Here is a 123210-nt window from a genome sequence, read left to right on the forward strand (position 1 = left end):
TCCTCCCACCATCCAAAAACACACGTTGGTAGGTGGATTGGCGACTCAGAAGTGTCCGTAGGTGTGATTGAGTGTGTGAGTGATTGTGTGAGTGTGTGTGTTGCCCTGTGGGGGGCTGGCGCCCCCTCCGGAGTGTGTTCCTGCCTTGCGCCCAGTGGTTCAAGGTCGGCCCTGAACTGGATAAGCGTTTGCAGATAATGAATGAATGAATGAATGATATTATCATAAATTTGAGGGGCAGGTTAATCCCTGATGATGCTGTATTTGTTTGTTCATTTGGTGTTTGTTTTTTCTTTTCTGCTCCCCCTACAGATGAAGAGTGTCACTTTTGCAGCACTGTGCTGAAATCAAGTATGAAAGAGGGTGTGGTGGTTTCCTACCCTCCTCCAAAAGTTTCATAGTGCAGTTTCTATAGAGCAGAGTCTGGAGTAGTAATGATGGAGCTCTGTCCGCCCTATTGCAGGTCAATGGAGCATCATAATGATTTTGAAGCTTTCATTTTAAGGTAAAAAAAAAACTAAATTGTGTTCTTTAATCTGGCAGAAACATGCTTAAAACAAATCACAGTTAGTGATCTCCTCCGAGTTTTTCCAGTGTATTCAAGACTTGTGATGTCATTTTACCACAGAGAATCACTGTTTTTAAACTATGTGTAAATTTCATGCTATAGTTTTCTCGTAAATATTTTGGAAGAAAAAGCCACCTAAACCACGCCTACGAAATCTGAACTGAAATTCAACACCATGCTCTGCTCTATAAAGTCCTTATGGTTTGTAGTTGCTGGTCTTGTTTAAACTCAGCTGCGTTTAACTGAAAGTGAATGGAGGTCTATGTGTTAATGCTCAGCTACACCCAGAGAAACAGGGGCACACCCTGTCACTGTTACAGCAGAGAGAGAGAGAGAGAGAGAGAGAGAGAGAGAGAGAGAGAGGGAGAGAGAGGGAGAGAGAGAGAGAGAGAGAGAGAGAAACACTAGGTCAATGTAAGGGAAAGGGAGGGAGGAGGGACAGAGATCAGGGTGTCCTTATTTGGTAATCTTGCTCTTTTTTTCCACCTTTCTTTTAAAGTTTAAATACTAGCACATGGTCCTTGTTCTTTATGGTCCTGAGGGTGAACGTTTTGGCATCCACTGACCTCTCTCCCACACTAAGGCTACCACTTTTTCTCCCTTTCTCTCAGTCTCTCTGCTACCCTTCTCTCTCTCTCTCTCTCTCTCTCATTTGCTCACTTGGCTGGCATCTGCTATGGTTCACAGAGTGAAAGAGCTATCATGACCTTTGATACTCGCCCAGTCAGCAGATACAGGGAGAGAGTGATAGTGTGTGTGTGTGTGTGTGTGTGTGTGTATGTGTGTGTGTTTGTGTGTGTGTGTGTGTGTGTGTGTGTGTGTGAGAGAGAGAGAGAGAGAGAGAGAGAGAGAGAGAGAGAGAGTGAGAGAGAGAGAGAGAGAGAGAGAGAGAGAGAGAATGTATTGATTTTTCCACCACATTGCCTGATCCTCAGTTAACTGTCATGGATGATCTACATCTGCTAAGAGCTTCCATAAACAAATAAAGCTCATTCCACACATTCCTCAGCGTAAACTCACTGCCCGTTTTATCACTTTACACATCTGTCATCACACTACCTCTCCATTTCCATAAGCATAAACAAGCCCTTAGAACAATACATGGAACAAAAACAAAGCATAAACCCTTAAGGTCTAGACAACTTGACTACAAATCCAGAGGTTAATATCCTTAATGCCTAATTTCATAACTATAAACAGTTAAATATATAACAGAATTTGTTCTACGGGATCATATATAGCAGGTCTATCAACCACAAGCCACATCTATTTTCAGTTAACTCAGAAACTCTCATCCCAGAGACACCTGGTGGCGTCAAAGGTTCTGTACAAAACCAAATCTGATTTAAACATGGATGACCCTGTGTGTGGGACCCGCTCTAAGAGCATAAACTGGTTAGTTCATAGACTACAAAGCAATTGGATTCTTCATCTCATAAATGTTGCTAGCCATATTTGGAGGAAAAGATGACATAATGTGGTTTAGTATTTGCCCAAACCAGCTTCAACTTTGAACTTCCTGGAGCAGACCCAAAACCTGGGCCACAGTTAAGCTCTCTGGTCACTGAGCTTCGAGGTCTTATGCTATTCCAGCTAAGACTGAAGGTGTGTTAGCATTGTTAGCTTATACAACCAACACAGTGTTACTGACTGGATGTTGTGTCTTTGTGACTAACAGGGTCATAACATCTCTCTGAAGACCAGGATGTTTGGAAATGGCTGGCGTCGGAATCCTGAGTGAGAGACAGAGAGAGACTCTAATTATTTGTCTTGGTGGGCCAAAATGTCATGTCTGTGACGGGACAAGTACTGAAAAAACCACTGACCATACAGGAGCAGTTCTACATTTATAGTCTACTAGTTTTCATTTCCTCCACATCCGTTTGACTGCAGTACCTGCTCTGTGTTGGTCTTCTGGGGTTCCTGTCTATTGAAGAACAGGGTAAAATGGGGATAAGAAAGTATGCAGAGAAAGAGATGGACTACCCAGTAAACAAGGAACGTCCCTGGACGTTCAAAATAGGTCTAAAAGTAGTCTGTCCGTCAAGGGCATATTTTAAACGTCAATGGACGTCCAAATTCCATCTTAATAAGTTAGTTAAGTGGTGACCAATCGATAACGTCTGTGGACGTCCAAAACGCGTTTTATACAAGTAATTTATTTCGGGACCAATTAATAACGTCAATGGACGTCCAAAATCCATCTTAACAAGTTAGTTAAGTGGTGACCAATCGATAACGTCAGTGGACGTCCAAAACGCGTTTTATACAAGTCATTTATTTCGGGACCAATTAATAACGTCAATGGACGTCCAAAATACGTCTAATAGTCGTCTTTTCAATGTCTGTGTTTGGACGTCTTTTCAACTTTCATTTTCAACCTTAAGAGAACGTTGATTAGACGGCAAGCATTATGTTATTTCAACGTTGAATCAACGGCTAATTGTTTACTGGGTATCACTACTGTCTGTAATTGTAGATCTACAAACAGCTACTTATAGTCAATGGAGCTGATAAAATAGAGAATAAGTGTAGACACAAGGTATGTGTTCCTAATCCAGTGATTAGTCAGTGTATTAAAAGGTTCTGTGCATAAGTCAGAGAAAACTAACAGTCGTGCAAGACCTTGTAGACTGGAGGGGAGCATAAGCTACAACTACAACTTAAGTTATATATATATACAAATGAGACAAATACAAAGGAGACTTCTCCAGTGGATTTCAGTCATAAATATTACATATTCTTGTTTTTTCACACAGTGATTAATGCCTGTTTTGCATGAGAATGTACATGAGCTCAGGTATGTGGAATATTCCATTCATCATCCAACTGGGACACTATGATAGTGTGGAGGGGCGACACATACTTTAGAAAAAATATTTTATCAGCTCTGATACCATCGCCTATAACTGAGTGCACATTCTAAAGAATAAAAAGAATAACAACAGTATGTGTGCTCTTATTTTGTAAACATGTAAACATGCTTTATTGTCATCATAGTGTACAACGAAACTGGGCCTCCGCATTTAACTGATCCGTGGCAGTGAATACACACACATACCCAGAGCAGCAGGCAGCCAAATCGGTGCCCTGGGAGCAGTTGGGGGCTGGGTGTCTTGCTTAAGGAAATCTCAGCTCTGGATTTTGAAGGAGGAAAGAGCACTGTTCCTTCACTTCTCCTGCCCCAAATTTCCTGCCATTCAACCTGAACTTTTAACTTTCTGGTCTCAAACTTCACTAAAAACCTAGGCCACTACCTAAACACCCATACAGCACAGTGCATGTACCTCTCCACAATCAGTGGCCAAAGTCTATCACAGACAGTATCATGAAGTTAATTGGCTATGATCACATTTAAATATTAGCTTAAATTTTAGTTAAAATGTAATTTTAAACAAGAACCTCCCTTAAAAGTAAGCCAATTTATGCTTTTTCATTATATATTGTACAGAAAAATACCACTAGATTTGATTGTGATGTAATATATAACAGAATATAACCCATATATAAAATAGGGAGAAAAAAAACACGGAAAGGGAAGGGGAGGTTGTGTCTGTGAAGGGGGTGCCCTTCATTTGTAATTCCTGGCATTCCTCCGTGTTTGCTGGTGTGTTGTGTGGACTGTGTGACACACACACAGGGTCGAGTTGCTGATGTAGTCCATCCTGTGCAATACGGCTACTTATATGGTCATAAAAGTCCTTGGCTTGCGCATACCGTCCTCATTAAACATTAAACCTCGGCAGGGGCTCGCTCCGCCGCTGCTCAACTTCATTCGACTTTTCGCCCCTCCCACTTTTTCACTCGACCACTTGTGATTGGCCGAACGGTTCTACAAGCTTGTAGATGAGTGGATGAGCGTAAGAGTAGGTGCGGCGTAGAAAATACAAGCCCCGCCTACTCTGGACCGCACCCAGGGTTGCCAGGTTGGAAGCCTTACTTATAAATAAGTGCTAGTTTGAAAGTGCAGTCGTGGGAGACGTTAAAGAAAAAAAAATAAAAGTTTTGGCGATTTGACTGTAAGCATACAGAAAATTTTTAGTGTATAATACTTGTTGTGAATAGCTGGTAATTCAAGAATATTTAAGCAGAAAACCAGGAGCATATATTTATTGATGTATGAATCAAAAGCAATAATTTTTGGTGTATAATATATGCTCCTCCTATACATTTTAATATATATATATATATATATATATATATATATAGAGAGAGAGAGAGAGAACTTATTTATTTATAATATTACATCTTGTCACACATCCTAAAAGCCAACTTTGACCTGATGAATTTCTGTTAGATCTGGCAACCTGGACCGCGCCCCGAGCCAGTAGGCGAGTGGCAGAGGGAGGGAGGGAGAGAGAGAGAGAGAGAGAGAGAGAGAGAGAGAGAGAGAGAGAGAGAGAGAGAAGACGGGAAAAAAACAAAAAGAGAGCAAGTGAGAGAGAAAAAAAGAGACGAAAGAGGAGAGTGGAGAGTTGCAGTTTGAACAGAGAGGTTGCGGTGGAGGAGGTTTTTCAAAGCTGCCACGGACAGGATAACGACTGCAACCCCCTCATTCTAATTACGCTAAGTGTAAACGAGCGTGAAAAGCGGGTAAGTTTTTAGCCATTTTAATTTTCAGATTTGTAGATTACATCCATCTTCTCGATATAACCAAAGTGCAGCGAACCAGGAAGGACGAGTGAAACTTGGCCACTTCACTGGGCGGGACGTCTTCAGTGTGCTTGAATTTTGAAAAGGGTGTTTCTCAGATGGCTCCTTGCACCCTATCTAGTGCACTATATAAGTCACAATGCTGGGGGCTTGTATACTAAAATGTGTGCTTAAATGTAAAATAGCGGGTCGTAAAACTATGACTGCGTCCTCAAATATATCTTTTAACATGTAGTGTAATACCGTTTGAATGCTTAAGCTATAAGTTCAGTTCACTATGCAGGGAAAAGCAAGCCGTTTGAAACGTGGCCGAACTTTGTTCACTGCTCGCTCTATCGTATGTGCTATAAAATGCTTAGAAGGGTTGTTTCGTTGTGAAAAATCATAACGGTGTAACCGGGTTGAAAAAATTAGCGACTTAAACGACTCCGCACTCGGTAAATAGTTCACAGAAATGAAGGATTCAGGAGCAAAGTCTTGCACAGGGTCTCTGAAAGGTAGATTATTGGACTCCGCAAGAGGAGAATTTGCGTCTCCTTATTAATATTTTAAGAACATTGTGATTAAAAAGGACACATTTGGGCTATGTTGTGCACTTTATAGGAAACAATAAGCCGTTTGGAACATAGCCCAACTTAGTTACAGGAAGCAACAACTTGCTCGCATGAATGAGTTGCAAAAAATGGAGGGAGGGAGGGAGACAACAAATACCGCCTGTCACGGAGCGTAGAGTGTGTTTAATTCGGCCACAACTGCTCAGAAAGTGCGTTAGTAAAACTAGACCCGATGGGCTGGGGAAGAGCTCGGCCGCATACTTTGTTTCATAGTTTTGCCAACCCACTGCACTCGGATAATTCATAGTGCTGCACGCGGTGACGTCACCGCCCGATTCCGGTATTGTGGTCGGAGTGACGTACCGCGTTACCAGGGGAACGGGCGACTTACGTTATTTTTTAACTATTTTGGGTACTTTCGCTGGACTTTCATATTAATAACGGGGGTGTCCTGTTTGTCCAAATATATTATCCCCAATATCCACACGGAAGTATGTGTGGAATTAAAAATAAATCTGTTTTGGATCTATCTAATGACATATGCTGATTTTCTTAGTAAACAATGAGTACAAATCATCCAGAGGGAATGTTTCGCTACCAGACTTGCTTCAGTGTCTATATATGTAGTTTAAAATGGGAAATATTAAAAAATAAATAAATAAAAAATGTGCCATTAGGTGTGCTACAAGTGTTGCTGCACTCAGTGTCCTGGGTTCCAACATCACTTCTAAACACTGCCTGTGAGAATTTGGTGTGTTCTCCTACATTGTACATCTACATTGTTATTTCCAAGTGCTTTGGTAATCTCCAGCAATCCAAAATGACAAGTTTTTAGTTGGATTGGCAGAGTAAGATTAACCACAGGTGTGAGTGCGAGACTGCATGAGTGAACGAGTGTGTGTGTGATGCCCGGCAATTGACTGGAACTCTGTCCAAGGTGTGTTCGTGCTTTACACCCCATCATTTCAGGTACACTTTGAGCCCGTGGAAAACATGATCTGGATGAAGCAATTACAGAAAATAAAGGAAAGAACGAGTGTGCCATTACGTTTTCACATGGTTCATTTGTTTATTAATGTGCTATTATTAGAGAAGAAACAGAGACTACATTAAAATGTTTTCTCTAGTGTGTTCTGGGGTGTGTCAACTTATTTTCACTCAAAGCCAACAAAAGTTAGCCAAGTTAGCCCAAATCTTGCTGATAACCAATGCCATCCATTCAATAATTTTGAAAATAAAACAGATAACATAATAGCATGGTTGGGGCTAGAATTTGATCTTTTTAGGATAACAAATTCTTAGCCATTCCTACAAAATGTATTTTTTGGGGAACATGCAAGTAAGCTTGCCCTCAATTCGTATTTTTATGGTGATGATAATCACTTTTGGACACAGGGAGGGACGCTCAGCAACAGCAGTGTTCTGGGGAATGTGCTCACACCCTGAACTCATCCAGCCTGACCTCGGTGATGCAGAATTAGCCTGTAGTTAGCATAATTATGCACGCCTGTCTTGCTTTGGGTTTTGGGTGTCTTTTAATCGTAATAAAGCCAGGCTGTAAATTCCGGTCCTGAACCCCAAACCCGAGCAGGCAGCACTGAGAGCCAGCCATGTTGGATAATAACTAGCTGTCTGTGTTTGTGGCATGTCTGAAATGGGGGTACACAGTATATTGCTAAGTAATTACACTTTTACCATATTGATTTTGTGGGAGGTGGCAATTCTTGAGCTAATTGCACACTTTTGCATAGACTAAATCCTGGCCAATATCTATTTATTTATTTTAAATATATGAACCAGGGCACTCATTATCTGTAATAATGGTTAAAACAATGTCAGACTTTAGCAGTGGGTCACCCTGTTACATGGAACGTTGCTATTGAAATATCTAGCAATCATGTTTGGTATTTTGTCCTTGTGGTTCAGCCCTATGTTGTTTTGCATATGGCTCATGCTCCATAAGTTTCCTCTTTCATTATTGGCCTCTGTAGTATGGAGTATTTGTTCAAGGACATTCTTTAGGTCATACTTGTGATTTGGCCTCTTGAGTATGACATTCACTTGGGTGTGACTCACATACACACAAAGAACCATCAGGTTCTTTTCTCACGTTGTTGTCTCATGTCAAAAAGGGAAGAGGTTAGTCGGTGTAGTTTCATATGGCACACAGAAATGCTTCAGTATAAATGTTGTTCAGGGTTGGTTTGTTGTGGGATAACTAATCCTTGTTGTTTTTTGCATAGGTTTTCTCACAATATACACTGGGCCTATCTATACCTTTTTATCTTGATCTTCATGGGTGTGGTTGCGTTTCTTCTTAATACACGAACCCTCTGCCTTGATGGCAGTCAAAAAGATTAGAGATCATATGAGATAAGATACTGGCTTCTTATCTGGATTACTGTGCTACCTATACAGTATACAGAAATAGATATTATATTGTTAGTTATTTAATCTAAAACATACATGTAAGAGCCAAACATGTATAGCTCAAGTCTTGCATTTTCAGCTTCTCATAGTCCAACACATTAAGTGAAACAGAGGTATGACTTCTAGGGTGGTCAGATAATTGCTTTGTCCTATTCAGTCTTTATTCTTGTCTCAGGAAAATGTATGATCAGCTGTAGCTGTAAGTTGATCATTTTGACTGTGTACAGTGTGAGGGGTTTTAGGAGTGTAGAGCTACAGGCACCTGAGCTGAGGTTTGTGTGTGTGTGTGTGTATGCATGCACATGGTTGACCTGATTTTCTGCCTGAGTGAAAGTGACCCACTTGAAGCATGCTTTCTCACTTTTCTTCCTCATCCTCATCCTTCTGTCTCTCTTTAATTCTTCTTTTGTCTAAGTTTATTTCAAGTTTATCTTTCTCTTTCACTCTTTAGTTCCTTCTCTCAACCAGATGTGGTGGAAAAGATTTTTTTTGTATGTGTGGTTGATCTAAATCTGTCAGCAGTGACGCAGCAGACAATGAGAGAGAGAGAGAGAGAGAGAGAGAGAGAGAGAGATACACAGACACGCTGAGAGGAGAGGTGGCATATAGACTCACATTTTGCCCTACAACGGAGAGGAGGGCAGGTTAATCATTTATTGTCTGCTCTGCTCTTTTTACTCCATAGATAAGTCTTGTTAAAGTACACTGGTGTAACGTCTGTGGGCAAAATTCTAATATTGAGATTATAATGCCACACATTTTCTTGCAATAAATGAGTTAATAGGAATGCATGATCATTTTGAGTTGAAATCAGCATGAGATTTTAAATAATAATAATCCAAGTTGAAATCGTATTTCCAGTGTCTACGTTTTACTACTTTTAATATGTTGAGATTGGTAGACCAATAGGTAGCTCAGGCAGATATTCGTAAATGATGGTTGTACAAGGGTTCTTTAGTAAAGAAAATGGTTCTAATGCCTTCTCAGTAAGCATGGTGCTTGTATAAAGTTATATATAGTCACATTGAATACAATGCTCTATAGAACCATCTACAGCACGTTCTCCATCAATCTGAAGGACCCCTTCATGATGCGAAGAACCCTTTAATCATGCAAGTTTCATCACTTGTTCAGGGTTCTACATAGAACTATGCTCTTTACTAAAGAACCCCTGTAGAGCTGTCCATTTTAAGAGTTTACTGTATGTATTTTGATGTTGGCGCATTGGACGTGAATACAAATGGGGATTATTTATTAATGAGGACTCTCTGGTAGCAATGTCTCTGACTGCTTCAGTCTTCAACTGCCTTGATTTTTTTAAACGAAAGAGGCGTTTAGGTGCTCTTTTCTAACCCACACAAAGCTAGGCCTAGCTCTAACGCTCCTTATCAGAATGAGTCAGTGTAGCCATGGAAGGGATCAGTTACAGTCATAGCAGGATGTTGTAGTGTCATATGTCACAAATTAAAGTCTAGACTTAGTCATGTAATCATTCTCTGGTGAAAAGCAGAAGTTCAGGCCCAGTTTAGGTTTAAAGCAATTTTTAGAGCGGGGTGATTGCACAGATTACCCTTCTACTTGAATTGTAGTTGATCAGCCATGTTGTTTTCAATAACCCAATAATTAGTGTAGTGTAAACTGCAAGTGTAAACCTTTACACACTTAATCTACAGAAACCTTAAAATCTGTAGAAACTTGCTTCAGATACTAAACATGGCTTGGCTAGGAAAATGACAGGGTGAAAATAGAGGAATTTTGATGCCAGGCCAAACAGTCAGTTTTATCTTTTGCCAAAAAAATCACACCTGTCTCTTTGCTACTGCAGCCAAACATACCGCTGTAATATAGCGTGCATGTGTCCGCTCATGTCAGACGTTATGTCTTCTTCTTGTCTTTATTTCCTCTGCCGACATAATGATGAAAGCCTAAATGCTGTCTGTGTCAGACATAGGGCACATCTGGACTGGTTTACAGCTGTTTGTTGTTATATATATCTTCTCTGATTCTCTTGCCCTGCCAGGTTTCTGTCTGAGAGATATAGTATACGTATGATATGCTATATGTTCTACAGAATATCTACAGTGAATGGGTTTTTCTTAACCATAGTATTTTCTGGCTCCTCCATTTTGACCCACACTGTTAATGAATTTCAGCTAGCCGTCGGTCAGGGTGTCATTACTGGCTGAAAGATCTCGCTTCCTCCTCTGGTCGGAGTTCTGTCTTCTTGCGGAGCGTTTTTCCTTTTTTGGGCCGCCTGCCTTTCCTACTTGGACCCTCCCTTTCCAGAACGCACCTGTCCATAACCTCACCATGAATACAACAATAGCAGGAAGCCAGAGTGGATCGGCTAATCTCCAAACAAACAGCCCTGCACTGAAAGCTCCTCTGCAGTAACAAAATACATCCTGATCCTGATCCAGCCTTTCAGACACACTGCAATCACCGGCTTCAGCTACTGCCTTTCTAAAGCCCTTCTAACAGCTCACAGAGACACTGCAGTATTGGTATGAGAACAAGAAGCCTATTAAAATATAAATTCTTAATCTAGGCCTATTGATAATCATTGTTTTGCTGTTTTTGCATGGTGATGTGTGTTTTTATATTCTTCTACTGCTCCAATTTTCAGTAAGGAACCAAACCTGATCGTCAAGCCCTTTTTATAACAAATATTTAAACGCATTGGCAAAGTAATAAAAAGGCTACACATATTTTGGTAGTGTTGATTTCCAAAATATAATACATTAAAACGCAATCTGCTTTTCTGAGAATGTTATATAACCACCAGCTCCCATTTTCTACTGTTCTCAGTGCTATAACAGGAAGAGACCTTGAGCAAGACTCTTAACACTGCATGTATACATCTGTACCATTTTTTATACTGAAAACACTCTGAGGAAAATTGGCTGTCAAATGCCGGAAATGTAGATGTAAGATGTAAGGCTCGGTGATGTGATTTCAAACTACTGTAAGAGGAGACGAGATTGGTTGATAATTTGAGAACTATTCACATGGCCTGTACTGAATGGCGCTAAATCAGCACAGTGATGTAACTTCCTGTTGGGACAGGAAGAAAGCTTGTACTTCAAAGGAAGCAAAGCTCTTGACTGCTGATACCAGATTGCAAACATGGGGTGGGTGTGATGTGGAGACTTCCATGTGTTTGTGTTTCACAGATGACAGTTTTTTTATTGAGTTAATAGAGAGAATAGGTTAATATTCAGGATAAAATGTGTGTGTGTGTGTGTGTGTGTGTGAGAGAGAGTGTGGATATTGCCTAAGGTGGGGCATCCAACACACACCTGTGGTTTATTTATTTATTTTATTTTGTTTTTTTAAATGTGTGTTTGCGTATGGGGATTAATTTGAGATATTACCCAAGGCTGTAATAGAAAACAGCAAGACCCCCCTCTTTCTGTTATGCCATGGTTTTATTGCTCTTTTGTATAGCAGCTCTCGCTGAGGTTTGTTCTCTTGCTGAAATTCATGGGTAATGGGAAACAGCTTTTCTGGAACTTGGGCTGGGATTTGTTCATGAGTAACGCACAATCTGTACTTTGAAAGATTACTTCACCCTCAGCAAGCACTAACCGGGAGTGTCCCTCTTCAGCAGCGATAAGCTCATGTGGATAGTGCAGAAAAGAAGTGACAGAACTGGGCATAGAAATGAAAGAGAAAGACAGAAAGGAAGTGGGGTGGAGTGTAACCTTCATCAAGATGAGCTGCAAGATACAATCAGAATACTAGTAGTGCCATTATTTTAATACATTTTACCATTGTAATACACTTTGCAAAAATGATTTTTTAAGATGGTGTTCGGTCACCATGTGCAGTAACAAGCATCAGCTGGAGGTATAAAACCCCTGTAACACTGTACTGTGGAGCTGTTGTTTGAAGTGGTGGAGCACAATCCATGATTTTAAGTGGAGTTGGCAGAGCTTTTACATTCTCTGGTATTACAATACAAATCCGTACAGCAATGTTTCAGAATCTAGTGTAAATGGATAAAATTCCTCTTAATACCTTTAATCTTAGAGGAAGTGTTGAATCAACACAAACGTCTGCTCACATAGTGCATCAGTAACGGCCAATAACCAGTAGCTCCTATCAAACTCAAATGGTCACATTTTGTTAAATTATTAAATTGTTTAAAAATAATAAAACCACTATTTCTAATCCAGGATAGCTCTTCATTCATTCATTATCTGTAAGCGCATATCCAGTTCAGGGTTGCGGTGGGTCCAGAGCCTACCTGGAATCATTGGGCCCAAGGCGAGAATACACCCTGGAGGGGGAGCCAGTCCTTCACAGGGCAACACATATACACACACACACACACACATTGACTCACCTATTTGACTCACACACTTTTGAGTCGCCAATCCACCTACCAACGTGTGTTTTTGGACTGTGGGAGGAAACCGGAGCACCCGGAGGAAACCCACGCAGACACGGGGAGAACACACCACACTCCTCACAGACAGTCACCCGGAGGAAACCCACGCAGACACGGGGAGAACACACCACACTCCTCACAGACAGTCACCCGGAGGAAACCCACGCAGACACAGAGAGAACACACCAAACTCCTCACAGACAGTCACCTGGAGGAGACCTACGCAGACACAGGGAGAACACACCACACCCCTCACAGACAGTCACCCGGAGGAAACCCACGTAGACACAGAGAGAACACACCAAACTCCTCACAGACAGTCACCTGGAGGAGACCTACGCAGACACAGGGAGAACACACCACACTCCTCACTGACAGTCATCTGGAGCTGTATGACTGCGACACTACCTGCTGCGCCACCGTGCCGCCCCTCCAGCATAGCTCTTTTCTGCCTAAATAATGGTTGTAATATTAACACTGGCCACAGACGATCAGTCCTATTTTACATATTGTAATACTCTATTTTACTAATTTATTTATTTTTTCATGTCTGTTCTTTTAAAGCTAATCACACAAGTGTCTTTAGATAAGCTACGGTGTTGTGGGCCTTCACGTTTATTCAATAATAAGTAAATGTTTTTTAGTTTTTTGAGCCAAACTTTGATATTTCTGTGTTTAGAAAGGCTGTCCACTTTGTTTCCAATTTAATATAAATCTAATGTTTTACCAAGTGTTCATATTTTCAGCCGAACATTGTGATTTTTTTATTTGGACCTCATTCATTCACTCATACACTGGCACAGAACTGCTGCTCTGTAAGTGATTATGACAATAACGAGGCCTTGGCCAAAGCCACAAACTGTTGGAAAAGCAAAAGAAGGGATTCTGATTTGAGTAAAGCAGTCCCCCACCAATTAGCCTGGTGTAAGGTTGCTTCAAACTGGGATAAGTTAAGTAACTTCAAATAGACCTGTTTTTTGGAGAGGGGTTTTTGATGCTGTAGATCGTTTATATCATTAAATAATGCAGTATAGTAGACATTGAGCACTGGACTGTAAATTTCAATACAGGTTCAGAAATAACTGTACTAAAGCTCCAAAAAAGGAAAGGAAACATGCACTCAGCCCCCCCCCCCCTCATCCTTTTTGTGTAACCACATCATTAAGAAAATTAGCCTAACATTAAAAAGCACCATATGTCTGTAAGCCTGCATTATAGTGTTAAATTATTGTTTTAGAACTGCATCATGGCAACCGGAGTCAGAATTGACTAATTGTGAGGTGTCTGGAAAGTCCCACATCTGCTTTTTCACTGTTGCTTTTAAGGAAAAGAAGGGGAGAAAATGTCAGATGTGTGCTATTTGTAATTATTTTGCCCGCGAGGTGAGGCATGGACATGCCGAGACGTCACACTGAGGCGAGAAGGGAAATTTGATTGAGAACCTGTCCCTCTTCTTTTATCTCCATTCGCATTCTTTCCCAGCCGTTAAAAGCCACAGGTGATGGCGTGATTTTTAATGCAGACTGACACTGGCTCACCGCTTTGTTACTGTTGGGCTGTCTGTGTGTGCAGCCATTGTAGGTCCTAGCCCTTTTCAAATCAGACTATGTCTCATTTATTTGCATGACATCGGATGTGACTCAGCAACCTCTTTTAGCCTTAAAATCCTGAGGGTATCATAATTATTAAGGGCATTTATTTTGATAGAGGAAAACAATGTAGGCCCTGTTTTTTACGAGATCCTTTATCATTCCGGCTTGATTAAGCTTGTGCATAATCCTAATGCACTGCTTTTACAATCAGCACAAAATCAGCTCTGTTTGGCAAGAGCTTTTCAATGTTAGTTCACCTTATTGTTAAGTTACTTATCTAACATTACATTTGGATGATCTGTGATCAGCACTTTAATTTGCAGTGTATTTTTAGACATCATTCAATGTATTTTTAATGACACTGCCATTAGCACTGATGCTTCTTCTGATGGTCAGGAGACTTGAAAATCTATGAAAGAGTGCTGAGGTTGAGTTTGAGGTTGGTGCTGATGGCTTGAACACATCAGCCCCATTTTAAAGCTTAGTTTTGAGCATTCTCAGGAAAGAGCTACATTCTTTCTCACCCGGTCTGTCTCTTGGCACTCGGCTCAAGAATTCACACAACAAAGTCCCAGAAATGGCAAAATAGTTTTCCCTACTCGTCATTTCCTCTTTCCTCTGTCTTTTTCTCCTGTTCTCCACCTCTTGCTCTCCTTTCTTCTGACTCTTTGGTGTCTCTATCATTATATCTGGCTTCTTCCAGCCCTCTGGACTACCTCTCGTGCCCTGTAGTCGCCCGTCTCCCGCCCTGACCCAAGAGGCAGTCGGAATGGAAAGTGTGAGGCAGGTTTGAATGCCGTTCAGAGTTGGATTGTGAGAGTTATGAGATGGAAAAGCAAAAGAGGACAAATGAGGGCTCGAAAGAGGAAATGGTTAAATGAAAGCAGTGCAAGTTGCCACAATAGCCACATGATATTTTGCCACCCTTTTTAGGGTGACGACAGAATCACTGCTTTCTATTTGCATATGCAGTAGTTAAGATGGTGAAGCAGATATTTCATTCTGCTAATGAGAACTCAGCTGATCTTATGAGACATTTGTGTCCTGATTTCTCATCTTTTAATTTACAAGGTCACCTAAATCTTTTCCATAAATACATTCTGATTTCATAACTGCACATTTAATCTTCATTACGGTTGCACTGCGGTTCAAGATAAAGCACGGCTATCTATTAAAATGAAAAAGCAAGTGAGCACGACACCCTTCTAAAATGGCTGCCAAGCTGGCTTCAGCTAAACCAAGATTTTTTTTTCATTTGTTTTGTTCAAAATATAGGATGTTTTAAATGTGTAATCACCTACAGCAGCCATTTTGTGAATGCTTGTTGGTGGCTCTCGGTACAACAGTGTTGAATAGCCTTCTTTTCCCACACTGATGCTCAGATTTAGCCTTTTATAGTCCCTCTTGCTCTACACCTCAGCCACAGCCATCAGCTCTAGATTCTTTGGCTTTATTAGCTTTTCAACTGCTGAGTGTCCAGGAGGCACTCGACTGGAACGGAATGAACGTGAAGTGGAGGAGAGAGAAAAAGGGCGAGGAGCGAGGGAGTGTAGACAGACCCTCATGGGCAGTGTGTCATTCTAATTAGTGCTGTGAAATCCTTTCAGTCCCTCAAGCTATTGCATCATTTCCTGTCTATATATAACCTAGAGGCTGCGGGTATGTGAACAAACTTCAGTCCTTTTACCCAGCGTTCCCCTTAAAAGGACAAAGGCACAAATTTTGTTGAAGTTTTTGCAGTTAATATGTGTAAGGTATTGTGGGCAATGTGCTAAATGAGCAGACAAAGGTCTGATGTAACCAGAAGTTTAAAAATAAGATTAATTAAATCCAATGCTACATGTTCATAGTTGAGTTTCTGAAGGCAGAATGATCTACATTTAGCAAGCTCTCACCACGTGTAAATAGTGTAAGTTCTGTTTTAGTTTACTGTTTTACTATTGGATGTGGATTAGGTGGTGCAGCAGGTAGTGTCGCAGTCACACAGCTCCAGGGACCTGGGTTCGATTCCCGCTGCGGGTGACTGTCTGTGAGGAGTTGGTGTGTTCTCCCTGTGTCTGCGTGGGTTTCCTCCGGGTGACTGTCTGTGAGGAGTTGGTGTGTTCTCCCTGTGTCAGCGTGGGTTTCCTCCGGGTGCTCCGGTTTCCTCCCACAGTCCAAAAACACACGTTGTTAGATGGATTGGCGACTCAAAAGTGTCCGTAGGTGTGAATGTGTGTGTCTGTGTTGCCCTGTGAAGGACTGGCGCCCCCTCCAGGCCTTGCGCCCAATGATTTCAGGTAGGCTCTGGACCCACTGCAACCCTGAACTGGATTAGCGCTTACATCATCATGAGACAAGTCCAAGTTGACGCAAGTTACAAGCGATGTGGACTAGTAATCCTGTAACCTAGTACATTGTGTCCACAAACATGGGATTTAAAGACAGTGGTGATTTTAGGTGTACAGTTTCTTACAATATTAATGTGCTTATTTAAGCTTCCAGTAATTGCTAGCTACATTAGCCTTAGAGCTAGAACTAAAATGAAAGAAAAAGCTTTAAATACTGAAAAAACATTTTTTTAGAGATAGCAATCTACAACTGAATGCTCTTGTCCTTCTGATCTTATCCAGGGTGTCTTTTACATCTGTAGTTTTTTTTTCTTTCAGATTTAGCTCACTTGTCTGTGAAACAGCGGGGCAATGGGCATTTAAAATTAGCAATGTGGAGCTCCCGGGAGTGTCCCAATGTGACGGACGTAAATGTGTCGCGCTTTCGACTGAGGAGAAGACACACTTTCTCTCTAGATCTCGGTGTTCATTCAAGTCTTTGCCTCTGTCTCCATTAAAAACCACCAATCTAGTGTAATTAGAAGAAAATACGTTCTCATGCCATTATTTGATGGACTGATTTCATTTGAGTGATTCATGATTTCAGATTTATTTTGTCAGATACCACAGAATTATAAAACTACACATGACCTCGTTCGAACAAAAGACCCCCCATTCTCTTTTATTGCACTGCTTTAACCTACATCCATAAATCCAAACCCAAGCGTTTTATAATTCCACGGAACAGTCTCTAGCCTTGTTAGAAGCCCGTCTGGAAGTGAAACGGTTTCAATATGAACATGCAGAGCTTCAGGAGCTCCAGAAGAGTTCTCTCGGCAATGCAGCCGCTCTGTCATTATTGTCTCTTTCTGCTGCTGCCAGTCCAGAGCGCCTGTGTGTGGATGGCCTATTTACATGAAGCTGGTGTGTGGTTTTTATTTCCCCACACCACACCCCGCTGAAGGCCCTTCACTGAATATATCTGACTGGGACTTGCATTGTTTTTATTTATTTATTTACCAGAACTGGTCAGCTTGGCCCAAACCGTCTGACTTCACGATTACAATTTTAAAGTTTCTGTAAATAGAAGGTTCTGGAGTTTTAGATCTTTGGAATTCCCAGTGAAGTGTTCCATAATTATTTGTGTAATGTTGTTAGGTAATGGTTTTTCTATGCAGTTCTACCATTTTAGGACAAGAAAATGTTCCTCAACTGTTCCTTAACTGTTCCTAAATGGCATAAAGTTTTGGAGATTTTGAAATCCTCATTGTAACGTTTAAGAATGTCATCGCTGTCCAAAAGGTACAAACTTTCTTACATTTTTTTGAGGGATTCAGTGTGAAAAGTTTTTATAATTCTAGAGCATTTCTATTGGTCAATTCATCATGAAACTTTCACACTATGTGATGGACAGCTACTGTTAGTAGTAAACTAAAAATCCACAACAATGGATGTCATTTATGAGCCACATCAACATTTTAGTAGGGTACCAACAATTCCTTTTGGTTCCAGTACAATATTTGAATCGTCTCCTACAGCTGTTGCCACCTACAAAAGTTATATCGCCCAAAGTCCTTGTTGACTTACGATCATAGTTTTTCCCCCCCAAGAGGTGTGCCTGTTCAGTGCGGGAAATGTAGCTGTTTTTTATCTCACTACAAAGGTCATGTGACCCTACCTTTTTATTTTACATCAGACTTCTACTGCTTACCATTCCACATTGATATTCCCCCAGTGTTTTTAGGACTGATTTTGATTTATTGTGGGTGTTAAAGCCCCTTTATGAGGGAAAGGCTTTAAGAAAGATAGAGGAGAAGAAAATGAGACCAGTCTGAAAAGGTGAAAAGCAAAAGAAGGAAAACAAATGTATAAAACAGCAAAGTTCTGTATTTTTAATAAAAAGAGATGCTGTGACTGGGCCTCAGAAGCAGCCAGTGGATGGAAAAAAAAAAACCATGAAAGAATGCAGTGCATCTGTGATTGGTCTAAAACTCCTCCCAACGAAGGATCAAATTAATGGAACCGTTTGATGAAGTTAGTACTGCTTGTTTTTTTGCAAACTCCTATAAGAATAATGATGCATAGGTTAATATTGTGATAATGCTTATTAAACTATATACAGTGCAGCTTTTGTAGGAGCAAGTAGAGAAAAGATGAGATTTAAGGACAGAAAGTGCTTGGTCTTTTTACTTCTGATAACACAAATATGGCAGGAATGTGACCCTGGAAGTCTGAATAAACAGAGAATTTATCTGCACAAGGGAGGTGGACTTGTCAGAGTCAGAGGAAGGGGACTAATGCTAGGGGTACACCAAGTTATATAGCAGGAAGTGGGGGATGGAGTGGTGATGGAAGTCAGCTGTGGGTTTTGGGTGTAGGGATGTGTGTGTGTATGTATCTGTGTCTGGGTAGGGAGATCATGAGAAGGAAAAGTCTTGCGGTCTTTGCTCTTTCGTTCTGTGTACTTTAGTGTGTGTGTTAATTCTGAATAGAAGCCATTCTAGATTCCAGATCTTTTTGGTTAGGCTTTTCCCACACAGACACTCACAGTGAAATTGCTGCAATACTGGTTCTAAATGCAATTCAGTGCACACCAAATATGAAATTTCCCATAAAATAATGTTTAAATATATTATTTAAATATGAATATAACAATACAAATCTGTGTATTGCAATGCATTTTTACACTCTTAAAGCTAAATTCTGCTTCATCCCACTTTTTCTGTCAGTCTAAGTCTATTCATGAGTTGTTGGATCTGATTCATGATGTAACTTGTACTCTTAATAGCTTTGAAATGTGTGTATTGCGCTGATGTCATTTATTCCCCTTACGCTGCAGTGGACCACATCCCAGTGGTGCCAGCCAGACCAGAAGTCTTTATGTAGAATTTTTCTTTCCTCTGGAGAGATTCCTAAGACTTTAAGATTAGCTGTGATGACTCTGATAATGTCAGATGGAGAGTTCAGCTTAAAATAATACTTAAGTCTGAGATCTTGTAGTTAAGTCCTTATCTACAAATAGTTTGTTGTTCAACCAAGGTGTTTGAAGTAATTTTTTTTCCTCCCTTTTTGGTTTAATAGGCCACCGTACAGGCATAAACACATTAAGATGTTTAGTAAATGCTAATAGACTTGTTTATTTAGTTACAAACACTGAATGGAAGACTATACAAAAAATGGTCGAGAATTTAGACTTCAAACGGTTAAAATATTTTTAGCTATGCAGCATCAGTATTATTTTTTAAGAAAGTTCTAAGAGTTAAAATAGGCTGTTAGAATTTTAAATGGGAGACACTAAAGTGTATGCAGTGGATAACAAATATAAAATAAGAAGGAATATTGGTCTTTTTTGAACAGTGAGAAAAGACTATATTAAGAAACATTTGACTGGCTAGTCATTTAGCATGATATGTGCAGCGATGGGAGAAGGGTTGTCTCCTGTGGAGCAGGAATGATAAAGGCCAGAGTGAATATGAGAACTCTGTTCAGCTAATAGCCTTCCTTAAGAAACCCTGGGGAGCTTCTTGGGTTTATGTAAGGCCAGGGCTCCGGTAAAACCTGTCGAGTCACCTCTCGCTCAGTTAGCATATATTTGAAAAACTGCCGAGCATGGGAAAGCATAGCGACCTTGTCAGGGCCTGTAGTGTTTTTGTTGTTTAACTGAAGTTGTGGCTGCACATTCCCATGGCTTTGTTAAGCTGCTCATGCTCATAAGGGAAAATGCTTTACGCCACTGCGAACTTGCACACTCCCTCACTACGGCCCATTCAGAAGTTTGCAGACCTGCGCTGATAGCCTTGGCATTCTAGGTACTTGCTTGTACCCTACACTGAGAAGGCCCAAAACCTAGGTTTTAAAGGGTGTTTAGAAGAAAGTAATTTGTTTATTGAAGCAGAAATGTCTGATCTGCCCACATGGCAACAGTTAGAAAAAACCTGCAAACAGATTTGAGAAAAGCAGGATAGGCCACAACACCAGTATACGGTGGTTTTTAGAGCATGAACCTAGAACCTAAAACCTAGCATAAAACTAGCATGATCCTTAGCCTATATTATCAATTCATTTCAACAAGATGATTTAATGGGAACACATTTAGAAATTAAAATAATAAATGGCTACATTTTGATAAGAGGTGTGTGGGTTTTTTAAAAATGCTATAGTTTAACGCTGACCAAATATTATATTTTTTGAATATATGAATCTGCCAGTGTCAATACTGTTAAAAACTGGGACCTAATCTGTCAGAATTAGCCTTTCAGAAACATGCAATTAGCTTTTGTAAGAATACAAAAGTAGTAAAATAAATAAAACACTAATTTTATGCACAGCGCCCCTAAAATATTATGGTATATTAAATAAAAGAATAGATATGTCAGCTCTAAACATCTTTCCAATACCAGAATTTCTAGTTCCTCCATTTGAATATGTATGATTTGTTAGACGGTACAGGTTCTTTCTTTCTTTCTTTCTTTCTTTTTTTCTCTCTCTCTCTCTCTCTCTCTCTCTCTCACTCTCACAGTCGGACAATGTTGCTTAAAAAGGCACAAATTGTTTAAAAGCCTGTCTCAAAACCATGTAATCAACAAAGTTGTTTGTCCAAACCACATATTTAAACATGAGAGGTGAAGCAAATGGGGAACATTTTACTTAGAGAGCAAGCACTTTTACTGGAATTACCTACAGGAATGAGGCAATGTGCTGTTTCCTGACCTAATCTGGTCTATACACAGACCAGTGTGTTTGTGAGACCTAGAGAGAGAGAGAGACCTCCGCATTCTTGAAAGCTTATGTAAGATACATGGGCAAGCGTTTTCTCCCTTTCTTTAAGAGGGCGAGGCATTTTGGGCAGAAAGTTCATTGCTCTCCAGATACGTATTGGTATGTTACCCAGTCAAATGTTTGCAGTTGCCTTTTGCTAAGAATACCCATAGTGTGCAGATTTATTGTAGTAACCTGTAGAGCCAGTTTTGCCAATTAAGGTTGGGCCTAGTGTTTGGTTACTGCACTGTGGAGTATTGTAGTGTAGTGGAGTGAAGTGTATGTATTGGAAAAAACATATATTATATAAGTGCCGTCTTAAATCAAGGTGACCTCACAACCCATTCTGAGATATTTGTGAAAATGTTAGTAGATAATTCTAACTTGTTTTTAAGCCATTTTAAATGATGTCAGTATATTGTCAGATTTTGCATAGAACAATTAAATATTAGCCCTATGATGGACTGGCTCCCCCTCCAGGGTGTGTTCCCCCCTTGCTCCCAGTGATTCTGGGTAGCCTCCGGACCCATTGCGACCCTGACCTCGATAAGCAGTTACAGACAATAAATGAATTAATATTATTAGCCTATAGTGAGAATTTCACTTGACAAACACAATTAAAACAAGAAAAATTTGCCTGCTCAATATTCTCAAATAAATAAGCTAAAAAAGGACGTGCTTGCGGTGTATGCTTAAAATAAATAAATCTATATGTTCAAATTGCTATCGGTTATTTGTGTTTTTACACACTTTTACACATATCTAACAATTATTTTCAAATAGTTACATAATGACATTCATGTCAGTGTTAAGTATGGAGTGGGTGTGTGCACACACACGGCTGTGTGTTTTCATGCGGGTGCATCTCAAGCTTCTCACCACATTATTACAGTGGGTGGGGCCATAGAGAGAGGCATTCGTTGTCATTCTTGTTATCCTAAACAAAACAACATTCCTAATACTGTATTCATGTGACGCATCATTTTTCTCAAAATCGATAGCATTTTCTGAATCACTCTGTAATGGAATGCAAATAATCATCATTATCTACTTCTTTTCAAACAGATTTTTGACATATTGACATATATCTCATTGTAAGTATAAAAGTAATTGCATAATGCATTGAAAACCTTGACATTCCTCTTGTCTTTTTTTTCCCCCTCAGCAACCATGTCGGCTGCAGATAAGTACCTGTATGTGGACCGCAGTGTAGTGAACAACCCGCTGGCGCAAGCGGACTGGGCCAGTAAAAAGCTGGTATGGGTTCCTTCCGAGAGGTTGGGCTTCGAAGCTGGCATGATAAAAGAGGAGCACGGGGATGAGGTGATGGTGGAGCTCGCCGATTCAGGCAAGAAATGCCGCGTCAACAAAGATGACATCCAAAAGATGAATCCCCCGAAATTTAACAAGGTGGAGGACATGGCTGAGCTGACCTGTCTGAACGAGGCCTCCGTGCTGCACAACCTTAAAGAGAGATACTACTCTGGCCTGATCTATGTAAGTTACTGCTACAAGAATAAGAAAAATGGCAAAAATATAATATCACCACACATCATTTGTTTTTATTCTGCCATTTTAGAACAGAGAGAATTATTCTTAGTGACACATTTTGTACTGTGTGATCCAAAATACGAGTACAAGGAATTATACTTTTATTAAAATCAGTTGTTCGGTGGAGAGACAAAGTGCATACTTTGTTTTTTAACTGATATCTCTGAAGTGTGTCAGTTACAGAGCACTGCTGCCCCAGTACAATTTCTTTATTCATTTCAGAATCATCCATATTGACCATGCATACATACTTTTAAGAGCTTGCTCTATCTGTTTGTGTGTGTGCCTTGTGGTAAAGCAGAAGCTCCAGGGAACAATAAGTAAAATGGAGTGGAGGGTAGGGAGAGAAGGACCTCCAGTGAGATGGAAAGAAACAGAGTGATAGAAATGGAGGGAAAGATGAGGTACAGAAAGAGGATGAAAGTAAAGTTGAGTAGGTACAGAGAGAGAAGGCTGAGAGAAAGAAGTAGAAATACAGAGAGATATGTGTGTGTGTGGGGGGGGGGGAATCCTTTACTCTCTTCATATCGGTCTCTCAACATCTCTCAAATTCTTTCAGCATTTTCTCCTATCCCCCCACGCAAGAATGAGGTGCTTTTAAGAAAAGTGAAAGACCAAGAGAGAAGGAGAGAATGAGATAAGAGGCCTGTAGAGAGCGGGAGTCAATTGGAATCTGATTCCTGGCTCGTTCTTTAGCAAATCATGATCAGTGTAGTGGGGTTAGACCCTTTGATCTGAACAATCACCCAACAGACTTAATCAAGAGAAATAATTTATGTATCACAAACATTGCTGTACTCTACAGAGACCTGACTCTGAACCACACTTTTTCCAGCCAAGGACTGTGTGTGAAAGGTGAAGGAGCATAATAGTTTCCTTTTCCCTTAACACAAATGTAGTTAATAAGCCAAGGCATGTTTTTCTATTACATTTCAATAAAATTAAGCAATACCACATAAATATTAATATTTGTAACTTGCACCTATAAATTTCATATGTGTTTTCTACAGAGTTGGTTTATGTTCACAAATAAATGAATACCCCTTTTCCTAGATGGTGAAAGAATGATTACGGATGGCGTTAATAGAAGTAATTCAAAATAAGAGCGCTGTAGAGAGCTGTCATTGGAGTTCCATATATTATGGGTAACCGAGGGGGTCTGGAAGGGGATTAGCGTAATGTGTGTAATGCTACCTCTGGTGTGCCTGTAAAAGGGGTGATTAGGAAATGAAAGAGTAAGAACCAACAGTCGTTTTTATAATAGGACTTAAATGCAAGTCTCTTTTACACCTATTCATTAGAGCCTGATGGAGTCATGTGTAAAAAGCTGCTGGAATTACAGGCCTCACTGGCCAGGCCATATTCAGCTGGAGGTTTTATGCTTTCCTTGGCTTCCTTCACTGTGTGGTGTTGCTCTGGTTCATAGGCCTTCATTACCATATGGTAGATGGCTCACTTCAAAAGTACATGTACAATGTCTATCTCTTTTTCTGCAGACATACTCTGGACTCTTCTGTGTGGTGATAAACCCCTACAAGAACCTGCCCATCTACTCAGAGGAGATTGTGGATATGTACAAGGGCAAAAAGAGGCACGAGATGCCCCCTCACATCTATGCCATCACAGACACTGCATACAGGAGCATGATGCAAGGTTAGTGTCTATTTACACAAGCTGCTAAAACATAGTTTATATTACATGTTGTTTTCGCTGAAGAGAAAAAAATTTTCAAAATTACTGGTATTTTGTTGTTTTTGTACATTCCAGGTCCACTCATGTTTACTGTACACCTTGTCTTACAAACCACATTTCTGTATGCTCAATGGACAGCCTCCTTTTACAGGGCTATTTGCCTAGCCTGATGGGTAGCAACATGATATTCTCAAAACCTCTTAGACACTGTAGTAGATTGAAATGCTGACTTCAATATCCATCGTTCACCATCTGAACCAAGAGGTCCTATGTTAGTGCAGTTTTTCTGCTCTTCTGGTTGTGTCTGTCAAATGTTTGGGCACACTTTGCCTCCTTTAGTTAAAAATTTCCTGCTGTCTCTTTTAATTAATTTGAAAACCTGTAAATCTTTGGTTGACATAAACAGGCTGCAAATGCTTATATGTCTTGCAAAGTTCTGAAATGTTGGGTGGAAGTGCAGCCTACAGTATAGTGGTTTCAATTGTGTGGTGTATGGCATTTTTTCCCACAACTGGCATTTTCAAAAACAACTATGGATATGAATACTTTGGGTCCTGTTTATTTGCATGCTGCAAAATGTACCCAAACATTTCTCAGGATGTGTAGGGTTGAGCAAACTTTTATAAATGCCCTTAGTTGGGGTTAGGGTCAGAGTGGTGTTCTTAAGTGCAGTCTTGTAGAACGTCAGATTATTGCTTTCTTCAAACAGGATATACTCAATATAGTTCAGTGTTCCTGGGTGGGGTGTGTGTGTGTGTGTGTGTGCGTATTTATACCAAGTAGGCAGTGACAAGTTCCTCAAATATTAACAGTAAAAAAAAATACAGTGCATTTCACATAGAGACACATCCTTTGCAGTTATTTTGAATGCATCCTGCTGTCCTCAGGTCTTCGTTGCCATCAGAGGGGGTAATTTTGTTAGTTTCTGGCTGCTGTGAAGGTTGTGTTCTTGCCCCCTTGTACAGAGGTTAAGGAGGTGGTGGTTGAAATTCAACTTATTTTTCCAGTCACAGGAAGCCGGATATCAATTTCCTGTGTGTGGGCCAAGCACTTCCTTACAGCGAGAAAAAAACTCTGGGGCTTGTGTGCAGCAGATAATGATTGTGTTCAATTTAATGTTTTTATCGAACAATTGGTTAATGTAATTAAAATTATACCCCATAGAAACTTATCTTAAAGCCGTTTAGTTTCAGCACTTTGAAGTTAAACCACGTAAAATAAATGCAGCAAAATAAATGCAGCATTAAATGTGAATAAGTTCTATGCCCAGATTGGTGTGGAATTTTCAATATTTGCCAATATTGCTCACAACACGTTTTTAACATGGGATGTGCTCAAAGAAACTTATGTGTAATGTAACACCTTTTGATTACGATCCTTGACTGATGCTCTCCATTTACTCTTTTCTTTGCTGTGAACAGATCGTGAGGATCAGTCCATTCTGTGCACGTGAGTGTCACATAAAGGAACTTATGGTTTTGTTATTGTGAAGAAGGAACTCTAGAGGAACCCAACTCTTCTCTCTCATTGTTCATCTGTCTCTGTGTTTTCAGGGGTGAATCTGGTGCTGGAAAGACAGAAAACACCAAGAAGGTCATTCAGTATCTTGCCCATGTGGCCTCTTCTCATAAGACCAAGAAAGACCAGGTTAGATGTAATTCACTCTCACTCTCTCTCTCTCTCTCCACACACACATTAATTCACATTCTCCAATTCATTCATTCATTCATTCTCTCTCTCTCGCTCTCTCTCTCTCTCTCATATCTAAGACATCTGAGACCTTTTCCCATGTCTCACTGGCCTCTGCTGTGTATCCATAGCATTACAGAGAAGTCTGTGTATGTGTTTTATGCTTCTGTAAATGGTTCCAACATGTTAAAATACTTGAGCACTAATGACCAGGGAACTGAGTCGTTATTCTTATGGGTCTGTCCTACATGACCTGCCAATTCAACAGCACAACAGGACATTGTGTGTGTGTGTGCGCACGAATGTGTGTGTGCTGATCTGAGAACAGCGGGTTCTCACTGAGAATAGTTCATTCCCAGGATATTCCGGAGGAAACCAAAGCTACTGTAATATTTGAATCATTTTATGATGTCACAGGCCCTCTCCTTCTTTCCCCTTCTACCTCGTCCTCCTCCTCCTTTGCTCCAAAAGTGATCACTCTACATGTTTTGCTCACACTGTGAGCTAATCATTCCCATGTGTTGTCATACTACCTCCTAGGCTGACCTCTTATGGTTCCATGCCCCTGGCTTGTGGGTGTGTGGATATTTAATGCTCAGTCTGTGTTACGTAACCTACAGAGATGTTTAGGTTTAAGAGGAAGTTCCAAAATATAGCTTCTGCCCTTTTAAAATTTCTATTTATGTATTTTTGATATACTAACTAGCTTTCTTGTTAACTATGTAGTGTTATTCATTTTATTTATCGAAATTAAATGGGTTTTATTGCTGGTGTTATTTAGTACTTTGAAATGTTTGTGCACCCCTGATCCTCCAAAATTTCCTCTAGTATCATGGGAATTAATACAGAGATTTTCCCCCACTTTGCTGCAGTTAAAGCCTCTCTTCTTCTGGTAAAGATTTGTACTTGGCATTTGATGGGATTTGTTCGTTAGACCATTACTGAGGTTAGGTAATGATGTTGGATAATTAGTTCTGCATTACAAAAGCCACTTCAGCTCATCTCAGAGGTATTGGATTCAGCTCTATCCCACTGCCGCGCCACAACCCAATGGTTCTCTATGCAGATTACACAATCTTTGTGTGATAGTGTAGATTCAGGCCAGGCTTGAGGCTCTTGTCCACAGTTCTTGTCAAGTACATTATTGTAGAATCTTTTTATTACTTATGTTTTGCAGGCTTTTTTACTTTCCAAGCCCCAGAGACTTGAGAGATTCATTTATTTCTTCATTTATTTTAGCATTTGAGTTTGAGTTTTGTTTGTTTCTTTTCATCAACAGAACATCTTGGTCCTGACACATGTGAGTTACACACGTTCTCTTCATCTGTCTCTCTCTGTCACGCTCTATCTCACACATACACAAATTCACTTTCATTCTTAATCACACACTTTTTGTCACATTCTCTCTCTCTCTCTCTCTCTCTCTGCTGAAGTGCGCTGTCTATCAGGCTAGCTGGTCATATGGATTGTCACATGACCTGGGTCACAAGGCAGAAAGCAAAATATCATTCAGACAGACAAGAATGGGAATGAACTAAGAAGTCTTTATTTTATAGTTAGTAATTGAAAAACAAAAATTACAAGCATTTATGCTTAAAAAACTACAAAAAAAATGCACAAATACCTCAATTAGCAGTGGTTTGTTATTGTTTCAGTCTGTTTAACTAAAGCCTTTACAACATACACTACTATTACAAATTATCACAATTATTGTATAGATATTTTTATATATTCGCCTATTATTTGAGCTGTGTATAACTATTGTAAACTTTTCAACAAAAAGAACCCTGGGAATTATTGTATTAGGATCAGTTAATTTGTTCAAATTGGTCTTGAGCAGTAGTGGATGTGTAAACGCTGTCCTACATCAGGACTCTCTCAGCGGTGTCTGTCTGAATGGTCAACAGTCTCTCTCCAGTCTCATTGTCCATCTGCAGGGTTGGGTTGGGTTAGACCGCTGTCATACCCGATGGTGTGTCCACATGTGCCTGATTTATGCTTTCTCTGTGGGTGTGTGTCTGCTGTGTGTATGCTTGCTCTGTGCAGATGTATGAGATGTTTGTACGGTGTGTGTGTGTGTGGGAGAAGATCATTTCTTTCTAAAGCCAGAAATATGTAACATTTTTCTGTGAAGTCTTACATAGGTGTTAATAATCAAAAGCAGTATTTTATAACACTATTTATGTGTGTATATATATATAGTTTTAATTAATTCGTATTTATGTGAAAAATAAAGTTTAATATTTGCCCTCACTCTGAAATGAGATCATGTTACAATGGCTAGCGCTGGTCAGAACTTTGCGAAAGCTAGCCATGAGATGTACTTTTGCCAATATTTCTAAATAATGCAATTTATTTATAAATTACATTACAGTTTAATGTAAAAACAATACAGTTTAATGCAAGTATACAGTATCTGTATGCATATTACATATATGCATAAGTTTATATTTGCATAAGTTTATATATTGTATCTCCAATGACAAACGGAAGAAAAAGAGACCCCAAAATATCTTGGTAAATTAAAGGAATGCTAAATAATATTTTTGACTTTTAAAATTGCAGATTCAAAATCGTTGTGATAATTCACAAATCTGTGATAGTTAGAGCACACCCTCTGTCATCGCTACTTTGTATGTAACTTGTGGAGGACGGTAGGAAACACCCCAATCCCACCCAAAATTGACACTAGGGGAAGCCAGGGACAAAAACACTAATTTTACCTAGTCTTCCTTTAATTACATGTGTTATCTTTGATTCTGATACATTTAGTCTGAAACTAAATCAAGGAAAAGCAGATTGTCAAGTGAAGCCTTTTAAAATAAACATTGCAACATTAAAATGCAACAGCGTTAGCAATTCCAAGTGTATGATAAGAGTTCCATGTGAATTTCCTATGTTCTACAGTCAATTTTTGGCTGTGTTATAGTGGGTTTTTTTTTCTAAACAGAAACATGATGTGATTGATGCATGCAGCCATGGGGGGAAATCACTCTCTCACTGGGTCGGTATGTGTGACCCCCACCAGGGAGAAATTTCTGTGTTTAATAAGGCCTCAGAACCTAAACCCAAACTGCACAAAGGCTGCTTCATTACACCATTAGGGAGAAATGTGATGAAACCTCTTTGGATTTCCTCCTGATGAATCATTTACAGATTTAGAGAAGTGAATGCAAATGAGAGCAACCTTAAATAAACTTTTTTTACTGTTTGTATAATATTTTAACGTCCTTTGTATAGAATGGCAGGCTCACAAGGAGTCTTATATAAGTGAACATAGCGGTCTGCAGCTCTGGGACCCTCACTCACTGTAACTCAAGCATATCCTGGTTTTACACAATTCTAACAAAGGTGTAGCTTCCTGTATATGCTGCTGTTTGAAAGCATATCCTGTTTAGCAGAATAGAAGCCTCATTCTTTACGCTAGCTCCAGTTATGAAGTGTCTTTTGTTCCACTATATTGGGGAGAAATTGATACTTGGGTTCATTGTGATTCAGAATCAATTCACAAAATGGCTCCATATTTGCACTTCTGTTCAATACTCGAATGTGTTTTCAGAGACTCTGTGAAGTAGCATTCTCAGGCAAAATATGAAATATATTCTAGGATTTCACTAATGCCCCGGTTAGGAGTCATATGTTTCATGTAAACACACCCTGCTTAAGAACATCATTCAAATTTCTGTCAAACTATTAGGCTAATCCAGTAATATTCCAAGTTTTGAATTTACTGAAGGATTATCTGTAAAATACAGCATAACCCTCGGGTTACGTCAGTCCCGAGTTACGATGTTTCGTGATTACGACACATCTACCATTTACTGTATAAAGCCTTGTTTCGACTTAAGTGGTTTTGCGTCGTAAACGTTGTAACGCGAACTTCGTGTTTGGTGTGCGCGGCGGAAGGATACACGGTTACGCGGCTCGGGACCGAGGAGGATAGGTGTTAGGATAGGATAGTGCTTACACTATGTTATTTACGTACAGTATGTACGTATGTTTCTGACTTACACCGAAAATCGGTTTATGACGCGACGTAGGAACGAATCAACGTCGTAAGTCGAGGACCCCCTGTATTTCCCTGTTAGTTATGGAATAGCAGTTTTCTGTTTTCAGGTTCCTGTAGAAATTTTGTTAATCACAATCGAGGTAGAACTTACAGATTCGCTTACCAATGGAATCAATTGCATGTGATATTTTGTCTAACAAAGTGAACAGTCTTGCTGCACTTGAGGTCTTGTCTAAGGTTGGCTTTCCTAAAAGGTGATGGGATTCTTGTTCGGGTTAACTGGTGATATTGTTTTATGGTGTCAGGACCTCTTAAGCTTTCCCTGGGATTGTGTGTCTGTGGGTGAAAGGGGACAAACTGCTGTGTGTAGCGTTTGCTGCGTTGTGCATTTTCTATGCTAAGTGAACCTTCTCTATGTGATGGTAAGTCATGGTAAGCTATTACAGTTCCTGTACCCCTCTGTCTTTTGCTGGGTTTGGCATTTCTGAATAATCTCTTACTTAGTTTAATAGACTTTTTTAATGACTGTATGGCAATGTATGTTTTTGTGACCATTAGGGGGAGCTGGAGAAGCAGCTGCTGCAGGCAAACCCGATCCTCGAGGCATTTGGTAACGCCAAAACTGTCAAGAATGACAACTCCTCACGATTTGTAAGGGTCCTTGTATTGCAGTTGTCTCATGCTGTTTTATGAGTTTGCTTTGTGTTTACATAAAGTAACTGAAATGTTTTCAATCAGGGCAAGTTCATCAGAATCAACTTTGATGTGAACGGTTACATTGTTGGAGCCAACATTGAGACTTGTATCCTTGTGTTGCCTTATTGCTATTTCTGCTAAAATTATCTGTTAAAATGAATAGACACTGGTCAATCCTTAAGTTTATAAGGTTTATAAAAGTCATGATCAGTCTCTAACAGAGCTATTTTATTCCTAAGGCAGTAGTTGTAAGATATAGATGCCCACCTTAAGCCGTCTATAACAAGGGAAAAGTCTCTTCCCTGGTTTTGCTTGTGACCACAATGAGTCAAATGGAGTAGCGTACATTGTGATTAGAGCTCACCTCTTGTCCTCAACAAACCGCTTCTTAACCGTTGGACCCTCAGACCTTCTGGAGAAATCCCGTGCTATTCGCCAGGCCAGAGAGGAAAGAACTTTCCATGTCTTCTACTACATGCTTTCTGGAGCAGGAGACAAAATACGCAGTAAGATTTTCGTTGACTTAAAAAATGAAATTTGTGTGTGTTTAAATTTGGTTTGAAATTAACAAGGGCTTTTATTGGGAATTCCTTTCTGTTACCCTGGTAATTAGAGCATATAATGGAGTATTGTTCACAGCTTGTCTGGTTTGGACCTTAGACCTGCTCTGGAAGACTGTTCAGATTAAAGCACTCATCTTAATCAAAAACTACAAGCCCTGTTTGACCAGACAGCAGCCATTAGAGGAAGTGGTGTATACTCTCGATCACTGTAAAAATGTATGGTGAAGCACACCTGAATGCAGGCATAGGTTTAACTGTTTAACTGCACACACACACACATTTTAAATAAATGACAATTCTTTTGCCATTTGAATACATTTAAGATGAGTTTTGTTAGATTGTTATGGTTATTTATTTTGAAGGCAAGACACTGTAGGCATATTTAAATTATATTGCCTCTGGCTAACTACTGTACTTCCTGTGTTGCAGCTGAACTCTGTTTGGAAGGCTACAACAAATACCGCTTCTTGTCCAATGGAAATGTCACCATCCCTGGGCAGCAAGACAAAGACATGTTCACAGACACCATGGAGGCCATGCGCATCATGGGCTTCTCTGAGGAGGAGCAGATTGGTAATGGTTATGTTTTTTGAGAATGTATCTACATGCTTCTTTTTTGTGTATGTGTTTGAAAGAGATTAATTAATTGCATCATATCAGTGACAACTGTCTAACAATTGACACCATAATCATGAGATCATGGTGATGCCACCTCTATCCCAGAAAGTAGCAGTTTGAATAAAGTCTTGGAAGCATTTGCTTGTCTTCACCTCAAAGCTTTGTAGCATTGTGATTAGAAAAGACCCTTTAGTGGGAGGTACCAGCAATAACTAAAATTTAAGAAAATTGGGTTTAAAAACATCTCTTTTAATCTTCCAAAATATAGGAATGTGATAGTCATTTCTTTTAAGCAATTCAGAGTTTTATACCCGTGTGTCTATCTTGGCAGGTTTGCTGCGTGTCGTGTCCTCAGTGTTGCAGCTGGGAAACATGAGCTTTAAAAAGGAACGCCACTCTGACCAGGCCTCCATGCCTGATGACACAGGTAATACACACAACCATGTCCTGTCATATATTACTGTGTGTGTGTGTGTGTGTGTGTGTGTGCCCCCCTCGCTCATTTTCTCTCCTTTCAACAGAGGTATGCATGGGTACTCCTATGAGCACTTAGTGGTCCTCTCTCTAAAGTGTGCACACTTGAGACCACACTTGTGGTGTTCTTACGATCCAGTGGAAGCCATATAGCACCCTCTGTTTCCTGTAGCAACCTGCAGTGTGTCAAATTGATTACAGAGGCAATATAATTTAGTTTGTTGCTTTTGGAAAAAACAAACATTGCCAATAACTAATCAAGTTCATTGGTCTGATTTTCCTTCCAGCGGCCCAGAAGGTAAGTCACCTGATGGGCATGAATGTGACAGACTTCACCCGGGCCATCCTCACTCCACGCATCAAGGTGGGACGTGACTACGTCCAGAAAGCCCAAACTCAGGAGCAGGCGGAGTTTGCAGTGGAAGCTTTGGCCAAAGCCACCTATGAGAGAATGTTCCGCTGGCTTGTCATGCGCATCAACAAAGCCCTGGACAAGACCAAACGCCAAGGGGCTTCTTTCATTGGAATCCTGGACATCGCTGGCTTTGAGATCTTCGAGGTACAGCCAGGTTTCAGGGACAAAAACATGAAAAAAAATATCTGGATCTTGTGCATTGTGTTGCAACATGGTGTAAAGCTGTGTGCTTATAGATTGTTACCCTGAAAGTTTGACGTATGAATAGTATTCTTTTTAAATACATACAGATGGTATAAAATATCATAACTGTTTATTATGAGTTTAATACTATCTGAGAGGCTTCTGTATAGATGTTTATAGTTTGTACTTAATAAACAAACAATGATCCAAATTTTGTGACTAGTTAATAATTATATTTTCTTTGAGTCTCCACTATATGTTTTTGTATTAGTCTACTTATTGGTGTATTTGTTTTATCATTTTTGGGGGGAAGTTTGTGCATGAATGTTAGTTTAACCTTTCTGACACGCTACACAGATCCAGATAAAATATTTAAACATGTTTAATTTTAATGTACGTAAACACAGGCAAGAAAAATATTTTGAACCATGGTTATCAACTGTTCTTTCAGCTAAACTCATTTGAGCAGCTGTGCATCAACTACACCAACGAGAAGCTGCAGCAGCTCTTCAACCACACAATGTTCATCCTGGAGCAGGAGGAGTACCAGCGTGAGGGCATCGAGTGGAGCTTCATCGACTTTGGCCTGGACCTGCAGCCCTGCATTGACCTCATTGAGAAAACTGTGAGTGTGCCCCAAGAACGGCACAGTCGAGAATATATTGTCTTCTGTTGTAAATGTTTTCTCACTCAAGCTAATTTAATAATGTAATTTAAATAAGTAGTTGAATCTTTAAAATATTTGTCTGAATTGCACAATACTTTAAATATTTGTATTTCCCTGGATGTCCACTTTGTTTTAATGACTGTTTAAACAAGTTTAAGTTTTTCCTCATAAAGCAATACTATTTTTTTTGATCAGGCTGCATATGTGAATGTGTACTGATGGAATGCTCCTCTGTCCCTCATATCCAGGCAAGTCCCCCTGGTATCCTGGCTCTGTTGGATGAGGAGTGCTGGTTCCCCAAAGCCACAGACAAAAGCTTTGTGGAGAAGGTCCTGCAAGAACTGGGCACACACCCCAAATTCTTCAAACCCAAGAAACTGAAGGACGAGGCCGACTTCTGCATCATCCACTACGCTGGCAAAGTAAACGCAAACATTATTAAGTGATTTAAAACAGTATTTACACAATTAGTCAACCATAACACACATCAGAGATTACTGATATGAGGCTAGTAATGAAGTCAGGCTGGGGGTCGGTGGGAATGTATTTTAAAGGTCTTCTGGATGATGACTGGACCTGTAGATTTTAAAATAAAATATAAATAACTAGGACAGCTGCAACACACACAAAATGACGTTTTAACAGCATTTATAAAAATGAAACTGCTCTAACTGTATTACTGCTTGTCCCTCTCTACCTCTCCCTCCAGGTGGATTACAAAGCTGATGAATGGCTGATGAAGAATATGGATCCTCTGAATGACAACGTGGCCACATTGCTGAACCAGTCCACTGATAAGTTTGTGTCCGAGCTGTGGAAGGACGGTGAGTAGAGCCACATCTAAACAAAGAACCAAGAAAGAATTCTTATCAAAAGCTTTTAAGAGATAGGAGAAAGTCTTCAATCCCCTGAGACATTTTTTTCTGTACTAAGTTATAACTTATTGTAATAGTTTGCTAACCATTTTTCAGTTTAGCACTGAACCCAAAATGCTAATATTCAGCTTATACTCAACCAGTTAGCATTGTACCTAAATCTTGCATCTGACTGTCATTATGGATTGTATTAAGTAATCTCAAATACGCTTGATTTTATGGTGTCCTGCCAATAATATAGAGGCCTTATAACTTGTTTTGCTTGAACTATATTTGAGTGTGGTTTTTAGACCTCGGAAATGAGGACAATGGAATATGATTGTTCTATGCCCTGAAAGGAGTAACCTGGCAAAAATTAAGTTTACATGGTGTTTAAAATTAGCTTCTTAGGTTAACACCGGAAATACTATGGTATCATTGCTAATAAACACTAGATGTCAACATTAATAACCGCCCCGGGTCTTCATTAAGGTGTCACACCAGCGACCTCTAGTGGACCTCGTTAGCTTTTTTTTTTTTTTGGCTAACGGTAGCACTTTATGAAGAAAATAAATAAAAATGAATGTTAAATAAAACAAGAACACAGTGTCTTTGATGCGAAGCCATGAATAGCATCCATTTTTTTGAGCATTGTGTTAAACGTGCCTCTGAGTGAATCAGATAGGCCGCTTCCATTAGGTGCTTCACTGTGTAGCTAAATGCTACTGTTAGCCATTTCAGTTATGTCAAGCACTAAACTAAAGAATTTAAGTTTGGACACCAGACACCAAACATGTCTCGGCTGATACACTACATCTGGGGAATGTGGATAATTGTGCAAATTTTATTTTTGCCAAAGAATTCCTTTGGGAGGAGCGAGGGGTGAGTGCTCAGGACGAAGAGGTTATTTTAAGGGAATATTTAGAGAATCTCAGAGAGGCTCTTTTTCTTATTTGTTTTGTTTACTGCTCTGGGGATTGTGGAATGTTGGCTCTTAGCCAGCGGTCCTTGTTGCTGAAGCAGTGCGTGGTTTGTTTTCCATACTGAGTTTTCATGTTTCTCTTTTCATTTGCTGGACCTCTGTTCTGCCCTTCCTCTGTCCATCCCTTCTTCTTGTTCCGTCCCTGAACTTCTCTCTGTACCTACCCTTTACTCCTGTTTTGTCTCTCTGCTTGTCTCTCATTTTCTCCTTCGCTCTCTCTTTTGCTTTTGCTCTCATGCTTTCTCACACTTTTCTCTGTTTCTGTCTCGCTCTTCTATCTTCTACTTGCACTTTAACCCTCTTTCACACCTTCTCTTGCTTTTCTATGTTCTCTATTTCCTTTCTTTCTTTTTTTCTTTTCCGCTGGCTCTCAGAGGTGCAGAGTTGTCAGAGAGCATATTTTTATCAGCGTTTTCCTTTCCTTCATTTTGAGCCAGGTGACATCTTTCTGTTTTCTCTCCCTTTTTGGTCCATACTGCATTTCACTCTCTTCCCTGTATGTCTTTACCCTGTGTGTGTGTGTGTGTGTGTGTGTGTGTGTGTGTGTGTGTGTGTGTGTGTGTGTGTGTGTGTGTGTGTGTGTGTGTGTGTGTGTGTGTGTGTGTGTGTGTGTGTGTGTGTGTGTGTGTGTGTGTGTGTGTGTGTGTGAGAATGTGTGATTCTCTGCTGGATTTCATCTGTCTTCCTCTCTCCCTCTCTGTGTAATAGTGTGGTTGGTGTCCCCTGCTGTTGGTCTTTCGTACTGCAGAGATGGGTATAAATTGCATGGGTTTGGTTCTTTAATCACTGCAAATGTACATTAGATACACAATACACCATAGGAACGTCACTGTATACAAATATACACGTGCAAAAAAATAATGCACGTTGTCCCTCACCTTTCCTGTCACTCAAATCAGTGCTAGCCAGTTTGGGCATCTATTACCTGACATTACAGAACTGAGCAGTATGTGTTTTCCTCCAATTGTCTTGAGCTCCAGTGATTTATTATGTAGCAGCAGCAGTATGAAAATATGCTGTGGCTTGTGCTACTGCTTATTCCAGCTATGATATGGAACAGTCCCTAATGCATCTCTAAGGACCTTTGCATCACTATATTCATATTATAGATTTATGGAATTAACCCTTGAAGCCCTGAAAGATTGCATAAACAAAGGGCAGACGAAGCTGTCTCTAAAGCTGCTTATATTAATTCTGGCCTAATTCACACCACACACAAAACATATAAATACACATATATAAACAAATGTGTAGTCCTTCAGCATGGTTAGTCTTGAATCCTGTACCATCTACACACAATTTGTAGGAAGACATGTCTTGCAGAGTGTGAGATTTTTATTCGCGTGCACGCACACACACACCACCCTCACTGCATTGAACTGGTTCCAATTTCCTGTGTATGTCTCCTTCCTTACACTCTTCACTGGCATTGTGTGACTCGCCTTTTGTTTTTCTTGAAGCCTTTCCTTCACATCCATTCACTGTGTGGTTGTGTGGTTTGTCACCAGTATTGATGAGTCTGTTCTTTTGTTTGTTGTTGTGGCTTTTATTTTTTTATTTATTTTTTTTTTTTTAAGGACTGTGGGTACAAGTCTGCAGCTTGTGAATTAAACCTGTGTAAAATCTGTGTGAATGACAAGTGCTCTTATTTCTCTCGCTCTCTCTGTCTCTCTCAGTGGACCGTATCGTTGGACTGGATAAGGTGGCTGGTATGTCAGAATTGCCAGGTGCGTTTAAGACCCGTAAGGGAATGTTCCGGACAGTCGGTCAGCTTTACAAGGAGCAGCTGTCTAAACTGATGGCCACGCTGAGGAACACCAACCCCAACTTTGTGCGCTGTATCATCCCCAACCATGAGAAAAAGGTACCATGACCCTCACTACCACCACCTGACACTAGCTTATCTTTTGTGTTTTATAGGGTCAATCTCACAGTTTGTCTCAATGATTCTTTTTCTAAGTCATGCAGCAGACATTACACTGACACATAGTGATCTGGATGTAATAACAATTCTGTGCTAAACCTATTTTAAAAGTTGCAGGCCCCATGTGAGTGATGCACTCTGTGAAACATAAACTGGTCATTTTAAATATACAGTATTACTTACTGTACATGAATGTGTATTTGTCTCTCCCTCCTAGGCGGGTAAGTTGGACCCTCACCTGGTTCTGGATCAGCTTAGGTGTAATGGAGTTCTGGAGGGAATCCGTATTTGCAGACAGGGCTTCCCCAACCGCATTGTCTTCCAGGAGTTCAGACAGAGGTACCTACGTTAACCAGTTTTTTTATTATTATTATTATGAATTAATTACTTATATATTAAGTAAAAATCACAGTTTGTGTAGTTTGTTTTCCCTGCACCTAAAATTCTTCATACTTCATACTACAAAGACACAATGGCAATATTTAAATTGTGTTAATCTTATGAATTAATGTTCTACAGACATTTTAATTCAGTTTATATTACTAAAATACTTTTACATTCTTTCCCCTCAGGTATGAGATCCTCACTCCAAATTCTATCCCCAAGGGCTTCATGGATGGCAAACAGGCCTGTGTGTTGATGGTAAGAGTCTAATCCTCAGATATCTTTATGTTCCAGTCTTGCATTAGTCATGAAAGCAGAGAGAGTAGGTCACCCCCCCCCCTCTCTTTTCCCAACCCATTCCTGAACTCAGAATCCGATTCTCTGTCCTTTGAGGAGATGGCACTGTTATTTACAACAATAAATATGCCCGAGTTGTAACGAAGAGTTAGAAACCTAGAATTAAAAATATTAGTGTTATATAAATACTAATTTCTATCTCCCCTCCCATCAGATCAAAGCTCTTGAGCTGGATCCTAACCTGTACCGGATTGGACAGAGTAAGGTGTTTTTCCGGGCCGGAGTGCTTGCTCACCTGGAAGAAGAGAGAGACATGAAAATCACAGACGTTATCATCAGTTTCCAGGCCTGGTGCCGTGGCTATGTCGCACGCAAGTAAGCACTGCCACTACATCACTCACTTTTTGTTACTTCCAACAAAGTTAGTATAGCGGGTTAAATGGAGTTTAAAGAAAACTGAGATTTGTAAAGTCCGCTTATACATCTATTTAAGTTAAATTAGTACAGAAGCCGGGCGGCACGGTGGCGCAGCAGGTAGTGTCGCAGTCGCGCAGCTCCAGGGGCCTGGAGGTTGTGGGTTTGATTCCCGCTCCAGGTGACGGTCTGTGAAGAGTTTGGCGTGTTCTCCCTGTGTCTGCGTGGGTTTCTTCCACAGTCCAAAAACACACGTTGGTAGGTGGATTGGCGACTAGGTGTGAGTGTGTGTGTGTCTGTGTTGCCCTGTGAAGGACTGGCGCCCCCTCCAGGGTGTATCCCGCCTTGCGCCCAATGATTCCAGGTAGGCTCTGGACCCACTGCGACCCTGAACTGGATAAGGGTTACAGATAATGAATGAATAGTACAGAAGCCAAAAACTTAATAAAGTTAAAGGAAAATAACGAGATATTTTTGTAATTAAAAAGAATTTAGGCTTTGTTTTTATAAGTATTTTACATACTCTCTAAAACTGTTTAATAGGTGGGTTTTGTAAGACACATATTAAAGTAGATAACTAATTTCAGCGTTTTTTAATATAGATTCGATAGATACTTAATATATAGCTTTATTTAAATTTAGAATAAAATGTTGACTTTTATTTAATAACTCTTGTGTGTATATGTGTTTGTCAGGGCCTTTGCTAAGAGGCAGCAGCAGCTGACAGCAATGAAGGTGATCCAGAGGAACTGTGCTGCTTATCTCAAACTCAGAAACTGGCAGTGGTGGAGACTCTTCACAAAGGTGAAGCATCTAATACTCGCGTGTCCTCTCTCTATCGCTCCCTCTCTGTCTCACTATCTTTCTATCTATCCATCTCGTTTTCATTGCTCCTTTCTCTTTGTATCTACTGTTTTGCACCCTCACTTTTTCACTCACTCATGCTCTTATACTCTTTCCCCCCTACACCTTTATTTATTTATATATATATATATATATATATAAACTAGCTCGCTTGCTCATCCCTCTGTCTCACATACTATGTCAGTTTCTCTCTCTCTCTGCAGATTTGTTTCTCATAAAGTTTTATAAATCTGTTCTTGGACTCTGATGTCTATTTGTATTCACACATTTCTCTTTTCCTGTGCTGCAGGTGAAGCCTCTGCTGCAGGTCAGTCGCCAGGAGGAGGAGATGCAGGCCAAAGACGAAGAGCTCAACAGGGTCAAAGAGAAACAGCAACAGGCCGAGAAACTGCTACAGGAGATGGACTCCAAACACAAGCAGGTAAACAAAACATTCACAGGTTCCACAGACAAACACACGTGTACTCTAAATCGTAGCAGCCAATGTTGTTTCACTGTAGTGTTATTTAAATGTGTTACAAAGACCTATTGCATATCAGGATAACAAAATATGTCAGACAGAGGACCAGAGTAGACATAAGAATAGGGCTTGCTTGTGTTTTAATCCTTGATTCATCTGTCTGTCACTAAAATACCTTCATAAATAAACACGTATGTGTGTGTACACAGCTGAATGTGGAGAAGATGGCTCTCCAGGAGCAGCTGCAAGCTGAGATGGACCTGTGCGCTGAGGCAGATGAGATGAGGAACCGTCTGCTGGCAAAGAAGCAGGAGCTGGAGGAGATCCTTCATGACCTGGAGGCTCGGGTGGAAGAGGAGGAGGAGAGAGCAAACCAGCTTCAAGGGGAAAAGAAGAAGATGCAGCAGAACATCACGGTATAGACTTCTGTGTTCTGTTTACTACACACTCAGAGCAAAGGTTTACAGCCTGGTGTTAAGTACAGACTGCAGGATTTGTAGATTATGTATTTACAATTTAGTAGAGAGAGTTTAATAGTAATACTTGGAATAATATAAGTTAGCTTATAGCTTAAACAGATACAGTTTTCTCTTTTCTGGATACTGGTAATTCTGTATCAGTGGATTAATTGTGAAAAGCATTAAAGCAGCCTGTCTTGGACTGATGGAACAAGGCATTGACCATTTGGCTTTGGCCCATTAGGATCTGGAGCAGCAGCTGGATGAGGAGGAAGCCGCTCGTCAGAAGCTGCAGTTGGAGCGCGTCACTCTGGAGGCCAAACTCAAGAAGGTGGAGGAGGACGTCATGGTACTGGATGATCATAACAACAAACTGTCTAAGGTCAGTCTCACAGTGGTCCAGTACAGCTTTATACCGCTCTAGCTAATGCATGATGCTGGATGTGGTAGTATTTGAATTTACTAATAGGTAGGGAACATCTGGATACTGTAATTTGCCTAAATATTACTTTCAGTCTAATTTCCAGTGGTGATTACATATGTCCAGCACATGTTAAAACTGTTGTTGTGCAAGGGGACTCTTCAGTATATTTTCATTGTCCTGGTACTTGTGCAATATTTGTGATATCTCTTGCTTGTGTAAAACATTGTATTTAACAGGAGAAGAAACTTATGGAGGAAAGAATTGCTGAGTTCACCACCAACCTGGCTGAGGAGGAGGAGAAATCCAAGAGTCTGCAAAAGCTGAAGAACAAACATGAGGCCATGATCACAGACCTCGAGGGTAGGATATAAGGCATTCTTAGTTTTTTCACCCGTTTTAGAGCTGACCTGGATTCAGTGTTTGTCCTGCATGTATGTAAATTCATTCTATGATATGCTTAGACAGAAATTAAATTTGTTTCTAGGTTGTTCATATGTCAAAATGAATATATTGAACTGTGTGTGTATATTTTAGACCGTCTGCGAAGGGAGGAGAAGTTGCGTCAGGAGCTGGAGAAGAACCGCAGGAAGTTGGAGGGAGACTCCACAGAGCTTCATGATCAGATTGCTGAGCTGCAGGCTCAGATTGCTGAGCTTCGTGCCCAGCTGGCCAAGAAAGAAGAGGAACTCCAGGAGGCACTTGCCAGGTCAGATCATTGCTACTGTAACTATTTTCATAATTTTTACTTACTTAGGATTGAAGTAATTTATTACTAAGGTACTACAGTATCATTATTGTTATTATCATTGTGACGATGCTTCGCCGAATCCCTAAGAAGGGGACACGAAGTCACCGGGTAGTTTGTGGTCAGGTGAAAAATGAGGATGCGTGTAGATGGAAAAACAATGATTCCTGGGTATCTGGTGCACGGTGGGTATTTTTTATTAGAATAAGACAGAACAAACAAACAAAAACTAAAATAAAATAAACAGAAGTCACAACGGTAGACCTGACACTTACACGGCACAGGTAAATATGGCTCCAGGTCTCAAAACCATGGGACCCTTTTCTCAAAGCTAGCTCCCTTTCAGACTCTCGTGAGCGTTCTCCAGCTTGTACCCCTTTCTACCCGTTTCCCTTCATCTTATGTGATTGGCCCCGCCCCCGGACTGAACCATGGAATCCCAGGGGTGTGTCCAACCACACAAGAATAGGCTACACAGTTATTTCAAAAAAGAAACAACAAAAATTAGCATGAGATACTACAAAATAATATAAGGCCTAAAAGAACCATAACTGATTAGTGCACATACATCCTCCGTATCTCTTTATCAGGTTGTGATGAAGACTCCCCCTCCCTACAAGCTAGCCATGGGCCGTACGGCACTCCCATAGGTGGGCTCTGTCCAATCAATCAACCTCACCTTACTCAATTAGCAAAGAGACAAAATGTACAGGCTACGATCACCCTCACATACACAGTCACTCTAGTGATGGGTGTGATTTGCCTCATCACAATCATTATTAATGTTATATATATATATATAAACTTATTTTTATGTCTCTTTGTGCAGGATTGAGGAGGAAGCAGCACAGAAGAATCTGGCCCAGAAGAAGATCCGTGAGTTGGAAGCTCAGCTGAGTGAACTGCAAGAGGATCTTGAGCTGGAGAAAGCAGCTCGTGCTAAAGCAGAGAAACACCGGCGTGACCTGGGAGAGGAGCTTGAGGCTTTGAAGACTGAACTGGAGGACACTCTGGACTCCACTGCCGCTCAGCAGGAACTCAGGTACTTGGACAGGAATGACCGCTTGGTTTGAGTAACCCCTAACTTTGCAATAGTTCGGCCAAAAATCAAATGACCAGGACATTTCATGAATGCTTGAGGCTGATGAATTAGATTTTTTATTGGACATTAGTCTAACAGCTCAGTTACGAATACTCAGTGGAATTTTGTGTGGATTTTAAGCTAAAGCAGAGTTGATTGTGTGTTTGTGTATCAGGTCGAAGCGTGAGACAGAGGTAGCTCAACTGAAGAAGACTTTGGAGGAGGAAGCTAAAGTGCATGAGCAGGTAGTGGCGGAAATGAGGCAGAAACATGGCCAGGCCTTTGACGAGCTCAACGAACAACTGGAGCAGGCCAAGAGGGTAGGAGACACACACACACACACACACACAAACACACACACATGCCTACTCTTGATTTCTGAAATTGATTAACCTTTACGTTTTTTTAAAACGTAATATTGTCTTTCTTAATTTTCTTTTTTTTTTAATAGCTGAAGTATTTCTGAAATTATTCAACCTTAAAAATACTGAATCAAATACACACATTTTTGCCTAAAACTTTTACCAAAGATGTTTTCTCCCTGTCCCGGCAGAACAAGGCTTCAGTGGATAAGGTGAAGCAGGCACTGGAGTCAGAGAGGAATGAGCTGCAGATTGAGCTGCAGACTCTGATGCAGGGAAAAGGTGATTCTGAGCACCGTAGGAAGAAAGCTGAGGCTCATGTGCAAGAGCTGCAGGTCAAATATGCAGAGAGTGAGAAGCAGAGAGCTGAACAGGCTGAAAAATTGTCCAAGATGCAGGTACGTAACTCACTGTACACTCACACCCTGTTGTCTTGTTTGCGTGGATTAAATTCATTATAAAGACTTCAGTTAGAAGAGCGAGAAATGAAGCATCTTGTGAGGATGCAGTCTACATACTTGTTGTGTGAAAATCATAGAATGCTAATCTATGTAGATTTGTATGTGCCAGTAGTGTTTTCATAGAATTGGAACACAGCCCCTAGATCAGAGTTCCTAGCTAGTTCCTTTTGTGTTGCTATATTTTTAAATAAACTATGGGATTTGATTTCAGGTTCATATTTCCATTTAACATTTTATTTTATTTTTGCTGTAGGCAGAGTTGGATAACGTAAACACTATATTAAGTGACGTAGAGAGCAAGTCCATCAAAGCGACCAAAGACTGCTCAGCTGTGGAGTCTCAGCTGCAGGATGTCCAGGTATGTTTTCTACAGCCATTCAATCTACTCATTAACTTTACAGTGCAGCTTTCAAATTTCATTAAACAAGAATAGCACATAGTTGACCTGCCAGTATCTGAGTTAGACCAATCAGAATTAACCACTCTCTTGTGTTGCCATATCACCCCCCCCCCCCCCCCAAACTTTCAGTTTAGATAAACGTCACACATATCTTAGTGAAATCTTTTTTAATCGTTTAATTTCCCCTTGTAAATAGAAGTTTTTCTGTTGCTGTGTCTGTGTAGGAGCTACTCCAGGAGGAGACTCGTCAGAAGTTGTCTCAGGGCACAAGGCTGAGGCAGCTGGAGGATGAGTCTAACAGCTTGAAGGAACAGCTGGAGGAAGAAGAGGAGGCTAAGAGGAATGTGGAGAAACAGCTGCAGTCCGCACTGACTCAGGTATTACACAGTGTCATTTTATTATGGGCGTAACAAGTTATTAACTTTTAAATGGCATTAAATATTTAAGGCCATTAAGGTATTTCCATAATTTGCCATTGTGAACCATTCATGGAGAATACCAGAAGTCAGAGATTCTTTGCTGATGCTAAAATAATTCTTGCCTTGGGATTTAACCCTTTCTGTCTGAAGGTGGCAGACCTTCGTAAGAAAATGGAGGTAGAGGCAGGTGCTCTTGAGAGTGCTGAAGAAGGGAAGAAGCGTCTGCAGCGTGACCTGGAGGCTGTTACTCAGCGGCTGGACGAGAGGAATCTGGCCTTTGACAAGCTGGACAAGACCAAGACACGCCTGCAGCAGGAGCTGGATGACCTGCTGGTGGATCAGGACCATCTCCGTCAGATTGTGTCCAACCTGGAGAAGAAACAGAAAAAGTTTGACCAGGTTTGAGGGACTCTGATACTAGCATTTATTTTTTCATTGGTCTGTAGCATTTATGCGTGATCATTGTATTATATTTAATTCAACTTTGTGTTTGTGGATCACCAAGTAAGCTGTCTCCTTTGGTCCCAAACAATAGAGTAATGTGCTGAGTGATATTGTTACTAGAGAGTCCTCAATGTAGCGCTTAAGTTGAGTCTGGCTGAGAAATGGTGCCAGTGTATATATGTAAAGGGGTTGGACAATGAAACTGAAACACCTGGTTTTAGACCACAATAATTTATTAGTGTGGTGTAGGGCCTCCTTTTGCGCCCAATACAGCGTCAATTCATCTCGGGAATGACATATACAAGTCCTGCACCGTGGTCAGAGGGATTTTAAGCCATTCTTCTTGCAGGATAGTGGCCAGGTCACTACGTGATGCTGGTGGAGGAAAACGTTTCCTGACTCGCTCCTCCAAAACACCCCAAAGTGGCTCAATAATATTTAGATCTGGTGACTGTGCAGGCCATGGGAGATGTTCACCTTCACTTTCATGTTCATCAAACCAATCTTTCACCAGTCTTGCTGTGTGTATTGGTGCGTTGTCGTTCTGATACACGGCACCGCCTTCAGGACACAATGTTTGAACCATTGGATGCACATGGTGTTACTGGTGCAATGTGTAGTTAATGAAGATTGTCCACCAGGCTGCTCCAATTTAGCCATGAAACCTCCCACACTACAATGACAGGTGTTTCAGTTTCATTGTCCAACCCCTGTATATATCCAGTTGTGTGCTAATCTATATATGTATATAGTCTCATGCTGATATAATTGTGGATTTATTTTTCCCCCCAAACATACATTTCCAAATAAATACATTTGCAAAATACAAAAGTACATTGATGTTTTGTGTGTGTAGATGTTGGCAGAGGAAAAGTCCATCTCGGCTCGTTATGCAGAGGAGCGCGACAAGGCTGAGGCTGAGGCTAGGGAGAAAGAGACACGAGCTCTGGCGCTGACCCGAGAACTCGAGACCCTATCTGACATGAAGGATGAACTGGACAGAGCCAACAAACTGCTCCGGGCAGAGATGGAGGACCTGGTCTCGTCCAAGGATGACGTTGGAAAGAGTGTAAGAATTTTCGATGGCGTTATAACAACTTTATTATTTGGTCTTATTTGATTGAAGACTTATCTTCATTGATCAAATTATCTGCAAATGATGTAGATCAATTAAAAAAGTGTGTGATTATTCAAGGTTAAGTTCAAGATTACTCCTTTGGATTTGTACTGAAACTAGAAGGTATAACTAACAAGTTACAAAATTACACACAACAATATATTCTGGCTGGTAATTCTACTTTTTAGCATCACAGCAATGTTGAACATGTTCCTTAATGTTCAGTTCACTGTCCAGATTTGAAGAAATACTGTAAATATCAATGCACTAGAACGGGGGGATCTTCTTTTGCTTTTGTCTTCCTTCTGCTAATTTTTAGCAATCATTCTTTTGTTTCGCTTCCTCAGGTGCATGAGCTGGAGAAGGCAAAGCGTGGGATGGAGCAGCAGCTGGAGGAGATGCGCACACAGCTGGAGGAGCTGGAGGATGAACTGCAGGCCACAGAGGATGCCAAGCTGAGACTGGAGGTCAACATGCAGGCCATGAAGGCACAGTACGAACGGGACCTGGCTGGCAGAGACGAGATGGGAGAAGAGAAGAAGAGGCAGCTTGTCAAACAGGTAATCCCCTCACAAAGTAGGAGAACTTCATTTCAATAAAGTAATTAAAAACTACATTTAAATGAGGGCGGCACGGTGGCGCAGCAGGTTGGTGTCGCAGTCACACAGCTCCAGGGGCCTGGAGGTTGTGGGTTCGATTCCCGCTCCGGGTGACTGTCTGTGAGGAGTGTGGTGTGTTCTCCCTGTGTCTGCGTGGGTTTCCTCCGGGTGACTGTCTGTGAGGAGTGTGGTGTGTTCTCCCTGTGTCTGCGTGGGTTTCCTCAGGGTGCTCTGGTTTCCTCTCACAGTCCAAAAACACACGTTGGTAGGTGGATTGGCGACTCAAAAGTGTCCGTATGTGTGTTTTGCCCTGTGAAAAACTGGCGCCCCCTCAAGGGTGTGTTCCAGCCCTTCGCCCAATGATTCCAGGTAGGCTCTGGATCCACCATAAAGAATGAATGAATGAACATTTAAATGAAGCAGATAAACACAGTTGTAAAACTCTTCAATGCATTCCTAAAACGTTATAAGGAAGAAAATAAATATTTATAAAGGAGATTAACACACTGGTCCTCTTCATGTTTTATTACTGTTACCAACATGGTGCACTTGTGAAAAAAGGCCATTTGCCACTGGATTTTTGTGCAATGCTTAGTTGGTAACATAGTCTCTGCTGTCAGGTACGGGAGATGGAGATGGAGCTGGAGGACGAGAAGAAGCAGCGATCCGTTGCTGTGGCAGCCCGTAAGAAGATGGAGCTTGACCTAAAGGAGCTGGAGGCAGCCATTGACCAGGCCAACAAGAACCGTGACGAGGCTCTCAAACAGCTCAAGAAATTACAGGTGTGCAGCATTACAGCTGAATTATTTACTCGCGTTGTCATTTTCTCTTACACGGAGCAGAAGAATGGTCTGTGTAAACGGCTTGTGTCTGCGTGTGTTTTCAGGCTCAGATGAAGGACCTGCTGCGGGAGCTGGACGAGACGCGCCTGTCCAGGGAAGAGATTCTGGCACAGAGCAAAGAGAACGAAAAGAAGGTCAAGAGCATGGAGGCAGATATGATCCAAATGCAGGAGGTACTTTTTAATATTTCTTTCTGTTCCTCAAATAAACACACACACACTTTAACTACACATATTGCTACACAAATTACTAAGGACAATCTTTTTTTGACCATTTTGTGATTGTGCAGGAATTGGCTGCAGCGGAGCGTATGAAGAGACAGGCTCAGCAGGAGAGAGACGAGCTGCAGGATGAGATCAATAACCAGGCCAGCAAGACGTAAGAAAGAACATTAAAACACTTTATTCCCAAAGGAACATTTTAAAAACATTTTTCTTTTGTTCAGAGTGTTTCTAACACATTACTCTATACTTCCTTTTTTTCTTTCCTCATAGTGCTCTGGCTGTTGAGGAGAAGCGCCGGCTGGAAGCGAGAATTGCTCAACTGGAAGAGGAGCTGGAGGAGGAGCAGGGCAACACTGAGTTGACCAACGACCGGCTGAAAAGATCCCTGCTGCAGGTGAGTTAATGTATATATGGTGTGCTTTGTCTGTTAAGACCAAACTTCTATACTGACTTTAATTGTTAATGCAACTGAATGTTTGGTTTGTTAACATTGTTAAATCTCTCTCTCTCTCGCTCTCTCTCTCTCAGGTGGATCAGATCAATGTGGAGCTGACTGCAGAACGCAGCACGTCTCAGCGTTTGGAGGGGGTACGGTCACAGTTCGAGCGCCAGAACAAGGAGCTGAAACTAAAACTGACAGAGATGGAGGGAACTGTGAAGAGCAAATACAAGGCCACCATTGCTGCTCTGGAGGCCAAAATTGGACAGCTGGAAGAACAGCTGGATGTTGAGACAAGGTGGGATCACCTAAAACACTGTAAAGAACTCAAAAAAAGAAATTATGACCATGATATAGTGGCGGATAGATAACAGGCTATTTGCTCCAGTGGTTGTAGTAATGTCATCGACTTTGATTAAGTATTATCTTTGAAAATAGGGACACTACTGGATGTTTAGTACTCTGAAATGCAATACAACTCAGCTACGATGACTGTGTAACAATTGTTTTGTTTTTTAGAGAGAGGCAGGCAGCTTGTAAAATGGTGCGTCGTTCGGAGAAGAAGTTGAAGGAGGTCATTCTGCAGGTGGACGATGAGAGACGCAACTCTGAACAGTACAAAGACCAGGTTAGATCACAGACATCACTGTATGTCACTAATATGAGCAGTGTATTTGGTAATAGATTACAGGTGAAGCTTATGACATGAATTATAAATCAGTTTCATGCTGTTAGAAATTCGGCATTGACGAGTCAGGAGACTGGAGTTTATTTACACATACACAGGACCATGTATGAGTACAACTGGGTTATAGTATTCTATCTCAGGATGATCTGAAGTTTGGAAACTGGAGGTTCAGAGGTTTCCTCACGTGCATGCAGAAAAGCACAGGCACAGCTTGGTCATCAGTTTGTCACCAGTTCAGTCTATAGCCAGTTCATTCTGTACCCAATCCAGTCTGGTCCCGATCCAGTCTGACACCAGATATTTTAGAAGGGCCTTATATACATTGGAGAAATGGGGGAAGGGAATAGGAGGAAGAAGAGGAGTTTGAGGTGGGGTAAGAATGAATAGGAGGTGTGAGACAGGGGGGGGGGGGAGAGAAAATGGAAATCAGGGGAGGGATAGGAGGAAGAATAGGGGTGAGAGGAGGGGTAGGTGTGATAAGGGTGATGGTCAAAGAAAGAAGTAGATAAGCTAGAACAAGAGGTGTGAGGGAAGGGGTATGATGAAGGAGATCAAGATCAGCTTAATTTCTTTTGTTAATATGCATCCATTCCTGCATTTGAGGCATACAACACATTCCAAAACAAGTTGGAACAACAAAGCATTTACCACTTTGTGCCAAAACGTTGTGAGAAGAAATGGTAACAGAGGATAGAAAAAGCGCTTTCGTGTTTCAGGTGTTTTTGTCCCATTCTTCCTGTGAACACAAGATAATGGAAAATATAATACATTCAAGCATATAATACACTCTCACTGTTTTATAGTCAGAGAAGCTGAACAGTCGTATGAAACAATTGAAGAGGCAGCTGGAGGAAGCAGAAGAAGAGGCACAGAGAGCTAACGCTAACCGCAGAAAACTGCAGCGCGAGCTGGAGGACGTTACAGAGTCGGCCGATGCCATGAACCGTGAAGTGTCCTCGCTCAAGAGCAAACTCAGGTATTACACATGTGCCACAGCTTTAAACAAAATCACTCTTCACAGTATCTTTACATATCTATATTGTGTCTTTGAGTGTGTTGAATTAAATAATTTATTCATTTGTTTCTCAGGCGTGGTGATTTACCCTTCACGATGCGCCGCATTGTCAGTCGCGCTGGTGTGGAGAGTGATGAGGAGAGCGAGACGAAGAGCGAGACCCCCGAGCCTAAACCAGAGTGAACACACACAGTGCCACTTGCTGTCTCTCACACACACCACACACACACACTGAGAAACATATTTGGACCACCCTGTCCACTGGAACTCAGTGATACGATTTTTTTTTTTTTTAGAGCCATAGCAGATTTTTTTTTTTTTTTAGTGCCATAGCAGATTTTTTTTTCTCTCAACGCACACACACACACACACACATGTTTATTCTGCTGACAATCAACACTTCCACCAGAGTTTGTCACTCAGCCAAGGACCAAATTCTTTTTTTCGTGTTTGTTCTCTGGGATTTAAGCGAATAATGAATGATATTTTTGTAAGGAGACATTCCAGTTCTCGTTAGGCTCGTTTCTGGATCTATTTTTCTAATTGAAGTAATGGAAGTGAAGAAGTGTTTCAAATACGAATGCAAAGTTGTTAAAAGTGAAGAATAGAAGCTTACTTGGATGGGGACCAAAACGGCGAGGCTCTCTATAGAAGTGTATTTTATTCTGACATTTTTTTATAATGGTATAAGGATAAGAGTATACTACCCAGTTATGATAACTGCTGCATTCTCTCTGTCCCTCTCTTTCTCTCTCTCTCTCTCTCTCTCTCTCTCTCTCTCTCTCTCTCGCCTGTATTGGTAAATTAGAGGCATTTGTACTGTATAAAATTAGCATCTTCCAATTTTTTCGTGCTTTTTGGGCTTGATGAAAGTTTAACTTCATTTAACTCCAACGTGCAGCGGAAAGTATTAGCACCGTGCACTGTAACCTGAATAGGAAACCTATGTCTCTGCACTGAGCAATAAAACAGGACTGTGCTTTGATAGGACGCACACAAGAAATGTGCGAAGGATAGAAGGATTACGCAAAAGCCAGGCAATGCGCAAAGCTCATTGAAACAGCACTATGCACTATAGCCTTAAAGTCAGATGCATTTTACTGTTAAGACTATTTTCCCCCATCCTTCCATTTTTTTATGTCACTTTGGAAGTTTCTACAGTCCCTTTACTGAAGTGCAGGGAAAAGCTGGGGTGGTGGGCTAGATTTATTCTCTCACAGCACACTGTAATCCGCCTTTTTTCCTTGCTCACACTGCTGGGAAGTGAGAGAAATTTATTCTAATGTTGATGTATGAATAGCTAATGAGTATCTCTCTCTCTTCTCTACATACATAACAACAAAAAAGAATGCAAAAAAATTCTAATTTTGTACTATTGTTTTTTTTTTTTTCCGCAACTCAGAATTGATATCCAGAGACGAGTTGTGAACTGTTGGTATTATGCAAATAAACATGGCTTTCTTAAACAGCTACAGCACAGTGTCTGCCTCTTGTTTTCAGCAATGTCACACTCATCTTTTTCAAGTTGAAATTCAAGTTCAACCATCCAGCTTTTGTCTGCAGTCTGTTTTATTACAGCTTTGTAAGCACTTGAATAAGGAACTATTATTGTATTATGCAATTTATACATGAATTATTTGTAGTATAATGGAAATAGTTTTCTACGCAAGACAAATTACAAACCTGTCTACAGCTGTTCTGGTTTTTAATGGCTCCATAATCCAATTATTTTTGATGTAAATAAGCCTTTTGTATGACTTTGTTCTAAAGAAACGTGCTGTGTAAAGAACCAGGAATCTTTAAAGTTTAAACTAACTGCTCTTCCTCACAAGGTGTTCGGCCGTAGCTTTCATCATTTTAACAGCTGATGGAATCACTGTGTTTAGAAGTGAGAATTACTCAGAAATGCTGTATTGGACGTTCTGTAGGGAGGTGGAGGAAAAGCAAGGAAATGAAAAATCATTGAAAAGTTTTCTGTTACAGTTTGAAGGAAGGAAATGCAGTACTGTGTAAACAGGGATGCAAAAAGGGGGCACGTTTCAACAATGCTATCTCATATGGCAGTGGAGTCTGAAAATGGCAAAGAATATGGAATAGACAAAGCGTAAAAGATACTGCGGTGTACCGAGCCCTAATGATTGTATTGTTTATTAAAACATAAATGAAGGTGTGGGAACAACTTAACAAAGCACTGGAATGAGAGTATCTGGCTTTTCCATGTTGTATTAGGTGCATCAGGTGCCTTATTTAATTACATTTTGAAGGTATATCACCAGCAAGGCTTTCTGTATTTTTCAGGCAGGAGATAAGCAAAAAATGGCATGGTTATAGTTGTTATAAGCCTATTATATTACTACCTAATTATTGCACAAGTTTTAAATAATATTTAATACTGCTGATCATAATTATAACGTTAAATAAAAGTGGAGTGACTCGGTTTCTCCGGCAGATGGCGGGTCGCTAGCCCTGTACAGGACCGGATCGGTTTAAACCGGCTCGGAGCGGATCTGCGGCTCGTGCTCCTCCCAGGCTTCTTAACTAATAACTCAGTCTGGCGCTGAGACTCATTTTGTGAAATTTTTTCACAGTTCTAACAACCCAAATAAGCATTTTATGGAAGTACTTTTTGTATTGTAATTTGAAGAGCTACTCCCCAGGAGGCAAAGTTTGGAAAATGAAATTTTGGATTGTTGGCTTAGCCTATAAACAGTGAAACGTTAGAATACGCATTTACTCAGTTATTAAAGCCTTTTAGTGCCATGTTTCCCTCAATATCATGTTTGTTGTCCTTTCTTTATATCAAATTAGCCATTGAGTTGCCTCACAGGCCTGACGCACATCTGTACACGCAGCCCTTCTGAGAGCCAATCAGAATTAGCGAAATCCGACAATGGAGCGGGAGTTAGCCAATCCGAATCAGCGAGTGGGGCGAGCGTAATCTGCCTCGACCAATCAGATTTACGCTTCGTGCTTTTAAAGGAGAAGAGCGAAGCGGAGAGGGGGATTGTTGAGTCTCTGGAGAATTGAGGGCTTGCGTTCTGTGTCTCTTCTGAGGGTTTTATCACTGTAACAAGCAACTGTTACAGCATTTTAATTAACACTCAGCTAGGAAACAGTGTTCAAACTGCTGCTGGAGCTCAGGAAATTCTTTTCATTTGTTCATCCTCAGGTGAGTGTCTCAGCATCACAGAAACAACATTACAATTGGTGGTTCACACAAGTAATACAAATGTTGTCGTTGCAGTGAAACACTTCAGTTCAGCTGTATCCTCTGTTGTTGGAGTACTGTTTCTGATCCAAAACCAATTTTTCATCTTCAGTACCTGACTTCTTTACAGTTTTTTGGCTGAACACCATCAAATCCTCATAGAAACATTTGAACTTTTGGTATAAAGCCTCTTTAGATGGGTAGATGCTGTTACTGCAGCAAAAGGTGTATTTTCATCCAGGGATGCCACAATTCTGGCATAATTCTTCACCACAGGTAGTGCAATTTAGTCCATTATCATCCATGTTCATGAGATCTAATAGTAAAATTTACTTCTGTGCCCCCACCCCCGCACATTTTAGTGTACTGCACCATCATCATTTCCCCTCATTAACAAAAACTCTGAGCATTGGAACAAGGATGCTACATTGTGCAGTGTAAGAGCGGTATTGAGAAACACTAACCCATTGAAACCTGTTCCATATCAGAGTGGTTAAGCAACTGCCTACATTACAGCTGCTCAGGAGGATAAACCTTCTCACTAATCTTTACTAGGCTTTCTCAATTCCAGTGCCATAGTCCAACCTTCTCTGATGCAGCAAGCTCTAGTTCTTTAATGTGTTAAAATATAATTAAAACAGATTTAGCCTTTCCCAATTAAAAAAAGGCTAGAAAATATATCTCTATATAAATTTAAGCAAGTTGTACACTGGTATATTTTTAGATGACAGCACCTCATGGACCTGATTTGTAACTCACTCAATCACTCACTCACTCACATTTAACCAATACTCCACCACAGGGGGCGCAATTCAGCCACTGAAATTATAATTCTCGATTGGATAGCTGGGTTCACTCTCTGTGATAGGGTGAGGAGCTCTGCAATCCACTGCTCCTTCAATTTAAGGTGAGCAACTGAGGTGGTTCAGAGTAAATGGGGAAAAAATGTGAGATGAGTTGATGTGAGATGTTTTAAATTATGTAGAGTCACACTCTCTGATTAGTTCATTGGGAGCTGCATGTAGTGGGTGAGTGTAATTCAGTTGAAATGACCTTGTGCTGGTCATTTTCACATTACAGTGACCTAATTTAGCTTTTCCAGTGAATGCACAAATGCATTAACCAACTGCATGTTTGTCATTTGGGTTAGGAAGGCTGTACTGCAAAACATCTGGCTGAATCACCAGAAGGAAAAGGCTGCCTGCTTCAACACTTTGCTACTTCATCATCTCCAGAGCACCATTATGGAGTTATCACTGGTAAGTGTCCAGCTCAGCTCTTTCATCACAAATGTCTAAAGGTTTGTTTAGGTTTCTGCAAGAGTGCTACTGCATCCAGGAGGTCTACCTTCATCTTGCATCAATCCTTAATGCTTGTAATTTGATTGGGATGTTTTAAGCAACTTAAATTGCCACTGAAGGGAACAGAGGAGATCTTCATTACTTTCCCTCTGTGTTATATATTTTTAAATCCTTTTCATTTAGTTCTACAGCTATAGTTTGTTAGGTTTTGCAGTGAGTTGGTTGCATCTATTTTGGCGTGTCGATGTTGGTTATAATACAGATCAGCATTAACTTGAGTCCTGCCTGTATGATGTCTTCTCCAAAACAGGCTTAATCCGTGTCCAAGAGACTGGCTCATGAGTTTGTAAAGCCGTTGCTAAAGTGACTCAGCTCCACAATGCTCCTGTGCATACAGAGTGGTCCTGCTGGCGTGTCTTTAAATAGCCCCACTTGAGAAATTCTAGATGGTTGCTGCTGTTACTGGTTGTGTTTACTTTCAGTTTAAAGTGTTTGCACCATTAAGACCAGCCTTATGAGAGAATGGGGTCAGGTTCCTCAGTAAATGTCTATGAAACAGGCACTCAGCAGTGCCAAGCCTCCAGTTTCCTGTCTCCTAATTGGTTGGTAGTGCACTGGCACCTTTGGAAGCATTTGGTTGCCATAAGTGTTTTTTCAAGGGAGTGAGTGCATGAGAAATAGAGCAAGACCAACAACAGAGTCATTCAGAGAGACAGGTGGAAAGACCTATATCTAAGAGAAAGGTACAGCACATGTCTCTTTTTACTGAAAAATCCCAACCCACCAAATCCATGGCTATTTTATGTTGCTTCCATAAGATAGCAAAACTACACATTTAGCTTTGAAGCAGACTTGAGGAATGGGAAGGAATACAGCTGTAAACCAATCGCAGTATATTTTTCATTTGTTTGGGGTGTACTTTTGTTTGTTTTTGGGGTTTTTATTTGCCTTGTAGCTAATTACATTTTGGATACTGATTTTTACATTTAAAGTAGTGGAGAAACGTGTTCAGATTCGATTTTTGACTGAAGTAGTAGTTTCATGACTCACAACTTTCCCGTACAAAGGGGGTGTCTAGTTGGTATTATGACAAACCCCCTGCTTCAGAGTGTGCAAGGAAGGTGTTGACATAGTAGTGTGTGTGTGTTTGTTTGAACAAGTTGGTTGTGCGTCACTCTTTGATCACACAGGAGAGTAAACCTGTACTGAGTCAGCCCTCTCAGCCCCTTCCTCTTTCTGTCACTGACTGTTTAACCCTGAGCACTGACTCGTAACAAGTACGTTTGTATGTGGTATGTAGTATACTTTAAATGTTCGTTCATTCATTCATTCATTATCTGTAAGCGCTTATCCAGTTCAGGGTTGTAGTGGGTCCAGAGCCTACCTGGAATCATTGGGCGCAAGGCGGGAATACACCCTGGAGGGGGCGCCAGTCCTTCACAAGGCAACACACACACACATTCACTCACACACTCACACCTACGGACATTTTGAGTCACCAATCCACCTAACAACGTGTGTTTTTGGACTGTGGGAGGAAACCGGAGCACCCGGAGGAAACCCACGCAGACACAGGGAGAACACACCAACTTTGTGATCCTGACTGTATTTCAGCCTGATTTACCCTCTGCATGTTTGTGTGATTGGTATAGGCTCACCCTGCGATAAAGGCCTTCATGTGTGGCTCTCTGAGTGGAACCTGCTCTACATTGCTCTTCCAACCTCTGGACTTGGTCAAGACTCGTCTGCAGACCTTACAGAACACTATGCACCCTGGGTGAGTAACACATACACATACACACACATGCACACACACATATCAGACTGACTGAAAATTAGTCTGAAAAATAATTTACTTGGAATTCTATAAATATCCTGCTTAATCCAAGCATGAAAAACCACAATTGGCTCTTAATAGACACCCATGTACACATTAAAAAAAGTTAATTTATAAGGTAGATGAGCTGGGGGTTCAGGGCTTGAATAATTTGGATTGGTTTCTTTCTCTTTGTCAGTTCGGGAAGGGTTGGCATGGTGACAGTTTTCCTCAATGTTGTGAAGACAGAAAACCTGCTTGGACTGTGGAAAGGAGTCTCTCCGGTGAGTGTGGGACACAAACACACACAGAAATACATGAGAGAACATATTTAATGAGGTACATACTTATATATGTTGTTGATTAACAGTCAAAATTCTCTCTCTCTCTCTCTCTTTACCCTTTTGCTTGCAGTCATTTGTGCGCTGTATTCCAGGAGTGGGGATCTATTTCAGCACCTATTTCAGTCTGAAGCAGCACTTTTTCAGCCACAAGGCTCCGGGCCCCATAGAGGCTGTACTGCTTGGGGCTGGAGCACGGAGTGTGGCAGGAGTGTGTATGCTGCCAGTCACTGTCATCAAAACACGATTTGAGGTATGTATGGTTAGAAACACGAATGAATTGACTGCTCATGCTGCCCCCTATTGGAGTATTTACTGCCTGCTAAATGAGAGATTATTTAAACGGTGTTTGTGAAAAATGGTGAGTATAGATCAGAAGTATTTATTATACATGTTTTGCAGAGTGGCTGCTATAATTATGGAAGTGTGGCAGGGGCTCTGAAAAGTGTATGTCAGACTGAGGGTCCAAGGGGGCTATTCTCTGGCCTTACAGCAACTCTGATTCGAGACGCACCATTCTCTGGGATCTACGTCATGTTCTACAGCCAGGCCAAGAGAAAACTTCCCAGCGGTTAGTAGCCCGTTGTCTGTCGGTTATATGCACATGTGGATTTGCAGAAAGCCTTCCAGTAAGCTAGTTTACTTGCTGGGTTGGTGTTGTACATTTGAATACTAAGGTCTTGGTGCCTCTATATAAATGTGGCTTGATTTCATTACATATTTACAAAATCATCAAAAATTAAATCTGATTGAAGGTATGACTACATATGTGAAGTAGCAATGTACAGCTACATTCTACAACATTTTAGTGCAGAGTATCACTAAGAAGTGTTTAAAGCCCATCCAAACTGTCAGACAGGTTATATCTAGTTTACTTTAGAGCATCCATGTTGCAAGAGGATTACGTAAGGCTCATTCCTCTCACCTACAGTAACTTTGCAGTTCTGTTTGCTCACTTTGTATGTCTATTAGTTTCCGCCTATGACGTCTAACTTTCTCTCTCTATGCAGAGATAAGCCTGTCAGCCTATGCCCCCTTGGCGAACTTTAGCTGTGGGATTGTGGCTGGTGTGTTGGCTTCTCTGATCACTCAACCTGCCGATGTGGTAAAAACTCACGTCCAGGTGAGCCCCCATCTCTTCAAGAGGACCATCGACGCAGTGCACTACATCTACATGGTAATTTGCTTCACAACGGCTTCATTATTTCTTCTTTTAGAACTCTCCTAACCCCCACCTCACAGATCAAGCTTATCTTCCTCCTGCACACACTCAGCTAAAGTTATGATTACTCCCTACAACCCACTGAATAGTAAATAAGCAATTCATCTAAATGAATAGTAATAGAATGTGGTAAAATATATATGTTTATATATAAGTGAGAGCATTAAGAGAATTTTAAATATGCATTGTCATTATAACAAACTGCTTGCTAGCATACTAATCATTACCGATACCTTAAGTGAATTGACAACATTAATGCGAGTATGTGGGAGTAGTTGAGCCCAAATCTATCCAAGTACCGTTGCTGTCCAAGTAAAAACATGTATCTCCAAAATAGTAACTTTTTAGGAGAATGACAAAACGCATTCATAATTTTCATTGTAAGTCAATGTAAAAGGAATTTTGGAGCTTTTCTATTGGTCGATTCATCATGAAGTTTTCACACAATATGAAGGACAGCTGGGGCGGCACGGTGGCGCAGCAGGTAGTGTCGCAGTCACACAGCTCCAGGGACCTGGAGGTTGTGGGTTCGCTCCGGGTGACTGTCTGTGAGGAGTTGACGTGTTCTCCCCGTGTCCGCGTGGGTTTCCTCCGGGTGCTCCGGTTTCCTCCCACAGTCCAAAAACACACGTTGGTAGGTGAATTGGCGACTCCAAAGTGTCCGTAGGTGTGAGTGAATGTGTGAGTGTGTGTTGCCCTGTGAAGGACTGGCGCCCCCTCCAGGGTGTATTCCCGCCTTGCGCCCAATGATTCCAGGTAGGCTCTGGACCCACCGCGACCCTGAACTGGATAAGCGCTTACAGATAATGAATGAATGAAGGACAGCTGCAGTGTCCATAATTTAGTAGAGACATGATTTTCTTTGGAAAGTGAGGGTATGGTCTCAAAGGACCAGAGTGTATAAAAAATTTAAGGAATTTCTTCCTAAAACACTCCTAGTTTAACTCTCATCTTTTAAATTCTGGGTGTTTAAAGTATAAACATTCCATGCAGTCATTTTTTAGCAGGATCTTCAAGTTCTGAATTAGTAGCATGCTTTGATTGAACCTTCAGACATTTTCCAACAGTTGCTTTTTACAAAAACAAATTAAAAAAAATGTGTATTGATAACCAATAACCTCTTCTTATTTTGTCACTCAATTGACAAAAAGGATTTCATGACACCAGCTCAAATCTATCTCCTCCTCATTCTGTGTTGACCTTTGTATCGTCTGTAGAAATCCTGTCTTAAGATGATTGTACTCTTAGCTTAGGGTTCACTTTAGCACAAAGCCATGAAATAGTTGATGTATTAATGTTCCTTTGGAAATACTGTTCCACTACGTTTCACTACTTAATTAGTTTTTCTGTCTCAGTCAACACAGATTAAGTTAATTAGTAATGAGTTAATCATTAATAAACCCCTGTGTCACTTTATTAGTTGATAACGTGTATTCATATATTGTGTTTTTTTTATGTCTTTCAGGAGCATGGTTTAGCGGGATTTTTCCGTGGTGCCGTGCCTCGCTCCCTTCGAAGGACGATGATGGCGTCAATGGCCTGGACTGTTTATGAGCAGCTAATGGCTCGAATGGGCCTCAAATCCTGAGGGAGGAGGAAAAAGAGGGAAGGAAAAATGAAAAACCAGATATAGATGGTAGATGACAGAAAAGAGTGTAGAGAAACTGTGAAGAGAAAGAAAGCCACAGAAAGTATAAGGAAGAAGAGCAGTGAGAAAGATTTAGCACAGGGCTTTGTCTGCTGTTTCAGAGCCAGTGGAGTTCTGGATCCAGTCTAAATGTCTGCTTCAAAGTGCATGTGCTCACATTGGAGAAGGAGGATTGAATCAAATGATCTTTTAAAAGCTCTTGAATACTTTTAGTACTGGGAGATCCTGTAGCACATCAGAGTATAAAATTAATTAACACCGGTTCTGAACTGATACGCTTGATTAAGCTTGACAATGTTTACACTGCTTAAGTCTGATTCAGATCGAACGTTGTATGCGTAAGAAATACTGGCAATTTTCTTTGTAAATTGTAAGTGTTTTAAGTTTACTTTACAGGCAAATCCAAATGACTCTGTCACTGAGACATAAGCTAAACATGCTTGAAGAAAGTGATATGTTTGATCTGTGATATGTCTCAGCTTTAGGAAAATAACTGACAGACTTTTTTTATTTTCTATTTATTTGTTTTTTTTTTTTGTTTTTTTTTTGTAGTGTCCATTCTACTATCTATAATGGCCTACTGTGTATTTTGTTTTGTACCTAAACCTGATATTTTAGGAATTTGTGTGAATAATACCTTGATTACATTTATATTATTCCATTGTCTATAGAATGTAAAAAAAATAAAAATAAAAACTAATGTTTTAAGACTGAAATGCTAATTTAAACACTTTCTTTCATTCATTATCTGCAACCGATTACCCAGTTCAGGGTTGCGGTGGGTCCAGAGCCTACCTGGAATATATGGGCGCAAGGCAGGAATACACCCTGGAGGGGGCACCAGTCCTTCACAGGGCAACACAGACACTCACACACTTCTCACACCTACGGACACTTTTTTGAGTCGCCAATCCACCTACCAACGTGTGTTTTTGGACTGTGGGAGGAAACCTGAGAACCCGGAGGAAACCCACGCAGACACAGGGAGAACACACCACACTCCTCACAGTCACCCGGAGGAAACCCACGCAGACACAGGGAGAACACACCACACTCACAGAACACACCAAAGTCAGACAGTCACCCAGAGGAAACCCACACAAAGACACGGAGAACAAACCACACTCCTTACAGTCACCCGGAGGAAACCCACACAGACACAGAGAGAACACACCACACTCCTCACAGACAGTCACCCGGAGGAAACCCACGCAGACACAGGGAGAACACACCACACTCCTCACAGTCACCGGGAGGAAACCCACACAGACACAGGGAGAACACACCACACTCACAGAACACACCAAACTCAGACAGTCACCCAGAGGAAACCCACACAAAGACACGGAGAACAAACCACACTCCTTACCGTCACCCGCAGGAAACCCACACAGACACAGAGAGAACACACCACACTCCTCACAGTCACCCAGAGGAAACCCACGCAGACACAGGAAGAACACACCACACTTCACAGACAGTCACCCGGAGCAGAACTCAAACCCACAACCTCCAGGCCCTGGAGCTGTGTGACTGCGACACTACCTGCCACCCTAATTTAAACACTTGAATATTAAAACATTGAATATCCTGTTCTGTGTGCCTCAACATTTAACAAGGGAAATGTTATCTATGTTTTTTTTTATTATTATTTGAAGCATATCATGAAACTGGTTTGAAACTTGTGCTAGTTTAAAGAATTGAAAATTCAAAACTTCACACTAAAGACACAGTGTGTCTACATCTCTATTGAAAGGTTACCTCTTTTATAAATGACATATTTATATTAAATGCTGATTAATTTGACAAAATACATTTTCTTTGGGGGTTAGTTTATTTCACAACACTCTCCATGCTCCTGTCCATCAGCAATTAATAAAAGAAATGTCTTGCAATAATTTAGATGCATTAAACACTTCAGTTTATTTCACGTCAAACCACTCACTTTCATTATATTAACATCTTAAGCATTTAAGTTGGAAAATATAGTGTTTAGCCTTTTTCATTTCCGAACTGACCGTTTTAATTCAGCAGAAACCATAACCAGTTCATGTTTCCTTAAGCTGCCATGACCCGAGTGTCTGTGTCTGACACTTGGCACAGGAGGCGGCTATGGGCTTATCATGAGCTCAGGGCATTTACAGACTATGATAAGAGAGGAGGAACAGTTCCTGCAAACAGCAGAAAATACAGCAGTGTTCTTCTGACATTATTAACAGACCACATGTAGCAAATTAACGTGGCTCAGTAGATTCAAAGGGAGCCCACTGTGAGCTAGGTTCAATACAGGCAATTCATGTTTAAAATTATGAAATGGTGAAAACTGATTCACTTCGCTTTCTCTTGTTTACATTTGATTTCAAAGTGTAAGCATTTTGTCTCCAATGACATGTCTCCAAGCAGAATCGATTTACATAATAACACAAAATAAACAGTTTTAAGTCATTATTAGGACATATATATTTTGTCTTTATTTTTGAGTTACCAAAAAGAATCACTGTTTAAAAATCTTTCTGAATTAAATGTAATTACAGTAATTAATTATTTAATAAAGTAAGCTATTATTCAGGGCTAGTATGTTCATTTTTGGGTGAATCTCAAGCAACAAAATGACCTCTTCAAAATATCTCTAAAACATTCTACAAAGCACAGTATTGTTTTTGTCGGGTCTAGAAATCATTCAAATGATTTCTGCTAAAAAACCTCCTCTTATCATTATGCACCAGACTTAAAATGTTTGTGAATATTGAGGGCAATGGTTGTTTGGGACAAAAAGCTAAATGTTTGAGGAGTCTTTAGTTAATAGTGAGAAAGTTGAATAGATTCTGCGAGAAATTGGAAAAGAAAAGGGAAGTTGAAGTTGAAGTTGGTGGGGAAGATTACAGCTAACAAGATTCAAGATGTTATTGGGGTTAGCTGCAGTGTTAAGTTGGCTACTTCCTGTGAAAAGGGCATATATTTTAATAAGGACACTTAGACCTGGCCTGGTTGACACTATAAAACATTACTACCCTTGAATGGTTGGAACCATAAAATAACATTTTTACATCTTTAAATCATATTTTCAGGATGTCCTAAAAGTGTCACTTTGTTAGAAGTGTTAAAGTGTCTTGGAAGCCCATTGTGAGATGAACATAATGTCCTCCTCAGTAAAAATTAAGAAAAAAGACTTAATTACTAGGGCCATAAACGTATTTGCAGACTTACTGCGTCTACGGTTATCTTTATACGAGTGTTACTAAAGTTTGTCAGGAACAGCGGTTTATCTGAACCCTATTTCCCTGAACTGCCCCCTGCACTAGCCCTACTTTAGTCTGACCTATGACCCTGACCCTAGATGTGGAAAAATATTCAATAATGTAGTCTTATTTTGCCACGCTTTGCTCCCCTTCACCCTCATGAGGACTTCTAGCACACAACAGTGTCCCACTTCTGTTTACCTCTCATTTCCCTTAATCTCATATTTAACATTAAAAATGTTTTTTTGGGGGGGGTCCAAAGTTCTTTCACTGTGAACATATTGTGATAAACTAACCCAGAACATTAGGTCTGCTCTGCAAATACGAGTTGCGACAGAGTACACAATCTTTCACCCAAGAGTCAACGTCTCCCATTGTCTTAATATGGTCTTTGTCTTAATATGGACACTCCATCCCGTGTCTTAATATGGGCCACCCGTCCGTCCGCGCAAGCGAGCACGCGCTCACCAGTGCAGCGCGCGCACCACCTTGAGGACACCTCTGTCCACTGCAACAAGCGCGTGAGATACGCCTTTCGCGGTACTGATCAAAATTACTCAAATAAATACCCAAACACAGTCAGAAATTACGCGGTTGAATTCGACACACAGAAAAGAATGTGGAACTGTCCAAGTTTTTGTTTTTATATAATACAATACAGTACAAAAGTGGGAAGTCTGAGGTAAAGTTGTTGCCATACTTAGTTGAAAAAAAAATGGACTCCTGATGACCATTTAAGTTCTATTGAGTATTCCACAAAGCAGGATTTCTCAGTTTAACCATTTTCCACTAGCCTAGCCAGGCTTCGCCTTTAGCTCAAGTTAACTAGGGATTTTACCTTCGAGAGGCAAAAAAAAAAAAAGTTCAATTTATCAAAGGCAAGGCAACAATGAGACTGACAGAATGGGAGAAGTACATTTTTGTAAATAGTCAGTCAAATTGTCTTCAACTGCCTCCCAGAGACCACCCAGTAAACAAGGAGCGTCCCTGGACGTTCAAAATAGGTCTAAAAGTAGTCTGTCTGTCAAGGACATATTTTAAACGTCAATGGACGTCCAAATTCCATCTTTATATGTTAGTTAAGTGGTGACCAATCGATAACGTTAGTGGACGTCCAAAATGCGTTATATACAAGTCATTTATTTCGGGACCAATTAATAACGTCAATGGACGTCCAAAATACGTCTTTTCAATGTCTGTGTTTGGACGTCTTTTCAACTTTCATTTTCAACCTTAAGAGAACGTTGATTAGACGGCAGTCATTACGTTATTTCAACGTTGAATCAACGGCTAAATGTGTACTGGGCAGACCTCTACATCACTGTTTGTTTCTTAGTTGGATCATGAGAAGCAGGACATGCAACAAACTTTCATTCATTATCTGTAAGCACTTATCCAGTTCAGGGTCGTGGTGGGTGCAGAGCCTACCTGGAATCATTGGGCGCAAGGTGGGAATACACCCTGCAGGGGGCGCCAGTCCTTCACAGGGCAACACAGACACACATTCACACCGACTGACACTTTTGAGTCGGCAATCCACCTACCAACGTGTTTTTGGACTGTGGGAGGAAACCGGAGCACCCGGAGGAAACCCACACAGACACAGGGAGAACACACCACACTCCTCACAGACAGTCACCCGGAGGAAACCCACACCGACACAGGGAGAACACACCACACTCCGCACAGACAGTCACACGGAGGAGGCCCACACCACACTCCTCACAGACAGTCACCCGGAGGAAACCCATGCAGACACAGGGAGAACACACCACACTCCTCACAGACAGTCACCCGGAGGAAACCCACGCAGACACAGGGAGAACACACCACACTCCTCACAGACAGTCACCCGGAGGAAACCCACGCAGACACAGAGAGAACACACCACACTCCTCACAGACAGTCACCCAGAGCGGGAATCGAACCCACAACCTGGGACACTACCTGCTGCGCCACCGTGCCGCCATGCAACTAACTTCTCCAACTGAATTGGGGAGGTGTGGAACAATATCCCAGAGGAGTTTGACAAACTGAAAGCAAGTCTCTTGAAGATGGAAGCTGAATGGTGGACAGTAAAAAAATGAAAAATGTATTTTTATATTCAGTTTTTGAGTTTCCTGTGTAGTTTTTCTAAATGGCAGCTGCAACCGTTTTTCTCACTTAAAAAGCAATAGAAAAAATAAAAAACAAGCAATCTGTGTCCAAACCTTTAATGTACAGAGTGAGAACTTTTACCTTATGGCACGAGAAAAGGTAATGATGATATTGCAGTAAGATGTACAGTGTGAAATGTATTTCTCTTGTGCTGTATAGTGTTTATTTTATACGACACAAGAGAAAGATTATAACAACAGACCTGAAGATTCAAGCTTTTGCAGAAAGCTCATGATAGGTTTATATTAAATGCTGAAAAATAAAAATACAAGGCCCAAACCCATAATAACAATTCATCATTCACAGCTGAAGCCACTCCTATAGCTTTAAGTGTATTCCAGTTATCAGAAGCTTGCATGGTAATCGGATACTGAGCTTATTCCTTATGATAGCAGTGATGAAACTTTTAGTCTTTTGCCGAGACCATTTTTATTATGTATACCGTTATCAATTTTTTTATTAAAACAAACATGGCCATGAGCCAAATGGTCAAAAGTCTATGTCCATGTGTTCAGTCCAAAAGAATTCTTCGAAATTCTCGCAGGACCATGTCCTTTGGCCTGCTATCAAATTATGCCCTTTTTAAAATTCAAATTTCGTCCTCCACAGCTGAGATCTTCCAACAGTTAAAGTCCAGTAAGGAGATGAGCAAAGAAGTGTCTGAATAAATGCCAGCCATGTGTGTGCTTCTGTGTGTTGACTTCCTCTTAGCTCTCAGGCTGAAGTCTCTGCAGTGTGGATCTTAGACTGTCTCGAGCACCGATACATGACTCCAAAGACTTGCTTTGTCTGGTGATAAGAATAAACATATGGACAAAGTAAGAACAAAGAAATCCAGACTGGATGAATTCTCAAGAAATATCTAATAGATCAAAATACTTTCAGTATTTTCCGTCCTGTGCATTCTTCTCATTCCAAAAGTATTTATTTCACACATTATACAGAAAATGATTAGATATGGTTGTATGATTTCTATGTATTTTGGTGTGTGTCTGTATATGATTTATTAATGTATTTGTGTGAATGTGGGCGATTTATATTTGTTTGTACCTGGACATGAACGCATGCAGCACAGCAATGTGCTCTCGAGGGAAATAGTCCTGCTTCACTGCGTGTTCTAAGCACTGCAAATGTCCTGCTACTACTGCCACTGGCTTCAATTTATCCTCACTCTAAAGAAAGAGAGAAAGAGAAAAAGAAAGAGAGAGAGAGAGAGAGAAAGAGAGAGTGACAGAGAAAGAGAGAGAGTGAGAAAGAGAGAGAGAGAAAGAGAGAGGATTAAATAAAAACACTCAACAACAAAAGACAAACGCTAACAAATAAAAGATGTATGAAGTCGTTCTTTGCAGAACCCTACAAGAAATGTATGTGCTATACTCTGTGAATGTTAGTGATGCTGTGTGCTTTACCTTCAATAACCCAAGCATCACCAGCAATGCTGAGATAAAACTGAACGTCTGGACGGAGGGCATGGAAAAAGTCTTTCTTAAAACAGCATCTGGAGATTATAAAAGACACACTCAGGAACATATTTTGGAGTCTGTACATGGTACGGAACACTGTCTGTTTTTAAAGTTTGTTTCAAGATGTTTTCGAGCAGATGTTTTCAGTTTCAGACCATCCCCTTCCAATTCTCGTTCTGTATTTTGCAAAACTATCATTTTGAATTACTATGGTTTGTTTGTTTTGTTTTTTTACCCATTTACTGACACCAGTTTAGACCGGTTTCGAGCACGCAAACAGACTGGAGAGCAGCAAATGATGAGGAAACATCCTAAGAATGAGGAAACATCCTGAGTGTTTGGATTATAATCATGAGTGTCACCTTTAAACCCTTCCAAATGATTAGGCACCTGATTAGTGGCATAGCTAGCACTACTTTTCGAGTGTTGGTTGGTTACATGAAAATTAACATTATTGGAGCTTACCAATGCTGTCCAGTACCGCTGCTTTCACCTCAGGATCATCCTCCTTAAACACGGACGAAATCTTCAGGAAGGCTTCTACAGTCTTCCCCACGTCTGTCACATCTACCTATACACACAAACACACACAGTACCTTTAAGGGAACATTAAAGAATTACTGTACAAACAACAAAGGCAAAAAGTAAATGGGACATGAACATGTACCACAATTTTACGTCACCTTTCCTGTTATAAATATTTAGATTGTGAAAACTGTAGTGCTGGGCCATATGATGGGTTTATTCTGTATACCCCAAAATTTTCTTAATCTCTATCTGATGTATGCACACACACACACACACACACACACACAGGGTAGCATATATTTTTACTTATGTCTGAAGTATTAAATATATGCACCTGCAATAAAAAATTTGGGAAGGTGTAACTGTTGTGTTGTATTTGTTGGAGAGAAAAAAATATCTACAGGTTTGCAACTCCTTATTTGATTTTCTCTGTGACCATACACCAGGACAAATGTCAAAGTTACAGGTGCTCAGTTATTTTGCCCCAAAAATACCTCCATAAATTTAGTTCTTGTAGTAAAAATAGGCCTGTTTTATTCCATCATATATTGTCATTTTGTGCGGCCAAGCAAACCCTAGAGTACCCAAAGACTTCAATATATACATCCATCCATCCATCCATTATCTGTAAGCGCTTATCCAATTTAGGGTCGCGGGGGGTCCAGAGCCTACCTGGAATCATCGGGCGCAAGGCGGGAATACACCCTGGAGGGGGCGCCAGTCCTTCACAGGGCAACACAGACACATTCACTCACACACTCACACCTATGGACACTTTCGAGTCGCCAATCCACCTGCAACGTGTGTTTTTGGACTGTGGGAGGAAACCGGAGCACCCGGAGGAAACCCACGCGGACACAGGGAGAACACACCAACTCCTCACAGACAGTCACCCGGAGCGGGAATCGAACCCACAACCTCCAGGGCCCTGGAGCTGTGTGACTGCGACACTACCTGCTGCGCCACCGTGCCGCCATTCAATATATACATGGTGAAATTAAAATGATTTCCATTTGTATACCCTTGACACAAGAATAAGTGGCAAACTTATATATTAAATAAAATATAAAATCCCAGACATACCATTAACAAACTAACAAACAAACACAAGTAATGCTTAAAAAATTGGTGATATATTGTGACATAGTGAGAACTTTAAAAAATACTGTGAAACACATTTTGGCCACACCACTCTGCTGAACATCCGACCAGCTGATGGCCATCAACATCGACTCGGGAACGGTTACAATCAACGTAGTCAGCTGTTATGCGCCACAGACTGGCTGCAGCGATGAGGAGAAAGAAAACTTCTGGGAGAAGCTCGATGAGATTATACGAGAAATCCCCCTGGAGAACACATCCTGGTTGGAGGTGACCTGAACGGTCATGTGGGAGCAGATAGAGACGGTTATCCGCAATGCCACGGCGGACGGGTCCTTGGTGATCGGAACTACGAAGGCCAACGCATCCTGGATTGTGCGGAGACTCACGACCTGGCTGTCGCCAACATTTTTCAAGAAGCGGCCATCGTATCTGGCCACCTACACCAGCGGTGGCCATGCGACGCAGATGGATGGTCTGGCGGCGGGACCTGAAACTGGTGACCGACACCAAGGTCATACCATCCGAATCCGTGGCCCCCCAGCACCGTGTCCTCGTCATGGACACCAAGATTGCTAAACCCAAATCGCCCAAACGCCGGACTGGACCGAAGCGCATTAAGTGGAGGAGATGGAAAGAGCACAAAAAACGGCGATATCGGTGGACCACAACCAGCCCGTGGAGGACATGTGGGCCGAGATGGTCAAGTGTGTCCAAGAAGTGGCGGAAGAGCTCGTTGGCTCAATGAAGCCAGAAAGAAGGTACATTGACAAGCAAGTGTGGTGGTGGAACGAGGAGGTTGAAAGGATGAAGTGGCGGCAGGTCACCGGAGTTCTCTTCGACAAGAGAATGCCCATCTATTTGAAGGCCAAAATCTACAAGTCGGTGGTGTGCCTGGTGGCACTCTATGGGTCAGAGTGTTGGTCAGCCACAACCAAACACAAGCAGGCCATGAATACCATGGAAATGAAGATGCTCAGGTGGCCTTTGCGTCTGACCCACTTGGATAGAGTGACAAACGAGCGCATCAGGAAAAGTTGGAGTGTGGCACCAATCACAGACAAGATGCATGAATCCAGGCTTCGATGGTACGGCCACATTGTCCGCAGCGAGGAGGAGTCAGTGGCCAGAAGGGCCCTGGGAATGGACCCGGGCGGCAACAGGCCAAGAGGGCGACCCAAAAAGCGGTGGATGGACACTATTGCACAGGATATGAAGACCGTCAACGTCAGTTTCGAGGATGCCCTGGATCGTAAGAAACGGAAGAAGGCATGCCGAAAAGTGGACCCCGCACCAAGCGGGACATAAAAACGCAAGGAAGAAGAAGAAGACTCTGCTGTAGAAGACAACAACTGTCCAGTTTTGAAAGCTGAATATTACTGCCACTTTTCTCTTATACAAGTCCTCAGCTATACAACCCTATGGGATTTCCGAGTTTCCCTGAGTGTCTTGATGGTAATATGTACTATACAGTTTGAAACACCTAAAACCCCCGGCAAACACTCTTTGCACTTAAACTGTAAGATTATTTACTAGTTCATTTTTGGTCAGCACTAGTCTACATTCACTCATGAATGTCGAGTCCACATTATACTTAAACATGATTATATAGGATGTGTATCTCCATATTCCTGTCCCATCATTTATGGAATAATTTCCAGGCAGCAATTTTACAATGAGAGTTTATTTAGAAAAGAATATATGTAAAAAAAACAATGTTTTTAAGATTTGTCCCTCTAGCAGTGAGTTTAATATACATCAGCAGGTCTGCATTCTCCCTCAGGCCTGACCTGCTGCTGAATGAGTTCGGCTCTCTTGTTGCCAAGACGGATCAGTTTGTCTGGAGATGGAAAACAGAGGAAGGATGAAACATCTGGAGGTCGAGGGGCTGAAGGAGTCGATATCTGCATAAACACAAACACACACACAAAGATCTTAGCTCAACCCACACTATTACGAACACAGCCAATGCTCAGGCTGTTTCAGTGTATGAACTACATCAGCAATAAAAGAACATTAGTCACAAAGGGAGTAAAAACACTGACCTGACTGGTTTTACTGCCCTCATCATCTCCATCTTCCTCATTCTCCTCTTCTTCATCACCATCCTCCTCCTCGTCTTCTTCATCTTCTTCTTCGTCCTCTTCATCATCATCGTCCTCTTCATCATCATCATCGTCACCTTCATCATCATCATCGTCGTCATTGTCATCTTCATCATCTTCCTCTGGCTCTCCTTCATCATCACTGTCAAAGTAAGAAAGAGAGAGAATAGGTTCAGGTCTTTGACAATTCATTGCAGTTCAAAGGTTTGTTTCTACTGAAAAAATAAAATAAGATAAAACAAGCCAGGACAATTTTTTTCACTTTTGGAGACAATTCATTACAAGTTCTTTCATCCTTCTTCATCCATCAATCTACAGCATATTTCTTGTTCCTTTTTAACATAATTAATCCAAGTAAGAAAATAAACGAGGTGTTATGTCACAATTATAGTGTTCAGTACCTCAGAGACCCCAGCATATCTCCCATATTCATATTCTGCATCAGCTCCCGAAGGGTCTGACAGCCATCCTCACCGAAACAGTTACCTACATTCACACACAGATGCACAAACATAAAAGAGATCAGATTTTTTAGCACGTCTGTGTGTCCATATGCACTAATGCAGTATCCAGTATTCAACTGTGGCTGGAATACTGGAATGTTAGGATGAAGTAACCTCTGGCAAAATGATCTATAAGGTAAAAAAAGGACTTTTGTCCTCAAAGAGAGAGATCGAGAGCTAGAGAGAGAAGGCGAGAGAGAAAGAGATCAAAAGCTAGAGAGAGTAAGAGAGAGGGAGATCGAGAGCGTGAGAGAGATCAAGAGCTAGAGAGAGAGAGTAAGAGAGAAAGAAAGAGAGAGAGAGTGTGTAAGAGAGAGAGAGAGATCAAGAGCTAGACTAACGAAGTGCTGTGTGTACAATTCCACACTTTCCTACTGGGCATGTGCACTAAGACAAAAAGTATTAAGAAATAAAATAGTGGCTGTCTGAGACTAAGCCTAAGAGTATGTCTGTATATGAATGAGGTACCGTTAAGGTCAAGTTTCTCTAACTGATCTTTTCGCTCGACAGCTTTGGCCACAGCTAGGGCCGCTTCCTCTGTGATCTCTCCAAATGACAGATTCAGCTCCTAACAAAAAGAGACAAAGACATTCACATTTTGCTAACATATGTATCTGGCTATCAACTTATAGTCAGAAATTACAAAAGCACATAGTTGTTTTATACAAATCATTTCTGACTCATATCTAAACAAGAAAAGAAACTGCAAAGTGAAGAAAAGCATTTTAAACTTTCACTTCACTTGTTGATACAATATTTTAATCAAAATATATAACTATATAACCTTGGGAATACTTTGGGAACCTTGCACTTCAGTACCTTGAGAATTGGAAGTCCTTCTTTTAGAGTCTCAGATAAAGCAATAGCCCCCTCAGACCGAACCAGGCAGTCCCCAAAGTTTATTACCTGCACACTGCGGAGGTGCTTCAGAGCCTGACACAAACACACACACACATACTTTATGTTTAGTTGTGGTGTCAGAAACATTTATCCACATAAATGTAAGTAATATCATCTGCCTATATAATGAGACACTTTAAAAAGATAAACTATAATTGTCTGTAAATATACAGAATAGTGTCCTTACAACAATCTCATAATGAGAACTACTGGATGTAATGAGTAAATTTAAGATTTACATGCTAGGAAAGCGTTTTTGTTCTGTGTGTAGCAGCAAAAAGCAAACCTTGGCCATGGCAATAGCTCCTTTCTTAGTGAAGGTGTTATCGTTGAGGTTAAGGACTCTGAGCTGGGGATTCTGCTGGACAGCATTGGCAAGAGCTGTCACTCCAGGATGATTGATGCCATTCTGAGGCATGTGGATTTCCTCCAGACTTCCCATTAACTACAGAGAAACATCAGCAACTTATTAATCCAGCTCTAACAATAGTGGAATATGAGTGAATGAAGCTGTGTTTTAATGTAGCTGTAAAAATGGGTGGATGATATATGAAAAAATTACAAAATGCAAAAATAACAACAAAAAGTGGCTCCTATTGTTTTAATGTGTTTATTCAATAAATCATATCTGTAAAAAATTTGACTGCTGTGTTGTAAATATTTAATGTGAACTCAGACTAGTAAAAATGAAATATTTAAGTAACAGGAGTGGTCACCTGAAAGGCTTGGGCCAGAGCTGTGGCTCCATCATTCTCAAGTCTGTTTCTTCCTGCAATGAAGACTTTCAGCCTCAGGGGGGCACCAAGCTCGCTGGACTTCTTATGGCACTCAGTTAGTGCTGCGGCCAAGATCTAAAACATACACCATAACAAAGCAGTCATTGATGTGGGCTTTAGGTCATAATACTGATGTTTACATTTGAACAGGGCGGCACGGTGGCGCAGCAGGTAGGTGTCGCAGTCACACAGCTCCAGGGGCTTGGAGGTTGTGGGTTTGATTCCAGCTACGGGTGACTGTCTGTGAGGAGTTGGTGTGTTCTCCCTGTGTCTGCGTGGGTTTCCTCCGGGTGACTGTCTGTGAGGAGTTGGTGTGTTCTCTCTGTGTCTGCGTGGGTTTCCTCTGGGTGCTCCGGTTTCCTTCCACAGTCCAAAAACACACGTTGGTAGGTGGATTGGCGCCTCAAAAGTGTCTGTAGGTGTGAGTGTGTGAGTGAATGAGTGTGTGTGTTGCCCTGTGAAGGACTGGCGCCCCCTCCAGGGTGTATTCCCGCCTTGCGCCCAATGATTCCAGGTCGACTCTGGACCCACCGCGACCCTGAACTGGATAAGCGCTTACAGATAATGAATGAATGAATGAATGAATGAATTTGAACAGATCATCCTCGTTTGTAGCATTTTGTAAATGTCACATTTATGCATAACGGCTTCAAAGTCACGTTGTGTTAAAAAATCTAATGTACATGATTTTGACTTCTCACAGACATAGCCAATCAAACAAAGCATGCCGAGTGTCCAAATGTTCTGGTCAAAAATGTTCTGCAAATACTCAGGCAAGATTTCTCCAAACTTCACCAAACTGCTTCCAGGCCTTCATTAATCTGGAGTAGACTTGACAATGTATTTCAAAACGTAATGTGACTTAAGCTATTTTCATCTATGTACTCAGGAACATGACAGGAGAATCAGGTCTGGACATTTCCTGGAGTTGCCCTTCACCACATGTAGCGTACAGACAGAAATGTTGGTATCAGACTCACACCTCCATGCACCAGCAGGTAAGGGATGATAGATGACCTGTTAAATTAACACTACCCGTAATAAAAAGAGATTGCTAAGTAATCCATAACATCTCTACAGCTTGACAGTGCTTAATAGAGAGAGAGTTGGATTCTGCAGGGAGAAATTTTATAGTTTATAGTAAATCATACTACATCTTAAACCACATACAAGTGTGCAGAGACATGGGTATGGTTTGAGAGGGTTGAGGGATGTACAGAAAAGGTCTGGGAGTTTAGATGCCTACACTTGGGGTAAGAGAGATTTTTCACGGAAACATCCTTTGTCATTTATTATTGAACTTTCCTCTTACCTTTCCTCCACCTATGCCCATGCCGCAGTTGTTGAGGCGCAGTTCCTGCAATGTGTGACAGACTGTGCTCTTCAGCAGCTTCTCGATGCCCTTCACACCATCAGGACCAAACGCATTATCACTCAGATCTAGCACTTTCAGATGAGCCCCAGCAGTCATTAGAGCTGCTCCCAGAGATATCTACACACAGAGAGAGAGAGAGAGAAAGTATGAGAGAGAGGGAAAGAGAAAGTGTGAGAAAGAGAGAAAGTGAGAGAGAGAGAGAGAGAGAGAAAGAGAAAGTGTGAGAAAGAGAGAAAGAGAGAGATAGAAAGTGAGAGAAAGAGAGAGAAAGTGAGAGAGAGAGAGAGAGAGAAAGAGAGAGAAAGTGAGAGAGAGAGAGAGAGAAAGTGAGAGAGAGAGAGAAAGTGAGAGAGAGAGAGAGAGAGAGAGAGAGAAAATGAACAAATAATAAAGAAAGCTTTGCAGTCAGTTCCTCCAGAGTCCATGTCAGTGTTGTTGTAGTCCACCAGAGATCATGCATCCGGAATCCCAGCAAATGGCTATGTGCATTAATCAAGGTGACAAGGTGAGATCAAAAACAAAGACAAGCACTCTGGACCAGAGCACAATTTTCCCAAACAGTTTTTTTGTCCTGATGTCTATTTTTTAATCATATTCTTCATATATTACAGTTTATTTGTACCTATAAATAAAATGAAACTGCTAAATGCATTAACCTATATACAGTAATATACATAACCAATATAGTGACATCTTTAGAGGGTGACAGTAAGTAATGTTTGTTAATTTGATGCTAAACACAACTGTTTAAACTGTTTCTCAACATGACAATCCAAGGTAGTAACCCAAGTAAGGTTCAAGTATGGTGAATGGCACCAAATATTCATTTTTTACTGAAATACAGTGTCTGCAAGTGTGCTACAGAACAATTTAAGATAAGAACAATTGAAGAACAAAATGACTAATTCAATCAACAAGGGTGTAAAGCAACTGGCTCTAAGCCATATCTGCCGCTGAGTATCATACCAGTGCAGGAGGGATCTCAGAACGCAGGCGGCCAGTGAACATATCACTCCAATAACAGCACTGAAATAAACAGAGAAACACCTCTTAATTAGACACAAGCAGAGCACTAAATATTGTGATGTTTCATTAGAACATATGCTGTATGTCATAGCACACGTGTTCTCTAACCATGCACAAATATACATTATTAAAATTTTCAGAAACTGGAGTAAATTCAGTCATCACAGACAATTTCATGGCAACTAAAAATATAACATGAGATTTCTGCCCTGCAGTGTCATTGGACAGCACTAAAAGTTGGACGTGCTAATACCCAGTCATTTAAAAACAGGTTAACTGATTCCCAGTCACAGATGGCTGATGCTTTACCAGAGATTGGGATTGAACACTTACATTTTTAAGCTGCTATGATGAATAAATTTCCAGTGCATGTACCTGAAGATCACCCTTGTCCTCCAGAGCTTTAGCAATAGCCTGAGCTGCCTCCACTCCAACAGTGTTCCCTTCTAACCTCAAAGCCTGAAGACCCTCAAACTCCCGGATAGCCTTGACAATCTCGTCCACTACACAAGCGTCAGAGAGGTAGAAGGGCAGAGAGAAATATTAAACAGTGCGTTTTTTTTCCTGTAAAACTTGCTGATACGATATAGGAATTCTCAAAAAAGGGGCTATACATCACATGATTTGTTAAAATATGTATTCACATTCATTTACACTGTTTTTACGGTAGTTCCCTACTGATTCCAAAGAGAACCAACTGAGCTGAGCACAAACTAAAATCTTTAGCAAAAAACCTTTTGCCTAAAACCATTAAAAAAATCTCTTACTGAATGATGGTTGCTGTTGCCAAAGCTGTAGATATGAAACCTAGTCTAGCTTATGTGTAAAGAGAAGTATTTGGAATTTAAAGCAATTATATTAAGTGTTGATTGCACTACACATGCTCACCAGATTGGGCGTTGTCCAGTTTTAGACCCTGCCCTTTATAGCTGAGTTCACCCTCTCCAACCTGAGTCTTGGCCAGTGAGTCGGCCAGCTGGGCAACAGGGTCTGACGCCATCTTCACACCTACAATACCCACAAACAACAATGAAAATAAACAAACAGGACAAAGACATCTTACCTGAAGTGCTGTCATGAAATAGTGTGAGGTTCTGATTCTCTAGACTAGTGTTGGTTGCTCAGTTCAAGCTTTAAAATTGGTCGCAGCTTGTGTTTCTTTAGTCACTTCTTTTCGTGTTCTATGTGAAGGCTTCTTGACAGCTAGGCATCCTCTCAGACCCGTGGTGTTATCTTCTTACATTGTAAAGATGGACGCAAATATCTGTAATTTATTGTTAGATCAGTAAGAAGCTGAAACTGGGCTTTATTTACATGAATTTTGCAAAATACTGAGAGATCGCGCTCCACCCGTATAAAAATAAACAGGGGAAAGCTGCTCAGACCGAACTGTTTATTTGTAGCCCGTGTTGTATTCATTTTTAAACACAAATGGATTTTATGAAAGCTTAATTATGAAATCTGTGAAACGTCATTTTTTCAAGGTCATCTTAAAATGAAATGAAATGAAAATGGGGTGTGTGGGTCACCTTCAGACACCTTCCACCCACTTCATGTTTCATTCACATGTAAGAAAATATCCAACCCTACCACATTGCTTTATCCGGCCTCTTTTTGTTGGCAGCCTTTTCTACTTCTGTCTTTTTATTTTTTTTCCCCTTTATTCAGCAGTGCAAGTAACCGCACTCCACACTGCCCCATGTGGGCAGAGTGATGTTGTAGACAGTACAATCATTTTTTTTGGTCCGGGTGAAAGGAATGAACAGTCCTGTGGACTATATAGAAAATAAATCTATTTATTTATGTGTTCAGAGATTTCACACCTATTCCACCTTTAAGTTTGGTTTCTGACTTTTGCACATTACTGTTTAATAATCTATATATGTCTGTTTCTGTCTTGTATGGGTTATAACACAAACAAAACCTGCTGTTTTCTTGTACAGAAATTGGCTTGTTTAATATTTTGAAGGCCTGTGGGCAGATGTCATCTGAATTGAGATAAAAACATGAAAGGTAATTGGATACAGCCACCTGGTATCAGCTCAAGAAATATTTTCTCAGGGTAAAAATGTAATGTATCTTCCCTCCAGAATCATATATTCTAACCTTGAAAAGAGCTGTTGTCTGTAAGAAAGAAGGGAGGTGTTTTATTCAACCTGGGAAGCAAGCCAACCAGCGAGAAAGAAACAAAACATCCACATTGTCTATTACTACTTCTATACACAATAAAACATTTGATCTCTCCACCTATCAGAAGTCAAAACACTCACGCAGTCACTCACACAAAACTGTGCAGCCAAGCGCCTACCCACAGGTGTTTTTAAATTATGGGAGGAAACCATGTCCTAAGGTGTGTATTGAGCCCTCTACCTCAGGACGCTTGAGCTGTGTGGCATTGGTAAATGTCGACATGGGATTAATCATTTTCACCAACATTATATATAAACTCAATTGAAGAACTTTGCTTATATAATGGGACACACTGAAGCAGCCACACAAAAGTGATTATGCTTAACCAGTATGGTTGGTATAAGTGGTGTATTCTCTGGAGTTATGGAGCAAACATTGAGTTTGTCTAGACAAATTGCATCAATATCAGAACCTGACATCATTCATTTTATTGTCATTTAATTCAGAAAAATACTCATGATAATGTTCTAAAATATTCCTTCCCAAAAAAATTAGTCTGTAATTATACAACTATAAATAGAAACTATAAATTGTAAACATACAATACTTGCAGAAAATATAGGCTATTTTAATGTTATGACGGATACATTAAATTCAGTAAATAAATTGAGGTTGTACTCTAAAAGCAACAGAGATTGGTGTATTTACTTTTTTTTCTTTCTTTCTTTGCTGTAGATAAGCTGAGAACATGTATTTAACCAGAAATATCCAAAATTCTGCATACGACCTTAATTTACCTGAACACAAATTTAAAAAATGCATCTATTACACGTCCATAAAATTGTAAATGTAATAAATAGAAGTAGTCACCGTCTACTGTGTTCAACCGAGTCACTTATGTTGTATCTAACCATGATTAGAGTAAGATATGCTAGGAAATACGTTGTGTATAATAATGTAAACGCATTTCAGTGAGTGTCTATGGAGACGCAGCATGTTCATACACTCTCAGTCGGTTTGTTTAAAGGAGCTCTCACTCAGCTTATTCCGTCCGTTAAACATTGTTCCAGCACACTCAGATTCGCATATTTAATCCACATATTTACCTGTGGGTTGTTTTCAATTCGATTTTCTAGGTTTGATATGTTGAACTGGTTCAGCCAGGCGCCGGCTTCCTCTCCCGCTCATCCAAATGACGTCGGCACAGTTCAAATCACCCCAGTGCATCATGGGACTTGTAGTCATGCAAAAAAAAAAAAAAAAAAAGCAAATCACTAAAGCTATCAACGATAAACCATCACCGATTCTTGATATCATTAACAACATATTACAGGATATATACACTTAAATTACAGTTAATATCCATTTCAATGCGTTTTATTTTATAAACCGTTTTATATGCTCTAAGACATGAAATTAGCAAATTAGCATAGTGCCATGACTGGTATTTTCCACATTGAAATGGCAGATATTGGATAAACCAATCCTGTTTATTGGTGGGGTAGAATTTTTGAGTTGCCGCTTCTTTAAAAAGTAATAATAAATAAACAAATAAATAAACAAATAGTATATTTTTAAAATATATTCATCAGAAACATCAGAGCATCGGTCGTATACATGCAGTCAAGAACGACATAGTCTAGCATATGCTTCTCTCCATCCGTAAACACAATAATTAAATAATTACAGTTCCAATAGATGGTTGCATCTCAAGGATATTTAGGCCACACTGTTGCAGGTCTCATCGGAGACATATTCAAATAAAGTGCACTATTTTAGAAGAATTGTTTCTAATGTGGAAAATTGTGATAAACTGACATTTTCTTTAAACTGTAATATGGTGGCATCCCTTGCCATGGATGTTGGGCAGGAAGGGGAGGGTGTGTATAGCATTTGAATTCAGTTACTTTGATGCTCCTCTGCCCATCTCAGTTGATTAAAGGATGTTTTAGCCAAATAAAACATGTTGTATTAGTGTCCCCCACCCCCACCCCCTTTTTTAATTATCCATAATCATGTTGTTTTACTTTACCAGTGAACACCACTTCCATTGTGTTTTATCTGTTATATTTAATGTGAAGATACAGATTAGGGCCCTATTTTATTATGTATTTTTGTTCCGTATGGCGTTTCTGACATGTAGAACAAAGAGCAACTTTTAATTGCCATCGTTTCCCACAAAGCAGCGCTGCTTGTCCTGGTTATTGAATAGGGCGGGCTTTAGGACCTAGAGACTGCCTTTCCGGGCAGAGGATCCACACATGTTCCGCATAGCTAGCTCTCGGAGTGGAGCATAAAACTCTAAAGAGAACTTTCCCAAGGAATTTAGTATTAAACATTAAAATTACTTCCACGTTATATTTCCCAACTTTACTTTAGCATTTCTGTAGCACGGGTGAGTTCAGAGTCATGCTGTTTAACACGGTAATCTCAGATAAACCCCACCAATGTCTCTTACTCGCCAGCTCTTCGCTCGAATTTTTCGTTCCACCTTAAATTCCTCGGTCGACAGTGTGTGTCTGCTGCACTGCTTAAGATGGAAACGGGGAGTTTGAAGAATAACTAGGAACTCAAAACTCCAGAAACCTGATTCCAGTGTTAGAGTAGCTGAGAAGTTTTGTTACTCGTGTTGCTTTAAAACTTGATTATTCGCTATTTAATAAGGTTATTAAATCCTGTTTTATTATTTTCACTTGTAATGTATGTTATGGCACTTATGACCTTATTAGTTGCCACTTATCACATATTTGTCTATTTTGTCTTGTCATCTTGTAGACCTAAAACCAAATGCTACTTTGGACTGTGTATGGCTTTGTCTCAAATAACGTCCTGCGCCCTACACAGTGCACTGAATGTTTTAAAACCGCGTTTTCTACAACGACATAGTGCAACAACTATGCTCTTGGGAGTCGTATGGCATGCCCCTGAATGTATGTCTTTATACTAGCATTATAATAATCAAGTAATTGTATATTTTGTACAGTTATTTCACTGCCTACATAGAGAATAGCGAGGTATTTGAGACTGAGCCTTTGTGAGTCAGTGAATGCTCCCTGCGTAGGGCATTATTTAGGTCTTAAAAAGTGTGTTCAGCGCCTAAGACGGTGCCTAGTGTCTAGTTAAGTTTTTAATATTAGGCTAATTCCTTCTCGACATTAAGTGCACTTTTAGGGAATGGAAGCTACAATGTTCTGCCTCACAATGTGTGCACACTAGAGAGTTAGGGGCAAATTGATATTTAGCCTTAGTCTTCCGGAGAGGAAATACATTTTGTCTCACCATCTGGAGCCTGAAGAGCTTTAGCTCCAGCTCAAAATAATGGTTCTGTGAAGAAATATCTACAAAAGAGAAGGAAGTAATTAGTCTGTTTATATTTCTTTGAGCAACAACAGTAGACTCAGATTTGGTTTCAGGTCAGTTCTCAGGATTAAATGGTGACAGTAGAGTATTACTAAATTAAAGCCACCATTACGTGGTTTTGTTAAATCCTTTCAGTTATGTTTAAGTATTTATTTAAAATATTTGATGATATCTACAAAAATACTGGGATGTCATGGTCATGAGGAGACTGTTGGTAATGCCATATGCAATACCCTACGTATTGTATTAATGATATTTATTTGTATTACAGTATATTTCTACACAGATAAAGTGCTTTAATAATTTGGTTTCCTTTCCTGTGCTCCCTCAGGTTCTTGCAGGAACCTGGCTTTTTACTGATGAGCTGACATGAACATGGAGAGACTTAAGCGCAAGGAGGAGATACAGAGGGCTTTGGCCTTCATTCAGTAAGATGGCTGTGCTTATTATTATTATTAAAGAAAAGCATATATTTAAATAATGTTAAACCAACTTACAGTATTCTCTATAGAATAGGTATTGTGTTGGCACCAAGTTCATTAATATTTTGTGCAGGATGGAAACAAATTTGTTGCTTTCTATCAAAATGTAAAATATTGTGAGAAAACCTTATTAAATTGAGGATCAAATCATCAGTGTGTAGTTATACCTTTATTTAACAGCCTATTTGGATATGAAACAGTCAAAGTAGAACTTGTTTGTTAATGTCTTTTTTAATTTAATGTTTATAGATCATCACTGCCTTTTCCTGACCCTGATGGCTATGAGGTAGGGTTAGTGTTGTCACACACATGGCCCATTCAATCAGTTTATTGTCTTTCATGCTACATATCTTATAACTTAAAACATAAACATATAACGTACATCATTATTTAGCATTCATAAATTTACACTCACTACTTTGAAATACACTCTGACAGCAGCAGTATACAAAATGTCTTTGGAAAAACATTGCTCTGAGCCTTGTTTACTCTCCTCGTCAATATTTTCCTCGTCTTACTTTTCAGGGCTTCCTCATGCAGCTGGTGTGTAATCTACTAGATGAAGGCAATGCTGCCTTTCGCGAGGGGGAGCGGACTTTGGCTCGTGGCCACTTTAGCGAGGGCATTAGTGTAGCACGTTACGCCCAGGCTGAAGGACTGAAGGTTCCTCCGGCGCTGTTGGAGAGTCTATATGTGAACCGAGCCGCAACACTTCAAAATTTGGTGAGTTTCCTCATAGATCATACAAAATTGTATACAGGTGACTTCGATGCTTGTTGTTGTGTGGGCTAGTTTGAATTGCTGCAGTGCAAGTATACATGATCGTGGACAATCTGGTAAAATTTATTAGTTTTAAATGGATTATTTGTAACATGGAGACAAACTGTGAGAAGGTTTAGAATTTTCATCAGTAGTGAGACAAATGAGATCTATTATGTAATATGTATTTACATTATATTTACATGGTCTAAAATATGCTGCCCACATCCACCACATACACAAAGGTGTATGGTTTATCACAATTATATATTTTTCAAATTCTTAAAACCATTCTTTATACAGGTGCAGGAACCTGGCTTTTCCCCCCTGTTATTTGGATTCTGATTGTGTGTCTTACTGTCTGTCTCAGGGAGAGTTTGAGTTGGGTGTGAGGGACTGTGACAATGCTCTGAGTGTTAGTAAGGACAGTGGGAGGGCGTTATTCCGAAAAGCAGTGTGTCTGAAGGAGCTGGGAAAACTGAAGGAGGCTTATGAGTGCAGCACAACCTGCCTGCTCACTTCACCACAGGTAAATACATGAAGCGATGAACCCAGAAAAAGTTAATAAAATGATAATAAAATGAAACCTGACATCACATTAAAGGCACAGACTCATGCTGGTTCCGGTTGATAGTATTTCTGGTTACTACTGTGCCATTTGGATTGGTCCATTAGCCAGCACACAGGGTGCATCTACCTTTCTCTAATGGCAGAAAATTACGTAAACAATTATGATAATTTGTATATGAATTAAAATATGTGCATGGAATTAACAGCTGACTTGCATGTAAGCATAAGCTATTTTCAAATTCTTTTTGAATAAAGGGGGTTCATATTTCTTCCTGTAACAGCTTCTATTCTAAGGTTTTACACTAGATTTTGTAATTTTCTGTGAGGATTTGATGGCATTTAGCCACAAGAATATTAGTGAGGTGAGATACTGATATTGGGGGACTGAAGTTGTAGATCAGGGGGTGACAACATATGTGTGATTATAGTGTATTTCTGCACATTTAAATGCTTTGGGAGTCTGTTGAATGTAACTGAAACACTCCATTTTGACTGGCTGTGTTTTTTAGGATAAAAAGGTGAGTGAACTGGCTCAGGAACTGGCCAACAAACTGGACCTGAAAACCCGCAAAGCCTATGTTGGCTTACTGGTGAGTAACCTGACTGACCTTATGTTGCTGTATATTTAGTGCTGTGTGTTGGTTTAACGTTGTATATTTTTACTTTAAAGGCTAAGCACCACTTAATGGACCTCCATGAATATTTCACATTATTTTAGTTACTGACAGATATAAGTATGAATTAAAATGAAAATAGCAGTTTAATTTGCTTTAAAACTGACAGTTTTATTAAATTGACGGAAAAACCCGAGCTCGCTACGGAAATTCTTGAACGCAACCGTGACGTCACTGGTGGACAACAGCTGAACAACGCCGCGGTAAAACACCGTTATGACTGACTGTTATCAGAGTATCTAGCTAAATAACCAACATTATTCATGACAATAGCCTAGCAATAAGCTAAACTCAAATGTAGAGGTACCGTTATTCTTGTAAATGTGATCGAAGTCGAACTCGAATTCATCCGACACTATAAACCTATAAAAACTATAAGTAATGCAGCTACATACCCTCCAAGTCAACAGTTTTTTAAATCTTATTCCTTGAATTAGTAAGAAATAACATGTTTTCTGACTATCAATAAACACAAGTTAGGAACTCAAATTCCACTGTATTTATTTGTTTGACACTTTAATAGAGCTGGTGCTTAGCCTTTAATATATTTCAGTCCTTTAATTACTTGAGTTTGTTTACTATATTTTCTAGTCACAATAATGCAGTGTTGGATAGAGTTCAGCATGTTCATCTCACATCAGGTTAAATAAGTATGGAGAGATATAAAGTGATAATGATTTGAGTTGTGGTTTTAAAAGAGCAAACTTACCACTTTAAAAGCTCACTGATTTTCTAAGGATTATTTTTTTGAATAGCAGGTTTAATTATCACAGCTGTCAGAAATTATCTGGAGATTGTAAAGCTATTATATTAAAATATAAAATAGACTTAATAATGTCTCTGCATAATTTCATATATGTTATACTTTTACTATCTATTAACCCTCCATGTATATGTGTGTACCGCTGCTCATAGACCATGGTTACTGGTCTGTATGTCATAAACTAGTGTGTAGGATGTGAAATCTGACTGTTTCTTTCCTGTTGTGTTTCAGCCTGCAGCTGACAGCAGTGCAGATATTCTGCCTTCTCTAGAGCCAGTGAGTATTCTTTGCCTTTTATGGGAGGGATATAATGTTATTTTACAGCTACTGTTATTCTACAACTCCACCCTTTTTCTCTCACAGATGTCTAACGGGCTGGATCGATTATGTGATGTCGCAGGTGTGTAATTGTTTTTTTTTTTTTTATTCTAGTTTCTTTGAATGAATTCTACATATTTAGTATTATTGGTGTGACAAATTTTCCCAGTTGTGCCTTTGTTCTATGATGTTTTAATGTCGTAAGTGGCATTACACAGTTAAACCCTTAACCCAGCTGCTTGAATTTTACATAAAGTGTTAAGTTGCATAATGCAAAGTCTCCTGCAACTGGTTTGAAAGTCAGCTACAATAATGTCAATAAGAAATGGCCAGACAAAACACTGATAGTGTTTCACAGAATCACACCTTGCCTTGCCTTTGCGCAGGATTTCTAGTTTTCCCTGTTTCTCAAACCATGATTGCATGAAAAGAACATCTCTTAAATCTGATCTGTTTCTGTTAAAACAAATGGTCTTAAATGGTTACAACTGTTTAAACAGCTGCTTGTGCCAGCATTATTATTATTTTTTTTTACTCTGCTGTTATTGTCTACAAACAGTGAATGGTGAAGATTATGCGTAGTGTTTCTTTTTATTTAAAGGGTGTCAGTAATCGGTTTCTCATAGACATTGCTGCAGTAACAGCCTTTACTTTGTTAGAAAGTTAGTGCTGGAACATCGCTATGAAAAACAATTAAGAGGAACTAATCATCAATCTCTTCAGAAAATGCAGTTTCACTGCTCCACAGCCTTACTGTTCAGTCCTGGGTGAGGTTTAAAACCCTATATCTGAGTGGTTACCTTATGCTCATGTGCAGCTGTTTTACACTGTGACCTTAAACTACATTAGCAGGTTTACCCTTGCTGCATATTAGCAGAGACCAGATCGACAGATGCACCCAGTCATTTCCTGAGGAAATAGGAGACATATATAGCTGACATTCAGAAACTGGGTGGCAAACAACAAATGTGGTTAAAATCTCAACTATATGCTAATGAAATATACCTCTGCAAAGCCACAATGTAAACAATGGGTTCCAGATTTGTCAGACAAATCATAGGTGGGTGTTGAGGTCCCAACCTTAACTCTCTATCCTGTTCCCATTTGTATCACACTTTGTCTCAGCAGGTTCGCCTGAGTGTGTATCACCTGTACTGCCAGCTCCTGTTCCTGTTAGTGATGCTGGGGTGGAACCCCTGGTGGCCACCACCCAGGTGCCAGACCCCATGGACGTGTCCCTGTCTGTGCCTGTCTCGGAGCCTCTGGGGGACTGTGAGCTTATGGGAGATGAGCTGGACACACTTCTGGACTCCTGCGTCTCTAAGCAGGAGGAGCTTCCACAGGTAAGGACAACTTTTGTATTTCCGAAGTATCTGGACCCCTCTGTATGATGTTCTTATAAAATTAAGCTATAAATTATTTAATAAAATTGTTGGGGAAAAAACACAGAATTTATATTTGTTGATTTTGCCAAGATAAGTTGGCCACTGGGGCGGCACAGTGGTGCAGCAGGTAGTGTCGCAGTCACACAGCTCCAGGGACCTGGAGGTTGTGGGTTCGACTGTCTGTGAGGAGTGTGGTGTGTTCTCCCTGTGTCTGCGTGGGTTTCCTCCGGGCAACTGTCTGTGAGGAGTGTGGTGTGTTCTCCGTGTGTCTGCGTGGGTTTCCTCCCGGGTAACGGTCTGTGAGGAGTGTGGTGTGTTCTCCCTGTGTCTGCGTGGGTTTCCTTCGGGTAACGGTCTGTGAGGAGTGTGGTGTGTTCTCCCTGTGTCTGCGTGGGTTTCCTCCGGGTAACGGTCTGTGAGGAGTGTGGTGTGTTCTCTCTGTGTCCGCGTAGGTTTCATCTGGGTGCTCCAGTTTCCTCCCACAGTCCAAAAAAACACGTTGGTAGGTGGATTGGCGACTCAAAAAAAAGTGTCCGTAGGTGTGTGTGTGTGTGTGTGTGTGTGTGTGTGTGTGTGTGTGTGTTGCCCTGTGAAGGACTGGCGCCCCCTCCAGGGTGTATTCCCGCCTTGTGCCCAATGATTCCAGGTAGGCTCTGGACCCACCGTGACCCTGAACTGGATAAGTGGTTGGATGGATGAATGGATGGATGGAACTTGGCCACTGTCACACAGCTCCAGGGTCCTTGGGTTGTGGGCTCTAGCCCTGCTCCGGGTAGCTGTCTGTGAGGAGTTTGGTGTGTTTCCCCCTGTGTCTGTGTGGGTTTCCTCCGGGTGCTCCAGTTTTCTTCCATGGTCCAAAAACACACATTGGTAGATGGGTTGGATACTCAAGTGTCCATACATTTGTGTCTGTGTGTTACCCTGCGGAGGACTGGTGCCCACTCCAGGGTGTGTTCCGTTTGTGCCCAGTGATTCCGGATAGGCTCCAGACCCAACACGACCCTGACTTGGATACGTGGTTATAGACAATGAATGAAGTTGGCCGCTGTTTGAAATATAATTCTCTAGTTGTGCCCAAGAGTTATGGAGCAAGTTTGTTTCTTTCCAGTTAACAGTGTATAGACTACATGCCTAGAGAATAATCTAACCTGTTTTAGCATCATCCCTTATTATTTCTTGATTAAAATATATATATTGGTTTGAAAAGGCTACATACACACTAGGATGAGAAAGAACATATTGTCATCAATGTTAAAATTTAACAAACAGAAAATCCTTCCCTGTTCACTCAAACTATATTGCTCTCTAAAATGCCATCTCTCAATTGAACTGTTCCAATTACAAGTGTCCAAAGGGAGAATTTATACAAAGTGCTGCATCAGTAAGACCCAGTAACACTGTCAGTTACATGATTTAATCCACACCAAATTATTTTTTATCTACTCTTACAACAAAGAGCAGAGTCCAACAATAGGACAGAGCTGCTTATTAAAATGGCCCATTTTATGGCACTTTATGGCACTGGCCTTTATCTTTCATTTAACATAATGGTCCACAAGTGGCACCATTCAGTGCTTTACATATGTGACTGTGTATCTGTGTTAAATAATCATTATGTACTTTAACAACTGACAAATGTACAATGGCATCTTGAAGCCTGAACTTTGTTCTACTGTCTTTTTTCCAGATTATGTTGTGGTTATAACGTTATCTACTGTTGTTTCTCAAGGTTGAAAGATTGCTGACAATGAGCTCTCTCTCGTGCTCTCGCTTTCAGAGTAAAGGCAGTGTGGTTCCCACTCATGTTCCTGCAGTAGGTGTGATGGGGCTGGGGCCATCCTTCCCTTCTCTTCTCCCTGCTCCCTCCCCACTTCCTCCATTTTTCCCATCTGCGGTCAGCCAGCTGAACTCTCTGGATTCTTTCTCTGAGCCAAGCCATGACCTCAACCCTCCCAGCAGGCCCCTGGATGCACTGGATGCATTCTCCCTCCTGACAACACCCCTAGAGGCCTCTGCAGCTCAGCGGCCCCCTCTTGTTATTGGTGGAGATGGACTGGACTCGCTCTCAGAATTCACTCTGCCAGGTTAGAGGTTACAACTGTTCATTGCTTCTGGATTTCACAAAGCAGAGCTTATTGGTAACTAACAAATTCAAATTAGACAATTCTCATTTAAACAAATAAGGAACGTTTGGGAAAACAACCCAAAAGTTGCTTTTATCGGTCCCTGTGTTTTCGTAATATTTCAGACTTAGACTTGACTTTATTGATCCTACATCAATTCACTTGTTCACTTGTTACAGCAGCACACAAATCTTTGGCATTGGAAAAGAAGTGGGAAAAACAGTAACGCAATAAAAGCAATGGAGAAAAAGACTTAACTTAAATACTCACAAACATAATCCATACAACCATACAGTGGTTATTGCACATGATTATTCACATTCTTGGGAAAAGGGCAGAAGTAGTAATACTGGTAGTGCAAAGACAGATGGTGCAAAAAAATATATGCAGATAATAGTATATATTACATATTGTGAGTGTTGTATAATCTAACAGCAGTAGGTATGAATGACCTTCGGTATCTACACTTCCTACACTGTGGGTGTAACAGTCGTCTGCTAAAGGAGCTGCTCAAGGCCCCCACTGTCACATATAGTGGGTGAGAGGGGTTATCCACAATTGATATCAGTTTTGCTAGCATTCTCCTGCCCCCACCTCCTCTGTGGAGTCCAGAGGACAGTCTAAGACTGAGCCAGACCTTCTGACCAGTTTATTTAGCCTCTTCCTGTCCCTATCAGAGCTTCCACAGCCCCAGCAGACCACAGTGTAGAAAATCACTGAAGCCACCGCAGTGTCGTTAAAAAGTCCTTAGCAGTGTCCTGCACACCCCAAAGGACCTCAGCCTCCTCAGCAAGTGAAGACGACTTTGGCCCTTTTTGTACAAGACATCTGTGTTTATTGAACAGTCTAGTTTATTGCTAAGGTGAACGCCCAGGTATTTATACTCCTTCACAATCTCAATGTCCTCACCCTGGATGTTCTCTGGTGCAAATTGGATAGGCTTCTTTCTGAAATCAATCACCACCTCCTTTGACTTGCTGGCATTAATACACAGTTTGTTCAAGTCACGCCAGTCCACAAAGTTGGTGATGACCTCTCTGTACTCCAGATCGTTCCCCTCTGACACACGTCCAACAATGGCAGTACCATCAGAGAACTTCTGGAGGTGGCAGCTGTCCGAGTTATAACTGAAGTCTGATGTGTAGAGTGTAAATATGAAGGAAGAGAGAACAGCAATTCAGACACCAATACCTCTACACCATCTTTAATTTTTTTGTATTCTCTCTCTTTTTTTTTATCACAATATCAATTATGTATTTTAAAAAAGAGAAAAAAGCTTCCAAGAATGCAGAGTTGTAAAATGATTCAAAATCAGTCTCACACACAAAAAAAAGTTCTGAAAGTGTCATTGCTAACAACATGCTAGATATTTCTTAGGCCAAAAATGTAATGTAAAACAGTTGTACAACAATGTAGCCATGGATTTTATTGCTATTTTTTACAAACTCTTCGCATATCAGGTTACCTTACCCCAGCTGTTTCTCTAAAATGGAGCATTCTATTCAGAGCTCAGAAATATATAGGCCAGTATATTAAAAATGACTGGAGCTGACTGAGTGTGTTTCTCGCTTTAGTTTTTTTTCTTTTCCTTTCTTTTCAGGTGGCAAAATCACCCATAATTTTCTTCCACTTGTGAAGATTAAAGGCTCATTGGATTGCATCAGCTCAACAGTTAGTCTTATTCTTGTACATGACAAATATTGATGTGCTCTGTGTATTATGGTGTAAATGTCCTCTTTAAATACTACTTGTAACTATCACTTTTGACAATGATAATATGAATAATAGTTAATACAGTAATCCCTCATTTTCCGCGAAGTAGAGGAAAGATATTTATGTATTTAACGAGTATTTGGACTTTTAAAACCCTCCCTGTTACTGTTAACAACGCACACTTTGCATTAAACAGTCATTTTATAATGTTTTTCAGCTGGAACTACATGTGATATCCCACCAGTTTCTTTAATAGAGTCATTCCTAAGCTGTGATTTAGCGTCAGTAAATTTCACTCGGATGTGGACATGAACAATACATGTACTGTACGTAAGAAACACTTGTAAATGATATATTTTGGCACCTACAGGCCTAGTCTAATACGTGTAAATAATAAACAAAAAATACTTTTGGCTATTCATCTTTCACGATTTTCCTAGATTTTCCCTCAATATCCGCGATATATAGCAACCATAAACCCCCTTGAAAAATCCCACGAAGGAGCGAATCCGCGTAATATGAACCGTGAAGTAGTGAGGGATTACTTTATATCTGTATTCATGACTTACTTTTCATTATCATTAAAAATCAGATTTACACAGGATTTTAAGTGGAATATTGAAAAGTTAAAGCATTCTTATCTAGGGCAGGGGTCAAGAATAAGCGGATAGCGGCCCGAGTTCATAGGCAGACGCTGTCCTACCTGGACCTGTAACTTATAAAATATTAAGAGTTTTTTATTTATTTTGAATAGTGTGTTTGATTTAAGCAGTGTGACTCTTCTAGTCATTATGGTTCAGTTTTTCTCACAGACTAATCACAGGCATTTCTGCATATCACACATGAAGCTCAACCAATCAGATCTGTGCATTATGATGAGCGATGTGACTCGAATGCATGATACACACAGGGCAGGGCTGCAGACACAAGAGATAAAGGCTCTTTTGGGACAACAGTGTTGTGTGAGGTTAAACCAGAAGCATTAAAAATAAGGGAACGTTGAAATTCTCGTTTTTCCTAGTCCAATAAATGTGTTTTTTTTTTCTTACTATTATTGATATAAGATTCAGTGTAAGGTTTAGAATGAAGTCTCTTTAACCTTAAATGAGCAACCTTTTTAATGTTCTATGTATGTATTTGTGCACTTTTTTTTGCATTCAACAGAACAGTCAAGTGGCATCAAACCTAACACAGCTGTCCAGAAATCCACTTGAACACACACATGACTTCAGCCAAGCCTGCTCTGTCTGTTTTATACGGATAGGTAACTATACACACCCCAGCATTTTGTTCTCTTATATAATGTTTGGATCAGTAAAAGCTCCCTTTTAACCTTGTGTACATTTACTTAAGGATAAACTGAAATCACAAGTTGGGTCTTTTATTCATTTCATTATAGGAACACAGGAAAATTATTCATGCTAACTCAGGTAGAATTTTGGTCAGTCATTACACAGCCCTGTGAAACTAAAGTATTGGAAGGATCTCTACCCCCTTTATTTTCCCCTTCTGTTTCCAATTATTAAACCTTTAAAATTACTCATGGTAAATGTCACAGGGTATATACCTAACTTTTAATTCTTCTTCTTTGCATGACTTATTTACTGAAACTAAAGCGATACTTAGATTTATCCAATGCATTACAGTATTAAGCTCCTCTTTTGATCTTTTTGTTGTTGAATCCAGGGAAACAAGCCTAAAACCTTTTAAAAGATGTTACGTTTATGATTAATTCTTGCACATTTACGTCTAAAACACCTGATATTTAAAGCATTTGGCTGACACTTTAATCCAGAGTGATTAATCAGAGCAATTTACGAATCAAGTTACAGAGGTGAATTTAGGGTTAGGAGCCTTGCCCTATATATTGCGTCATTTTTATCTTCTTCTCAGGTCCTGGAGTTCTAGATTGCGAGTACAGAACTGATTTGTCGCATAACTGTAAGAAAGACATTCTGCTGTGCAGAAGAAAAGGAGTTGGTCCTTGGAGACGAGTAAGACCTCGTCCAACTCGGAATAACTTCCTGGGTCCCTATGTGCTTTGCAAAGGTAAAGTACCAGCCCTGTCAGTCCAGACAGAGTCTGTAGGCCTGTATCTTGAATAAATGGGTGTAAAACAAATGTTATTTGGTTTACATTAATTATTTAGTGTTAAGTATTGTTCATATGTGTCATATTTGTTCTTCTTTTGTGTTTGTAGAGGTTCTGGATCGGCAGAACTGTAAATATGGCGAAGCCTGCACTTTTGCTTACTGTCAGGAAGAGATTGATATATGGACGCAGGAGAGGCGAGGCTTAATGACCAGAGAACTACTCTTCAACCCACTCTCCACTAATCAAAGACAAGCTCTCAGTGTCCTCCAACTACTGCATAAACACAATGGCATGTTCATGTTCCTCTGTGAGGTGGGTGACACACATTTATACACCCAATATTTTTCTCTGTATTCACATCCTTTAATTATACTACATTTCATTCACACACTTTCAGAGCCTTAAAATATTATTCTGTGTTCTTTTTGTGTATGGGTGGGTATTTTGTAGGAGTGTTTTGACAGTAAGCCGAGGATCATCAGTAAACGCTTTAAAGAGAGTCCCTCCTTATGCTCCAATATTCTCTCACACCATCAATTTGACAAAAAGAAGTGAGTCTATTTTATTGTTTACTTTTTTGAGTCCACAGTGTATTCATAGTTTATCATTTTCGAGTTCACGTATTAAAAAGTAAATTCAATCAGATGGCTACAATAGGGGCCACCCCTGGCCTAATGGTTAGCGGACCAGGCTTGGTACCGGAAGGTTGCCGGTTTGGTCCTCAGGCCCGACAGGAACATCAATGGCTGAATTGCCCTTGAGCAAAGCACTGAACCCCTAAATGGCACTAGGGATGGCTGCTCTGGGTTTGTGTTCACAGCCCCTTGTGCACTAGTGTGTGTTTGTGTTCACAGACACAGATGGGTTAAATGACACATTTCATTGTACATTGTACAATGACATATAATTTCAATAGGAAACTAACTAACTCTATTTCTTTCTCTCTCTCACACACACACACAGGTGTCTGGTTCATGTGGAGAAGAGCATTAGTGTCTGTTACAGTAAAGTGAGGCCACTGTGTGCTCAATATCAATTTGATATTTGTCGTCATGAGCGGCGAAATGGCTGCCAGCGTGGGAGCAGCTGCTTATTTGCTCATTCTGTCATTGAGCTGGAGTGCTGGATACTGCAGAAAGACCATGGTACACACACACAACCACAAACACTTTCTCTCATCCGTTAATTTACTCTTTTTATTAAGCACATATTGTGCTGTCTACAAAGATGAATGTAATAAGCAAACATGATAAACATATCACTAGGGGGCGACACCGTACATGAGTTTGTGTGTGTGTTTGCCCGTGGATATAGGTACTACTCACGAGGAGATTGTACAGGAGTCTAAGAAGCACTGGCACAAACAGAGAGTAAGTTTCTTCTTTCACAAATATGTGAATGTAAATGAGAACTGTGATGTAGTGTGATAGTCTCCTTTTTGTAAAAATAGGGTACAAATAGTGCATAGTATAAAAATATATACATTTCTAATATAATGAGTGGCACGATAGTGTTGCTGTCACACAGCTCCAGGGTCTTGGGGTTGTGGGTTCAGGCCCCACCTTGGGTGACATAGTGAGAGGTTTGGTGGGTTTCCTCCCAGTGTCTAAAAGACACACTTTGGTAGGTGGACTGGCCACTCAAAATTGTCCATGCTGGACAAGTGTGTGTCATTGAAATGCTGTTGTTTAACCTTATTTTCCTGTTTCTTAGCCAGGGAAACTGCTCCCATCTCATACCAATGGCCCTGTAGTCAAAGTAGAGGGGCTGAGTAAAGGAGCTGAAATGAACGGGAAGTTGGGAGCTTCTCATGTTAGCAGCAGTGTTATGGCTGGAGTTGGCGACATGGCAGCATTGAAGGACCTGGGGCTGGTGATGAAGTTTGTCTGTGGGCAGTGCTGGAAGGATGGGCAAATGAGTGAACCAGACAAAGCACTAAAATACTGCAACGCAAAAGCAAGACATAGGTATGCCCTCTAGTCATGCTCATTTGTGCCAGTTTTTTAAGGTTTTCATACAGGGTTTGTAGCACTAATACATGGAATCATTAATTATTTTTGTTGTTGTTTGGGACACTTCAAGGGATAATGTGTGTTTGTTTTGATTGGTATATAATCACAAGACTTTTATCATTCTCTCTATTTCTCTTTCTATATTTAAGTTGGACTAAAGAACGAATAGTGCTTTTGGTGAAGTCACAGGAAAGGGACAAGTGGGTTTCCATACGACCATTGCCTTTTGCAAAAACCTATCCACAACAGTATGATGTAAGTTTCATAACTGTCCTCTATTTCTGATATACACTACATGATCAATTAAAACTAGGGCTGCAGTGATTTAAGAAATGAGTTTGACCACATGGTGTGTTTGAGAACAGATGAAATTGTCATTCACTTAAAATATATCTTAGTAGGCACTGCATGATAAATTGTATTGCTTTCCACAGTAAACATATCAACTGCACTAATAACAAAACAGACCAAATGAATGAGTGTAAATGTTGCACCAAGAGATGTGTCTCATATAAAATTAGTGATGTATTCATTGGAGTTCATATTAAATATGTTAAACAATTTTTTTTACATTTTTATCAAATGTCTTTATAGGTCTAAATACAAAATAATATACAGTGGAGCCTATACTAACGAACTTTCCAAGATACATTTGAATATTTTTTGCCTCCACCAACGAACCATGACTCTAGAAATGAACCCGAGCCTCCGCCGAGCCGGCGGCTGGAAATGGCCACTGACCCCAATAGGAGAGTCTCCCAGCGCCCCCAGACTTGAGTGAGCTTTTAAGATTAGCAAATTGTAGCTTTAGCAATTTAGCATTAGTGTAAATAGCAGACATCGAAATTCGTGCTAAGTTAAGCCGTATCTACGCTTCGTCTCCCCACATTCACCACCTACTCTCCGTTATTCCACCCACCCCCCACCTCCCGTCATACAGCCAGTGCCTGTGTTACTCCTCCAGCCAGTCGTCACGTCTTCAAGGTAGCGATATGTAACCACTTACAACTTTATTATTTCTTTTTTTATTACTGTTACCACTGTATTTCTCTTTTATTTTTAGTAACGCTACATGTATTTTTTTTACTAATTTGAGAGTGTTGTAAACATATATCAGTGCAAAAAGGGTGACGTTTTGGGGGGGGCTGGAACGCATTAATTGCTTTTCCATTATTTTAAATGGGGAAAACTGACTCGAGAAACGAACTTTTCCACTTACGAACTTTTATTTATGCATGCCTGTTTATAAAAAGCTTGTCGGTGAATGCAGAATGGTATTCTTATCTTTTGGAGAGTATATAAATTTTAAATAATTGTTTCTGTTTAAGACAATGTTAAGCAATGTTCTGTTAGGCTCCACAATGGTCATATGTTACAGGCTTTTATTCTGACAGGTTGTATTAGACTACAGGAAGCATACGAATGTGGTATTTTGTTCTTTACTATTAAAGATGGAGTAGGTGATTTTGATGAATCCAGTAAGTGAAAGCCAATTTTTGAAAAAATCCAATTGAAAAAAGTCCCACCCCCTACTTTTAACCCTCATTCCAAAGTCACTCCCCTGAAACACACCACGGTCTGATAAAAAAGACAGAGAGGTGTGCAATGCCTTGCCTTCAGACAACATCCACCTATCAAATTCCTCATTCTCATGTAAGAAAGACAAAAGAGCATTTTAGTTATTTACTGCTATTGAGATGTAAAGGGTATTTCAAGAAATGTAATATAATCTATAAATAAAATGAATTTGCACCTGTAACACTAAGGACTAAATGTGTGTACTGCAGATTTGTGTGCATGTGCTGAAGCAGAAGAAGTGCAACTACATTGGGAACTGCTCTTTTGCACACAGCCAGGAGGAGAAGGAGCTCTGGACCTACATGAAGAACAGTGGTGGTGAGCCACCACATAAATAACATACAGGATTTATATTCAGACGTAAAAATAATTAATCTAAACAGGATTTAGTTACACACAAAACATGCAATAAACATAATGATCTGGTTCTGCAAACATGGGTTAAGCCTAGAATTGAACTAAATGGTGAATACCTAAAATTAGGCTTCTTTCACAGTGTATTTAGTGTGCATTTTGTAATGCTCTTGTGGTTAATTTTGCCACAGTAGAATCAAGGGCACTATTATCTGAAGTTATAAAGATCTGATGAAAATATAAAAAATAATTAGTTTGGGGTTTTTTGTGTGTGTTTCAAGTCCGGGACTTGCAGCAGGTCTATGGTGTATGGCTGTCAACCACCAGTCTGAACAGGCAAGCTGATTGCTCTCCATCTCCACAGTCAGTGGAGGAGAAGCAAATTGCCATGCCTACAGACTTTGCTGAACCCATAGTGAGTAATGTAAACGCACATTTGCTTTCATACACTTGCAGATTTAAAAAAAAGTCAGCAACTATAAGTATTAGATATAGACATAAAAGATCATAATTATCAAAACCACAACTCTACAAGACTACTGTGGTGGTCACTCACATTTGCATGTATGCTATTCAGTGTCTTATACTTTGATAACAACAGATACCAACAAACTCTAGGATGTCTGTAGGGTCAGCCTGATGGTTTTTATATGCATATGTGAAGTAGGCTTAAAGCCTTGCATGTGGTCTAATGACATTCATCCTTCATTTAGACTCAGCTGTTGTTCTTTTCCAACTTTCAAGACAGAATCCCAGGATTGGAAACTGCTAGAAAACAGATCTGAGCTATTTTATCTGTATAGCTGGCTCATATTTGCATATTGTTTGTAAAATATTTGTTGTTGTCTCTCAGGATGACTTTCACTGTAGACTCTGTGGTAAACACAGTAATAGTGAGCGTCAGTGGCAGCAGCACATCTCATCAGAGCGGCACAAAGACCGTGTGTTGAGTGGAGCTGGAGAGGAGGAGAACCTCACCTGGATACACCGTTTCCCTGGCCATTGCTTCAGTCTCTGCTCCAGGTACATGCACCTACTATTAAATTACATTTAAACATTATTCTTAGGTTAGGTGTTCGAGAGAGACAAATTGGACTTGCTCTGTCTCAGTGTGTAGGATCACCCTCTGGAAAATTCCATTTTCCACTATAAAACAAAGTCTGTATATAGTCATCAGAAATCACCTCAAACTTGTCTCACACCATGTTGAGTTTGTTCATTCATTCCTTCATTCATTATCTGTAAGCGCTTATGCAGTTCAGGGTCGCGGTGGGTCCAGAGCCTACCTGGAATCATTGGGCGCAAGGCGGGAATACACCCTGGAGGGGGCGCCAGTCCTTCACAGGGCAACACAGACACACACACACTCACACCTGAGTCGCCAATCCACCTACCAACGTGTTTTTTTTTTTTTTCGGGGACTGTGGGAGGAAACCGGAGCACCCGGAGGAAACCCACGCAGACACAGGGAGAACACACCACACTCCTCACAGAGAGTCACCCGGAGGAAACCCACGCAGACACAGGGAGAACACACCACACTCCTCACAGACAGTCACCCGGAGGAAACCCACGCAGACACAGGGAGAACACACCACACTCCTCACAGACAGTCACCCGGAGCAGGAATCGATCCCACAACCTCCAGGCCCCTGGAGCTGTGTGACTGCGACGCGCCACCGTGCCGCCCACCATGTTGAGTTGTCAAGTAATTTTTAAGGTTAACCCTTAAAATGAACAGAATTCAGGCTCTGAGACATGCTAAAACCATACTTTCTTAAATGGATTCTTTAAAAGATGTTCCAGTTCAAAGAACACACACCAGTCTATATTAATATCTACACAGCCCTGTTTTTATCATTACAAGGCATTATATATTAACTTCAGATCTACTTATGTATTATATGGAGTAAACAGCTCTGTTTGCCGTGGCAAGAAAACTAGTTAGACAGGAATTAGTGTCATTGGCACAGGAGTGAGTTTGCAGGGCGTTTTTCTCCCCGGTGTGCTGCCAACCTCATTAATGCATTTTTTAAGCAGTGCAGGCCCGAGTGCAGCTAACACCATTATTACTCCCTCTGAATGTCTTCTGGGCATTTCCAAAATTCTCAAAGCCAAATACAAAGCCCCAGGCACCTGGACGCTTGATGATAATTGGGTTAGAGGAAAGCCTTAATAAAAAGTAAAGTGGTTGTTTTGTTTTTTTCCTGACAGCATGTTCATTAGAGTTTTAAATGTTTTGTCAAGTCACAGCAACCTGCAAATCAGTTATAGACATTTATATATGGTCATTTATGTAGTGTACACATTTTTGGGAAGCATCCCTAGTTTTCACTTGCTGTTTCCACATGTGTCAACTTCTGTTCTGTTAACGTCATAATTAAGGGGAAGCAACTACATATCTGTAAGGATGCTTACGGACATTGTCTTGTTTAAAAACTTATACAAACCATAAGATATCATTATTATGTTCTCTTACACAGCTTCAACCAAGGGCCAATCAGATTTTAGGACCAGAACTCTCCCTTTGTATACAAAAAGGAGACAATTTGATAAGAAAGTGCTCTTATGGCCTAATTCTGTCAGGTTCCATAGGGTGTTTTTGTGTCTGATCAACAGGCTTCAGACTGGCTGTGATGAGGGTGTGAGCTGTGATTTTGCCCACAGTGAGGAGGAGCTACTGGAGTGGCACAAGAGGCGGGACTTTCTACGGAGGAGGCTGCAAAAAGCTAGAAGTGACATGCTGATCGCTCCCACTGATAATGACTTCGGGAAGTACAACTTTCTCCTGCAAGACTAAGCAAATTCACACACACACACACACACACAATCTAAATCTCTCTCTCTCTCTCTCTCTCTCTTACTCACTATTATCCAGTTTTCTTCGAAACATTAACTGACCCATCCCATATTTGAACATCTGTGCATGTATTATCACACCTATGTAGTCACTAATTGACAAGTGCTTATGATTTTGTTTCTGTTTAACAAATACTATTTTTGCACATTTTTCAATTTTGTTATAGTCAATTTCAATAGCAGTCTCCACTCAGCATCAAATGTTCAGTGACCATTTGTCTGCACCTTTTTGACTGTTTTTGTCACTCTCCACACACTTTACTTTTCAATTTTTTGCAGGGGTGTGTATTTCAGAGTGTTGGCTGTTCACATAAACCTGAATCCCAGTTGTAGCTCTAAAATATACAGTGCTGTGCAAAAGTCAGAGATCAGCTTTAAGTTTTTAACATATTGGATTAACGTTTTGGATGAAAGCCACCTCTAAGGCTGAAGCTGGAAAATGTAGAGGAATAAACCGGAACGTCTTCCAAACAGAAATGAATATATAATTAAGGAGTGATATATAATTAAAGAGTGAGCACCCTTGTGCTGATTTAGGCCTCTGTTACATTTAATTTAAATTTAAAAAAGTGAAATGTGATCTCTCACTTTTGCTGAGGACTGTATGCTGCTAAACAAGAATGTATTCCATTAAAACCACTTTGAGGAGTGACGGTTATTAGTTGAATAACTTGCACTAGTTAACTAATGCAAACATGTCAATGATACACAGTGACAGTAATTAAGATTCAGCATAAATTAAGACCAATTGTAACCTAACACCTATTATGTAATGAACTGGAATTTCAGGCATAACAGAATAGAGGTGAAAACCGCCATGTCTTTTAACCACAGTAGTATTTAAACTCTTTTCAGTACTGTTTCAGTGTTGCCATTCTACCCATAAAACATTCTTTGGCTTGCTTCACCACAGTAAGAGAGCAGGCTCTTCTAGTTCATTTAGATTCCTTTATCTAAGCTTTTCGGTTTTATTCTTTTTATTTTTTAACCTGGTTAGATTTTTGCTGACTTGTGCTCATTGGGTGAAAAGTTTTGTCCAAAGATTAGAATTTTTTTGTGTTTGGACCAAGAAATGTTGTTCTAGATGTGAAGGAAGGCTTAACCTGTCTGAATACAGTTTTCATTCTATTGATGGATTAAAGGGGAATTCCTCCAACTAAAAAAATATGGAGAGTTAGAAACAAAAAAGTAAATCAGAGTGGTTTTATGTGAAATGCTCCTAAAGAGTCAGAATTGTATAGTTTTTTTTTTGGTGATAGGAACCAGACATCTTACGTTTAATGGCTTTAAAACCTACTATTAAAAAATGTATCATAATAAATAAATAATAAAAACTTAATTTTTGTTTTTTTTTCTGTTAAATTACATAAAATAATAAAAAATAATCAGTTTAATGTTGCATGATTGCATAGTTGATGTTAGTTTTGATGCATTTTTACAATTAAATATATATTTAAAAAAATAATAATAATAATAATTCAGTAGGCATTTCGGAAAAGTAAATATATGCCTATATTTGCATTTGGTTCCTTTCACATTCTGTAAAGAATTCCTAAATGTCTCTACAGTCAACTTTACATCAAACCACTCTGAATGACTTTTGCATCTCACCAATAGAATTATGCAAGAATTAATAAATGGACTTTCCCTTTTAAATGACACTATTCATTGAGGATTCTGTTGTTAGATTAGGATTGATCTGTGCCTAAAATCCATTGCTTAGTGTCTGAAGATGGCGAACTTGTTTGAAGTGTGAGGACATTCCGTATAATGAAGGGAAAGTTGCAGTTTAAGGCACAAAAAATGGATGGATTGTTGATTGTTTTAGAGCAGGGTCTTGAAAATATTTTACCTTACAAAATGTTTAACAGTGCACTTTTAGCATCAGGATCCTAGGTTCTTGCTCATCTCCAGTTAGTGTCAAATGCAGAAGCACCTTAGTTACATAGTGACAAAATGCTCTCCTGAAATAATCCCTAAAAATAAGTGGTGATGTACCAAAATGTAAATTCAGGACACGGTAAAAACTAAAGCAGAATATATTGGAGAACAACAGCAAACTGTCACACAAAGCAATTAAATGTCTTTTGTAAAGAAGCTGAAGTGTAAGCTTCTTGTTTTTCGTTCTACCTTAAATGATGCAGGTGTGACATTCTGGCACCATTTCACTTTAAATTAATGTATACGCCAATGTTAAACAATTATTCTTGTTTCTGTTTCACCAAAACCCTTCTTATTATTTTTGTTGACCTAAAATCCAGTACATCCTTTAAAAAAGTGCATTTACCAAGTTGTGATGTTGATAGTGTACTTCAGCTTAAGCTATAAAAGCACAAAACTGCAGTGTTGTTGTTCAGGGCTATGTCAAGCCCATAGTGTGCCTTCAGAGATAAATGTGCCTTTTAAATCAGTATTAGCCTTGTCCTTCACTAGTGCCTGTGCCTGGTCCTAAGGATCATGGGTACTATCAAATATCATTTCAGTTTTTATCCAAATCTCCTACTTATAACTGATATTAGTTCTATGACTTTAGTTATTCCTGAATCAAGATAAATTCAAGTACCTCTAAAATAGGTCTTTTTTTTTTTTTTTTTTTTTTTTTTTTTTTTTTTTCTTTTTCAAATTGCTGCGTGCATGTTTATTACATTAGGAAAAGCAACATTAATGTTCCACTAAAATAATGCCAAGATATCTACCATTTTAACTTTGGACAGATTTGACGTAAGGCTCTGCTGATATCCCTAGCATGCTCTGTGTGAGTGTTGAGCCTGCATTAGAGCCAGCAGACAGGCAGTGGTCAGGTTACAGTCTAATTCAGTCCTGTCTCTGACCCAAATAAACAAATCCGTGCAGGGCCACACTCTGCTCAGTATTTGGGCCACAGGGGCTTGGAGCATCCCAAATGGAGATAATTCTGATTGACGCTGAAGTTTGAGGAAAAATACTTGGGGCTGCAGCACTGGCTTCAGAAAAATAGTATGGGGTGTTTTTTTTTTTTTTTCTTTTTTTTTTTTTTTTTTTTACACTGCAAGTTCGAACTGTTTTGTTGGTAGTAACTCAGTGTTTGAGAACTGAATGAATGAATTTGTTTGAGTTATTGGAATCAACACACAATATGAAGAATTTGAGCACAAGAGATTGAAATTATGATCTTGATGATTGTATACGTAATATTTGCCATATTTTCTTTTCATCACTGTTATAAAAATAGGTCACAAGGTCATAAAAGTTAAGTTTTACCAGGTTGAAAATGCTTGTTGGGTTTTTATTGCTTTTTTCTTTTTTTCTTTTTTTTTTTAACAAATATGGTTCACATATTTGGATGAAATTTCTTTTCTTCAAAACTTACTATGCTGACTATATCTGATACATATGCCATCACTACACATCCTTCGGTGTAGCCACAAAAGAGTTGAAATCTGAACAGCAAAAAACAGGAGGAGGAAAGTTATTTTGTATTAATAATTTTGCCCTCAGTGTAATTCTGTATTAAGAGCGATGGACCAAATATTGCCAATAAATATTTTTCTAAAAGGATTAAGCGTCTGCAAGTATTTGTCTTAACAGAAATGTCCATTTAAGTAATGCACAGAATTTAAACCAATAGCCAGCCACAAGCCAAATACGTTGTAATATTATGAGGTTGTATTCTGACGCTGACATAAGACCAGCTACATTTTTTAATTATTATGTAGACATTGCCAGTTCCACCTAACTGTAATTACCTCTTAAGATGCCAGGGTGAAGGCTGGCACATGCTTACTTGAGATGAGAAGGCATCTCTTTTTGAAGTGGCATGAACAACACTGGTCCTGTAGAGCATGTACCCAGGTCCCACATTTCCTGCTTTTATTCATCTTATTAAATTCATCTGTCAATTTCAGGTAAGGGTATATTTTTCGGGCCAGTTACCAAGTTTACTGGATATGAACACTTCAGTAAGAAGAAGAAATACCTTTATTGATTCCCTTAGGGAAATTACTTCTCTGCATTTGACCCGAACAGAGAAACTGTTTCTTTATACAAAAATTTACATTCATTAATTCATTGTCTGTAGCCACTTATCCAGTTCAGGGTCGCGGTGAGTCTGCAGCCCACCCAGAATCACTGGGCGCAAGGCAGGAACGCACCCTGGAGGGGGTGCTAGTCCTTCACGGGGTGACACATTCACACGCTTGCCCATGGACACCTACCATGTATGTTTGGACTGTGTGAGGAAACTGCAGTGCCTGGAGGAAACCCACATGGACACAGGGAGAACACACCAAATTTCTCACAGACACTCAACCGGAGAAAGTCTCAAACCAGTGACACTACCTGTTGCACCACTGTACCACCCCACAATCTTAGTGTCACAAATTCGGCCATTTTATTTTCTGTCCCAAACAGCCAGTAAATTGACTGAAATTCAAATTTAGTGTTCGTTCAAATTTAGTCTTCATTTGTTCATTCATTCATTGTCTGTAACCACTTTATCCTGTTCAGGGTTGTGGTGGGTCCAGATCCTAACTGGAATCACTGGACACAAAGCAGGAAAACAATGGATGGGGCATCGGTTCGTCACAGGACACAACTTACACTGATGGATAATTTTGAATATACCAACGTGTGTTTTTGAACTGTAGCAAGAAACCAGAGCATCTGGAGGCAACCTAAGTGTAGTAAACACAGTGAGAACGAATCAAACTCCTCACAGACAGTGACCTAAGACAGGGCTAGTACCCACAACTCCAGGACCCGGAGCTATGACACATACTGATCATGCTAAAATATAAGCAGAAACCTACTCTTTTGGTGCTATTTTACCTTTCATACCTATCTTTTTTAGGTCAGATCTTTAAAACTAATACTGACTAAGCTGATCTTTTGTAGACTAGTTTCTACAAAATTCTTTCTTAATTTTACATCAAACTCTGAACGAGAGTTACACTCAAACATTTCATTAAAGGCTAAGCACCAGCTCTATGAAAGTGTCAGACAAATAAATATTGTAATTTGAGTTCCTAACTTGTGTTTATTGATAGTCAGAAAACATGTTATTTCTTACTAATTCAAGGAATAAGGTTTAAAAGACCGTTGGTCGATCACATTTACAAGAATAACGGTACCTCTAAATTTGAGTTTAGCTTATTGCTAGGCTATTGTCATGAATAATGTTGGTTATTTAGCTAGATACTGTCATAACAGTCAGTCACAACGGTGTTTTACCGCAGCGTTGTTCAGCTGTTGTCCACCAGTGACGTCACGGTTGCGTTCAAGAATTTCCGTAGCGAGCTCGGGTTTTTCTGTCAATTTAATAAAACTGTCGGTTTTAAAGCAAATTAAGCTGCTATTTTCATTTTAATTCATACTTATACATGTCAGTAACTAAAATAAGGTGAAATATTCATGGAGGTCCATTAAGTGGTGCTTAGCCTTTAAGCTTAGTTTAAACAAATCACTGCAATACCTCATTTCAAACATTTCTAGAAATATCTGTGTTCACTGTTTTCATTGCTCATTTCAGGTGAAATCTCCATTGGTTTACTTTAAAATTACATATTCCAATTTTTCAGAAATCTCTTTTTGAAACTTTGTTATTTTGCTGCGAAGTTGTTTTGTAGCCTCAGGGGTAAGTACACACCCGCTACGCACGTTATAATACACCCACTTTATGAATATTCAACAAGAAAAGTGACCGATTGGTGCCTCGACTGTATAATTTGAATATTCATGAGACAATGGGCGTGTCTGTCCGCTGAATAATGTAGCAGATGGCTCTGCCGCGTGAGTTTTATTTGCTGCGTTGTAACTTGGGTAACAGTTAAGTTGAGTCCAGGTAGGTTCGCCTGTTTTTCTGAGTCCTTAGCTTTAAATTCGTGGATTGTTTTTTGGAGTTTCTTCTAAAAATGTTTTCTCCCAACGGACTCAGCGATATCCAACAGGTCTATAAGACTTTTCTGGAATATCCAGCTTCTCTCCTCTGCGTCGACGACGGGGGTAAGTCAGTCATGATTTGCATATTCTGTACATTTTATATTTTTATGTTGTTATTTTGTCCTCTGTGACTCTCTAAACTCTTCCCAAACACTAAGAAATAAAGATAAATTTAAATGATCTAAAATCGTAATAAAAATAATACATAGTTTCTGTTGTCTAAAATTAAATAGCTGGCTGTATTTATGCTGTTTTATAAACCTAAACACAGTGGACGGATTTATTGGCAATCTGAAGCGAATATACTTTTAGTTCTTAAAGCTGCATGTTATTCTATTTCAAACTAGTATAGATTAACTGTAAATATGTACAAATACAAACCCAATATTCGTAAAAGTTTGTACCCTGTGCAAAATGTAAAAAAAAATGTAATGACGTGCAAATAATTTAAACCCTATATTTATCCAAAAGCAATATAAATGTTAACATTTTTTTTTTATCTATTCGCCCATTTTGAATTTGGTGCTGCAACATGTTACAAAAGTTGGGGCATATGTTTACCACTGTGTTTCATCACCACAAATCTCTGTACAGGTTTGGGAACTGAGGAGACAAATTGTAGTAATTTGAAAAGTGAAATGATTTCCCATTCTTTCTTTTTATAGGAGTTCACATTAGGGTCCAAAGATCACAGCCCGACAAATTGGTTTGAGGTCTTGTCCACTGCTCATAGACATTTCCCTGGATTATTTTAAACCTGTTGCCAATTAACCTATTTTTATTTACTTAGTTATTAATTAGTTAGTTACTTGGTATCATTACTGAACTTTGCCATTCCCTTGTATGCATATATTCTGAAGAAAAAAAAGGTGCTCTGGTTTCCATCCACAGTCCAAAAACACATGTTGATAGGTGGTTTGAACATGTGTAGTGTAGTGTGGTGTACTGTGATGGACTGGCGATGAGTCCAGTGTGTTAATACCAGTATAGCCTATTCTAATTATAGTAAGTATGCAATATAAATATTTGTGACCTGCACCTTCAGTAGATAAACACAGAGAATGTAAGAGAATTCATTATCAAATGAGAGACAAGGTTATTGAATTTAGGAATCAGGCTATGACTTTAAAATAAGTTTCACACCTATCACCAAGTTGCTAAAAACTAAAATTAGATGCCACCTCTGTAATGAAAACTATGCGGAAGACCTGCCAGAATATTTTCTTTCTACCATTCATTGCATCAGAAAATGGTGCCAGTAATTCTGGACAGCACTGTGGATCGAAACTCAATCCTTTTTTTTTTTTTTTTACATTTCTCTTAGTTATAATTTAATTGATGGACATAGGGCACAAAACAATTTATAAATTTATATATATATATATATATATATATATATAAATGTATATATGTGTATGTGTGTGTGTGTATATTTATTTATATTTATAGTCCGTTTCATACTGGTCTTAAAAACTCTAACTCTGGAGGTCTCTGGAGGTTTATCTCGTGCACATGCTTTCCTTTACTTTGGTTTTACCCAAATTTATTTCAGACCAGTATGTAACTGATATTGTTAATGAGAATAAACTGTCAACAGTAACATTAGGAGATTTTAAACTGAAGTAATCAGCAACAGTCATATCAAAAATGGCTATGTTTCTTATAAGCATAGCTTACAATTGTATTTAATAACTAGGAGAGTTGAAATAGCTGGTTTTGACCTCATGCCCCACAGGATACTCTGGACCTTAACCCCAGGAACACAAGCAACGATATTTCAGTTTGACTTTATTTTCTTAAATACATAAAGCTTAGTTAAGTGTTGCTGCCCAGAGGTAATACCAAGAAACCTACCAAGTGTCGTCTCCCTGAATCCACCAATTTTTCATTACGTCTGTAATTCAACCCATAGTCTAATTATGATAATAGAAAAAATGTTGACTGACGTACCCTGCACATACATCTGTGCTATAAGGGGAACATCCCCTGTATTCAAGGTGTTTACTACAATAGTAATACTGTAATAGTGAATATCAATTCTAGAGTTTGTGTGAGTATACTCTGTCCAGAATGATTTGATAAAAAAGCATGAGTCAGTGTGCTAGAGAAATGTGTGATGGGGAGGTTTTGGCAGGCTGCCTGTTTGACTGTGATAAGACAGAGTTGGAAAACACTTCACTAAAACTGACCAGAGAAAAATGAAAAAAAAAAAAAGGCTGGGGGTTACATAGTGAACCTTATCTATGAAAAGTATTTGGTTACAACTTGTAAACAGATGTGGGCAGCACGGAGGCGCAGCAGGTAGTGTCAGTGTCGTACAGCTCCAGAATCCTGGGGTTGTGGTTTCGAGTCCCGCTCCAGGGGACTGTCTGTGAGGAGTGTGGTGTGTTCTCCCTGTGTCCGCGTGGGTTTCCTCTGGGTGACTGTCTGTGGAGTGTGGTGTGTTCTCCCTGTGTCTGCGTGGGTTTCCTCCGGGTGAATGTCTGTGAGGAGTGTGGTGTGTTCTCCCTGTGTCTGCGTGGGTTTCCTCCGAGTGACTGTCTGTGAGGAGTGTGGTGTGTTCTCCCTGTGTCTGCGTGGGTTTCCTCCGGGTGACTGTCTGTGAGGAGTTTGGTGTGTTCTCCCTGTGTCTGTGTGGGTTTCCTCCGGGTGACTGTCTGTGAGGAGTGTGGTGTGTTCTCGCTGTGTCTGCGTGGGTTTCCTCCGGGTGACTGTCTGTGAGGAATTTGGTGTGTTCTCCCCGTGTCCGCGTAGGTTTCCTCCGGGTGCTCCGGTTTCCTCCCACAGTCCAAAAACACACATTGGTAGGTGGATTGGCTACTCAAGAATGTCCACAAGTGTAAGTATGGGAGTGAATGTGTGACTGTGAGTCACCATGAGTGGGACTGGCACCCCCTCTTGAGTTTGTTCCTGCCTCAAACCCAGCGATTCTGGCTGGGCTCCGGACCCACTGCAACTCTGACCTGGATAAGCGGGTACATTAAATGAATAAATGAATGAAAAAACAGACGTATACATGAAAAATATCTGCATCAGCCTACAATTTTTTTAAAGGTTCACACTAAATATATATTTTGTGTTTGTTATTTTTTTAAAGTAATAACTGCATATAAATCTATACTTTGGTTTAAAAATATTTTTTTAATATTTCTTTCACTTTTGGTAACCACGTCATCCTTGATAGGTTGCCAATCCATCACAGGGCATCACACACTCATACAGTCATAGCTATGGATGTTGTTGAATTGCCAATCCACCTACCAGAATGTGTTTATGGATTGTGGAAGGAAACCAGAGCACACAATGGAAACCCACTCCACTGATGACCCCTTAATAATAATGATTTATAATTTTGGCATGTTATTCTTTTATTGTCATTGGAGCAAATGGAAAAAAATCAAATTGGCAGACTCAGTTGTCTCTGCACAGATTGTAAATCATTGTGTATATATCCACAAAACTGCTTATGTATTTACCTAATTAGCTGAATTAAGCTTTTGACAGACACATTTTAACCACTGTTGATGTGCTGGTTGTAATAGTGAATATAAATATGATATGATGTACATAATGCAGGTGCATAAGCAATGCTGTAGGTCCTGTACAGATGTGTTGTTAATTGTCTAGTGGCTAGGGCTGCCCACTGCTTGCAGAACTTGAGTGTGTATGTGTGAATATGGATACGTGTGGATCTATCTGTGTGTCTGGGTATGTGGCTTTGGACAGAATAGAGAAAGTTGTGGTTAGATTTAGAAATTATGCACATTGTTATGGTAGACAAGTCTGCACGAAATAAATGTAGGTTAGTGAAAGGTCCCCACAATGCATGAAAACAACATATGCGTGTGTGATAAAAAGAAATGCCTTTTTCCAAATACACAGTGTGTGCACGGACATGTTTGTGTGTGTGCGCGCGCTGCTGTGCACGTATACGTGCGTGAGAAGTGTGTGTGTAGACTACACACTCCCACCCATCCTTTTGAAAGTGGCGCTGTGGCGCAGAGATCATCCCGGGTGAACATAGCTCGTGCACTTTGCTGTGTGTTTATGCGCTTTAATCCTTATCTGATTTTTTGGCGCAGTGCTGCGAACTGAAGCTGATGCTACTTGCGACCGTTTTCCAAAGTTCATGTATTAAGATAAACACTTTTTTTTTAATTATTTTTGCCTCTGCATCTCCGGTAAAAAGGCATGAGAACAAATTGTACTCGATCGTTTACGTGTCCGGCTTGTGAACAAATCTCTTGAGTCGGTTCTTTTCCATGAACCGTTTAAATCAATTCACAAGCAAAATGAATCTTTTTTTTTAAATCTTTTTAAAGATATCAAAGAAACATTGTACATCAATCAGTATTTCACTAAATATATTTTTGCTGCTTGTATTCTTCCTTTGTTTGGAAGTATGTTTTTGCTATTGCAAAAACTATGAAGACAAAACATATTTTTAAATGCATTTTAATTGTAAGAGTGTACATTTTTTAAGTGTACATTACTAACCAGCTACATTTTCTTACTGCTGTTGGTAATTGAACTGGCCTGAATGGCAGGAACATTTCACAAACAGGAAACTTAAATAAAAAAAATGAATATGAACCGGTTCATCAGTCTGACTCGAACTCTGCTTCTCCACAGACTGTGGCGCAGAGCGAAAGCGCGGCACATGGGCGTGGCGTGACGTCAGCTCGCTCGCTCCCATCGTATCACGTGCGGCCGATGCTGAGCAGTCGGTGCGAGCGTGACGCGCACGTGTGTGAACACGAGGGGAGAAACGGTGGAAAAATACAGACAGAACACACTTTTACACAACATCTGATCACTGAATACTGAAGATAAAGAAGAGTTAGGTGCAGTTTTGTAAATAAGAAATAATTTCACTAACAATATAATAAGTATTAACATTAATACATATCTTATACAATATTAATAAAACAATATTTATATCAGTGTTATACAGAATGATTAAACGGGTTTATTTAATAAAATTAAATGGAAAACGCAATACAATAGAGACGGTTTTCTTCTATTAGTATTACTGTTCAGAAACTGCAATGAAAGAAATTTAAGTAAATGTTTATGAAGGTCAAATACATTTGATGAGGTTAATACTTTTTAAAACCCAAAATAAAGAGATAAATCTGTATATGTCCTTTCCAAATAACACTGCTACTTTCTGCTAAATTAGTATATATGAGTTTACATATTTACGTGTGTGTGTGTGTGTGTAAAAGCCTTTTTTCTCCACTTTCGGCACGTTTACAAGTATTGGGGATAGTTGACCAGTAGGAGCTCGAGTAGACCCAAGCCCCGCCCTCTTTGGGATAATTGGCTGGAAGGATAGTTGCCTGCTTAATATTCATGAGTTAGGTCATCTACGACCAATGGGTGTTTTCAGAGTCGCTCGTCTCATGACTATGTAATGACTTTGAGCTGAACACGGCGGAGTGGGAAGCAAGACGGCGTAGTTTTCGTGAAGACTAGAAAATTAAGGCGAATAAACGGCGACGGGCGTTTGACCGCATCGAAAAGTTGTCGTTTTAGTATCGCTTTCTTTCTCTTGTTGACGGTAGGATCGCAGTAGTGAGACAGCTATGCCCGGGGAAACGACGGTTAACGTGACTGTGGCTATTGCGCCTAGCAGCGGTCCGCAGAAATCCTTCCCTTTTGTTTTGAAGAAAATCATGGATATACCTCCACCTAATATACTCGACGACGGAGACGACGGTGAGTTCTAGGCACACTTCTAATTGCATATGGTGTGATTCTAAAGACCCCAGATCTTTTATATTTGTCTAATAGCGAGGACCTTTAGTCAAATACAGTTAGCATGCTAAGCGTCATAACGTCTTAACCGTCCCTGTCCAAAGTTGGTGAAGTTCGGTTTGAGGTTTACGCCCGTTAGCTGGATTTTTGCAGATTCTGTATGGGCTGGTTGTCATTCGTCCGCAACTGAACCCTTAGCATGAAGAGAAACGTGCGAAATACAGTTGCCTAGCTTTTAAAGGGCCCATATCGTGAAAAATCACATTGCATTTTAACACGTATTTGATGTCGTATGTAAAGGTTAAAATTGTAGCTAATGTTCGCTCCCCAGTCACATCATATCGTGTATGGAAACTAAGATGCAAATACAGCTTGTTTTGAAGTCGTAGTCGTTGTGACCTCACAAAAATACAAGCGTGTACACACATCAACCTCTTCAGTTCGCAGCTCCTTGCTCCTTCACGCTGAAGTTATAGTATTTCAGTGCCCCACACTGTTTTCGAGATGCACAATAATTCCAGGCAACCTGTCAGAACAGAGCTCATTACATATATTCAATCTTAAAGGTACAATTACAACAATCCTGTGTAATGAATCTGAATGTTGTGAAGTCATAAAATGTGTTGAGAATGAACAAACCATTGCTTTTCATGCTACACAAATGCACATGGATATTAAGAGTGGGCATGTATGGGTTTATTTACACAAATGTCCACTAAGAAAAACAATAACATACCCCAGAAATGCAGGCTGTGGGCCCTTTAATGCAGTATTTCCTCTTCCTAGTGTAACATTAGCCAGAGAGAACACAAAGTCCTGTCCGCAGCTTTTATCTTCTTCTAGGTTATAGTCACTAACATTAAGAAAATGGGTGTATTAGACTGATACCAAGTTTATGCGCCTGGCTTACCTCAGTGTTTCATTTCTCTCACTTTGTACTTCTCTCTCTCTCTCTCTGTGAGCTCTGAAGATGCTTGCAACATTTTACATATTAGTTTATGGTCCCCTGTTCTATCTTTTTACATTTCATTTAGTGTAAACCAGATAATGACACACGTTTGGAATAATCAGCAACCACATTGCTTTTAAACCAATTTGCTATTAAGTAAACAACATCTTTCAGAGTAGGTTAATTGTAGTTTAAATGTTCAGGTATATCTAAAGGTACTTGCCACAAAGCTAAGAAATTAAAATGCTGTTCAAATAAATTCTAGGGCATGTATATGAAGGATTTTGTAAGACAAAATAGTATACTAATTTATTTATTAGTATTATTAATTTATAAAATGCTGACAGCAGACATAGCCTCACTTGTGAATTTGGATTGTGAAGAAAATGGCTATATTTTTGATGTAAATCATTGGATGATTTTTAAATATAACAATTACACGTTAAACTGCACATAATAGTGTTGTTTACATGGTAAGTTTTTAAAAAATGGAATTCCACATTAACATTGGCAGTGTTTATCTGTCATTGAGGAGGGTTTTTTTTAAAGGAGATCTTTGCCTTTAGGTGTTGAAATTTTAATAGTGTCTACAGACTCATGTTACTGTTTCCAGTGGCAGTGTCTTTCTTTTCTTACTCCATAGTTATGGTGAATACTTAACATTGTTTTTGTGCCTGTAAAACTAGTTCTGATGTGTAAGACGGTTGTGAACAAGAGCAGAACATCACTGCCAAATTTTGTGCTGTTTAGCAATGTTCTTGATATGCTCTCCCAATTAAAGTACCAGACATGATTTTTACATTTAATTTGGAATACAATGTTTAGACTTAAATTAAAGAAAGCAAACCATGGCCAGTTCTTCTGTGCTGTCTGTATCTTGTTTTGCATAAATTTGCTAGTTACTTATACTTTTAAATGGCCTGATTTAGACATATTTTCAAGCTATTGTTGTATTTTATATTGGATATGAATAATTATTATATTTCATTGCATATTAATACTTGAGAAAATGGGAATTTCTAATAGTGTAACAAAGTTGAAAATTATATGTCCCTTTCAAGGGGTTTTCAAGGTTTTCTAATTCACTGGCTCTCATCAAAAAATATTGTCAGTGATCAGTACTCATCTCAGTGCTTGCGTCTTGCATGGCACACCCTCGCTTGAAATAATAAACCTAATAAATTGTTATTATTATTATTATTATTATAACACCTGACTTAAAGTAACACAGTCACCTTTTTTGACCACAGAAATTGAGAAGGAAAAGTTGAGCACCAGTGGAGATGGGCAGACTCTTGGAGATGGTGGTGGAGGAGGTAGTGGTGTTTCTGGGGGAACAGGCAGTGTTTCAGCCTCCCTGACCCCTGCCATCTGGGACAAGACCATTCCGTATGATGGAGAAAACTTCCATCTGGAGTACATGGACCTGGACGAGTTCCTCCTGGAGAATGGTATCCCTGTGGCTTTAGAAGAAGAGCTGCAGAAGAGTCTTGAGCAGGAGCGTTGTGGTAGTGAAGCTCAGGCTTCTTCTACATCAGCCACACCAGCCCCAGATGCTCCAACGACTCCAGCAGCCAGTGAGGTGGTCCCAAAGGTGCTTGAAGAAAAGGAGAAGCCTAAAGAAGTAGAGAAAGAGAAAGATGAGGAGGTTGAAAGTGATGAGGCTGAGCTGAATGTGTTGGAGAAACCCGTAGGTGAGTGAACCTTTCAAAATTGTATTACAAATTTTAGCCTGCTTGTTTACAAATAATTATGTACATTGATTGTAATATGCTACTGTAGTGCAGCTTTCTAAAATTGAATAGAAAATTATAATAAATATATATTGTTTTGATGTCCATATTTACAAATATAGCCATACATATACTGAAATGACTAAGGAAACTGTACAAAGTACAAAGAAAATTATATGTAGTTTATCACTGAATAACTTCTTAAGGTTTACACAGAGTACTTGGGGCAGGGCTAAACAAAGGGAAACAACAATGAGACATATGCACACATGAGAACACACAAATTTGCAGGCTGTGAGCCGGTCACTGTGCCCAAGGAGAGCAGAACATCTTTTTATTTGATTTATTGACATCTGCCTGTGGCCTTGGTTTCGTGCCTACGGGAACCCCTGCTATTGGTGGAAGTTATGTTAACCATTTAAAATGCACTTGAGGTACTGATGAAATAAGTAACCCCCCCCCCTTCAGAAAATAGGTATCTAATTTGTTGGGTTGCGGTTTCCGAGCAACGATAATAGTAGCCAAGTTAATTACAAATATAACAAGCCTTTTACAGGCCTTTAATGGCATTAGCAATCACCATCATTACTGTCAGCATTGATGACCCATCAAAGTAGATATGTTATTGTAAAAACATTTTCCTTGAGGTAGAGCTCAAATGACCGGATTAGTTACAATGACTATACACCTTATTAAACAACCACGGAAATCATCAGGAAAGTTATTTACAAACTGAAGATATTCAGCACCTGCTCTCCAAGTTCAGACAGTCACCCGGCATTGGACTTGAACCCACAACCTCCAGGTCCCTGGAGCTGTGTGACTGCGACACTACCTGCTGCACCACCGTGCCGCCCACATTTTAAATTATTATGCTCAAATTTACACACACTTGTACCATGCATGAACTGTTTTTAGTAAATTGTGCCTCTTTTCCATGTGCAGGAAAATATGAAGAAAAATAATTTATTTTGTTTTATTTTGTACTCTTTCTCCAGACCTCAAAAAAGAGCTAGACAGAGTGACCCCATCTCCAGTTAACCCAGATGACATTGAGGTGAATGTGAACTTCCAGCCAGACCCTACAGACCTGGTTTTGTCCAGCGTTCCAGGTGGAGAGCTTTTCAACCCGCGAAAACACCGTTTTAGTGAGGAAGAGCTCAAACCACAGCCCATGATCAAAAAGGCGAAGAAGGTCTTCGTTCCTAATGAGGCCAAGGTGAAACTTTGCTTCTTCTTTATAGTCTGAGTTGGACCAGCTTACAGAAATGATTTCAATAGTTTAAACAAAAATAACTTTTTAAGACAAAAATCTTTGAGATTGGATCAGGACATGCCTAGTATTTTGAAATGCATATAAGTAATACTAGATATGAATATTAAATTATAGCAAAGCGATTTAGGGACATAACCCCTGTTTGGCAACAAATTTAGGTGGACATTAGGGTTTTGTCAGAGATTAAATAAGAAATATGGCCTGGGACTGAACAGGACATGTGTAGCTGGTAATTAGCTCTGGAGTCACTGCTGCTGAAACAGAAGCGTCTATATTTGGACATACAATTATGCCTCATTCTTTGTCACGTTTACTTGGACCCTTTTGTGTGGCTTACATTTAAATCTAAACACAAGGAATAATTTGATCGGTGTTTGAAATGGCTCCCTACATCATCCACTAAATAGTGCACTAGAGACAGATGGATGCTAGGCAGCAAATGTTAAAGCATAATTTACAGACATATTCAAACAAAGTTTTGGACTGTTATAACACCTATAGGGTTGTCTTGAGTAGAGTGTGTATATATATACTTGATCCTCTGTTGGTCATCGCCTAGTTATTAAAGCATAGGCTATTGAAGCAACACTAGGTAGCACTTGTACCTTAAAATTACGGCTTCAAAATAATTGTAATGCTTCACTGACTTATACTATGCAGTGACAATAGAGCATTTTTTGTTGCTGCTCTGGGCTCCGCACTGCAGAAACATGCACTATGTAATTTTTGGACGAGAAAACAGCCCATTCCAGCTCCATCCCCCTTAATTTCAGGACAGGGCTGTAAAAGTGAATTACACTCTGCAACTGTAGGGGAGCCCAGGAGCAAATATACCAGATCCACCCTATTTTGTTTTGGATATAAAAGCTCAGACACAATTTAGCTAATCAGCCATTTTTGGCCATGTTAAGTTCTGTAAATGAGATAGCATTTCATTGCTAAATGTAATGATTGTAACAGGCTTTCCCCTAATACAAATCTGATCCAACAAAATAGCAAACAGCATGTCTGATTCTGTGAAAAATGCCATTGTTGTATTGATGTCCTCCAAGCATTGGCCTGCTACTCTTACAGTGAGCTGGAGTCTTTTGATATAACTAGAGGAAATTTTTTTTTCCCCACTTCAGAACTGTGTCTCTGATATCATTTTTGAATTAAGTCCTTTATTTCATTCATGCCCTCAAGCTGTGTGACTGTTAGAAAATCAAAGAGCTGGATTAGCTAGGGTAAACCAAAAGAAACAAGAATGCATTCAGTGTCTGCGGAGAGAAAAAGCCTTTATAAAACTTACAGAAGATTCTGGTGTTTGTTTACAAAGCTGGGTTTACAGTTAGTGTGGAGTGTACAGGTTTGTGTGAGGTTTAATTGTACCTGGGTTGCTCGCAGAATGGTCTGAATGTGTTTTAATGCTCAGCAGTAGCTTGCATAGTCAGCATGATAAGGCTTAAATGCATTAGTATAGCTCCCAGACCAGGCTGAACAAGGTTTAATTGTACCAGGATAGCTCGTGGAGTGGGCCAACATAACATTCTCAATTTACCTCGTTCACTGTGTGTATTCTAATGTAATCTCATCTTCTGTTACCGCTTCATGTTTGTCAGAGTCCCAAAGGGTCAGAAGTCTACCCAGAATCAATGAGCATAAGGCAGGAACACGCTATGCATAACGGGACACAGTGTGTATCGATTGCATTAACTACTACTGTATTGACAACTGATTTATCTTTGTAAACTGGTGTTCATGAACAAATCATACTTTTCATTTGCCCTAATCCTGTGCTGCCAAATCTGCCGTAATCTGTCGGGTATCTTTGAGAGTCTATCTATTGGTTGCTTTGAGACTGAATTGGAGAATGTTTTTGGAACACTAGTCTTAAATAAAACAATAAAGAGGTCTTTATTCATCTGGGTTTAGAGGAAAATCCGTGTGTCATCAGGCAGGGTCACGTGAAATGTTTCATGAAACATAATAGATGTTATATTTTTCCAAACTACCTTAAAGATTCTGGTTTTTTTTTGGACCCACAATACTGACTGCATCCCTATTACTGTAAAATCAGTGACACCTTTGTGACAAATGCCTTGCAGCCAATGTCAGTCCAGTAAAACTAAGAGAACGAAATATATTGGTATGTATTTGCACACTTTCAGTTTCAGCTATGGGAATATGGTCACTTTTTCAAAAATACTAAATTTAGACATAATGCTAGGAAAGCTGTTTCCCATGACATTTCCATGATTTTCTGAGGTAATCAAAAAACTGACAAAAATATACCCAGGTGCAAGTAACAAAATATAGTCTTTTTTTTGCTAATGTAGTGAAACGAAAAAATAAATCATGGATTTCAAGACAGAAGGAGAAAGAATGGACTCTGCCACAAATGAGAACTAAAATGAAACACTAATTGGAAACTATTCCTTCATCCCTATTCCTAGAGCATGTCCCATTTAACTCCATCTCTCCTGTTCTCTATTGTTCATTGCCCATTTATTTTCTCATTTTTATTCTTGCTGTCTTTCATTCCCACTCATTCTCATGACCTCAGTCATATTCTGTCATGTCTCCCTTTCTTTTGAAATTATTTATCTGTGCCTCCACACTATTCAAAAAGCTTTAATGGGATGAACATATTAAGTTTCTGTGTTTTAAAAGCATTAACATCTCTGCTCATTGCCCAGAATACACGCACACACATACAAACAGGAAATATGATACTTGTTTTTTTTTACAAATTCACTGATCGGACAAAAGAATATGGTCATTTTATCACCTCCACTTACAATATCCAATGTCAGTCAGTGTCAATGTAATCCATCGATTGCTCTGCATACTTTGTTAGCGCTGTTTCACCACAGAGCAGGTATTATTTGGGTAGTGGACCATTCTCAGCACTGCAGTGACAGTAACCTGAGGCTTTCTACATCAAAAGCATCCATATTTCAATTTCACTTTTTAGGAACTGTATTAGTTGGTTTATGGATAGAGAGCATGTTAAGATTCATGTCATTTTTACTCACTTTGACAACAATCTCTCTCTCTCTCTCTCTCAGGATGAGAAGTACTGGTCAAGGAGGAAGAAGAATAATGTGGCAGCAAAACGTTCTCGTGATGCAAGGCGGCTGAAGGAGAATCAGATCGCAGTAAGGGCAAGTTTTCTGGAGCAAGAGAATGCAGCACTGCGGCAGGAAGTGGCTGAGCTTCGCAAGGACTGCAGCCGCTGCAAGAAAGTCATGGCTCTGTATGAGACCAAGTATGGCCCTCTGTAAGGGACAAATGTCAGCCAAACCTATTCAGATATTAGGAATATAACTACCACCAAACAAACTCCCCACTATTTACACAGTTCCAGATATGATAGACAGGGATTGTGGGTAAATTTCAGGAGCAGAAGGCGCAGTGACGTGAAAGAGCGACTTGCTTGGACACACGCACAGGACGATCATTTAAAAGCAGCGTTAAGTCATACAGTAAAAACTCATTTTAAAAATGAAATATAGACTGCAATATAGACCTGTCCGTGGAGTTTCAGAGACTGTAGTTGAGTCTCGGACGCGTAGAGAAAACAAGTAAAATACATGGGGGTAAAGAAAAACAAAACACAAAAATAAAACGCTAATCCTCTACAAAGCATTGTAACAGATGGACTGACACGTCCCTGAACTGGACCAAAGCTTGAACTCCTCCATGTTCTATTCCTAAGCCTTGTGACATTTTTGACCCCTGTCCCAGGCAACTGATCATGTCTCTCCCTCTTCACTCGAGTGACACACTCGCTTCGACACGTGAAGGGCAGATTTATTGATTTGTTCACACCGAGCGAGAGAGGGACATTCCCTCTGTGAGTAGAAGGAGGGCATGAAGAAAATGTCCTAAATGAGGACTGAGAAAATTGTGCGTGTGCGCACGCCAGTATGTGTATGTAGTGCTCATGATGATCGTGACCTCCAAATAATTTTTATTATTATTATTATTTTTAGTCTGTGTTCCCCATACTGGAATGTACTGATACTCATACTTTGTGTGTATGAGGGCGTGTATGTGTATTTGTTTCTTTTTTTTTTTTGTCTTTCTTTCTTTGTTCTTCCTGAGTTTGCACTCAATTTAAAATGTCTGTGTGTGTTGTATTGATACTTTGCTGTCACAGTAACATGGGCAGTGAGTTCTCAGCACGGTCTAAAGCATGACAGCAGTTCTGCTTCCACTCTTGGTGATGGACTAATGGACGCTGGGGTTAGAGCAGAGTTGGGCAGGGACTGTTATTTTTAAGGTTTCTTGGGCTGCAGGTGTGTGCCAGTGCATGCAGTGTCTAAATATCAGGGATAGATGCATTATATGTGTGATTATAGGCTGTTAAAAAGGCAAGATGAATTCGAGAGAACCTACCATGGGTTTCTTCCAAGGGCTGCACGATATTGTAAAAAGAATATGTTGCGTTGGCGTTAGGGACAAGGATTATAAGCAGCTTAATCTTTCGACAAAACAGCCATTAGATGTTTCTGAAATTAGATAAAGATAAGGAAAATCAGATTAACTGTCACTATAAAATCTGTAAAAATCATCCACAGGTGATTTTGTCAATCTTTCCACTGTGAGAAGACCCTAAAAACAAAACAAAACAAAAAAAAGAGTCTGAAGGGATATGCACCTGTCAAAATATATACAACCAACTACTAAAGCCTTTGGAATTTGGAGGTGTAGAAAAAGAAATGAGGCCCAGAAAAGTAAGATTTTGGCCCAAAATGTAAAAAATAAAGGGTGATTTTCAGACAGCACTCTATAGGATTTCAAATAGAGTAAACATATAAACATTGGTGTGGTGCCTTTTTCTTCTGCTCATTTGGCTGTGGTTACAATATTATCAGGTATGACTAGAATTATAACGTTTCGGTTCGCTTGAATACCTACCTGTTTGTCCTGCTCACAGAAACACATCTGGAGCTTCAAATGGTCATATCTTGACAGCACTAGGGGAAAATGGGAATGGACAGAGGATATATATATCAATACAGATATATTGTGCAGCCCTAGTTCTTGTAGATTAGGGGCCTTCAGCTCAGGTTTTTGGTGTACTGGTGCCCCAAAAAAGAAGGGAGCTGAGGAAGGCTATTAACTCTGGCATAATGTACATAAATGCCTGTTTCTGTCTTCGTCCAGTTTTCGTTCTTTAAAATCCTCTTCTTCTTCCAGAGTGGCTTTAATGAACAGGCCACCTTTTCTGTTGTTGTTTCTAAATATGTGTTCTTCTCACTGTTAAATGATCAGTCCTACTATACTGCATCTTGGTAGTGATGTGTGCAACAATATATCAAATAATCTTGGGATATATAAAAAAAAATGATACATACATAAGCCTATATAAATCTTTTATCTTTTTTTAATTTTAAAATAAGTCAAACAGAGTTATTGTGCAGGGATTTTAAGCATAAACTGTGGCTTTCCAGGCAGTTGGAAAACAACAGACTGGAAATTTTCAAAGCTTTTATGTTTTATTTTTTCAGACCACGGCAATACAGCATCGTTCATGTTTACCTCCTTTCCTTTTTTTTTTCTTATATTGGGTGGGGTGGGGGTGTAAACACTGTCCTATAGGTGGCGCAGTGTTGTCACAGCTCAGTCCAGTTTTACAGCTGAAAGGTAGAGGGAGGGAGTGAGCAATAACTTTGCAATCTTTTTTTTAAATCTCAAAGTAAAATGTTTTTTAATACATCTTCACAAAACAGACTCCAACAGTGGTCAGATTCTGATATCCATTGCAGGTGGATTCTTTGTTTTTACACTGTTTAGCTCCTGAATGATGTTTAGATGAAATGGATAGTGGAAGGAATGATGGGCTTCCAGTTTTTTAATGTGAAGTAAGGGTTCTCAGTCTTGGTTTCTTTTGCAACAGGCGCAACTTTTAAAATTTAAATGTTTTCAAAACAGTTTTTTAAAAAAACACAAAGTGTACTTATAGTTTCGTAGCTGAAGTCATTTAAACTGCAGTGAAAGCCCTTTTTAAAAAGTTGGTTTGTGGGGAAACGTTCGCTGCTTTGACGTTGCCAAATGAAAATTTATGATTGTGTTGTAAATTGAAAAGGAAAAAAAAAAAAGCACAAAAGGAAATTGATCCCGTGCTTCTTGTTGCCCTAATGTCTAGCAGTGGCATGCTAATGGTGACTGTGGTAGTCTAGTCCGTTCTTTCATCAGGGCGCATTACCTCTCATATGTCAGCTGCACGTTCTTGTGTAAACCTTTTGACTTCTTACATCTGTCGGTCTTCTTATACACTGTTGAGCTAAGGTTTGTGGACACTTTTTTTTTTTGGTTAATAAAAAACTAGCATTAGTCAGGGAGGACGGAAGTTGCCCTCATCACTCAGGTGCATGCTGGCTAACAACAACATTGTGTTTTGAGCTTTCCAGAGTTGTTCCTTGTATGTTTGAGCACATAGGGAACTAACAGTTACCCAAGGGAAGTAACTGCATATGTGCATTGTTAAAGAAATATTAGCATTATATTATATTTATTATTCTTATTATTAAATAAATAAATCTGGTACAGTTCAAACAAAGCCAACGGTTGTCACTGTACATTAAGCATTAGTTCAGTTTTCATTTGGTTTTTTTTTTTTTTTACTCCTGGAAGCAACAGCTTTTGTTTTTGTCTTGTTTTGTGTTTTTATTTCATAGCGAGTCTCAAACTAAACCAACTCCCCTATATCCCTGTGTCTGATATACAAACTATCAGAAATGTGTATTTTGTTTTACTTACACAGGTCAGTTCTGACCAATATATGTATGTGGATACAGTGATGTACAAGTGCGTATTTGAAGGACTCGTTTGGTTTTTGTTTCTGATTTGTGTAGTTGTTAGATTGATTTGGTTTTTTTTTTTCCTTTTGCTGTGATGATAATCATAATGCAGGCGATAAAACTGTGTGTAATAAGAAGACTTCCGTATATGTAACCATGAATATGTAGCACTCAGAGGTTTTCTTTCTACATTATTTTAGCCAAAAAGGATAATCTTATAAATAACTTTACAAATCCTATTTAAAAAAAAAATAAAAAAATAATAATAATAACTCTTATCTGTGTTTTTTTTTTTGTGCATTTCTAATGTTTCTTTTTGTATTCTTTAAGGTTTTGGTTTTGTATAGCTGTTGTTTAGTTTGTTTATTTTAAAGATATTGTGTAATGCAACATGTCCTAAATGTGTCCTGTAGAATAAAGTGGAATTTAAATGAGATTTTTCTTGACTAATTTGTGATTGTCTGCTGATGATTATGTTGCCATTGTTATGCGTGTTATAATTGCAACAGTGAAGCTATATACGTCAACAGGAGAGCTGTATGACAGTAAAACGTTTGCTGTTTTTTCATGTTTTCCACTCGAGGAAATGGATAAAATGAGTTTCAATTTTGTATAAAATTTGATCTTTTCTACACTCTATTTCTAAAAAGATATTGCAATGAACACAAATACAACATGGTGTCCTTGGGCAGGAGTTTGGAAATGGTTCAATTAAAAACCTTGGGATTCATTGAGTCACTGGACAGTGTGTCAGTAATAAAAGCATCTCACACACACACACACACATAAATAAATGCTTGCTTTCACACTGTGGCTAGAAACCAGAGCACCTGGAAGAAATCCATGCTGATATAGGGAGAACAAAACCCTTCACAGAGACAGAGGCAAGGTGTGAACCCATAACCCCAGGGCCCTGGAACTGTGTGACAGTGACACCACCTGTTGTGCCACACCCTCGTTTACATATTAGGCATTGTGATGTCATTAAATTTTAATGAGTTGAAATGTTTGAAGTTGGATCACAGTATTTATCAGTTTTACTGAGAACATGCCTCTCAGGAGGATCGATGATTGGCAGCTTTCACTGCATTCAGGACAAAAAGATCAGAGACACGCCCATATGGGAAAAACACACTGACTCTCAAAGTGACAGGACGTTACGTGCTGTCTGCCGTACACCTGTCCTTTTATTGCATCTGAAACACTTTGCCTACATATGTTGTACATATTTCAGTCCTTTTTTCACGTCCTCTCCTTACATATAAATCTCTACTTGCCACATTGACCATTTCCTGGAGGGCAACAATACTCGGAGTAAGCTGACGTATTTGTGGCAAGAGTTTCTGTTTGTTTTTCTTTAATAAAATTGATACTGAGGTTTTTAAATTGTGCACAGTACTCACACATTAACACACACGTGCCCCTGCTCATGGTATGATGAGGGCGTTTATTTCTCTATTGTGTGAGTTTCATTAGTATTCTGCCTGAGTGAGAGGCGGTTGCATAACGTAAAATTCGCCCGCGAGAGAGCACTGTTACATAATATCAGCCTGAGAGAGAGGGGAGGAGGGAGGGTCAACTGATAAAAGGAGACAGAAGGTGGCAAAAGGAAAACAGAAGGGAGGATGGAAGAAAAAAAAGGGTTGAAAAGAGATAAGATGAAGTTTGGGGTCTGGAGAGAAATGCAGGAAAAAAAAGGAATGGAGCAAGAGGACGGGAAAAGGGATATGAGATGAGAGGAAGAGTAAGAATAAGAATGAGATGGAGGAGAGGACTGGGATAAAGAAGAGCTGGAGGGATGAGAGAGAAGATGGAGGAGGGGAAGGGGAAAACCATGCAGCATAAGGAATGGAGAGATAATGAGATGAAAGGAAGGGGTTGAAAGATGGAAAATGAAAGGTGGGATGGACAGAGCAAAACATTAAGAGCTGCAGAGTGGAAAGAGGGAGGGATGGGATAGAAAAGGAGGGATCAGGGGTGATGATGGGTAGTTGAAATGGAAGAAAGGAGGGATGGAGAGGGATGAAGGATAGATGACTGAAACATGGGCAACTGTAAAGGGTGGAGGAGAGAGGGATGGAGGGATGAAACATGGACAAATGAGCGATGAAGGGATGTGCCCAAACGTGAGCAGCATGTGTAGTGACTGAGACGTGTGGGGAGAGGAGGACGTTATTACACGATGTTAAACGAGTGTGAGAGAGACGGAGAATGATTACACAAAGACAGGAGGGAGAAATAAATTATGTGAGGTGCAGTAGGTGTGTTGTGTGTGTGTGTGTGGGGGGGGGGTTGTACTGAGCAGGGGGAAAATAGATACAGTGAAAGATTTATGGGCACAGTACATTAGGAGGAGCAATATAGAGGGTGAAGGACAAACTCCACCATCCATGTCTGAACATAAAACACACAAGCACACTACTGTCAGGAAAGTCATGGTCTAAAACACACACACACACACTCCTACCTTCATGTGCCCACGCTCTGCTCTCGCACACTGCACTGCAGCAGTGTTATCCACTGTGTTCAGGCTAATAACATGCAGTCAATATAATTGTTTAGTCAAAAATCATGTTTTCTCACTCATCACGAATGTAGTCTGTAAACTAAGCATGGGTTTTTATCTGAAGTTTGCTTTTTACACTCCTGGCAGCTTTCTGTGATCCAAAAACAGGACCGTGTGTAGGACTCTGGCTATGTATTTGGGCAATACAACCAGAACATTTATAACATATAGGGTGTTAAAGACATCTGCATATTAGTACAGTACCTAATGTAGGGATCGGAAGTAACATTCACTTGATTACATGTACTTACGTGTCCTGTTTATGTTTAGGGAATTAGTCAAAATTAAATGCATTTACTTCAAGTGAGTGTAAACATTAAAATATATATTTCCCATTATTCATGTGGTACAGGATGACATTTGTGTTTAATTGGTTTTTGTATGTATGCTAAGCTTAATTTTAATTTCCTGTTATTATCCATTGTATGACACTTGTAATACTTTAACTATCAGAGCAAGGATTTCATTATGCAAATTGATCATGTTCCAAATTCATTCATCCATTATCTGTAACTGCTTATCCAGTTCAGGGTCGGGGTGGGTCCAGAGCCTACCTGGAATCATTGGGTGCAAGGTGGGAATACACCCTGGAGGGGGCGCCAGTCCTTCACAGGGAGAACACACA

General features: G+C 39.9%; 5 protein-coding genes across 8 annotated transcripts; 4 read left to right on the top strand and 1 right to left on the bottom strand.

The window, feature by feature from the left end:
- The first annotated feature begins 4994 nt into the window (after positions 1-4994).
- On the top strand, positions 4995-51183 carry myh9b (myosin, heavy chain 9b, non-muscle). The gene is made up of 41 exons (XM_066675045.1): positions 4995-5161; positions 22423-22754; positions 24305-24461; positions 25922-25949; positions 26054-26147; positions 27469-27489; positions 30757-30849; positions 30937-31000; positions 31302-31400; positions 31887-32030; positions 32407-32502; positions 32837-33108; positions 33599-33772; positions 34063-34236; positions 34524-34638; positions 37327-37514; positions 37792-37913; positions 38147-38216; positions 38470-38630; positions 39365-39473; positions 39823-39954; positions 40203-40409; positions 40696-40833; positions 41112-41235; positions 41410-41581; positions 42450-42662; positions 42877-43021; positions 43255-43461; positions 43778-43882; positions 44149-44301; positions 44494-44742; positions 45644-45856; positions 46252-46464; positions 47124-47285; positions 47390-47518; positions 47635-47723; positions 47840-47963; positions 48098-48306; positions 48528-48636; positions 49500-49672; positions 49786-51183. The coding sequence occupies exons 2-41, from the start codon at positions 22428-22430 to the stop codon at positions 49892-49894; spliced, it is 5883 nt and encodes a 1960-aa protein (XP_066531142.1). The 5' UTR covers positions 4995-5161; positions 22423-22427; the 3' UTR covers positions 49895-51183.
- Positions 51184-52718: 1535 nt separating this feature from the next.
- slc25a38a (solute carrier family 25 member 38a) lies at positions 52719-59969 on the top strand. 2 transcript variants are annotated; one of them, XM_066675773.1, is made up of 8 exons: positions 52719-52880; positions 54070-54178; positions 55873-55997; positions 56236-56320; positions 56451-56630; positions 56780-56948; positions 57388-57554; positions 59065-59969. In XM_066675773.1, the coding sequence occupies exons 2-8, from the start codon at positions 54164-54166 to the stop codon at positions 59185-59187; spliced, it is 864 nt and encodes a 287-aa protein (XP_066531870.1). In that variant the 5' UTR covers positions 52719-52880; positions 54070-54163; the 3' UTR covers positions 59188-59969. The 2 variants fall into 2 exon arrangements, with proteins under 2 accessions (XP_066531870.1, XP_066531871.1); XM_066675774.1 differs by having other exon boundaries at positions 54074-54178.
- A 4725-nt stretch (positions 59970-64694) lies between these two features.
- rangap1a (RAN GTPase activating protein 1a) lies at positions 64695-77784 on the bottom strand. The gene is made up of 16 exons (XM_066674562.1): positions 77657-77784; positions 75309-75428; positions 74796-74923; positions 74361-74420; positions 73332-73511; positions 71960-72094; positions 71530-71688; positions 71163-71276; positions 70812-70911; positions 70242-70326; positions 69781-69982; positions 69526-69639; positions 66572-66677; positions 66053-66141; positions 65694-65815; positions 64695-65432 (listed from the first exon to the last, which is right to left on the bottom strand). Exons 2-16 carry the CDS (start codon positions 75418-75420, stop codon positions 65351-65353), a joined length of 1788 nt encoding a protein of 595 aa, XP_066530659.1. The 5' UTR covers positions 75421-75428; positions 77657-77784; the 3' UTR covers positions 64695-65350.
- A 1024-nt stretch (positions 77785-78808) lies between these two features.
- On the top strand, positions 78809-98885 carry zc3h7ba (zinc finger CCCH-type containing 7Ba). Of its 2 annotated transcripts, none has more exons than XM_066674696.1 (23): positions 78809-78945; positions 80242-80338; positions 80642-80678; positions 80918-81115; positions 81522-81680; positions 82231-82311; positions 83390-83434; positions 83522-83558; positions 84602-84819; positions 86639-86945; positions 88585-88655; positions 89862-89961; positions 90591-90746; positions 90898-91103; positions 91242-91342; positions 91755-91936; positions 92106-92161; positions 92505-92758; positions 92953-93058; positions 94591-94699; positions 95017-95150; positions 95589-95758; positions 97355-98885. In XM_066674696.1, the coding sequence occupies exons 2-23, from the start codon at positions 80280-80282 to the stop codon at positions 97533-97535; spliced, it is 2967 nt and encodes a 988-aa protein (XP_066530793.1). In that variant the 5' UTR covers positions 78809-78945; positions 80242-80279; the 3' UTR covers positions 97536-98885. The 2 variants fall into 2 exon arrangements, with proteins under 2 accessions (XP_066530793.1, XP_066530794.1); XM_066674697.1 differs by having other exon boundaries at positions 84605-84819.
- Positions 98886-103373: 4488 nt separating this feature from the next.
- On the top strand, positions 103374-120496 carry tefb (TEF transcription factor, PAR bZIP family member b). Of its 2 annotated transcripts, none has more exons than XM_066673832.1 (4): positions 103374-103573; positions 111470-111913; positions 112951-113171; positions 116279-120496. In XM_066673832.1, exons 1-4 carry the CDS (start codon positions 103483-103485, stop codon positions 116492-116494), a joined length of 972 nt encoding a protein of 323 aa, XP_066529929.1. In that variant the 5' UTR covers positions 103374-103482; the 3' UTR covers positions 116495-120496. The 2 variants fall into 2 exon arrangements, with proteins under 2 accessions (XP_066529929.1, XP_066529928.1); XM_066673831.1 differs by lacking the exon at positions 103374-103573 and adding an exon at positions 108707-109231.
- The last annotated feature ends 2714 nt before the right edge of the window (positions 120497-123210 follow it).

The sequence above is a fragment of the Hoplias malabaricus genome, chromosome 6 (genome assembly GCF_029633855.1).
Source record: "Hoplias malabaricus isolate fHopMal1 chromosome 6, fHopMal1.hap1, whole genome shotgun sequence".
Lineage (NCBI taxonomy): Eukaryota > Metazoa > Chordata > Actinopteri > Characiformes > Erythrinidae > Hoplias > Hoplias malabaricus.

What these genes read in the sequence shown, in the direction of transcription:
- myh9b (XM_066675045.1), top strand. Translation starts at nt 22,428, where the DNA reads ATGTCGGCTGCAGATAAGTACCTGTATGTGGACCGCAGTGTAGTGAAC. An exon ending in TCATCCACTACGCTGGCAAA is followed by an intron (nt 34,237 to 34,523) that starts GTAAACGCAAAC and finishes CTCTCCCTCCAG; the next exon opens with GTGGATTACAAAGCTGATGA. An exon ending in TGAAAAGATCCCTGCTGCAG is followed by an intron (nt 47,964 to 48,097) that starts GTGAGTTAATGT and finishes TCTCTCTCTCAG; the next exon opens with GTGGATCAGATCAATGTGGA.
- slc25a38a (XM_066675773.1), top strand. An exon ending in TCATCAAAACACGATTTGAG is followed by an intron (nt 56,631 to 56,779) that starts GTATGTATGGTT and finishes CATGTTTTGCAG; the next exon opens with AGTGGCTGCTATAATTATGG. An exon ending in CAGTGCACTACATCTACATG is followed by an intron (nt 57,555 to 59,064) that starts GTAATTTGCTTC and finishes TATGTCTTTCAG; the next exon opens with GAGCATGGTTTAGCGGGATT.
- rangap1a (XM_066674562.1), bottom strand. Translation starts at nt 75,420, where the DNA reads ATGGCGTCAGACCCTGTTGCCCAGCTGGCCGACTCACTGGCCAAGACT. An exon ending in AGGACAAGGGTGATCTTCAG is followed by an intron (nt 74,421 to 74,795) that starts GTACATGCACTG and finishes TGTTTATTTCAG; the next exon opens with TGCTGTTATTGGAGTGATAT. An exon ending in CTGCATGCGTTCATGTCCAG is followed by an intron (nt 65,433 to 65,693) that starts GTACAAACAAAT and finishes TCTTATCACCAG; the next exon opens with ACAAAGCAAGTCTTTGGAGT.
- zc3h7ba (XM_066674696.1), top strand. Translation starts at nt 80,280, where the DNA reads ATGAACATGGAGAGACTTAAGCGCAAGGAGGAGATACAGAGGGCTTTG. An exon ending in CCGCAACACTTCAAAATTTG is followed by an intron (nt 81,116 to 81,521) that starts GTGAGTTTCCTC and finishes TGTCTGTCTCAG; the next exon opens with GGAGAGTTTGAGTTGGGTGT. An exon ending in TGGATTGCATCAGCTCAACA is followed by an intron (nt 88,656 to 89,861) that starts GTTAGTCTTATT and finishes TGCATTCAACAG; the next exon opens with AACAGTCAAGTGGCATCAAA.
- tefb (XM_066673831.1), top strand. Translation starts at nt 109,099, where the DNA reads ATGCCCGGGGAAACGACGGTTAACGTGACTGTGGCTATTGCGCCTAGC. An exon ending in TGTGTTGGAGAAACCCGTAG is followed by an intron (nt 111,914 to 112,950) that starts GTGAGTGAACCT and finishes CTCTTTCTCCAG; the next exon opens with ACCTCAAAAAAGAGCTAGAC. An exon ending in TCGTTCCTAATGAGGCCAAG is followed by an intron (nt 113,172 to 116,278) that starts GTGAAACTTTGC and finishes TCTCTCTCTCAG; the next exon opens with GATGAGAAGTACTGGTCAAG.